The sequence below is a fragment of the Lytechinus pictus genome, chromosome 14 (assembly GCF_037042905.1).
Source record: "Lytechinus pictus isolate F3 Inbred chromosome 14, Lp3.0, whole genome shotgun sequence".
Lineage (NCBI taxonomy): Eukaryota > Metazoa > Echinodermata > Echinoidea > Temnopleuroida > Toxopneustidae > Lytechinus > Lytechinus pictus.
In genome coordinates, this window is record NC_087258.1 from 542,451 (window position 1) to 657,257 (window position 114,807).

The 114,807-nt window shown below is 36.4% G+C and overlaps 5 protein-coding genes across 5 annotated transcripts; all 5 read right to left on the reverse strand.

Annotated features, from left to right (window-relative positions):
- Nucleotides 1-28,827: 28,827 nt before the first annotated feature.
- Nucleotides 28,828-40,311, reverse strand: LOC129276092 (mucin-22-like). Its single transcript, XM_064109686.1, has 11 exons — nt 40,009-40,311; nt 38,713-38,826; nt 37,883-38,059; nt 37,120-37,308; nt 35,437-36,921; nt 35,098-35,211; nt 33,162-33,289; nt 31,966-32,179; nt 31,346-31,492; nt 30,248-30,441; nt 28,828-29,511 (listed from the first exon to the last, which is right to left on the reverse strand). The coding sequence occupies exons 2-11, from the start codon at nt 38,795-38,797 to the stop codon at nt 29,302-29,304; spliced, it is 2,943 nt and encodes a 980-aa protein (XP_063965756.1). The 5' UTR covers nt 38,798-38,826; nt 40,009-40,311; the 3' UTR covers nt 28,828-29,301.
- Nucleotides 40,312-46,244: 5,933 nt separating this feature from the next.
- On the reverse strand, nt 46,245-51,940 carry LOC129276366 (uncharacterized). Its single transcript, XM_054912747.2, has 7 exons — nt 51,133-51,940; nt 50,478-50,663; nt 49,763-49,890; nt 48,526-48,751; nt 47,979-48,047; nt 47,294-47,475; nt 46,245-46,798 (listed from the first exon to the last, which is right to left on the reverse strand). Exons 1-7 carry the CDS (start codon nt 51,713-51,715, stop codon nt 46,478-46,480), a joined length of 1,695 nt encoding a protein of 564 aa, XP_054768722.2. The 5' UTR covers nt 51,716-51,940; the 3' UTR covers nt 46,245-46,477.
- A 7,457-nt stretch (nt 51,941-59,397) lies between these two features.
- On the reverse strand, nt 59,398-65,499 carry LOC129276365 (sushi, von Willebrand factor type A, EGF and pentraxin domain-containing protein 1-like). Its single transcript, XM_054912746.2, has 5 exons — nt 65,252-65,499; nt 63,782-63,961; nt 62,386-62,589; nt 61,723-61,914; nt 59,398-60,861 (listed from the first exon to the last, which is right to left on the reverse strand). The coding sequence occupies exons 1-5, from the start codon at nt 65,313-65,315 to the stop codon at nt 60,659-60,661; spliced, it is 843 nt and encodes a 280-aa protein (XP_054768721.2). The 5' UTR covers nt 65,316-65,499; the 3' UTR covers nt 59,398-60,658.
- Nucleotides 65,500-66,025: 526 nt separating this feature from the next.
- Nucleotides 66,026-87,115, reverse strand: LOC135156708 (mucin-2-like). The gene is made up of 18 exons (XM_064109703.1): nt 86,855-87,115; nt 85,975-86,160; nt 84,636-84,845; nt 83,920-84,072; nt 82,627-82,728; nt 82,063-82,257; nt 81,112-81,306; nt 80,593-80,720; nt 78,371-78,605; nt 77,742-77,936; nt 71,766-75,668; nt 71,319-71,420; nt 70,877-71,004; nt 70,454-70,676; nt 69,598-69,738; nt 69,052-69,114; nt 68,460-68,611; nt 66,026-67,981 (listed from the first exon to the last, which is right to left on the reverse strand). The coding sequence occupies exons 1-18, from the start codon at nt 86,934-86,936 to the stop codon at nt 67,895-67,897; spliced, it is 6,480 nt and encodes a 2,159-aa protein (XP_063965773.1). The 5' UTR covers nt 86,937-87,115; the 3' UTR covers nt 66,026-67,894.
- Nucleotides 87,116-89,425: 2,310 nt separating this feature from the next.
- LOC129276090 (mucin-2-like) lies at nt 89,426-99,796 on the reverse strand. Its single transcript, XM_054912530.2, has 6 exons — nt 99,679-99,796; nt 99,093-99,254; nt 98,411-98,485; nt 91,878-97,742; nt 91,099-91,272; nt 89,426-89,430 (listed from the first exon to the last, which is right to left on the reverse strand). The coding sequence occupies exons 1-6, from the start codon at nt 99,794-99,796 to the stop codon at nt 89,426-89,428; spliced, it is 6,399 nt and encodes a 2,132-aa protein (XP_054768505.2).
- Nucleotides 99,797-114,807: the final 15,011 nt, after the last annotated feature.

The window sequence follows — 114,807 nt, forward strand, 5'->3', positions numbered from 1 at the left end:
TGTTGTTCAACAACTTTCCAACGTTGCCAACGTTGTGTCATCGTCGACTATCCTACTGATCTCCAATCTACCAGTTTCCAACGTTGTGCCAGTGTCAGTTGTTCAACAACTTTCCATCTAACTAGTTTCCAGCTTTATCAACGTTGTGTCATTGTATACTATCTAACTAATCTCCAATCTACCAGTTTCCAACGTTGTGCCATCGTCGACTATCCAACAAATCTCCATCGAACTAGTTTATAGCTTTGACAACGTTGTGCCATAGTTGGTTGTTCAACAACTTTCCATCGAACTAGTTTCCAACGTTGCCAACCTTGTGTCATCGTTGACTATCCAACTAATCTCCAACCTACTAATTTCCATCGTTGTGCCATTGTCGACTGTCCAACAACTCTCCAACTAACAAGTTTCCAACGTTGCCAACGTCGTGTCATTGTTGATTGTTCAACAACTTTCCAGCGAACTAGTTTCCAACGTTGCCAACGTTGTGTCTTTGCTGGCTGTCAACAACTATCCAATCAAACGTGTCTCCAACGTTGTGACATTGTCGACTGTCCAACAACTCTCCAACTTACTAGTCTCCAACGTTGTGCCATTGTCGACCGTCCAACAAATCTCCAACAAACTAGTTTCCAACTTTGTCAACGTTGTGCCATTGTCGGTTGTTCAACAACTTTCCAGCGAACTAGTTTCCAACGTTGCCAACGTTGTGTCTTTGCTGGCTGTCAACAACTATCCAATCAAACGTGTCTCCAACGTTGTGACATTGTCGACTGTCCAACAACTCTCCAACTTACTAGTCTCCAACGTTGTGCCATTGTCGACCGTCCAACAAATCTCCAACAAACTAGTTTCCAACTTTGTCAACGTTGTGCCATTGTCGGTTGTTCAACAACTTTCCAGCGAACTAGTTTCCAACGTTGCCAACGTTGTGCCTTTGCTGGCTGTTCAACAACTATCCAATCAAACGTGTTTCCAACGTTGTGACATTGTCGACTGTCCAACAACTCTCCGACTAACAAGTTTCCAACGTTGCCAACGTCGTGTCATTGTTGATTGTCCATCATCTTTCCATCAAACTAGTTTCCAACGTCGATTCAACGTTAATCCATCAAGTTTTCCCAACGTCCAACGACTTTCAAGTTTCCAACGTGGAGCCAACGTTGGCTTGTTACCTGGGAAGTTAATGTATTTTAATGTTTTGTTCATCTTTTTTTCTCGGCGTGCTCTAAACATTAAAATTAGGAATCCTTGATGATAATTAGTAGTTATGTATCATTTTGAAATCCCTACTCATTTCATTTCACACTCTCAAACCAACTAGATCTGATCTCCTGTTGACAGTAGAAACTCGCATTTCTGCATGATAAATGATAATAAGCATTGAATATGCATTTAAAGCACCATTTCAGCATAGTAAGCGATAAATGAACTAAATGCCGAGTTATATACTTATCAACTGTTGTTAAACAAAACCTATCACATTGTATAAAACTGTTTATAGATTCTCATCACTGATTTCTAGCAGACGACGCTCAGCCATAGCAACGACAGTGTATAAGTGTAGTCGCGTTATACTGAGTGTCAAATAAAGAAAAGTAAAATATTTTTTATTTCAAAAGAAAGAGTGGGTTCTCTTGAATAGATTGGTACCTTGCATTCACTACCTAACCTGACTAAACGTGTTAAAAGAAAAGAAAACGTCTCATTAGACACCCCTCATTTTAACGTAAAAATACAGTGTTCCATTCACATATTTTGTGCGCTCCCTATAGGCTATGGTATTGCAGCTACAAGATCTACTTGTTTGATGTCCATCAATGGGCTAAAATATGTATTGTGTGAAGTTACAACTTCTTGTTAGCATGTTTGATTTTGTTCGAAGTGATTTATTACCTTTGTATTCGCATAAAAATAAACAAAGTAAATAAAAGAAAATTGAAAACAAACAAAGAGTGTAAGCATTCCTTGTGCTCATATCGCCTCTCTTCCTCATTATAACTCACAAGTTGGAGGAGGGGGGGGGGGTGCTATAGATATATACCATCAACCCCGCCCTGCTTACAAGCCAGGAGGATGGGGTATGTACCCCCGACTCAGCTCGCTCCCCCCCCCCCCCCCCGCGTAGCTTTCAACGGAGTGAATAGTATTCAAGTGCGCAATCTATAATGTATAATATCTGACTGAGACAAGTTTATGTATTTTAATGTTTTGTTCATCTTTTTTTCTCGGCGTGCTCTAAACATTAAAATTAGGAATCCTTGATGATAATTAGTAGTTATGTATCATTTTGAAATCCCTACTCATTTCATTTCACACTCTCAAACCAACTAGATCTGATCTCCTGTTGACAGTAGAAACTCGCATTTCTGCATGATAAATGATAATAAGCATTGAATATCCATTTAAAAGCGCCATTTCAGCATTTTAATACCTCGGTCACATTTGCTCTACGGCCGCCGTACGGCGAGTTGAAAACAGTCATTTTATTCAGTTTTATTCAAACCACCTTTATGTAGCTAGTACACAAACTATTTAAACGGCTGTTTTCGACTCGCCGTACGGCCGCCGAAGAACAAATTTGACCGAGGTATAAGCGATAAATGAACTAAATGCCGAGTTATATACTTATCAACTGTTGTTAAACATAACCTATCACATTGTATACAACTGTTTAAAGCATTCTCATCACTGATTTCTAGCAGACGACGCTCAGCCATAGCAACGACAGTGTAGAAGTGTAGTCGCGGTATAGGGCTCACATGAGGATTACAGACCCCCATTGACTCACGTGTTAAATCATAGCTCATCAAAAATCAATCGCACGATATATTTTGCTTTAATTCACTGACATTAGTCACAATTAACAGTACATTAAGATTGATATGTTAATCGGGTACTTGCCCAGTTCAATCAAAAGTTAAATGGCCTGAAATAAGACTAACCATAATTTCTGGCAGTTCATTGCCAGAAAAACCCGAACTACATTGTGGGTGATAATATCTAAATGAAATACAAAAATGCAGTCTAGCCTCCCCAAAGGCCTTAATTGTGAAAGAATATGAACATGACATTGTTTCTATCATTTATATTTTGATATACAAACATTTTGTCTATTTTTAATGAATTATTTTAATCAATAAAGTCATGTGATCAGCTTTGCGCGCGGATGAATTACTCTCATGTGCCCTACACAAACATTCGTACCCAAATAAGCTTACATGTGTGCTTATTATTGGGTCACGAATGTTAATGGGGGTTCAGTGAGCACATATGTGTTGCAAACTGTCAAACCAACTGCTGAGTATATGCCAGACAGTGGCGTACGCAGGTGGGGGGGGGGGGGTGGTTACCGTGACAGCTGTTCAACCTCTTTTTCATTAACCCAAAACACCCCCCCCTAAGAATACACCCCCTTAAATTTGGTTAAACTCCTTCTTTTTTCTCTCATTTTTTTGAGGTACAGAACGACCTAAATTTTGTGGTGAAAACCTTTAGTGTTTTTTTTCTTGTCACAGTTTTTTTGGGTATGAAACGACCTACAATTTGTGGTGAAGACCTATTTCATACAGCATTTCATTAAGCTTGACCCCCCCCCCCCTTTAAAAAAAAAATCCTGCGTACGCCATTGATGCCGGAGTTATGACAATTGTTCCCGGCCGGGCAATATCCTCTCTATCATGAATTCCACACACTAAACGTAATTACCAACTTCAAAGGGCTTCAACCCTTAATTTACACTATACCCTATCCCAAACTTAAAGTGCAAGTTCACGCTGACAAAAAGATGATTGTAAACAAAAACAGAAAATATTGCCCAAGGTTTGAGATAAAAAAAAGGATTAAAAAGTTATTAGAATTTTGATTCATGTGAAATGTGACGTAACATGCGAGCAGCATTTTTACATAGCGAATGGGAAAAAAATCAATGAAATGTCATTTTCACAGAAAATTAAAAATGGTTTTACTGTACCATCATTATTTCAATAGACACATCATTTCACACCCGATCATGGAGAAAAACAAAAATAGTCATCGGGAACCATTAAAACAATGAAATTTATGCATTTCATATTACATGACATATGGAGCAGCTGCTCGTTTATGACGTCACAAATGAAAAAAATAAGATTATAATAACTTTCTTAATTTTTAATGGCTTTTAGTCAAACCTGCTTTTTTTTTTTTTCTGCTATTTCTACAACGAATTTTTCTTCAGGGTGAACTTACCCTTTAGCATAATGCCCTATTACAGGTTTCATGACAATTGCTCCGCCGACATCTGCTCCGCCGACAATTGCTACGCAAAATACGACAACTGCTCCGCCGACAATTGCTCCGGACAGTTGCTCCGCCGACAGTTGCTCCGTCTACACTTGCTCCGCCGATATTTGCTCCGTCGACATCTGCTCCGCCGATATTTGCTCCGCCGACAATTGCTCCGCCGATAATTGCTCCGCCGACATCTGCTCCGATTATACGACAATTGCTCCGCCGATATTTGCTCCCCCAAAATCTGCTCCGCCGATAATTGCTCCACCGAAAATTGCTCCGCCGTCATGTGCTCCGATAATACAATTGCATGAACATCTTATACCAATTGTTTTGTTGTTTTTTTTTTCTTATTATTCGTTAATGTTTTATTTATTTATTTATTTCTCCCCTATCATCACAGCTTTCTGCTTAAAAAAAAATGTTCTCCCTGCCGCCGCCACTTGACAAATTGTAACGCAGAAGGGGAATGACACCCTCCCCATTGAAATTGTGAATCTGGATTTTTGTTCATATATTATTATCATTGGTTTCAATCCGGACTTGAGCGGGGAGAGAATGGGGGGGGGGGGGGGTGCTGGATACAATATCTCTTCCTTAGGCGGATCCAGGGGAGGGGCCGAGGGGCCTGCCCCCAAAAAAACTATTGGCGGAGCAAAAAAAAAAAAAGATGGAAAAGAGAAGAGTAAAAAGAAGAGGAGGAAGACGAGTAAATAAAATAAGATGAGGGAAAGACTTGAAAAATTAAAAGAATCTTTCATGTCACTGTATAAAATTGCCTGTTAGGGGATTTTCATATCTTGTTCAATAATTATGGAGTTCAAATATCAAGTTTGGAAGTCAATATACAAAACATATTTCACCTCGGGAATCGAACTTTCATTGTTTTGTGTGATTTACAAATTGATTTTTAAAAAGTGCTCTGTAAAAATGTCAGTTTTATGGTATGATTTTTAATATTTTCTGCTCGCGCTGCGCACTTGCAAATTTTGATTTATCAGGTACCTATTATTTTCGTGTATTCCGTAAAGTTGTCAAAATATCCCTTTTCAGGTCTGATTGTCAAAACGTATCAGCTAGCGCTGCACTCGCATTTGAATGGAGAGTTATGTATGTCTCAATATTGAATATACAAATAAACTACTTAAAATCCACATTTAATGACAGTTTATCAAAAAATTTGGCTCGCGATTTGCGCTTGCATTAATGGTTAAAATATATTAACTGATGCATCCTATTCATGACTACAAAAGTGCTTGAAATGTCCAGTATTCAGACCATAATATCATCAGATTTCGTGCCGTCATTAGGCATTAGTGAGTAAGATATTAATTTAGAAATTAAATTGTCCCTTTTGTTTTGTCTCGCGCTTAGCAAAAGAAATAGGAAAATAGTCATAATTTTCATATGATGGCATGTCCTAAGGATGTCCCGGTCCTATATGTCAAAACTCAAATTAATAATAGAACATATCAGCTCTTTATTAAATGCAATCCATATCCACCTCACAATTTCTCTACAAAGTGCTTGAAATTGACTTTGTTTTTTAGTCGGAATATCAAAAAGTTTAATCTATTTAAATCATTATCCAGTTTCAGATCACAATATCAAAAATTTCCTGCTCGCGCTTTGTGCTCGCATTATCAAGTTAGGAAGATCCCATATTACTTATTCTTTTCATGATTTACAAAACATGAATAGAGTGTCCCGCTTTAGGTCTAAATCTCGATTTTTCCGCTCGCGCTTCGCGCTCGTATAAATTGGTTAGTTATATAGCCATCCTGTTCACGATTACAAAAATTGATTGAAATTTTCCATTCTTTATGTAGAAATTTCAAAATGTTTCAGCTCGCGCTTCGCGTTCGCATTATTTAATTGTTGAAATATGTAGCGTATTCATGGCTAACTGCAAGCAATATTTAACAGGTACCTTTTCCATCAGTTCATTTCTGCTCGCGCTTCGCGTTCGTAGTAATTATTTAGTTGCATACACATCTTTTTCAGGATAACAAACATTGACCAGAATGTTCAAATTTTAGGAAAAATACATAAAATTTCCAAAAAAATTTAGCTCGCGCTTTGCGCTCGCATTATATGAATAAGGATTATGATATTATATATTTATGTTTATTTATAATAAAGCTAAGAAGTGATTATTAGGACAACCCCTTCAAAGAGACCAAAATCATCATCGAGCGGCCGATCGGGGAAAATATGGTTTAAAAAACCCCGCCCCCCCCCTATTGGCGAAGGCTGGATCCGCCCCTGCTCTTCTGCTTTCCAGCAACTTATACACCATACATTCGTAGTCTACAAATGTAGACCCACATCTGCAGTGTGTGTACCTCAGCTGATTCAACGAGTCTGCATAGCAGAACTAGGTCTACTTGGACATAAGAGTAATCAAGTATCACTGAACATCCTGTACTGAAATGGCTCGCTTCGCTCGCCCTTTCAGGCTGGTTTGCTTCGCAAACCAGCTGCAGATCCCACTTCACGAGCCATTCAGAGTCTGCATAGCAGACTAATACATTCGCGCGCGCCCCTCTCTCCCCCTCCCTCTTTCTCGTTTTGTTCTTTCACACTATTCATTTTCATTGGTTACCGCTTGATTTATTTTACATTTATCAGCATTATAATTATTAATATTTTTATCAATATTTTTTAATACGTCTTGGGCTTTATCTACCCTTGCACCTTTTTTCATTCAAACTAAAGCATGATCATCACTGGCGTACAGATAGGGGAGGGGCGTGCTAAGGGTCACGGATCCCCCCCCCCCCATTCTCCCTACCAATAACAAAAAAAGAATAAAGGAAAGGAAACTAAATGTCATCCTTGTCTGGCCCCCTCCATTTTTTTTTTGGCTCATTACGCTACTGGTGAGTTACTATAAGACGAGACTTCGGTTGTATTTTATTCTATTCTGTGCAATAGCAACAATATAAATATTTTTCAATAAATTAATATATGTATGTATATCTCTCATAACGTATAAACAAATAATGTTGTTTTTAAAAGAAATAATATATATACATACCAGTAATAATATAGTTACATATTCATGAATCCCAATAACGCATCGCACTGAATTCATAATGCGAGCACGAAGCGCGAGCTGTTATCAACCTGGAAATGGGAAATTTATACGCATTTTTTTTTAATTGTAAACATGAAGCATACCTATTGAATTTCACCTTGAGCAAATATCTCCACTTCGGAGCATATTTCGCCAGAGCGATTTTGACGCTAAGAAGTTTTCTTTGTACTGTCATAAAAATTACATGAACACGCGTAATTTTTTTATTTTAATCACCAGGCACGTAATAAAACTTAAACAAATGCCCCCAAGGAATAAGAAATTAAGAATATATATCCCTCCTTTGTGCTTATCCATTTTTTCTACTTCTTTCTATGTTATTTATCAGGGGCCGGGAGCTGGGGGGCTTCAGCCCCAACTTTTTTTCCAAAACCGTGTACAAAAACGTAAAAATTACCATATGATTGTGATTTTTAGCATGGTCAGCCCCCACTTTGAAAACCGTTCCGCGCCCCCTGTGTATGTCATGTAATATATCATGCAAGCATAGTTTAAGTTTACTTGGCATTGACGTCTTCATCCTGTGCTACAATTGTTACGCGCATGAAAGTACGAATAGATGAATAAATAAATGTCGCATTATCGGAGCAATTTACGGCGGAGCAGAAGTCGGCGGAGCAAATATTGACGGAGCAGATTTTGGCGGAGCAAATATCGGCGGAGCAATCGTCGTATAATCGGAGCAGATGTCGGCGGAGCAATTATCGGCGGAGCAAATATCGGCGGAGCAGATGTCGACGGAGCAAATATCGGCGGAGCAAGTGTCGACGGAGCAAATATCGGCGGAGCAAGTGTCGACGGAGCAACTGTCGGCGGAGCAACTGTCCGGAGCAATTGTCGGCGGAGCAGTTGTCGTATTTTGCGTAGCAATTGTCGGCGGAGCAGATGTCGGCGGAGCAATTGTCGGGTCACCCTATTACAACCCTAACCCTAGCCTTTTGACAAGGCCTCGCAACTTGGCTCTTCTTCTTCTTCTTCTTCCGGGTGTAGTACAGACCTCTGGGTAGAGTATTTTCGTACTTTGTGCAGTGCTTAAAAACTAGTGTACCATGCTGCATTGCCAAACCTCAGTAATATGCTTATGAGGTTAAAGGTGTATGTACATATAAGGTAAAAGTGCTCCTTGTGCAAGTAAAAACTAACTCCTTTGCCATCTAAGCCTGGCGCAGCGTTATCCCGTCCAGCTGCCCCTTAAACTGTTCCAGAGAAGAAGCAGATGTTACACTGGCAGGGAGCTGGTTCCAAAGGCGTACAACACTAGGAAAGAAGGAGTTCTGAAACCCAGAGGTCCTACATAATTGTTGTCGATATTGAGTATGTCGTCGTCCAGATGATCGTAGTGCTGGGCAGGGGCGGAAATCTCTCCCAAAAGGTAGGGGGGACACAGGGGCGGATCCAGCCTTCGCCAAAGGGGGGGGGGGGGGGCGGAAATTTGTTTCAGCCATATTTTCCCCGATCGGCAGCTCGAAGATTATTTTTGTTGTTTCTTTGAAGGGGTAGTCCTCATTAGTCACTTCTTAGCTTTATTCTTATAAATTGATATATAATATCATACTCCTTATTTATATGATGCGAGCGCGAAGCGCGAGCTAATTTTTTTGGAAATTTTATGTATTTTTTTCTTAAATTTGAACTGATTCTGGGCAATGTTTGTTATCCTGAAAAAGATGTGTATGCAACTTAATAATTACTACAAACGCAAAGCGCGAGCAGAAATGAAATGATGGAAAATATACCTGTTAAAGTAGCATTTAACAATCAAATAATGCGAGCGCGAGCTGAATTTTTCTTGACATTTCACCTAAAGAATGGAAATTCTAAGCACTTTTTGTAACTCAATCAGAATAGGTATATACATGTAAGTAAACAATTAATGCGAGCGCAAAGCGCGAGCGAAAAATTTCATGATTTTAGTCCTATAATATTTACTGAACGAGACACTCTATACATGTTTTGTAAATCCTGAAAAGGATAAGTATTAATAATGCGAGCGCAAAGCGCGAGCAGAAAATTTTTATATACGTTTTGAACTGGTACCTGTTGAAAAGGTACCTGTTAAGGACTGATTGCATTTAGCAATGAAGGCGTTACATATTTCAACAATTAAAAAATGCGAGCGCGAAGCGCGAGCTGAAAATTTTTGAACTGTCTAAAGAAAGAATTGAAAATTTTAATCAGTTTTTGTAATCGTGAACAGGATAGCTATAGAATTTAACGATTGATGCGTGCGTGAAGCGCGAGCAGAAATGTTTTTCGAGATTTAGACCTAAAAATGGGCCAATCTGTTCATGTTTTGTAAATCATCAAAAGGTAAGTAATATGAGTAATATGGGGTCTTCCTACAATAATAATGCGAGCACAAAGCGCGAGCAGAAAAATTTTGATATTGTGATCTGAAACTGGATAATGATTTAAATTAGAGAACAAGTTGAGTATCTGAATAAACATGTGCGAGCGTGTTTCATATTTAGACCTAGAATCTAGGCATTCTAAATACAAGTTTAATCACGAAAATCATGAAACTTTGATATTCCGATCTGAAAAAAGTGTAAATTTCAGCTTTATATTTCAAGCCCTTTGTAAAAAAATTGTAAGGTGGATATGGATCGCACTTTATAAAAAAGAGCTAATATTATTATTACTTTGAGTTTTGACATAGGACCGGGACATTCTTACGACATGTCATCATATGAAAATGATGACTATCTTCCTAATCCTCTTGCTAAGCGCGAGATGAAACAAAAGGGACAATTTAATTATTGAATTAATTTCATATTTATTAATGCCTTATGAGGGCGCGAAATCTGATGATATCATGGCATAAAAATTGGACATTTCACTTTTGTGATTATGAATAGGATGCATTAGTTAATATATTTTTAACCATTAATGCGAGCGCAAATCGCGAGCTAAAATTTTTGATAAACTGTCATGAAAAGGGGATTTTAAGTAGTTTGTTGTATAATCAATATTGAAACATTTATATAACTCGCCAATCAAAATGCGAGCGTGCAGCGCGCTAGCTGATACGTCTTGGTCTTGACAATCAGACCTGAAAAAGGATATTTTGAAAACTTTATGGAATACACGAAAATAATAGGTACCTGATAAATCAAAATTTGCGAGCGCGCAGCGCAAGCAGCAAATGTTAACATTCAGACCATAAAACTGACATTTTTACAGAGCACTTTTTACAAACCAATTTGTAAATTGCACAAAATAATGAAAGTTCGATTTCCGAGGTGAAATATGTTTTGTATATTGACTTCCAAACTTGATATTCGAACTCCATATTGAACAAGATATGTAAATCACCTAACAGGCAATGCGAGCGCGAAGCGCGAGCGAAAATTTTATATAGTGGCACGAAAGATTATTTTTATTTTCCAAGTCTTCCCCTCCTCTTATTTTATGCACTCGTCGTCCTTCTCCTCTTTTTCTCTTCTCTTTTCCCTCCTTTTTTCCTTCTTTCTTTCTTTCCTTTTTTCTTTTTTTGCTCCGCCAAGAGGGGGGGGGGGGGGGGGGGGGGGCGGGCCCCTCGGCCCCTGGATCCGCCTATTGGGACAAGGGGCGGGACAATTTGACAAGCAAAAAAAGCTATCATCGCCAAAGACAAAGTAAGGTCATATCTCGTCCCAAAATACTTGTTTTATTTCGATTTAGAATGATGTATTTCTTACCATCATAAAAGACCAAAATAGTAGGGGGGACATTTGATATTGTGTCCCCCCTACTATTTTGAGTAGGGGGGACACGTCCCCCCTGTCCCCCCTGGGATTTCCGCCCATGGTGCTGGGTAGAGGTAGGGTGGTTCAGGTGGGATGGCAATCAGTCCATGAAGAATACGGTAGAGCATGATCACTTTCAGATGAGCTCTCCTTTCAGCGAGAGACTGCCATCATTTCGGTGACACTGTGTCTTGGGTGGTAGTCTCCAAGTGTAAACCGAGCAGCACGCCTCTGAACCATTTCAAGTTTCCAGATGTAGTCTTGGTAGTGAGGATCCCAGGCTGTTGCTGCATACTCAAGGATAGGTCGTACATATGTCCTGTATGCCTGGTCCTTGATTTTCTTGGGGCAGCCATACAGGTTTCTTTGGAGGAATCCAAGTGTACTATTTGCTTTTTTACATGTACTGTCAGTATGCGTCTTCCAGCTGAGCTTGGAGTTGATGTGTACTCCGAGGTACTTGGCATTGTCAACAGCTGGAACTTCAACTCCATGAAGAGAATAAGGCGATTTGATTAAATTTTTCACCTTATTGGTCACTCTCAGAACTTCACACTTCGATGGATTGAAAGACATCTGCCACTTGGCTTCCCAATCTTGCAGGTTAGTGAGATCTTCTTGGAGTGCGTCTGCGTCAGATTGCGAACTGATGTGTCGGTAGAGAAGACAATCGTCGGCAAACATCCGCACCTCCGACTGGACACAGTTAGGCAGGTCGTTGATGTAGGCCAGGAAGAGAAGCGGGCTCTTTTTCCTCGTCAAGCGGTGGCTGAGACGAGACTAGCGGCCGGCGAAGAGAATCGGCGATACCCGAGTGAGCTTGAAATCCTTGCACTTACTAGGCTTTTTGGGAATAGTCTTTTTAGTAGGTATCCGAGTAGGTTTGTGAGATAAGTATCGCAGCAGACACAGGAGCTTATTCAAAGGCTACCCTAGCGCCGGAGGCAGTCTGCTGGGCAAACCCTTCACTCGAGTTAAGGGTCTGAATGTGCAGCCTACTCATGCCTTGTGTACTGAATGCTGAACAGCAAGTTTTGTATGTGCTAGTCTTTGCGTGGAGGCACACTTATTGATCAAAGTTCCAATCAGGGTCTGTGCCTGCAGACTACGCCGGAGGCGCGTTTCCGTTTTACACCCTGGCGAAGGCAATCTCCGCAAAACTAGCTACAAAGCGACTAGTGAAGAGTCTACACGCGTCACTGGTTTCTCCCCACACCACAGCTCTGTGGCTACACGGCCACGGCACTGTCATGAATTAAAGGTCAATTCCACCCCAGAAAAACGTTTATTTGAATAAATAGAGAAAAATCAATCCAGCAGAACACTGAAAATTTCATCAAAATCGGATGTAAAATAAGAAAGTTATGGCATTTTAAAGTTTCGCTTATTTTTTCACAAAACAGTGATATGCACAACTCAGTGACATGCATATATTTACAATATTTCTTTTTTTTACAGATTTGACAATGAGGATCAACTTGACTGAACCAAATAGTATTAAACACTCCTAATTCCACATGTTGAGGAGGAATTGATCGTTGTTTCACCTGACAATGAGGAGAAAATTACAATATTTCATATAATAAAATACAAACGAAATAGTGAGTGGATGACGTCATCAGTCTCCTCATTTGCATACTAACCAGGATGTGCATATAACTGTTTTGATGAAATTATCAGTGTTATGTTAGTTGGATTTTTTTCTTTTTATTCAAATCAACTTTTTGTTGGGATGGACTTGTCCTTTAAATCCGGGGGCACTCGATCAAAAAAGTAGTGGGTATGTGCCGCAGGCGAGACAAAAAACGGGGGCCTTGGAGCGGGCTTATTGTAAAAAGGAGGGTCCTCGGAACGGGCTTCGGAACGACAAATGTTTGTGAAAACGGGGGTCCTTGGAACGGGTCGCTTGCGTGTGCATCCCTATGGAACGGGCATACGTGTATATGCAGCTAGCCCAGCGGCACGGGCGCCGGGTGCACTCGCGCAGAGGCGATGGTCGGACAGCGCTCAGCGGTCGCTTTTCACCAAAATTGCAGCTCATTGTGGCGGATCAATGCGACCGGAACGGCGTAACGAAAAATATGCGAAGCTTCGGAGCGGATTTCTTTTTTCTTTTCTCTCGATAAGCGGCTTTCTTATTAGTTCTTTTTCTTAATAAGTGAAAATGCTATGCCCTGGAACGGAAATTTGAGTGTAAAAATGGGGGTCCCCTCCGCGGCACATACCCACTATGCATTATATACTGAGTGCCCCCCGGGATCCGAACATGCTTTTGCAGTGGCGTTTATATACACAAGGAGGTGAAAACCTACAATTCGGGCAATAGCCAAAATTAATTTAGTGTTATTATTCTTGTCTTATCATTATTATTACTGCTTGTCTTATCATATAATGATAAGACAATAATAATAACAATACTAAACGAAGGAGAATCTACAGCATGTAGAAGTTTTTTCAACTTATGTAATAATTGTTTCATAATGATTCTAAACAGTGAATTAAAATATACTAGTTCATTGGCGGCGGAAGCCAAAAATTTTAGGGGGGACGCAGAAAAAAAAATGACAAGCAAAAAAAAAAAAAAAAAAAAGGTAATCAACAAATTAAGGGGGGTTCGTCCCCACACCTAAAATTTGGGGGTCCCCCCCGCTTCCGCCGCCTATGTACTAGTTAGTAGTATAGTAGTTTCGGTGGTAGTAGGAGTAGTAGAACTAGTATATTTTAATTCATCGTTTAGAATCATTATGAAACAATAATAAGTGGAAACAATTAACTGGACTTGACATGCTGTAGATTCTCCTTCGTTTTGTACCATTGTTATTATTCTTGTCTTATCTAATTTTTGAAATTGCCCGAATTCTAGGTTTTATACCTCCTTGTATATTATACAAACGCCACTGCAAAAGCATTTTCGGATTTAATTCATGATTGCCCTCTGTACATGAAGTGGCTGTGCGGTGGGTGACCCGACAATTGCTCCGCCGACATCTGCTCCGCCGACAATTGCTACGCAAAATAAGACAATTGCTCCGCCGACAATTGCTCCGGACAATTGCTCCGCCGACAGTTGCTCCGTCGACACTTGCTCCGCCGATATGTGCTCCGTCGACACTTGCTCCGCCGATATTTGCTCCGCCGATATGTGCTCCGCCGACATCTGCTCCGCCGACATCTGCTCCGCCGAAAATTGCTCCGCCGACAATTGCTCCGCCGATAATTGCTCCGCCGACATCTGCTCCGATTATACGACAATTGCTCCGCGACAATTGCTCCGCCGATATTTGCTCCGCCGACATCTGCTCCGATTATACGACAATTGCTCCGCGACAATTGCTCCGCCGATATTTGCTCCGCCGACATCTGCTCCGATTATACGACAATTGCATGAACATCTTATTTCTCCAAGTTGGTCTATTTTAAATGATAAGAAATTCATCCTGATACAAATTGTTTTGTCGTTGTTTTGTTCTTGTTATTCGTTGATGTTTTATTTATTTTGTTCTCCCCCTATCATCACAGCTTTCTGCTTAAAAAACAAAACAAATTGTTCTCTTTGCCGCTGCCACTTGACAAATTGTAACGGAGAAGGGGAATGACACACTCCCCATTGAAATTGTGAATCTGGATTTTTGTTCATATATTATTATCATTGGTTTCACTCCGGTCTTGAGCGGGGAGAGAATTTGGGGGGGGGGGGTGCTGGACACAATATCTCTTCTGCTTTCCAGCAACTTATACACCATACATTCGCGCGGGCTCTCTCTCTCTCTCTTTCTCGTTTTGTTCTTTCACGTTGTTTATTTTTATTGGTGACCGCTTGATTTATTGTATATTTATCAGTATTATAATTATTAATATTTTTATCAATAATTTTTATTTACGTCTTCGGCCTTATCTACCCTTGCACTTTTTTTCCTTCAATTTGTTTCAAACGAAAGTATGATCATCCCTGGCGTACAGATGGGGGAGGGGCGTGCTAGGGGTCACGGATCCCCCCATTCTCCCTACCAATGAAAAAAAAAAGAATAAAGGAAAGGAAAATAAATGTCATCCTTGTCTCGCCCCCTCCATTTTTTGTTGTTGGCTCATTACGCTACTGGTGAGTTACTATAAAACTAGACTTCGGTTGTATTTTTGTTCTATTCTGTGCAATAGCGACAATATAAATATATTATAATAAATGAATATATGTATGTATCTCTCTCATTACGTCTAAACAAATAATGTTATTTTTAAAAGACAATAATATATATACCAGCAATAATATAGTTACAAATTCATGAAACCCAATACGCATCTCACTGAATTTATAATGCGAGCACAAAGCACGAGCTGTTATTGACATGGAAAGGGGACATTTATACGCCTTTTTTAAATTGTAAACATGAAGCATATCTCGGGGGGGGGGGGGGGGGGAGATATCTCGTAAAAGAAATGAAAGCACGATGCGTTAATTGAATATTTTTGATATATTTACCAGAGTTACAATTCTATATATTTCTTTTTCTTTGAGTTATTTCTTTCGACAAACTGTAATTGAAGTATTGAAGAGTATATAGGCTGTTATGCCTGCTGATCATGATAGAATGTGGATTATTTTGCTGATTCATTAGATCTTAACATGTGTTCTTTAAATTTGGTAATTTGGGTACATGTTAGAAACACAGGCATTGTGCATTCAGATGCACATTGTGGAAATGAGATTCAGTATTCCTTGCAGCTAAGAAAGGTTTTGAAAATGACACTACTCTCAATTACATGTATACTGTGTCCATAGTTGCGAGTGTGTGAAAATGAAGGTGTTTGCAGTCATTAAAGTGTAGTTTTGGTTGGAAAACGTTAATAAAACTGTCGAGAACGTACAGTATTCATGATTTCATTTATCTCATGTTCTGATCAGTAAATCAAATAAAAAATGATAATGACAAGAACTTGTTAAGTTTATCCTTCTATTTCAATCCCATGAATAAACAGAAATCGCGATATTCAGAAATAATAAGTCATACACCTCCTTTTTTCCTCAAGCTCTCACTCACTCCCCCTCTTTCTCTCTCTCTTTCCCTCCATAATCCTTTTCACAATCATGTTTGTTTGATTTCCGCATAAGCAAAACGACGACGACAATGGTAATGATGGTGATGATGAAGATGCTGATAATGATGCTGATGATGATAATGGTGGTACAATGATAATGATAATAAGTGCATGAACACACGTTTTCTTCTCATATAGTTCATTCTTGGAAAATACATAGGCGGCCATATACACATGAAGGTATATCATTTATAGAAGAAAATCTTGTTTGATTGATTTCTTTTTTGTTGTTGAAACTACGTGTAAAATTATATCCCCCATCAACAACAAATTGTTACTTATATTATAACATCATAATGAATATAATTCGACTATTGGCGGACCATATTTAGATTTAGATTTATTCATTTTCCGTTCACAAAGCACAACAAAATCAAAGTAACAATACATAGTCAAATTTAAAGTACAATATCAATCGGAATAATGCACAAGAATTAGAACGTATAAACAATGAGAACTAATGCAAACTAAAGTAACCTTGACTAATAACTATATAAAACAGAACATATGGATTTTATTTTTGGATTATTTCTAAAAATTTAATTATCCTTTTTCTATCAGTGAAGAAAACAATCATGATCAACATAAAACAAAAAAGCAACTCACTATTCTATATTATCATAATCTAAAAACCTACGGTGTATTTGATGTGGATGAGGAGACCAAAGCACCGTGTATAAGAGAGGATATGGAAACAAGAGTGGAGGGGTGTGCCGAGAAGGTGACATAACATGTAGCCTTTCACAAGTTTGTATTTTCGTGAATATTAATTTTTACTTACTGAATGTCTTGGTAATGTTTGTGCGGGACAAAATTTGCCGACAGTAAACATTTTGCGTGACTACAGTACAGCTTTTCGACAAATAAGGTGGGGTACCGTTGAATTTCACCTGGAGCAAACATCTCCACTTCGGAGCATATTTCGCCAGAGCGAATTTGACGCTAAGAATGGGGAATATCGATCTAAGTTTGTTGTACTGTTATAATAATTGCATGAAAACGCGATTTTTTTTCCATTTTAATTACCAGGCACGTAATAAAACTTACACAAATGCAAATTAAGAATATCTATCCTCCTGGGGAGCGTTTCATCAAGATTTTCGTCCGACAAGTTGTCAGATCTGACATCTTTCCTTGATTTTGATTGGCTGTGAGGCACTGTTACTATGGTAACTGTCGGATAAAACAGGACTTGTCGGATAAAACTCCGACAAGTCCTTTCATGAAACGCTCCCCCGATGTCGGCGGAGCAAATATTGACGGAGCAGATGTCGGCGGAGCAATTGTCGCGGAGCAATTATCGGCGGAGCAATTGTCGTATAATCGGAGCAGATGTCGGCGGAGCAATTATCGGCGGAGCAATTGTCGCGAAGCAATTGTCGTATAATCGGAGCAGATGTCGGCGGAGCAATTATCGGCGGAGCAATTGTCGGCGGAACAATTTTCGGCGGAGCAGATGTCGACGGAGCAAATATCGGCGGAGCAAATATCGGCGGAGCAATTGTCGGCGGAGCAAGTGTCGACGGAGCAAATATCGGCGGAGCAAGTGTCGGCGGAGCAACTGTCGGCGGAGCAACTGTCCGGAGCAATTGTCGGCGGAGCAGTTGTCGTATTTTGCGTAGCAATTGTCGGCGGAGCAAATGTCGGCGGAGCAGTTGTCATGGAACCGTGCGGTGGTGTGTATAGACTCTTCACTAGTCGCTTTGTAGCTATTTTTGCGAAGATTGCCTTCGCCAGGGTGTAAAACGGAAACGCGCACCCCGCGCGGGAATTGTCGCCGGGGAAAATGTTGGGTCACCGGGCCGGTTGGGGGGGGGGGGCATGTGTGCCGATGGAGCAACGGGGGCACTGATACACAACACAAATTAACTCTTACTCTGCCAGGCTCAATACCCCTCTACTGCCAGGGATATTCGAGGGAATCCTAAATTGACCGAAACGTGAGCAGCGACTGATTTAAAAACGGTCATAATTCTTTACCCGTACGTTGTATAAGAAAACCTTCTACACATGAAATGATGCATGGTTCATGGGCTTTATGGTCGTGTTATTATCTTTCATATTCGCGTCTGGAAAAATGGAGAAAATATGTAATATTTTACATCGTTTTTTTTTTCAATAAGTAAAACCTAGAAAATTATGATTTCATAAACATTTTAAAGAGTAAATAACCTGAGGAATTGTAGAGATACCAAGAAATTAAGAAGATAAAATGAAAGTTCAATGTTTACCCTTTCAAATGACGTATCTATTGATGAAATTGAACAAACAGAAATAACGAAAAATAATGCTCTTTTGAATAAAATACTATTTTGCTATTCAAGTTATTTCCTCTGAAGTATGAGAGAGTATGTTTATACACACGCAATTGAAAGCGACCTTTTCCAAAAAAGGGCATTGTCGTCGATCAAGTGACCAAACACAGCACAGCTGCGATCCCCACGCAAACACACACAATAATATATTAGAGCCATGTGTCTTCAAAGTGCGGCCAACCGTACACTTTCATTCGTGTAGTCTTCAAAATAAGACTCTGTAATTTTTTTTATTCGTAGTGTAACAAACAAAGTTATTGCCAGTTAGAAGGAGACAAAATATAAAAGAACTAAAGATGATATATTGAAATATAGATAAAGAGGGGTCGGACAGATTCAATACTTACAAGTTTGGGGTATAAAATCCCACAAAATAATACGGGCGTTCTTGGCAAAGTGCACAGAAGTAAGAAAAAAAAAGTGTTCGTGAATCAAAGAAGAGGGAATGCAGATCAATTACAAACAAAAAAAGTCAATACAAATTTTCAAAAAGAAAATAGGCCTATTTGTTCTGTATTACTGGTCTGACCAAAGTAGCCACCTGTTAAAATTCTACGCGACTACATCCTTTTGTTCATGCCCCCAAGTCATGAACAATAGATGCCCAGACTCTCTTTCATGAGGAATCTCTAATCCGCGCTCCCTCCTGACCTATTATCTACATGATCTAGGAGAGTAATTTAGCACAGGATGTTCATAGAAATCGGGGCTTACGCGCGTCTTTTGATTTGACTTTTGAATACTTTCAAGGGTTCCGGTATTGATTTCTTATGGGGGACCCAGGTAAAGAGAAAAAAATTTGCCCCCTACAGAAAAATCCTGCATCCGCCCAGGGCCTCCCCAGCTTGTAGCACTATCCGTGGTAAAAGAAATAATTTGTTCAGATAACATAGTGTACAATAATATGCGTGGTATAAAGAAATGTAATATTCAACCCGTTATCATCGTTATCATTTTCATTTCTACTCTCTAAAGTCGTTTTAAAATCCCCTTGATAGTGACGTCAATGATGCAGCAACTAACAGGTCGGTCTGATCGGTTTTGTTAATGTATCCCTTTCTTTCTTTTCCTCAAAACATCTGATATTACTGTGTATACTCCGTTTACTTTTTCTCTGAACAATGGTTTGATTAAGCAAAGGAAAAACATCCACCTTGAAAAAAATAAATCTTGAGACGAATAAAGCGATATTATCGGCCGTTTTAATCATCACATTTTTTTTTTGCTTCTTCCTATTTTATTAGAGGAGAATATTGAACGATCCATATTTTTGTGATAAGTTTGAATATGATATTGATAATGCATAACAAAGTCAGTTATTCATTGTTTTAAATGGTTTGGGCTATAAAAACACAAACGAATATGAACCGTCATTTACCTGATCTTAAGTTTATGAAGAGAGAGTTTGGCTGCAGAAGGAATGCAATTGATATGATTACAATTATTTTTGAATAATAATCATAATGATGATTATGATGGCAATAACATTAATACTAATAAGAGAAAGGTGAAGGAGAAGAATAATGATAATAATGATAATAATAATAACAATAACAATAATGATAATAATGATTACGATAATATTAATACTACTACTAATAATAATAATAGCAATAATAAATGAATAAATAAATAATGAGTGTGATGATTGCAGTGCGACGAGAGTTGGAAATGACAGCCTTCTTTACTCATATATTTATAACGAGAGCAATTTTGTGAGAATGCTAAAAAAACAAAGTATAAGACCTTTCCCCCCGCCCCCCCCCCCCTCCCCCAAACCTTGCACATTTGCAGGCAGAAAAAAGCCTTGACACAAGAATACTACCATACCGGCCTGCAAAAGACCCGATCGATAGCTCATGAATATTCATAAAAAAAATAGCGAATGGGCGAGTAGCGTTGGGTGAGAGACATCGTACCGCTCTGTCATTGGTCAATTCCGAGCTGAATGCCTTCGCACACTCACCTTTGCTCTGCCCATAGAAGTACGTGTATTGCTACACACAACCTTTATATCACACGTGTCTATAGGGGAAATCTTGATTCAGATCGCGGCAATATCCGAAATCAACTCTTCAAAATAATGATGCAAAAATGCAATTTTACTCAAAAAATGCCTATGTAAACCACTATTATTTATATGACAAAATCAATTGTGAATTCCTTGCCAATTATAACAACATAAAAAACACAGAATATGGTGTTGATTTTCTGGCTGTAAAATTGGTTAAACAAAAAAAAAGTTACTTGGGCAACTATAGCTGCCAATGGCACTAGAGGCCTATGGGCAACTATAGCTGCCAACGGCTCTTAAAGAGTTTTTAAACAGCAAAACTAGGGGTAGGGTGATACTGAAGAACAATTCATTTGAAACTTGAACACTGTAAACTTGGCAGAGTTGCATTTTTTTGTCATGCACCCCGGGTACTTTAATTCTTTGTAACGGACCCAGGTATACAGGGCAGCGTCAGACCGCCAAAGTCACGCCATTTTCCCTCTTAATTCTTTTTGCATTTTATTTTTTCAATACTTGAAAACTTCGAACGAAGAATAGGAAGTTTAGAAAAAAAATATGTATAGGCCTTTCAGAGCTTCAATCAGATCTGCAATGAGGAGAGGTAATTTTGATAGGCATCCAATTAATTTTTAGAATTTATGTTTGCTGCCAGTAGACCGAACATTCAACTTGACATCTGTAATATATAGTCGTGGGCTCTGCATGCAATGATTGTTGTGACAAATCTGACGGGTAGTAATTGAATTTAATAAATTTCCTTTTCTCCACAAAATTAGAGCATTGTAATAATAATCTTTGTGTCCCACAAAGAAAATAGTAATAGCAAGGGAAGCAAATTTCCTCGAAACAGCTCTTGTAAAGATTAATCAAACAAAATGTTATGCTCAATAAAACAAAACAAGAAGGATACAATAAAACAGATAAGGGAACAATAAATAAAGGAGCAGGAATTAGACCATTTAGACTGCGTATATAATGAAGAATTACATAACACAGTCCAAGCTTCAAAGCACAGTATACCGATAACTCGTATGGCTTTCTGCAATTCTTTAAAGCACGGAACAATATGCGATCATAAGTCTCCAAACAATGAAATAAAATTGATGTGTAAATGATAATACTTAGCTTAATTGAATCGATATATCACTCAGGTTTATGCATTGGATTCTGCATTCCACCAGGCATGCACTTCCGCTTTTGTGGAGATGTCGAAATGCCAGAAAAATTGAAGAGGGTAGCGAAACGGGGCATTAGATTCAATTCCAGTGGGAAAAATATATTTCACAAGACATACGATTGCATATTTTATAAAGCATTGCATTATCATACATGAAATTATAGAGTGGTAAAAACTAAATCTGACTATAATCTGTCACAGTTATCAAAGTATTCATATACTATAGGTTGCGTTCTTTGCTCGCTCGAATGTAATTCAAAAGTTAGTTCGGTATTGTTCATTACATAAACATGTATTTTTATGGTCAAAATTAGTCGTTATTAAAATACCATGAAAATATTCTTCTCTCGCTCGCTTCACTCGCGTATCAGGTGGTATCAGAAAGGTGTAAAAAAAAACCACTCAAATCACCAAATAAAAAGCTCGCTATTGTTGGCCCTACTGGATCAGGGATGCCCTAACATACCTTATCGAAATATTCTGCAAACTCATCATATACTCGCTCGACTTCTCCATGGTCCTTCATGGTGTGCAATGCTCTTACTTTCTTAACTTTCCATTGAACATTGCTCTCATCACATCTTCTACCATTCCACAAACTTTCAGTCATGATTCCATCCAACAGTTCCTGATTCGATATGCCAATTGCGCCTATCAAATGTAGGTATATACAACAATATATTGGGACTCTGAATCATTGATGTTTACCAGAGCTAAATTGACCACTGACGATCCGAGATAACGCGATATGAATGTTTATCAGGAACGTCGATCGCTCATACCACCGGACCCTGGGAGTTTTTTTTTTTTTTTTTACTGGGGTACTGATTTAAATTTGACAAGCAAAAAAAAAAGTTTTCACTTCAGACTTAAAGTTATTTCTGTCGCTGGAAATTTGACAAGCAAAAGAAAAAAGGGGTTTCACTTCAGATTTAAAGTTATTTCTGTCGCTGGAAATTTGACAAGCAAAAGAAAGAAGGGGTTTCACTACAAAATATAGCTCATTTGGCTTACATTTCTCATTTTTAACACCAACCGGAATTCTTGGGGGTGCTGCCTAGAACAATACACGCAGCACCCCCACGGAAAATCGAATTTCCTATATGCTTAGAACTCCGAAACCAAGTAGATTATTCTGCCCATATCAAGCCATCAGCATCGGAGACAGTGGCTGATGCATAATTATGTGTACTACACCTTTCCAATATTATGGACACTTACACTATTATAACTGATCATGTATTATTCACACTAACCATAACTGATACCAAAATGAATTGACTTTCCATAAAAATGAAGAATAATTAATGTTGGCATAAACTTAGTTATTTTTTTATTTTGTGTGCATAATACCGTAATTGAATACCTGAACTTAGTTTTCACTTTTCAGAGTGATAATGTTCAAAAGACACAATAATAACAATAATCACGGTCACCTGCTCATGCTCAGCTTTGAATCAACTTATCGCTACATTTTAATAAACGATTTCGTACTATATTAGATTCCATTACATGATAGAAGATGACTAACTGCTTGATGTGTTTCCTGTCATATTAACTAATTTTATCTTTCACTGGTCTCTCTCATTACTATTGCTAAATGGTAATGTTTTATTGAAAAGTCATTCACAGCCAAAGGCTAAATTGCAGAATCTTAATAAAAAAATAAAAATTACAACAATATATAATAATCGAGTGCATAGTGACACAATGCTTAGGTATTTAACATATTATACTAGTTCTAATAACAATCTTGCCTAAATAGATGGATACGGGATTCTTTTATCATATGTTATCAAAATTAATATAGACAGTTGGCTTTTTCATACATAAAATGAGAATATTTATTTAAAATACACACGCCAAATTTATCAAGCAACACTAAAAATCATATAAGTAGGTTGAGCAGAAGTGAAAGGGGAGCAGAGATAGAACAGAAATGCGAGAAAGGAAAAAGAGAGAGATGAGGAGAGAGATGGGCAGATAGAGAGAGAGGGGGAGAGAAAGGGGGAGAGGAGCAGAATGTCGAAAGAAAAAAAGTAACGAACATTATGAATGAAGTAAAAGCATCAAATTGTAAGGCTGCAAAATTTTTACGCTAGAAAAAAAAATTGAAGAATTTGAAAGTAAAATATTATCCAAAATACGTATAAGTATAGTGGTCCAGATTGTTATTAATATACTCATTGTTGATTAATAACAAATGTCATAAGAAAAAAAATAGTAGTATCTACAACAATGAAGAGAGAGAGAGGGAGAGATATAGAGAGACGGATAGAGAAAGGCAAACAGCAGGAAGAAAGGAGTTGCAAAGAAGGGAAAGGAATAAAACACAGAACATAGGCGGCGGAAGCGGGGGAGGGGACCTGTCTCCCCCCTACATTTGAGGTGGGAGGATGTCCCCCCCCCTAAATATTTTGATAACCTTCTTTTTTTTTTTTTTGCTTGTCAATTTTGTTTCCTGCGTCCCCCCCCCTAAATTCAGGTGGACCCCCCCTAAAATGTTTGTGTCCCCCCTAAAATTTAGGTTGATAACCTTTTTTTTTTGCTTGCAAATTTTTTTACCTGTGTCCATCCCCAAATTTCAGGTGGACCCCCTAATTTTTTTGGCTTCCGCCGCCAGTGACACAGAGAGACCATTAGAGTTTTTAAATTTAATTAAAGTACATTGAATTATCTCGAGGATACTTTAAATTCCAACGTCGCTCTTAAAAATATCCATATACGTCATGCAAGTAGAAGAATGATGACTGCAAATGATATCGTAAGATGAGAATAAACAAAGTAATATACAGTGCGTATCAAAAAAACAAAACGGGACAGTTTTGAAAAGTCTATAAAAAATTTGTTTCAAATTATGATGTCTATATTTTGATGTTAATATATGCTATATGGCATAAAATTAGAAAATATTGGTCATCAGACTTCTTGCTAGTCTTTATTCAACTTGCTCTCATTTCTTAATTTCTGCATCAATTATGTTCATGTTTGGTAAATATGAGCCTTGAGTATTATCACATGTGTCTACACGGACTATGAGGATGATCAGGTTTAAGATCAACTATAGGGATCAAAAGGTCAAATGATATTTGGTCATGTCCATCTTTTCTTTTGAAGTTTTTGTTCAACAAGCTCTCCCATTAATCATAATGCGAGTCCCCTTACTGGGTTCATTTTGTTAGCTTTTACTTATGACAAAACAAACTGCTGAAAGATACAAAAAAAAAAAAAAACAACAGAACAATGTAAATAAATGATTAGAATTCGAAAAAAATGGCAGAGATAAGATAATGAAAAGATTTTAAAGAGGTTTGCTGATTAGATTCATATTTATTTCCAACAGAAAATAAAGAACAAGCAATTAGCAAGAAGTCTGATGATTAATGTCTTATGCAAATTGACGCAAGCCTTTTTTTAACCCTTGAAAAAAAACGTTTCGTCTTCGCTCAATCATCCATGAACGAAACTCATTTTTTAAAATGGCATTTAAAAGATAAGACATAAACGCATCTTTTAACATCAAAATATAGACGTCATGATTTAAAACAAAATTTTGATATACTTTTCAAAACTGTCCCGTATTTTTTTTATACGCACTGTATAACGAAATTCTTGGAAAATACAATCTTAATGGAAATAAATGGATATTCATTAATGAAATAAAAACAGTAAAGTCATTTCAGCGACGGTTCTTGCCAAGTCACTCAAAAAGAAACACATATGATAAAGTCAGAAGGGTACACCACTCTCGGTCGTAACCTTTTTTTTTTAAACGGGAAGTTTACCCTGAAGAAAATTTTGTAAAAATAGAAAAAAAAAATATATATAGGTGAAGGTTTGAGGAAAATCCATTAAAGATTAAGAAAGTTATTAAAATCTTAACTTTTGGATTTGTGACGTCATAAAGCAGCTGCCCCATATGTTATGTAGTATAAAATGCATAAATTTCATTATTTTAATGACTCGTGAAATGGTTTGTCTATGTTTTTTTTAATCAAATTTACTTTGTTTCATTTTCACAGAACAAAATAAAATTGTTGTAAACGATTAAAATGTCTAATGATATACTGAAGGGAACAATAAAAGCCATTGTCAATTTTCTGAGAAAATGAGATTTCATTGATCTTTTAAACATATGGAATGTAGTAAAGCTCCTGGCATATGACGTCACAAATCAAATTATTAAAATTCAAATAACTTTTTATCCTTTGATGGAGTTTTCTTAAACCTTTGGCAATATTCTTTTTAATCATTTTTTCTGCTATTTTTGCAACAATTTGTTGTCAGGGTAAAGTTCCCCTTCAAAGCTCATTTGGTAGTCACACTTTTCTATTCGCTTGGCAACATGAAAATACTACTCAGCATAGCATAACATTGCAATATATTTTCAAATATGCATTGTTTGTAAAAAAATACTAACATAATGAATCAATAAAATAGTAAATACTATAATGACAAAGTATATGTTACCATAATTATTTATTGGTGAGACACACGTACATGACTAAAACTTAGCATCTTGCATATTGTATAATCCATTTGGCACACAAGAGTGAATTTAGAAAGCGATCATAAAATTATGGACTACCAAACCTAAAATTAGAAATTCCATCTTTGAGTTCAGCTATGAAAAAAAAGATATTCCATCAACAACAAAATCACGCGGATTAATAATAATAACAAAAATAATAATAATAATAACAATGATAATAATAATAATAACAATGATAATAATAATAATAATAAGAGATGATTATACAGCACATACTATTCAACGGAATCTCTTTGCGCTTTATAGAAAAGTAATTTAGTTTAATAATAGTATACTAGGAATAAGAAACAAAAAATAGATACTTAATTGAAAATTACCAAACTAACATTGTAACCTACCTTTCAGTTTATGTAAACAAGCATGCTGATTTGAATAAACGGAGAAAATCATGAAAATCAAACAAGCATAACAGTGAAAATTTCATCAAAGTCGGATATAAAATAAGAAAGTTATGACATTTTTAAGGACAAGTCCACCCAAACAAAAAGTTGATTTGAATAAAAAGAAAAAAAATCCAACGAGCATATCACTGAAAATTTTATTAAAATCGGATGAAAAATAAGAAAGTTATGACATTTCTAAACTTCGCTTGATTTCAGAAAATAGTTATATGCACATTCCGGTCGGTATGCAAATGAGGAAACTGATGACATCACTCACTCACTATTTTTTTTTGTATTTTATCATATGAAATATGAAATATTCTAGTTTTCTCCTCATTGTCCTGTGAAACAAAGTTTTATTTCTCCCTGAACATGTGGAATTACCATTGTTCAATATTTTATTGTTCAGTCAAGTTGGTCCTTCTGGTCAAATCTGTAAAAATCGAAATATTGTATAATTCAAACAATAAAAAACAAAATAAATAGTGAGTGAGGGACATCATCGATTCTCTTGCTTGTCTGATTTTTCTCTTTTGATTCAAATCAACATTTTTCTGGGGTGGACTTGACCTTTATAGTTTCGCTTAATTTTACAAAACAGTTGTATGCACATCCTGGTCGTTATGCAAATAAACATACTGATGACGTCACACACTCACTATTTCTTTTGTATTTTACTATATGAAACATGAACAATTATAATTTACTCCTCATTGTCATGTGACACAAAATTATAATCCTCCCTGAACATGTAGAATTGCCATTATTTCAACAGTTTATGGTTAAGTCAAGTTGATCCTTATTTTCAAATCTGTAAAAATTGAAATATTGTATAATTCAAACAATAAAAAAAGAAAAAGAAATAGTGAGTGAGGGACATAATCAACTCTCTCATTTACATATCACTGAGTTGTGCATATGAATGTTTTATGCAAAATAGGCGGAACTTAAAAGTATTATAACTTTTTTATTTTACATCTGATTTTGATGAAATTTTGATTTTTCTCTGCCCATTCAAATAAAAAAAATTTCTGAGGTGGGCTTGACCTTTAAAGGACGATTCCATTCCGATAAAAGGTTGCATGATTTAAATAAAAAAGAGAAAAATTCAACAAGCATAACAAAGTACATGTGCTGCTGACTGACTGAAAATTGGAATAATTATGATTTATAGATGGTTTCGAGTATTCCCCTATTTATATTTCTGCTATTTAACACATGTATGTTTCCAGGGGGTGCTGTCGATGGTAAATAACACACGCAACACCCCCAGCATCTCCACTTCCCAGAGCCATAAAGAGCGGGTGGTGTACTTCTCAGTTTCATCATTTTATTAATGGTGTCACGCGCGTAAAACATTCCCCATAGACTTGTGTGTTAAAATGGAACATTAGAAAAATTCATAAAAAAATAAACGTGAAATTAGAGGGTCGAATGTTTACTACCAGTGGATAGGATATCTGACATTCCATACCTGACCAGAGAAGGGTATCGTAGCCAGCTCATTTTAAAAATAAATCGCCATTTATGAAGATAACTTTGATTGGATCAAATTTATCAACTGAAACAGTACAATAGCCCTAATTCTTCCGCCAGTCAAAAAATAGTTCCAAAGTCATTATATATCTTCCCAATTTGAGCAAAGGAAGTTAAGTAAATACCATTTCTAGAATTAGTGTTAGATTTTCAATTATATTCATACACTTTTGTCAATCAGCAATATCAAATTGAAAAAAAAAATCAAATGGGGTTGGGTCGAACGAATATATTTAGCCCTCCTGTTGTAATTAGGCTCATAGAACCTTAATAGTCAAAACGAACCACCAGCACCAGGACTCAGAAGAGGGCGCTGTTTCCAAAAACTGTATTTGCTGTTGGTATGCAGGACTTAAACGCAAGGCATGAATGACAACTGGGCGTTGTGGCGTGCGCCTGTAATCCAAGCTATGCGGGGATGTTACAAATTGATGCAGAGGTTCGAGCCCTGGTCACGTCTTTCGGATGTGTTAAAGGTCGGTCCCAGACGTAAAAATTCATATCTGATTGATACACGTCTGACAAAACTCGAATACACACACACACACTTTTTTGTAGGTGCGGCACAGGATTCTTAATATCTTCTAGAACCATCAGCTCAGGTTGAAATCTCATATTTGTCAGGTTTTTAAAATAAAATGTTCATTTTTTTTGGTCAATCAGATCAGCAATATCAAATTGAAAAAAAATTAAATGGGGTTGGGTCGAACGAATATATGTAGCCCTCCTGTTGTAATTAGGCTCATAGAACCTAATAGTCAAAACGAACCACCAGCTCCAGGACTCAGAAGAGGGCGCTGTTTCCAAAAACTGTTTATGCTGTTGGTACGCAGGACTAAAACGCAAGGCATGACAACTCTTTTGTAAGTGCGGCACAAGATTCTAAATATCTTTTTGAACCATCAGCTCAGGTTGAAATCTCATATTTGTCAGGTTTTTTAAATAAAATGTTCATTGTTAGCAAATCAGAATTGACAATCTAATTGATTTTCACCCGCTTAAACCAAGAGCCACTGTCTAAATGGTCTATGCCTGTCTTGTTATCGAGGGGCGGGCCATTTGAGTTCAAAGGAGACATACAGCGAGGCCTGATATCGGAGGATATCGTCAAATGATTATTGATAACATTACTTAGCTAAAGGAACATATCTGTCATCGTGATCATAAGTAGATGATCTATAGTCATTGAGATCGTACGACTCGATGTCGTTGATGTACGATTCCTTCCCTCTGATATTACGAGCACTGTTCAGCCTTCGAGCCTCCTGACCATCGACCACAGGATGAGCATAAAAGATTTCCTCGTCTTTCTCACGATGATGCCATGGTATAATATCCTGAGTAACCAGAACAAAATAGTAGTAAAAGTCGGGATATATAATGAGGGAGGGGGGGGGGGCAGAGAGAAAGAGAGAGGGGGCGGGTTAAGAAAAGGATATCCGGGAAAGGGGGCGTGGAGAGTGATGGCGGTATCTCTCAACATGGCCTGCTCCCCACTCGTGTCAAACACGAGTAAGAAGCGCATCTTTCATGGCGAAATATGTCAACGTAAATTGTACACGAAAGAAATCCACACTTTCTTATAGCTAAGTTTAGTTATGTCAACTAGAAATCCCTAATCCTAAGTGGAGTATACAGTGAAAATAGACTAATAAGATAACCGACCAATATATATCCTGATCTAAAACAAACCAACAAACCAAACGAGTTTGCACTACACAACCAGATTACCTCAGATTGCTCATTAAAACATTGATTTTGAATGATAATGTGGTTAATGAAGAAGAGTTAGATTGCACATATAAATGGCGTGACGAGTGAGACGCGCTAAAATTAAATAGTTGCTGAGGAACAAAGCAAACCGTTTCCAAAAGACGTCTTGGCTGCCTGAAACGGTACACATTCGACGCTTTTTTTTTGCGGACGCTGATGGGTAGCATACCATGTGGAGAAAGAGATTCATAACGCCGTTCAGAAAAAAAGAAAAGACTCGTCAAGAGATCTCTGGGGCATACTTATTAAAAATAGTGTTAACTTTCAGGCTAGTAGGTACGTAGGTGAATGAATATTCACCTGTCCCTCGACTCCCTCGTCAGTTGTGACGCCTACGTCCTGCTTCGGGCCGGGTCTCCTTCCACTGGTTACGTTTGTTGGCCTTCGACTACATCTATCGACTATGTTGCTTCCGCAAACCAGGATCACGCAAGCCGCTAGGAGTAACGCCCCCGTACATGATCCAACGACAATGGTTATCAACTTCCAATTATCTAGAGAAGGCAGGAGAATGAAGACGAAAAAAAAAATAGATTAGCTTTTCCACTAATAATAACCGAAGTAGTTGCAATGAAAAGGAGGATAATGTGAAATTTGCAAATAATAACATTTCTATCTATATACATGTAAATAATTCCATATGATCAATAAATAATTATCAAAATACTGGCGTTTGCGGGGTGTATGACGATGGGGGTCTGTTTAAATATGCGGGGCAACAAAATTAAACAAGCATATATCTGAGGACAAATGTATGCTCTCGTTACACAAGCAATGTCGAGTGATGAATTGATAATTTAAATGCAGAATTCCGTAGAGAGAGAGAGAGAGAGAGAGAGAGAGGGGGGGGGGGGGATTCGGGGATAGTATAATACATTTTCATATTGTATTTCGGTTCCATGATATTTGCTCCGGCGACAATCTCTCCGATGGAAAATATGCACGTTGAGCCATGCATGAAATCTTAAACCTCCGAGACTAAATAGACTCTTATCTTTACATTTTTCTAAAAATAAAATAAATAAACCCTCTATCACAATCCTAACTATAACCCTATACACCCTCTGAGAAGACCATGGGAGCGTTTCATCAAATGACTTGTCAGACGTTTTATCCGACAAGTCCCATTTTATCCGACAGTTACCATAGTAACAGTGCTTCTCAGCCAATCAAAATCCAGAAAAGTTGTCAGATCTGACAACTTGTCGGACAAAAATGTTGATGAAACGCCCCCCCCCCCTGATCAAATGTCCCAGGAGCAAATGTCGTGTCATATGTATTACAAATGTTGAATATGCACACATTTTTAATGAGATTGTGATCTCTGTGGTATAATCGAATAATTATGTAGTCATACAATACAACATTTAGTATTTCAAGAAGGTGAAAAAAGCTTACATGCTGCACAGTTTCTACCGTCATAACCCTCGGGTGAATTATCAGCGTAACCATCCCAGCATTGACACGTAAATGATTTCTCAGCTAGATCTTTACAATCAGCGTGATGGGAGCAGTCGTCTAAGCCAAGTTTACATTCATCAGTGGCTGCAAATCAATTTGAAAGATTAAAATAGTTTAGTATGTCCAAAGCACGACGGCGGTGATGGAGTTAGGGTACACAAAAAGTCAGATTCAGAATCAACATATTAGTATCAGAATCAGTTTTCTTAATCAAAGTTGCTGATTTAGGGGAAGAATGACATAAGATCGTCTTCATAATCCGAATCCGATTCGGAACCTTATTAATCAAAACCACTATCACCCTAAGCGGTAATAGAATACTATTTCAAAATTAAGTGAGAGTCAGCGTCGCATCCAGAGTTGGAGACGGATCTACAATACTAAATTAAACAAGTTATACCATTTTAAGCAACAAAAAAAAAACATGATAAAAAACATACAGGCCCTGGGTGCCATATCGATTCCGATTCATGGTCAGTGAAAGGAAAATGCAAAGCGAAGAAAGAGAATGCAAAAAACAAATAAATCTACTATATATATACGATTTTTTAACTTACGTGTGACAGACGTTTCGTTTGGATTAATTGTGAAATTAGAATTGGTAACTTGAAAGAGATCAGCCGTCATTACAGCATCGAGAATACTCTGCATCTCTACTCCTGTTGTATTAGTGAATCCCAGTCTGATATCAGCTATGATGCTCCCTGCACTAAAGCTAATAGCCGAACAGGATTTAAACCCACTAACAATATCATCCAGTAATGCCGTTACCTGAAAGGCAAATGAAAAGGAATATTTTGAAAAATAAGTGAATTGAATAAAAAGAAAATGATATGGTTAATCCAAGCCTGGGTTAATCTGACGAAGATGAACGCAAAATATTGATGGTACTTTAGGGGCGTAATCAGTCGACAATTTTGAGAGGGCGAAATATGGCGTATCGGAAAAAAAAATCATACAAGTTGCGAGAGGGCAACGCGATCGAGCAAAATGGTTTAACATTTTTATTACAAAAATCAAATTTTTTGATAGATTTTGATATAATATTCATAAAATTATATCAAATTTCACCCTTCTCCCTTTCCTTTTTTTTTTTTACCTCGCTAGCGAGAAATGGGGTGGGGTGGGGAAAGAGCCCAAAAGACCCCTATCTGTACGCCACCGATCGATACTGGTGATGATGATGATGATGAAGAAGAAGATGAGGATGAAGGATGATGATGATGGATGATGATGATGGAAACGATCATGATTTTCGTTCTTGTTATTGATGACGTGATCATGATTTTCCAATATAGGGGGCATTTTTTGTCCGAAAATTCTGACAAGATTAAAGAAAGGTCTTCACTACTTTTGCGTATGTATGACATTTTCCACTATATATATTTCTATATTTGATTTATTGTGTATATTGCTCTCAAGGATTCGCTACTGGTTGTGGTGGTACTGGTGATGAAGATGGTGTTACTGATGATGACTAGGAGAAAAGCAAAAAACATCAGAGAAGGAGCGAGAGCTGCATGGGACAGCATAAATGATGACAAAACGATTAAACATAAAATTTTTCATGTATTAATATATAGATCAATTTCGAAGGGGGTGTAGGAGCTTTGGACAAATACTGGGAGGGCACTTACATTATACGAGCTGATGGAATTCTAAATGGTAAACAATTGTTCTGCAACTTCTACTTCAATGAAGTACTCGGGAATTCAATATTTGAATAAATCGAATGAAACCTTTTCCAGCTTACCGCCGTGCAAACAGTCAACTGCAATGTATTGAAAGCATCACTCCCAGTCGATTGAAGTTCGCTTGTAAAAATAGCAGTATCACCATCAATCTCTAGTATGGTCATACTTATAGTGTAGTATGTTGTAGCTGAAACATGAATTATTTAAACAAAATATTAAGATAAGAAACTACCATTGCCACTGTGTTATCATAACCAACGAAACTTGAAGAACATTTGATATCCAGGTAAACTGGACGCGGAGTGACATATCGGTTCAATAGAAATACTTGTTTGAAAAAAAAACCCACCCCCGGAAAAAGTGGTGATATTCAGTCCCTACAACTTTTTAATTTACCGACAGTAAATGCATTTATTACAGAAACCCATCTAATGCCTATACTAAGTATACGAACGGTATTATTATTTTAATATTATGAACATACGGAATCGTCAGCACTCCACCAATTCTGCCTCCCCGTGGAAAAAAACGCTGTATCTACATTTTGCACAGGTTAAGAATAAAGCATTTAATTTTTTTTTTTCAAAGCCGCTCAAAAGTATTTAATTTCTCGGTACTATTTTATCATCAAATTGTGCCTATTTCAGGCCACTCCAAAAAAATATTGTTGTTAAAAAAAAAATGAAGAAATGCTTTGGGGAAAGTCGAAGTGGATGCTCGGTTTCCCCATGGAAAAACATGAAAAACGCAGTATCTAAAGATTGAAAATCTGAAAAATTGAAATAAAAGAGAATTCCATTCAGATTATTTTCGTTTAGTCATTCTATATTTCTTCAATACTATGGAATAATATATCAATATGTAATTCAAGGTAAAATAATATCTTAGAAACACAAAGGGCGCCTTCTACAAACAAAGGCGTCCTCTGTGGCAAAGTCCCTCAAAGTGGTAAAAAATTACACAAAACATTCATGTAAAGTTTGTAATTAATAATTTTCCTAATATAAGTTGCTGTGTATATATATTTTAACTCTGCGTTTTTACTTAGATTTCAATGTAATACTACATAGAAAAAAACCGGGGCGACCTCTAAAAAATATGGCCCCCAGCCTCTGTAGTAAAATTCCAACCTTCAAGAGAAAATTTTCATGAAGTCTGGGACTATACCACAGAGGGCGCCCTTGTAGGAAGATGGCGCCCTTCATGTTTCTAAGCTATTATTTCCCCTTAAATCACATATTGATACAACATTTTTTTGGTAGTAAAGCAATATCGACTGAGTAAGTTATGATAAAAGTGAATTCAAATAACATGCTCTTCATTTGTAGATACTGTGTATATCCATGGGGAAACTGAGCATTCCCTTCAAATCTACAATTACGTCAATACCTAAAAATACAACAACAACAACAACATCATTTGTTCGGATTTTGGGGCCCTAAAATAGGCGCATATATAATGCACAATATGATGATAAAGGAACACTTGAAAAATAAAATAGTTTCTAGCGGCTTTGAAATAATAAAATAAAAATGCTCAATATCTCAGTGTAGATACTGCATTTTGCAGTACTGAAAAGTGGCTTTCCCAAAAGAATTTCTGAAAACTGGATGTGTCATCCGCAAAGGAATGGTATACTAACTACTTTTTTTGAAAAAAAAGCGAACATTGAAAATCATGTCCGATACTGCGTTTTTCTGATGGGGAGGGGGGGGGGGGCAGAATACACATACTTTACATACTTTACACCTGTAGCCATATACACGTACTTTTACCTTGTCTATTATGATTTATGTAGGCCTACCCTTTTCTTAGGAAAAAAAATAGAGAATAACATGATAAAGAAAACATTGGAATTGAGAAATCTTCATGATAATGACATGAACTTTTTCCAAGAAAAGCAAAAGAAAAAAAAAAGTTTTTTATTTATTTATTCATATTTTTAATAATTAAATAATTTTTACCCGACAAATGGAAATAATAATACATGCTCACGTTCACAAGTCGATTCTCCATACGGTCTTTCGGAACCTTCTCGGCATATACATGTTGTATCTACACAAATCTCTCTATCTACTTCACACTGACCATTGCAAGGATCTTCCACAGCTAAGGGTGGAAATGTTGAGAAAAATGAGAGAACATCAAAAAGCTGATAATGATAATAGAAATAACAATGTTTATAGATACCTCAATGGCACCATGATCCACTTATAATTTTAATGATAACTCAGACTTCAAGTCTGGGTAAAACTTTGTTACGATTGTGTTTACTTATACGTATGCAACGTTCTTCTAAAGTTTTCATTTGTACCAAGTAAGAATATTACTCACGAGAAGTAGTTTTCATTGGAGTCACTTTTGCCTCAGTAGGCATTTGGCCTGTGGACGTTTTGCTTGGTTCCGTTACGGCATTGGTTGTAATGATTGTGAGGTCTCTTGTAGTAGCATCTTCTGTCACGTCTGTCACAGTTGTCAGTCCCTCGTTTGGTTCCTGGCTAACTTCATCAGAAATACCCATAGACACGGTTTTTATCATTGCTGTGGATATTTCTTCTATCGGTGCTTTTGTACCTTCCGGTTGATCCGTGGTCATGATATCCTCTGTTAACATTGGTGTGAATGTTCCTGCAGATGAGGATGTGCTCAATGGATCCGATGATATTGATGTGCCTAATTCAGAAGTCATTGCTTGCATTGTTGTCACGCTAGTCTCTGAACTCGAAATAGTATTTGTTGATAGTTCTTCTGTAGATATTGTGGAACCATCTGTATGGCCTCCAGAAGTTATTTTGTATGCATTCGTAGCCTGGCTAGTCCAATCTGAAAGTGTGCTGGATGTGACAAGAGTTCCTGTCGACACGGTGATATGTTGTTCGGTTTTTGTTTGCTCGGATCCCAACGTTCCCGTGGTTGGAATATGGGTTTCATCGAGATTTGCTGAGGCGGATGTTGAAATAGTCTCTGTCGGTAAGATATCCACGGTTGGTGCAAATGTTTGTCCACTTTGTTGATCTGTTCCTTGTGTTAGAGTACCATCAGTCTGTGTACCTGAAGTATATCCTGTTGTTTGGATGCCTTCAGTCGAGATTGTCGCTTCACCTGTGATGTCAGTAGTTAAATCAGTAGCACCAATTAGCGTGATGCCTTCGGTTTGGAGAGTAGCTGATGAAACAATGTTATCCTCAGTTGGTTCATTTAGAGCATCAGTTACAGTACTCCTGCCGGTTTGTTCAGTAAGCACGGAAGCAGTTGTAACTTTTATTGGATTTGTAATGATGACTGCACTACTAGCTGTCACACCGACAACTGTACTGCTGCTGTCAGTTCGATCCAGGAAATCATTTGTAGTACTGCGTTCAGAACGATCTGTTGTTGCAGAAAATGCACTGACCGTCGTCATCAGCGATGTAGATTCTGAAACAATTGTGCTGTCAGTTTCATGTGTAAAAACAGTGCTGCCTTCAGTTAATTCCAAGGTAGGTGAGCCAGGGGTATCTTCCGTGGTCTGTCCGGAAATGGCAGTCATCGGTTCAGTTGTCGTTTTAATCTCACTAACATAGGTTGTTAATAACAGTATGGATGTTAACAAATCCGAAATGGGGGCCACATCTGTTGGTGTTAGAGATTCTGCTGTTGTTGGATTTTCGGTAGAGCTTGACCTTCCTGATACTGGTTCCGTTTCTGCAATAGCAGTTGTAGTAACATATGTGGTGCCATCATGGGATGTTGCGACAGCTGATAAAGGATTACTGGTTGCTGATCGCGAAGTTGTAGCTATTGTCTGTCGGCTGGTTGTTGGTGGTACTGTCCGAATTCCTACATGACAATTTATAAGAGAGATTGAAAGAGAGAGATAAATGAGATAGATAGATATATAGATAGATCGATGAACTCTTATGAAACTTGATCTGAATCAGACCCAGACTAGTATAGTTTTTAGATTAATTCATTGAACATGGTCATCCCATAATACTCTTTGTGTATACATAATAATGTTAATGTTAAGTATCTTACCAGAACAAGACGGGTTAGCTGAGGTTGGTGGTGGATTCCAGACGCCATTTTCACAAAATGCCTGATTTGGACCAAGCAAGTCATTAGTTCCATCGACACACTCATACGTCACACCGGAGCCGTGTTCATAACTATCCTGATCTGGGTCGTATGTGACGTCATGATATACTCCTGGTCGCTCGCAGTTACCTTTAAGAAAATGGACAGGGAAAGTGAGAGGGGGATAGAGAGAGTGAGAGTGTGCGAGAGGGGATGGGAGAGAGAGAGAAAGAAAGACGGAAAGAGAGAAGGTTGAGACGCGATTAGAATAGTTAAAACCAGAATAATATATTGTAACCTAATATTAGGCAGACATTATTCGATTGACATTCAACTGGGAATAGAGGTTCCCTATTCATGACAAAAATTCACAAAAAAAATAATGAATCGGAAGAGAGGGCGGATCACCTCAACTAAATCAGTATTGGTAAGTGGAGACCTTCTTCAATTCATCCTCAACTTTTCTTGTTTCATGCTGGCAAATTATCTCTCAAAATACAAATTACCTAAAACCAAAACAAAACAGGGATGTACATGGAAGAGTGAAAATGAGAGATGCCTTAAGATTGAGAAAAAACAAAACAAAACAAAACACAAATAAAAGAAAGTAATAAACAAGGGGAAAAACAAAAAATACAGTAATAAATGAATATGTGTGTACTGCGAATGAAGCATGGGGATATCGCTGTCATGTCCGAATACTTCATGTTATTTATATACTCACTGTAACAGATGAGTGGAGATGGCTCCCAGGCTCCGTTCATACACAAACTAGTAGGTGATCCAGCTCCCGATGAACCGGGTTCACACGTCATTTCTATGGTTGTGAACTCCTCATACTCGGTATAATCGGGAATAAAGTTAGTAGACGCATACTGGTCTTCTGAAGGTTTCTGGCACACTACAAGACAAATTATTATAATATACATTGATAACCCTTGTTCGGGGACTATAGCAGTCCGTTTCAATGTCAGAAAAAATTGTTAACAATATTCACTGTAAAAAAATGAAGCGCTAATTTAGCACTTACACTGCTTGCATAGTGACTGCACTACGAGTGCTGATTTTCTTGTTCAAATTTAAACTAGAAAATCAGCACTCGTAGTGCAGTCACTATACAAGCACTGTAATTGCTAAATTAGCACTACATTTTTTACAGTGTAACTTCTTTAGTATAATGTTTTTGTATGTCCAATCTGTACTACAACAACAGCAACTACTACTACTACTACTATTACTACTACTACTACTAGTAGTAGTAGTACTACTACTACCATGACTACTACTACTACTACTACTACTACTACTACTACTACTACTACTACTACTACTACTACTACTACCATTACAGCTATTACTACTTCTGATACGGTCGTCATTGTTTTTATATCATTATCACCATCACCACAACTACCACAATCATCATCACCATCATCATCACCACCACCATTCTTGTTATTAGAAATATAATGTTATTCTTATCCTTTTCAAAACCTCATTAAGATTTAATAAAAACAACAATTATCATAAAATGCCATTCATTCATTCTGGTACCTGAATAGACTCCAGATGGCCGATGTAAGATAATGATTCCAAGGACCATGATAGCTGCACGTTTTCTCCACCCGAGATGTGTCATATTCAATGAGCTATATTTTGAACCTCACGCTGCGATGAATAAAGAAGTTGCCTTAAGTCGAATTGTCATTTTGCCTATTTAGCAACATTTCGGATTTTTTTTACAGGATTTAGTTGGAATATGCCACTAAAACATGGGGAAAATCGAGCCTACTCGTATATATTGTTCCCTCGAATACCCCCGGCAGTCAAGGGGTATTCGTATTGGCACAGTAAGAGTTAAAGGAATGCGAGAAGAAAATCAGCTATTCTCAGTTTAATGAAGTTAAATATAAAATCCCCTTTCACCGTTGCGTACTTCGCATCTAATCAAACACAAATGTAGATCATCAGTATTTACATATTCATCGAGAAACCTGTGTTCTTTTGTATATTGGTATCATCACCTTTTATCAAAACAATGATTTTACTTGTAATGTTTCACAAACATTGCCCATGTAAGATGTGTTCTTTAAAAGGTTTAGTATTGGTTTGATTCTTTAGAAATTTTTTACATTTTTTATGAAAAGTTGGAACAATCTCACAAAAGTATAAAAAAACAGTGTGAAAAACTAAACATCATTTTTTTTATGGAAGGAATTGAAAATACATGTATCAAGAGTCACCCACATAATGATTAAACATGCCAATCATTAATGCCTCATACATTTATATTTATTCTAGCATTCTTCTTTAGACTTCTGAACCTTTTTTTCTTATTAAGTTCACCTTATACATGTTATACACAAATAACACACACTTTATTGCAGGAATTTAAAAGAAATCAAGGTGGACTTACCTAGGAATTAATCGAATTATGTATGTAGTTTTAATGCTAACGATTTTTTTTTATTCTGAAAGGATTTGAATTCAAATCCCCCAGATTTAAAAATAAACTAAAGATTAAAACTAAATCCAGAATCCGATTGGTTCCTGTACAGTCAAACTGTAATTCAATAAAGCTGAATCTATTTAAACAGTGTTTTGAAGCGAAATATACTGCATTAATATGATTTTAAAACAAGATTACCATCTAAATTATCAAAGCACTTGATGTATTTATAATCACGCAAATTACAAAAGAAAAACACCTTCAACTGCCAGTAGGCACTATGACTATTTATTTCGGTGACAGTATACGGGAAAATATAGGCTACATCAGTATATCTTGGAATGTGATACTCGACTCAAAATCATGCAAATAATTTTGATAAAAACAATTCGTATACTTACCGAGCACAGATATAAACCTGAAACACAGTGAAATGGTAATAAAATAACTAATCATGAAGACTCGCAGTAACAGTTTTACTATTTTTCTCTGCCTTACGTAACAAACAAAAATAATACAGCTCTTCTCGAAAAGCGTAATTGGAAAGGTATGTTATTACACACCCTTTAATTTGCGATCTGGTTTCGGACTATTAAAAACGAGTATTCAATATGACAGAGAAAAAATATGACGGATTACCAGAACGCAAATATTAGAAAGAAAAGCACACCCAGAACGATATCGCTTTGCCTCTCGAAGTGTATGCAGATCATCAACAACGTTCATATCCAAGTACTTCCACCCAAATCGCAAACATAAGGTTATTTTATTAAAGATCAGAGTCGTAATATCCAATAGCAAAGCGGTCAAATAGTCTTCAACGACCCGTACCCGTTCATGTAGACAAGGCGAATAAGTATACATTAATAACATTATTGAATTTAAACCCCGTTGCCAATATACACAAATATGTATAGATACCGACAAATGTCACTACTAAAACATTTGGCATAAAAGAGAAAGAATCGTGTTTTTTTTTCATTTAGCTTTTAATTCAAATTTTGCATTAGATGACATTGCAGCAGAAAATGTAAAAAAAAAAAGTAGCTATGCCAAAATAATACAGAGGACCAAATTAGTTTCTATTAAATCACTTCACATCATATTTGTGAACGAAATTAGGTTCTGTTATCTGTATTCATAGTATTTGTGGACCTGTGATGATATTGGAAGGTACAATTGGGTGGAATTGGTTATGTATGGTTTTTTTAATAAAGTCTTTAGACGAGGTTTTATTTCTGCTCATCTCCTTTTTTGCACAATGTTTAAAGGAACACAATCTACGATACTTCGCAACATTCGTATCATGTTTATTATTTTTGATATATTCACTTGGTGGTATTCTAAAAGTCATTGTTTGGTTAAACCTAGGATAACTTAGACCCATTTTTTTTAGAGTGCCAGTTGTCTACATATTAACCAATTGAATTTTTTATCCTACTCTTGTCAGTAACACCAGTAATTTATACACGATAAAAACATGTTCAGCAGCATCTGTCTTTACATCATTCACTTTACTTCAATTTAATTCATGGTTCTGTTAAGTACATATAAAATACATTTAAAAATAGCAATAATCCATGGACAATTTGGGAACAAATACAAAGTCAAGGTGATCACCACAGAAAACATACAAATAAACTAAATCGTATAAATCATTCAGTGATAAAAAAGTACTAACACGGAAGTAATGAAATAAGGAGAATGCGCTTTTACCTTCATTATGAGAAATATGTACATTTTAGGTAATCTGATATATATGATGTAATATGAAGTTATAGCATGTTACGAGTGATGCAGGCCTGATTAAACAAGGAAATATCGAAACTTCTATGTTTATATAGTTTTCAAGTATTTCACATTTGAGTTGTGAAAAGGGAATAAAAGGAAAATACAAAAATGTTGTGAATCTTAATTAATGGAATCAAAATGATTGTCACGAATATGGAGGAAATAATTAAGTCCAGCCTTCCGTAGATGTGTGGTTTGAAATTCTAGTTTAGACTAGGGTTAAACCTAGGTTAAATTATCAAAATACCACCCTATGCATGTGTATAATGGAAAGAGCGTACAGAATGAGAAGAAATGTCTAGTATGTTGTCACATGACATGCTAATGAGCAATTAGGATGTCTGAACTGTCATCCATTACTACACTAGAATTAAGTTAATTAAAGCCAAGGGTGGCGCAACAGAGGGAAGGAATGACAAGACTGAAAACCCTCTAAGAATCGGTTTTCCTTTTATGAAAAAAATAAATAAATGAAGAAAAAAAATGTTGGGGAAGAAATGGGAAGAAATGGGGGGGGGGGGGTTATAGCTTGAACATGCCCAAATCGTGTAACTATATTTTAATTTCCCCTATATTATTCAAATTGCCAATTATTCAACATTTAGGCCGTCTTTCCCTTGAATTGTATTCCCTTACTATGCAGACAATGCCCATAAGATGTAGACGCGATCATTTTTGCTCGGAAAGCTTTCCAATCTGGGTGCCCTTGGTTCGAGAGGAACACAATACAAGGACACTTAAAACAAGTAGAATCTGTATTGAACCTAGAAGCAAAACTGATCGCTACAGGAACAGCCCAGTCTCCTTCTTTACAAGACTTTTAAATTCCCATGTACTGTGAAGAACTATCTTTTTATATCTTTGTTTATTTTATTTGTCGCTTCTCTTGAACTGTAACTGACTCATATAAGTATTCTTGTAATTGTTAATTTCTGCAGAAATCACTGAACTTTCTTCTTCCAGACGTTTTTGGCTCATATGCTATAACCCACGTTACTCTTACCTTTTCTTTTGTAAAGGTGATATTACTTCAATGACATTTTTTTTGGTATTTGATTCCATTTAAGTAATTCTTTATAATTATTATCCGTGGTTCCGTTTTTGCAACTATTATTACCATTAACACAATGTTTCTTTAGAATAGATATCATGATCAAGCATACCGAGAACGATCCCAAACTAAATCGCTGTTACGATCCCAACCTAAATTATTATTTTGTACGGGATACATGTTTCCCATTTTTATTTTAAATGTTCATTATCTTAAAAATGCTTTATATAACTTTAGTCTACTCCTTATCTTTTCTCATTCTTATTTCTAACATTAAACTTCTTCCTTTGTATACATTCTCTCTGTATCCCCTTCCCTATATTATACATTGATATACGTTGTTGTTTTACTGTTTTGGTTATATGTTTGTATACAGAAATTTTACTCTGTACAAAGTCATGTAATTCAGCCTTTGGCTGCTAATTGAATTTTATCATAATAAATACCATTTATCTATCTATAAAAGGAATGCTTTGCCTTTTAGTTGCAAACAAGTTTAATCAGTTCAATATGCATGCAACTGTCTAACGATATTGTAATTGCATATTAAATAATATCATGTTTTACCATATATAGGGTTCTCTTTTTATCCTCATACGCGTTTATTGTTTGAAAGGTCTAGTGCCCCCAGCCCCCAATAATTTACCCCAGTGATATGTAAGATACAAAGGATATTTCTAGTCCACCATAATTACAACCCATCGGAAGGGGAGTGTCCACACTTATTATGGGGGGGGGGGGGGCTGCCCAAAGACTCGCTGATCGAGTGAATCGGATATTTTGAAGTCCTACTTTCGGTCAGGGAAAGTCGGAGAGTTTGAAAATGGAATAGGAAGTTGTGTTAAACAGGAATAAATCAACGTAATTCCACTAAAATAATTCAGTCTAATTATGTGTGTGAGAAATGTTTTATTTTTTTTGTCAAGCATTATATATCAAGACACAAGTACACAATTCACAGTATACAATCAACTCATGCATAAGACGATTTTTCCATGTTTCACGCGAACTTAATAACGACGCACGAACGTAAGATTTTGTTTTAGGAAAACAAAATGATTTGATTACTTTACAATTTCTTCAGTTCATGAATTTATTTTTTTACCGCGATCAGTGCAAGAAAAAGAAAATGGAACCAAATGCTTAAAAATATACCAAATCCTTAACCATATAAACATGAAAAGCACTCTTGCGGACCCACGTTTAATTAGTCAATCAAGAATCAATAATTTTTCAGATGAAAATTCTGAATAAAGTACACCATAAAGCATTTAGTACATGTAAATCTCACAGCACATGTTGACACATTAGGTGAGTGAACAAGAATTATAATAAAAATATCACAAAATTGGAATGGGAAAATCAGCTGTTTAAACGCTGAGGGAACACATTTACATCCTAACATCTCAGACACATAAATAAAGTTAATTAAAAGATAGGATAAAAATACATACTACGAGCATTCATATCACCATATCCTTATCGCTCTTTCATGAAAAGAAATGAAATTACTATACTGAATGTATTTGATTTATGCAGATAACAATTTAAACATGAGCCAAATTCCATATGAGATGATACAATTTTCATTTCATTTTCTTTATCTCGTTCTTCCCCTTTTTATTATTCTTCTTCTCCTTCTTCCACTTCTTCAGGCTATTTCTTCTTCTTCTTCTTCTTTTTTCCTCTCCTTCTTCATCTTCTTCTTCTAATACAAATAATAATTATTATTAATGTAATTATTATTTGTATCATTACTATCATTATCATAATCATCGTCATCATTGTTTTTATTATTATGATTAATGTTAACGTCATTATTTATAATAATTATCATCAAAATTGTTATCATTCATTCATACATTCAAGTGAATATTGTCTACACACACGTATATCTAATATAGATCTGATAAATAAACAAATGAATGATTTTTTTAAGAAGTACTTCTGTCAAGCTATGAGCTGTACTATCTTTCCCTGAGATTAAAAATCTATTCATAACTTTTGTCACATATCAACTCTCATCTCGTTCATCAAGTTCTATTAACATGTCAACGTAGAGGCGTCGATCCTGGGGGGGGGGGGGGGACAAGGGGGGCGATCGCCCCACCAATGAAAATGAAAAATTATTTGGGTGGCAAGCATATCGTTAAGCCCCCCCCCCCCTCCGATTAAATCCGGAACTGCACAAAGGAAATAAAATTGTAATTTTACACAGAAATCAGCAAATTAACAAAACACAAAATAAAATTTTGTTTTTACATCTATACTACATTACAAAATCATGATTTCTCCGCGCGGGAAACGATTCCATCTATCCTTGCAACTTTTGTTAAGGTAGGCCCTACATTTACGCAGGAATCTTATCAAATAGGCATAGAATTATTTTCTTCCAATAATAAACAAGAAAATGGCAAACCCCGTTTTCCATAGGTGGATCAAGGTTAGTTAAGTATATCTCTAAATTAATTCTAACAAAAAACTTAAAAAAAAAAACAGTTGATCAAAAATTTCGGCTCGAGATTTGCGCTCGCATCGATTGTTCAAAATACAATTAATCCATGCCTCCTATTCATAGTTATAAAGGTGCTTAAAATGTCCAGTTTTCAGGCCTTAATAGCAACAAATTTCACGCTCTCATTAGGCTTATAAGATTAATAAATAAGATAATAATATATCTACGAATTCATAATAATCAAATTGTCTCAGATTGTTCAGATTGGAAAATCGAAAAGTTTCATCTCGAGCTTAGGAAGAGGAATAGGAAGATAGTCATCATTTTCATTTATGATGACATTATGTCTTTGAAATATCCCGGTCCTAAATCAAAATAACACTTATAATATATCAGTTCGCGCCTTGCGCTCGCACCATTTGTTCATTGCAATCCATATCCACTTCACACTTGAAATAGTGCATAAATTGACCCTTCTTCAGATCGGAATACCTTTTTTTTTCAGCTCGCGCTTCGCGCTCGCATTAACTACTTTCATAAAAAAGATGTATTTAGAATGCCCAAAATCCAGGTCGCATTATTAATGTAGGAAGATACCCAATTACCCGTTCTATTCATGATTTCCAAAACATTAATAGAGTGTCCATTTTTTAGGTCTGTTAATTTTTTTCTCGCTCGCGCTTTGTGCTTGCATCGATTGTTTAGTGATATACTTATCTTGTTTATGATTACAAAAAGTGCAAATACAAATACATTGTGAGATTTTACAAACACATGTGTGATTTTAAGGGTGTGTGTGTGTGTGAGTTTGTCTGTTTTGTGCAATCGAGCGCCTTTGCAATGTTGATTTATGACTCATGATTTTGCCCCCCCCCCTCCTATGAAAAATGGTGTGTCCATGGAAACACAGTACATGATTATGGAAGCGTACTATATGTACATGAATGTGGTAGCGGGGAATCCTATGAAGGAGTTGAATCAATAACCATCTAGCCAGTCTCCATTCTTTCAACATTCATTGGTGATCTTCCAGTTAATGCAAGGCAGTTCAGGATCGGAGGTCCCCCACGTTCTCTGATAAGAAAGGCACAAGTTACTCCTACAAACCCACTTACGAACCAGACTGAATAAAAGTACGGAGACCTCTGGCACGACCCGTCGTGCCAGAGGTCTCCGTACGCGTTCCAATATTGAAACAACGCTCTCTGACATGAGCGCAGTCTCCAATTTTTTCTTGCGACTCCCCAAGGTCTGAGGACCGCATCATTCTTTGGAGATGTCTCGGATACATCGATGAAACGTCTCAGAAACTAGCAAATCTAGAGTAGCAAATTGATTACGAACCAATGCAAGACCACGCCCGTCAAATTGTGCCTTTCCCGGCCGCCTGTACACCGATATTAGTCACTGCCCCTGTCAGTTTCTCCCGAGACTACATATGCAATAATAATAAGGACTACTAATTTCAAATCAATAGGCCTACTCTACTTCTCGTGCATACGTTTTTGCATTGCTCAACATATGAAATATTTTGAATACGAAACCCTGTCATAATCGTTTAACCTCAGAAAATTCAGTCTGAAACCATGTCATATGTGGCATTATCAATGCCCAACTCAACATGGGCCGGATATGACTGCATCATGCCTTCGTTCTGTGATGACGTCATCATCGCCGACGGCGGTGGTGGAAATCGTGTATCATCAAATACTGTATCTTCGTCGTCGGAGTAGTCATCGTACTCGTCATCGACGTCGTGTACCTGACCTTCAATGGTCGTTCTGTCCTCCATCTCCATGTCAGGATGGTGGTCGTGTTCGTTGTCGGAGGCAGTCCAGGCACCAGGGAAGAAACCAAAATTATGGGACTTGTACGTTTGCCATGGTGAAAATCCCTGCAGATTTCATATTGAAAAAGATCAGTGAGTGTGAACGTATCTTTGTCATCCATGTATTTTGTATGTAAGCATCACAAAATGAAGCAATTACATCAAATCAGTAATTCAAAGAAAGCTTTCGAAAGAAGGATGGCAGGAAAATTGAATCACTACAAACTATATACTTGGTATTTTCGTCACCTCTCAGAGTGACTACTGTGACGCATTTTTTTGTTTTCAATAATATAATGCACTGTGAAGGAATACCACAATCATTTTCCTGAGCCTGTATACAATTGTATTTCTTTTATTACGAAACGACCTCAAAATTTTCGGTGAAGAGCTTTTTTTTCGGAAATTACTTCTGAGAGGAGAAATTCAAATACAAACATTAATTGTTTGCATTTTTATTTTTGTAAAATGCATGCATTAGATTAAATCTAATTTAATGAAAATGACAAATTCATTTCCAACTGCACATTTGCATTATCAAATCTATCCCAAAATACCTACCTCTTCAGCAACTACTCCATCACTTATCGAAACCGGGTTACCATTGACCGATACGACAAGCTTATCATTGGTTCGACATGATCTCAAGATGCGTTCACCGCAGCATACGAGAAGGATGACGACGAGGAGAAGAAATGCAACCGCTCCAATCATACTGTATGCAACAATCTGCCATTTATTTTCTACGGTAATGAAATTAATTGAGAGTTAGTTTTGCTTTAAATGATGCACAAATGACGATAAGCGTAGAATTCAAATTTGTAGCACAGTCTATATGACGTCAGCTCATATGGATGAAACCCTCCTCATTATCATATTAAAACCTTTTAGTACCTTTAAAACATCAATCATGATATACATTATTTAAGTTTTTGTCAACTGGTTTATGTTCTATCGAAGTAATAGATATTTAATAAAATAATAATGAATTTATTTATTCATTAGGTTAGTCAAGTATTCAAAGGCAGCATACAAACGACTTTATCTAGTTAAAAATAAAATTATTTTCCCTTGTGACTTGATTATGCTTGTACGTTTAGTTATTTTACATGTAACAATGTTTTTTTTATTTCTATTTCTATGATTTTCTGCAAATTATTTTTTATGGTTTTCAATGCGGTATAAGTGAAATGAAATTAAAAAATTACATGAATCGCTTCTAAAAAACTTTAAAAAATCGTTTTACCTGGTTCTTTAGGAGTAACCTCTGTTGGCTGTGTTGAAATTGGTATAATAGTTGTGAGCGCACTGATTTCTAAGAGGAAGAGAAACAATGCAAGATCGAATCAGATTTAATTGAATAATGATAAACGGATTTAATCAGTATAATCATTAAAACAATCTATTTTCATAATTATGTAGTTAATACTAATACCTATTGGAGCGACAAATCACATTTTATCTTGCAAAATTATTATCGCATCCCCCATTGCGAATGCTTTGGCCACATAGTTCTCGTTTCTATTCTAGTTTTCGTTTCCTTTGTCACGTTAAAATAAATGAAATAAAAACAAACCAAAAAATATGTTTCAAATTTAATGTGTGATGTAATACTTTTTAGTATTTAATTTGCTTATAATTTTTACTATCATTTTTTTATATTTTTACAGTGTAAATGTACATTTCTTAAATACAATTCAAATAAGGGATTCAACGGGATGAATTCAGTGTAAAGCATTAACTATTGATGTAGTCCCACAAAATTGTTTTATTGTTTTTATACCAATCCTTACCTGTAATGGAAATAGTGTTTTTATCGATGGTAAATTCGGTACCATTGGCTTCCAGACTCCCATTACCATTCTCAAGTGTGGTCAGTGTAATATTCAAAAGAGTGGCTTCTGTGACGTCAGATGATGGTAAAAACTCAGTGTAGAACCACGCGATAATACTTCCAGATGTGAAGTTGTGCACATTGCATCCTGTGTATCCAGACAGATCTCCATAAACACCAAGAGCCTGAACATTGATTTCGTGGTCATTTAAAAAGAAATAAATTGATCGCAAACGTAACCGTTCATGTTACCATTTGAAGAGGGAAGTCCCCTCTCTGGAAACCCAGATTTTCCTATTTTGGAAAAAGTTTTGATACAGAAAGTTTATTTTATTTAACATTGATACAATTTTGGGTTTATAATCACGAAGGCCACTTGAAAGAAAGTGTATCTGGATACGTGCTCTAGCTGGACAGCCTATATGTAGCAGAAATGCTGAATATATAGAGTAACATAATTTATGATCATTCTAATGGACATATACTTCGAAACAAAAATGTTACGTTCTGAGTGTGAGAAAGGACACGTGGCTTGACTAGTGATGCTGATACTATTCATGGGTGTTGTAGTTGCGTAAAAATTTAAATTTAAAAAACAAATGTTTAGTTTCTGTTCAGGTTTTGTAACAACTTTGCCAAGTCAAATGCGTGTAAATTTTAACACGTATAGGTGACCTCGAAGGACAATCTGGCTCTTATTCTTAAATAAATTGAATACTTAGAGTCATCCACCGTATTCACGGTGCTGACCCGTCACTTGTGGCGAACACTTTTCCTCGCCCAGGGTCATTGTGAAGAGCGCCATCTAACGAAATATGATTGTGCAGGCCTATCCAAAAGGAAATTAATTCATGTCATTCGAGTTTAAATATTACTTGCATTCTAATTCATTCAACTTCTTTCCACTAGAGCATACAATAACACTAACCTAATAATCATAATTCATTTTACAGTTTATACATGTATACATTAATCAAACACAAACTAACACTTCTTCTTTAAAGGTTGTGATATCTACAAGATGACGTCTCGCCAAGAATTATTTTTTGAAAAGTTGATAATATTGTTGTCACTTGTATTCTCCGTCTAATGCCTCACTTTTCTCTACTTTGGGTATTCATGGTCAAGTGAACGTTTACTCGTCAAAATGCAGACCTCAACGATTTAAGCAAATAATAAAACAAATATATACTTACCAAGTTACAAATTTGAGCTTCAAGTTGCTGATACAGGGAGCTTTGAGGATCTGTCAGTTCATCAGTGAAGTTGACCTCGTTGCCATCAATTTCAAGAATCTCATAAACCATGAGGAAAGATAGCGAACCTGAGAAAGGAATAATATTGTTTGCGAAGACATAAAGATAAGAATATCGAGAATTTATTTGATCTTATGAATCAGAGATGTTAATAATAATAACAATAATAATAGGCATTTATATAGCGCCATCTATCTAGAAATATCATATTCCGAGGCGCACAAGAAAAGAAAGAATGAGAAAGTTTGGATGAGTGTCAAAGTGCCAATAACTATTAGTGTTGTAAAATACAAGACTTTAGTTTAGATTTGAAGGTGTCCAGTGATGGTATGATTCTTAACTTTAACGGCAAATTATTCCAGAGAGAAGGTGCTGAGGCAGAGAAAGCTCGAGCACCATATGCTACACGTTCACATGGAACTCGGATGAGACGGACCAAAATAATTCCCTTCTTAATCAAAACAATGCGCCTTCGTTTTTTTTTATTGCAAAGAGTATTAACAATTTCATTTATATAATAGTTTATAATAGGAGTCCTTTATTGCGTGTAACCTACTTAAACTTGTTGTCTTGTATATACATGGATTTTGCAATTATTTTTGTTTGAAGTTAAAAAAAATAATTCTAAAATGAACTGAAAGTAAGCTCAACATACCAGGAATAGAAGTAGCTGCAGAAGCTATTTCGGATTGGGTTGTTCTCTTTGATGGTTCAGTTTTCTTGGACTCGGTAGATTTGATTGTCGTAATTTTCCCAGGAATCGTGGTCTTTCGAGATGTTGTTAAAGTACTTTGCGTGGATGTGACTTGCGCTTTATCTGTTGTAGCAGCTGACCCAGAAACTGTAGGTTGAAGTAATACCATAATTTAACTCTTATTATATATTTCAAGGTCTCGTATGTTATAGCAGAATTTGATACCTAATTGCAATATCTAAATGGGCAAAAACGGTGCAGATAAATCTAATATCTGCCCTCGAAGTTACATCAAGGCAATATGCAGAGTCAATTACGTGATTAACAATTAGCATTACTGTTTTATTATGTTTGTTGATAGATTTTTAAGTTATGAGGACCTGTCCGTATATTCATCGAAAAAAGAAAAGGAAACATGATTGCAGATTACAAAGCACCTTAATGTATGGGATTACTTTTTCACTTATATACATGTATATATGACTGACTATGTAAACAATTTCATGGATTAATGCATGTACAATAAAACAATAGCATAGATATATCCAGAGTGAGTAGTCGAAGCGTGGAATCACTAAATGTTGGAGTAAAAATAAGAAGAAAGACAATAGCCTACCAGTAGCAGTAATAGCAGTGGTCGATGGACCAGAAGAGTATTGTTTAGTAGTCTTTGGCGATTCAGTTTCCTTGGGTTCTGTCGGTTTCGCGGTCGTGACTTTCTCATGAACCGTTGTGTCGTAAGATGTCAAGCCATTCCTTGATGTACTCTCCATGAGACGTGATGTTTCGATTATTTCTGTAAGAGGTGTAGATGTTTCAATGGTTGTACCTGGTAGATATGTAGAAGTTGAAATAATGGAATCTTGCTCAGTTGTCGTGGAAACAGTTGACGTTGATGTCATATCAGTGTCGGTGACCATTTCAGAAACTGGTAAGTCTGTACTATGAGTTTCTTCAGTATATACCCTTGCTGTAGATGTGTCTGGGATATTAGTCCCTTCTCCGTCAGAAGTTCTTAAGTCCCCATTAGTTATTTCAGTAGAGGTCGGGGAATACGTGGTCATGTTTTCCGTAAAGTCTAATATGGTATATGCCGTACTACCTGTTCCTTCTGATGTTCTCAGGTATGTGGTCTGAAACCCGTCATCTGTGGTAGATATAAAAGTAGTCACCATATCCACAGGTGGTGTAGTAAGCATATTCGTAGATGATTCTGAAGCAGCTCCTGGTGATCCTGTCAACTTTGGTGTCGTATAATCAAAAGTTACTAACTCAGTTGTGAAGAAATGCTCAGTGATGGGGATAAGACTGTTGGACGAGGAAACACCTATTTCATCAGTTACTGTTCCTGTGGCGCTGGATTGCGAATCAGTAGTACCACCCGGAGATGATGAAGGTGTTATCGCATTAGTCGTATTTTCGTCTGTGGTAATATACTCATAATCTGTTTCTAGAGTGGTTTGTAGCGAGTTTTGAAGCTCTGTTGTCCCATCACCATGTGTTGTACTCTGGGGGGTTGTTCTTGTTTCAGATTGCATTGCAGCACTTCCTGAAAACATCTCTTGCGTGGTATCATATATTTCAGTAGTATAAAAAGTATTGGAAATGAATTGATTAGTAGGTTGCGTATTGTCCACGACAGTTGTTGGGACAGTCTCAGTCATGACTGTATTTGGTATATATGTTGCCGGGATTAAATCTGTTGAATTATTGCCAGTGGTTACAACGTTATTTGTTGTGGGGTTCTCTGTGTCCGGCCTTTCTGACTTCAGGTCAGTAACAATTTCTGTCATATCTGGATAATCCGTTACAGATGTAAATGACGTTTTCCACTCTGTACTTGGCAGTACTGTGCTTATTGTGACACCGTCAGTTTTAGCTTCAAGGTATTGAGTTGCTTCAGAGATCAGTGTAGTAAATGCGATCTCCAAAGTAGGCAATTCCGTTGTTGAATGCGTTTCATCCGGTGATGTTGTTGGCCCATGTGATGATAGTTCGGCTGTTGTTGATTCGATCTCTGTTTCACCAGACATATTAGTACGCAGAGTAGATTGGACAATAGTGCCATCAAGATATGATGTACTTTCGGGAAGCAATGTGGTGATCTCGGAAGTAGTTGCTTCACTTGACGGCTCATCTACATCAGTTGTGTGATTGTATAATGGTAGATCCGGCGTGGTTAGATGACGCTCGGTCGTGCTGAGAAAATCGGTACTCGCTGTAGGAGATCCTGTGGTGCCATACAAATATTCCGTGGAGTCGGGAACCCAAGTTGTCATGGGGGCTTCGGAAGTAAAAGCCGTTGGGTGATTTATTTCATTAGTTGTAGAACTGCGTAACGGTAGATCGGTAGTATTTTTATATAAGTCTGTCACTTCAGCCAAGTCGGTGCTCATAAATGGGGATCCACTTGTTGAATGCGTAGAGAAGTGTGAAACATGTTCATCTTTTAATGTAGAAAGGATATTTGTCCTTAAAGATGATGAGGCTGTCGTTTGCGTAATTTCTGATGTAGAACCGGATCCATGTGTTGTTGTGAAACTGTTTGTTGGCCTGGTAGGTGTAGGAGACGAAGTAGATGTCTCATTGGTTGGAGTGTCCGTTGTGTAACCTGGAAGGGAACATACAGATCGTATCAGGCTAACTGTACTAGTTACACATTATGTGTCTTGCAACCCGAAAACCAAATCAAGGACGTTTTACCATGTTTACAGTTAAAATGAAATCCATGTCATTTTCACCAAATTTTACATAAAGTTACTTTAGAACCCAAATATTCCCAAAATGCAAAAAAAAAAAAATAATGATAATAAAATATGATACTAACAACATGGGTTCATGTGCTTGATATTTTGCTATCGTGCTCCGAATTTCACCGAATTGACAATTGTCGAGAATTACGCACTCAAAATAACTGGGCAGTTTTAGACCTCACATGCTCACAACGCAGAGTTTAAACCTTAATTACTCTCTGGAAATCAACGTAAATGTCATCAAATTTTACACTTTAGTTCAAGATTGTATACAAAAGACGGCGAATTAATTTATGTTGATATTCATTTGCTCCTTTAAGGTGATTGAATGCAAAAAAATTTAGTAAAAGCTTTAGAGAATAAGGGGGGAAACACACTTTGACATTCGGAGTTCACTCGAGCATGAGATCTGCACACTGTGCAATCTCAGATAAACTTCCAATAGTCCGCAAAAATGGTGTCAAAGTCAAACTCTCGTATGTCTTGCCCTTTTTCAGCTTTTAAACTTAACAATCTTACAGTAGATATAGATAAGAATTAGTCTTTAAGATAAGCTAATTTTTTATTATTATTTTTTACTTTTTTGCCTATTTAAAGTGACTTATTTTTGGTTTTGGGGTGGCTAGTCACAAATATAAACCGTTGTCAAGCAAATGTGTAGAATAGCTCCAATTTCCTACAGGTTTTGGACCCCAAAAAGGGTCATAGTAGGTTCTTAATCTAGTAGAGCGAATATCATTATGACAGGTTATTATACACGATTAGAGTGACTATCATGATATCCATGTGGTGTCATAACAGAGCAAGGGGTCTAATCTGAAGACTACTTTTGCCCAAAAGACAATGTTACGTTCATGACTCACCTGTACAGTAAGGTTCTAGTGAGGGTTCCCAAACTCCATTGATACATGTTGCCTGATCGGGGCCAACAAGAGTCCCGTCTACGTACCCTTCCGCACATTCGTATACGACAATGTCATTGTGATCGTAGGATTCTTGGGTCGAAGAGTATGACTCACCTATCGGATATTGAATCGTGTTCGAGGGGAGACTGAGGGCTGTACATCCATCTGATATGAATTGATTACGAAATATTAAGAAAAAAAAAATGAGTCAGAGGGATCCATCGAAAAAGAAAGAGAGATTGGGGAGCGGGAGGATGAGAGTAAAGATTATCAGGCAAGAATAACAAGTCTGAACTTCATTAGATGAAAAGCATCCTCTAAATAATTCTTATTAAAAGAAAATCATGACTGATTCATGTTAACAGCCATCAAAGTTAAAACCAGTGATAAATCTTTTACTACTTTTCACAAACCCATTTGGGCACGGGGGAGTGGTACATGTATGCAATTGCCTCTCAAATAGTGCCGAAATCTCATGACGCTATCTTCGTACACGGCTTTTTATGTTTCCCTGGATCTAAAAGAACCGGGTTCCAATTGCCTTTATATGAATAGGAATAACGTTACCATTTCTAATATAAATTATTATCAATTTTTTAACCAAAACTCAGTAAAGTTTAAATGTTAACTGTAAGAGTATTAATGGTGTCATATTATCGACGAAACCGACACCGATATGACCAATGAAAATTGGTCCGTTGTGTCGGTATGACAGTAACATAAAATGTTATCTTACCGTAGCAAAAGAAGGAAGATGGATCGGGGTCCCATCCTTTTTGAGGATAGCAATAGCTGTAGTCGGACCCGCTAGGAGAATACATCTCATCACATGTGAGTTGAATATAGGACCAGTCACTGTACGTATTCTGTTCAGGTGACACAATGACACGGGTCTCATCTGACAAAATGGGGGCTTCACATTCTAGAAGAAATGTAAAATTATTAAAGGATAGTGCAAAAAAATATTTTTGTTCTGAAAGTCTAAATCGATAACGCAGAAAACAGCCCCTAGAAAAAAATAAACGTTTAGGCATATAGTCCCCCCCCCCCTCCGGCACAGTAGCATGTAGGCCTATTAGTAAGTTTTTTTTTTATCTCAAGATGAATATCTCCCAAGCTACAACCGAAATTAATGATAGGACTTTTCTTTCATTTTTCTTAAACGTTTCTATATAATAAAAGAATATCTAAAATATCTTTGTTATTGCTCCAATAGTTAGTTATGTTCCTTTTAAATTGACAAAAATGTTATTCCTAAAGTTAAATTCCATACTTTGTTTTCTCTCGATTATCTAGGCATTACAATTATAAATCAAGAACGTATCATGTGCCCTCAATCTAGTAAGATGTCTCTTTACAACATGTTCAATTCCAGGAGATTGTTTGCAGATTATACCAGCGAAATGCCCCAAAATACCGTATTATGAAAAAATAAGTGTTTAAACACGCTGAACTACTCATCAAAATTTTATTAAACACTAATATATTTTAGATGACGAAGTTGAAGCTCGTGAGGAATTGTCAATCCCTTTTCATTTCATCGATCCCAGATATGTGAATAACATTTTAGCATGTGCCTAATATTGTGGATATTACTTTTATTTGACGGCTAATACAATATAAAATAAAATAATGCAATCATATGTTCTACATGATCTATGTATCTGTTTTTTTTTCTAGTGACTATTTCCATTATCCCAATAAACTGTGTTCTCGCCTGTAACCTCAAATGCTTATTTTTTTTTATTGTGAAACATGTTTATTGATAAGCCACTCAATTGATTAGAGTAAACTTTATTACATTGTCTTGTGTCAACTTTTCAACTTTTTTACCAGCAATGTCTGATATCATTACCGAAAGATTGGAGTTAAATGATAAATACGCCATAAACTCTTTCAAAATATAACTGATGATTGTAAAAAAAAAGACGGGGACATTTACGTTAATAACTTACCTCCTTTAGATTGCTGAATAAATATAACTGCAAAAATAAAGTCAATTATAAACGAGCGAAATAATTTATTGCTCTTCATAACTGTTGCAATAAATGGCCGTTCAACTTGAGGAGTCCAAAGCGCCAACCACAAAGCGATCCAAATAAATCGTCAAATCCTGTCTTGAATTCTGGTATCAACTGGACAATTAAACCGATATTAACCAGGACGATTCCTAAACTAGGTTAGAGATATGATGATTCTGAACAAACATGCCAATCGCCAAGTACTATTTTTACTTTTGTTACCAGAATGCCATTACCAAGAGAGTGTGAGCATAGAAGTAAGGGGTCGAATGATGCGTTTATGAAGTCAATGAAATATTTTGAACGGAACGATGATAGGAGAGATAGAAGTACAAAATGACAACATGATAGCCTTGAGCCCATGACACACTGGAAAGATCGATATCAATAGGGAAAAGGGGGTCGTTTAGAAATGACTCGTGTATGGTTATGATAGGATGAAAAGAAGCGAGTACTCTTTGGTTGAGTCCTGTTTAGTGTTGTGCTTTAGACTGGTTCATACCCTTGGTTCCAGAACCATGATCAATTCAATTCCCAGCACATCACATCAGTCTGCACCGCTATCCCAATATCTTAATTTGGACATGTTGGATACAGTATTCGTAATATTGAATACTTATTAAATCAGACACAATAAGCTAGTTATAACTAGCAAGAGTGAAATTACATTTTTTAACATCAACAGATATTACCAGTTTGCATGATTTGTATACACTGAATAGTTTGGTTACTGATCATGATTTCCATTTAACCGGTATACCTTTTTTTTGCATTTTGTTTTAATTACTTTTCAGCTAAAACCATACGGTTTTTTTGCAAGTGCCTTGACCATAGATATGGCGATTGGGTATTGGTGGTATAGTGTGACTGGCGTCTCTGAATCACCTCGCTAATCAGGAGTGCCAATCAGCGACACACCTTGAGAAGTATTCAAGAAATCTGTTATGTCAATATATCATTTGTAATCGATCAAACTCATATTCCTACAGTTCTAAAACACCAATAAGTAAACATTTCCACACCTCTCTGTAACGACTATATTGCATTTGACAAGTATCAATACAAGGCAAATATATAATTCAAAACACCTTCGTGTAGTGCCCACTCATTCTGTTGCTTTTTAGAGAAAAATGAAGTAGCATCACTCTGTTTCCGGTATTTCACGGTGAATTGATCAGTACATGACAGCTTTCTGAAGAGTCGTAGACTGAATCGAATATTCCATTCTATTCAATTCAATTTGCATTTATTTCATTCTCGATAAAAACAATTATAAAGCAAGGTATGAGAAACAATATATTTACAAGCAAGAGTAAAAAATGAAAATGAAATGGGGAACTGCATAAATAAAGCCAAGTGGCCTTATGTAAGCGCAGTTCCCTAAACATTGATAACATGACGTGGTATAGAGGAACAATAAGATAAATAATTAAACATGATATATAAACAACAAACAAAAACACAAACAGAAAAACAACATAAAAAGGCATCAATCTACAAGAAAGAAATAACTTTACATATTTAAGATATAGGAAGGCTCGATAGCTCAGTCGGTAGAGCTAGGGATTCGTATTCCCACTTGGTGCGCTAGTGCCCTTTGGTAAGGCATTAATCCTCAGTACCAGGTCCTTCGGAGAAGATCTTAAGCCGTCGGTCCTCTGGTTGCTTGCTTACAAGCATTCATGCTTCCTTAGCAATCAGGTAAAAAATCATGACCTAACAGACCTGCTTTCAATTACATCTCTAGGGGGAGTTCCAAATTACAGGGAAATTATGTCGTACACATTTCATTACTCTTAATGAGTAATTATTTCATTTCACGTGAAGCTTTTTTTCTCAAGTTTGGTTTTTATCATATTTACATTTATTGTCCCCTCGTTTTTAAAAAATCATTTTAGGGCTACCATTGGCACGTAACTGGGACAGATATCTCGAACCTATTAGACATTAAGATCAAATCTTAGGTTCGACTGTCGTTGCAGCAACTTACACATTCCACTGGTTATAGTTAGTTATTCCGCAAATATACAGTATAAGGTTTGCATTTTTTTTTTCTTATTATGTTTTTTTTCATCATATTTAACCATATTTAATTTTCGGTCTATTAAACCCTATTCAATTGTCTGATATTCTTTGTAGGGTCCATTGTCTGAGTAACAAACATTCGGGATACCTCATCCTATTCTCTGTCCGGAATAATCTACAAATAGCCGTATCAATGAACTTTTTCTTTTCTTGTTTAGACTAACGAACATATATATATATATATTCGTATACTCTGTGCAATTTGCAAGTATCGGAACAACGAACCTTTGGAATAACGAGTGCCATTCATTTCTTTTACCAGACTTGCCGACCCAAACTCTGAACACATCGCAGATTTCAGTAAATCCAATACAAGTTACAATTTCATTGTCAGCTAGCAATACCCCCTCTAATATGCCTCAATTGAGCATTGTGTGTATAGTATCATATGCGTAATGGAAGTTTTAAATAACATTCATCTTCAATAATTATGTAGCCCTTAAAGGACGTACGATTGTAGTAGCATTTCAATTATGATAACTGCCGTGGTAACAGGTCTCAACCACGAACCAAGAACAAAATGTTTCTATGGTAAATTTACCATATTTGTAAATCTTTACGAAATTGGACCAGTTATTGGCGCACAATTATCCACAATCTTCTCAATTTCGTATACATCCAAAATACGAGCGATTTGGACCTGTTTGATATTGATGGGAATTACAACAATGTTTTTTAAACATGTTAAACAAAATCTTAGTACCATCTCATCTATCTTTTATTCGTTCTCCACTTTTTCTCTGTTACTCTCATATTCACTCTATATATATCTCTCTCTTTCACACCTACCTAAACACACACGTACACCCCACACACATATTCTCCATGCTTTGTTTGTACCCTTGTTACCCCACCATACCTCTTTCCTCACCAATATACCCCCTCTCCCCTTCTTTACACGATTTGCTATATCGCTATTTATCGTTCCTTGATCTATTTCACCCATCATTTTTTATTCATCTATATACTCATTTCCGATCCAGTTATGTATAAAATTAATGTATATCACCTCCATAACATACAGGTAAGTATGCATTACGCTGCACGCTTATTACTCAATAAAACGTCCTTGAATCGAAAAAAACAACAAAGAAATCATAACATGTTCTAACTGCAATGCAAGTTATTCAAATTTCATTTTTTTATTACCAAATATTAAACAGTACTATCTCATACAACAAGGAAAATAAGTGATATATCAAACTTCGATGCACTATATCATTATTGTAGTTGAACTTTGGGAATGCTTCCTCGTCGTGAAATTACTAGAGAGTTTTCGCATTTACTACGGAGCCGCTCTCTAAAACGCACCAGTTCCTTTGAAAATGCAAGTCAGATCACATTGGAGAGCTGGGAAACTTTTATTGAAAGTTGGCGGACCGGCGTTATCAGAAGGTTTGCACCGAACAAACAATTTCAAATATATCGTTGTCAGGAGTCAAGACACTACGCTGCTGTTCCCGGTCAACCAACTTTCGATAAAATCCTCTCCATTGTGATTTGACTTATTTCCAAATGAATTGATGCGTTGTAGAGAGCGGCTCCGTAGTAAATGCGAAAACTCTCTACTCTCAGTAATGAACACAATGTGTGATATCATCACAGAATAATATATGATATAAGGGATTGGGAGGGAGTGTAGCGACTGAGCAAGAATCAATCTTTAGCAATCAGCATACGTGGTGTATGAAACATGACTTTTATGTACGACATTTAAGTGATTAGGTAAGAATGCATTGTGTGAAGTTACAATCTGTATACAGCGAGAGAGAGAGAGAGAGGAGGGGGGGGGGGAGATGGAGTAACTAGTGAGTAAGAAAAGGTCGGAGATGGGAATAATGCAATATCGGTTACCTTATAACAATATAATACATTGTGTGACAGCAATTGCCTTGGATTGCTTTTCTTGTCAATGATTGAATATGCAATAGTCTACTGATACATGTGTCAAAAGTATATGTAAATGCATGAATTATTGACAATAAAAATGAGTTACAACAATATCAAGTCAATAATTGAAGCATACTCTAAATGCAAAAGAGCTGATCTAGTCCCGAATCACACTCCTCTCATAGCATGCATAGTGAGACTGGGTTTGGACTGGGATTGGCATCTTTTGAGAGTGCATGATAGCCCCTTTGGGAGTGAAAATTACTAAACATACACTGTTCACTCTAACTAGGAGCAGCTATAATGCACTATCAAAAGATGAGTGGCCCTTCGTCTCACCAGATTAGCCCTTCTGCGTTTAGATAAGTTTCAAGTAGCAAGGCTGTGTTTCCAATATATAATATCGTCCAGAATTTTTACTTTTGACAAAGTAGAAAGCTATTGTGAACCTTTCCCAAATATTGTTAGAATACATCAACGTGACGCAACTAGGTGCACACAACCTTCCGATCGGGTAGCCATTTTCCTTTAACACATCTCTGCGTGGTTGGTCCAACCAATACCTTTCCAGTAGGACAAGAGTTACTAATGACGGCATTGAATCGGGAAATCTTCGCATCTCCTTCAACGCTCGTCTTCCGTAGAGGGCGTGACTCGACCAATGCGTCGTGGGCTGGGAGATGGCAGTTCTCTGTAATATGAAATATATAGATGTGGAATACATTGGACATTTCATTTCCTGCATCCAAAAAGTACACCCAGTTGTGTTCCTGGAAAGGTGCCCCCTTCCCGACACCATCTTGATTTCTTATTTTTTGGTTTGCTTAACAAAAAAAAAACTGTTATGCCATCGACCCTTTCCCCTGACGACATTTCCGTAAGTACGTCAGAAAGGGGACCTCTATGCCTCATTTTCATTATTTAGTGTTGTATTTCGCCTTACATAATAACTTTTTTTGAAAATCTGATATCTAAGAATAAGCTACTAGAATAAAGGAATTTGCAAAGTTTTAATTAATCTAGCAAGGATAAATTATGAAAAGTTTTCATTTACTGTTTATAGATGAATGGTAAATTATCTCATAGAACAAAATGTCCTGTGAAAGATCTTATGCAGTAAGATATTTGTATTGTTAAAAGTATAAAATTCTGTTCCATGCATTTCTTGCTTCCCTTTCTCCTATTAAATGGTGAAATCCAAGTTCTTATGCATAAATCGGGACGAAGGAAAATGTTTTGATTTTTGTACAAATCTTCGTAATCATGTTCATGTACAAGTACTAGTTTTAAAAGGAGGGGTGTTCGAAGGGCTATCATTATAAGAGGTTACATCACCGCACGTGTACGTTGCAATACAAGTGATTGAAGTCTAATTTAATATTCACAAAGGAGCAATCACATATTGATATAATAGTCACAACTTACAAAATTAAAAACAAATTAACTAATGATGTACATTTCATACTATTTAATTTTCAACAAAAAAAACATAGAAATGTTTCACGTATTCCTGTTCCTCCCTATTCACCCAATCATATATTCCAAATCTTACCACGGCACATCATCTTTGTAGGGTCTGGTATCCACTCGCCGTTCTCTTTACAATAGGTAACGTTTGTTCCTACAGCAGTATACCTGACGTCATCAGAACATGATAAAATCACTTCGTCGTTGGTGGCGTAGGTCTGCCGATTTGGAGAAAGTTTGATGACCTTTGGATCCGATACAAGAGGAGGTGTACAGTCTGGTTGGGTCATGTGATTAGGAAATAATGTGAGAAAATATATTACTTTTAATTTGAATATTTTTGTAGAAAGTGCGGTAAACAGAGCTCACTAATATTGACCTGACTCAAATCTTTTTAATCATGATGCAATGATGATGATGATAATATTATTATTATTAAAAATAATAACATTTATAATAATGATTACTAGCATGATAATAATTATGATACTTAGGAAATCATAATATCAATAAAATACTACTACTACTACACATATACTGTACTACTAGTATTAGGCCTAATATTAATAATAATAAAATATCATGTTTTGCAAGTAAAAAAAAATCGCGATTTACAATGTTTTATACTTGAAATCATCGTAGTAAAATAATCAGTAATTTAAAGTTGGTCTTAGCACGATGTATAGTAATTGTGACAGAAAAATTGAAAGCGATATACACCGTTAAAATGGAAATACAAACCACCTACGATTGCATGAAGGCATTGCTGCAGGTACCCATAATCCATTTTCACACGTTGCTTCATTTGGTCCCACGAGGTTAGCACTGATTCCCTCCGCGCATGCGTACTGAATTACATCCTCATGATTATACACAGATTGTGTTGATTCCGAGTCATGACCAAACGGAAAATGCACGACATTTGGTCCTACGTCAGGTTCAGCACAATTGGCTTTATTTTGGAAGAAAAATAAATACAAATAAAACTGAATAATTAGAGGGTAGGGGTTTATTGAAGGCACTTCCTTTTGCGCGTTCATAGGGTATATTTGGTGACCTAAGAAAGCACTGCTGGGAGTACATCTAATGCTGAATACAAGGGTTATGAAATGGTGACATTCTTTGACACGATGGCAGATGGATATGTAACAAGGCTTCCATTGCCTCCCCCCCCCCAAAAAAAAAAAAAAAAATCTTCTCTGGATAATGCACAATACGTTTTACATATCCTAATCGTAGGCCCATGAATTTGAAACATCACTTCTTTATGACCTCTGTATTGTAGCACACCTCTATTAATAATTATTATTATATTAGGCCTATGAATTACTATATGTACACTCGCTAGGGGGAGGTACACATGAAATCATTTAAAAAAATCCAACAAACAAGAAATAATCTCAGAAAATAAAGAGGCAGAACATTATAAAACATATTTGAAACATATGAAGAACTGTCTCCAAGACTGACAAAATATGGGCTAAGGGTTGATGGAAAAACCAGTCGAATTGTTCTACCCATTAAAAATATGTTCTGGGCTGAGAATATTTATACATGTACCTAAATAAAATTAGTAAAATTCACAGGGCAAAATGCTGAAAATCTAAGAAAAATCGGATAACAAATAACGTCATTGAATTCTAAAGATTTGCATTATTCCGGTGAAACAGTTCTAGACATGTCTTCATAAATATTCATTACGTGGGCTGATGATGTCACATTCCCACTTTCCTTTTGTCTATGTTATAACATGAAATAATAATTGTTTCATTTTCATAAAATAATGTGTAAATGATGTGTCTCCATTATTATGATATAAGTTGCAGCAAGAAATAATTAACATGACTAATGCACTTAATCAGTTATCAATCCAATTATTGAAGTTCTATGTAGAAAATTTTTAATAAACCTATCGAATTTCATATGTAGAAATACAAAACAACAAGTTCGTTATCCGATTTTCATCAAATTTTTAGCATTTTTTCCTTGTGAATTTTACTCTATTTTTTTTAAATATAAATGTATTCAGCCCGGAGCATCCTTTTATGGCACTCCTAGTGTTTGATTTAGATTTTGCAGGGTTTAACAAAACTTCATTCATTGGCGTGATCATATCATCTATAATCGACATGTACTTTCCTTACCCATACATATGGCATTATCTGGACTTGGGTCCCATACACCACCTTCCATACAGTACGAGTATTGACTTCCAACGTGACTGTATCCACCATCACATGAGAATGTGATTTTTGACCAAAGCGGGTAAGATGTTTCGCTGGGAGAAGTGATGACGTTGGATAACGTTACTGGTAGTCCACATTCTGAAAAAGGCAATTTCAAAATTAGGAAGTAAAAAGTTACATTTTATCCTTTCCACATTTTGCAGGAAATTGTAAAGAAAACAGGTAACCACTTCAAACAAGGTTCTACTACATACGTGCTGCGCTAATGTATTTTTTTAAGAAGAGGCGGGAGGGGGGGGGGGGTAGAGGCTGCACGCCAACCTAAACTTTATGTTTAAATATTTATATCTCTCTCAAAATGTATCTAACATAAAAATCCAGAGGTCTCTGCTGCTGCTACTACTGATATGACTAACGTTCTAATTCTATCATCAAACAAATTTGTTCATTTCATTGTAACCTGTCATTTAAATACCAATAAGTTGTCAGGGAATGGTTTCTGTCAAGTTTGCCGTCAAAACAATGGAATACCTTTGATTCAACTTTAGCGAGTAAAATGTTATCAGGGACCTTCCAGGTAAGGTTTAACTTAAATTATCAAGAATCATAGTGTTTCATAAACTTTCAAAAAAAGTTTATTTCAGTAAAGCTTTTGTTCATGGACCCGGGTTCGGTGTTAATTGTGTTAAAAGGATCTGAATTTTAATGAGCAGAGAAAACAATTCTTTCATGGGCAAATAATATACAAACGAAATGAGTTAAGAAGAATTATGAAAATCCTTAATAAACAAATAAAAATTATCCTGATGTAACAAAAATATTATATCATTGCAATTATTGAGACGAACTGCTTTCTTCCTGCATGTCCTATAACATGTGGAAAGACATTTTTGTTTAGTTTGTACTGATTATGTGTAAGATAAGATGGTACTTCTGTACTACGCCAAAGAATTTCACCTTATTCCACCCAATTATGTCCCTCTCCCCTTAACAAATTCTATATATATATAAAAAACCACATACATTCGGGAAAAATAATGAATAAAATAGGCATCGTTACATTGTTACTCATATAATATCGCCATGACAAATCTGTAGAAAATGAACATTGATTTGATTGGAAGCATTAATTTAAATGTTATTCATGCGGATGTTTTAGGACAATAGTGAACAGTAACCCTTTGCTCAGTATACATTGTCATTTTCAATTATCGAATATATTGATAATACCAGGGTATGGAAAGCCTGTGAATGAAACTTGGTCAATTTAGATTTTAAAAAATGAAGAAGCCCATGTGTAAAGGCATTTGCAATACTACCCCAAGCAAGCAAAATTATCGTGTTTGAATCAAGTACAGACTACATTCTACGGGATATTTTTATTTTTTTAAATAAATACAACCAATTATAGATTCGCAAAGTTCTTACCTGGTACAGGCGATCCCAAAGCGATTGAAAGAGTGAAGAATGTGATAAATAGATTGAGCTCCATGGTAGATGACAAAACCTGTATTATTGCATTGATATTCGCAAAATGAAATTATTGTCTGATTGATGTTTTTCCTGACTCAGAGTCAGGTCAAAGGGCGAATATAGCCGGATGCATTTTTATGTTCGTATTGGTATTTGTATCGGCATAGATAATAATAACAGAAAAAGACGCAGTATTATACTATGGAACGGGCGAGGTATTTAATGGCAAGATTAATGGTTAACGCGACTACAAACAAAACAAGAGAGAAGTTATGCATGCCCTGATCAAAGATCAACATGGTCACCCCAAAGTGTGGATTAATTGAAGATACTTGTTTGCTCTATGACGAGAAAATACGCAAATCTACTTAACCATTTACCCAACCCTAATTTGTTAGAAACAATGGAGAGACTTTGATTTTTATTTAATACGTGTCGTAAACGTAGTAAAAATCAATATTAACACTGAAATCACTGAATGATTTGGGAGCCATATCATATTTTTAGTGGAAAATGTTGTACATACACAAGTGTACACCTATTTTCTATTTCTGATATTAATAGATAACCATCATTCGGGAAGGAAGACCTTTTAGTTTCATTTGCATTTTTTAAAAGAAACTCCCCCACCCCCTCGGAAAATCATGGATCAGCCTCTGAAATACAATGACGTACAGAGCCTATCGAAAGCAAGCGGTAGAAAGTATACGAATAGGACCACAAACTTTTAAAACAAATGATATATGATTTTAATAATCTGACAAACGGAATACATTTGACAAGAATGACGCACTGCAAAAACTCCGGTGTTGATTTAACGCCAGCCCGGAATCTACATATGTCCACACCAGAGAAGTATTGAAACAACACCAGTTTGGAATCAAACCGATGCTGTCTTAATACTAACTGCTGTTGTATAAACACCTATCTGGTGTTAGACCAAAACGAAACTGGTTTTGTTTAACACTTCTCTGGTGTGGACATATATAGATTCAGGGCTGGTGTTAAATCAACACCGGAGTTTTTGCAGTGCGGCAATGCAGTTAAATAAATATATATGTACATCATTAAGTTGAAACTTTATTCTAAATTATATTTCATCAATTTTATATCTGCCACCTTTTCTGTCAACTCAAGAAATATGGACACATGAGTGTCAACATGGTCAATAATTTATCGTTTGCACTTTACTCTTTACAATATAATGTGGGTACGCCGAATTATCTCCTCTAAACATTAAATCATTAAAAGCAACATGCAAACTGTACTTCATTATATCTTTTGTATGATCATTATTCTTTTCAAAATACACAGAAATGATAAGCGATGTTTTTAATTTGTTTATTCATTTATCAAATCAATTTTAAAAACTTAAAAAGCAAAATGTTGCTCTCAAAATTTTCAGAGGACTTCTGCTTATTAAAAAGATATATCGTATTTCTTTGTCTGTACACAGATGAGTAGCTTACATAATCAAGGATTATACACAAAGGAACAACTTTGAAAAAAAATATAGCGTTTAAGTAGTTATCATTATTTTTTTTTCAAATCTAAGGAAATGTATAGTAGTCAAAACATACATTCGCAGCGGACAAGGAATATTGCACTCTATTGAAACACTTTTGGCTTGAAGAACATTAAAACTTAATTCAAAAGTCATAATGAGTAACCAATTACATATAAGATAATAGCAAATGATGGTCATATAGTATAAAAATATAACGTATATGATCCCAATAAGAAATATTGGGAAAAATGCCTCTACATTTAAACGTTTTTATTTTTTTCTGTCATTGTATTCTTCAAATCATATTGGCTGTTTAAAAAATTGATAAAGCCGCCTTGGCTTGCCTTGACTAATTCATTGACCTACTGCAACTTAGTAGGTCCATGGCCCGCAAATCATGTTGTTGTCATGTCCTTTGGCAGAAGAACACCACTGTCATAAAATTTTAGTTTACATTTATGAGAGTTCTGGAGGGGGAAATACATTTAAAAATAGTAGCTGCTGTACACGTTTCGTTTTATATAAACTAAATTTTGCATTGTTTTTAAATATAAACAACAGTATCGAGTCATTGCGGTTGAAAATATGAGAAGACATTATATTTTCATATCACACAATGTTACGATACAATCTATTCCATTAACAATAAAACAATATATTTCACTTCATCATTTCCATACCGTCAGGATAGTAATTAAATCAGATACGAGCCAGTCGCCATCTCAAGTCTGGCAAGTTTTCCAACCCATAATGCAACACTCTGAGCAGTGTAATCTTGTAATTGAGGCCCATTAGAACGATATCACATTGTTTCACTACTCAAAAATTACCTGTTAACAAACAGGTAAACAAGTGCTTAGCTCTTCTGTACTTGTAAAGTTGTCAGAGAACTTACATTTTTTGTTTATATTTGTTAATAAATTTAACATTTTCAGCCTGCAAGCTGCCTGTTCGATGCTGTTTTTAATAAACCAGTTAAATTTAAATAAAAAGACTAGGTATTAATGGCACTGTGAATTAAAGACTACATGCAGTTCGCTCCATCTCTTAGTCTGCTCGACTGTGAACTGATGATTCAGATGCCATTGTGATCATAATGCTGTATCCTCGACAGAGTCTGCTGTTGACTCGTCAATTGATTCGTTAAAAGACGTGTAGTAGCCGCGATATGCCTCCAACTAAATGAAGAAAGAATGCAGAGGAAAGTAGAGAGTGGGCAGGGAAGGGGAATAAAACGGTAGCAATTACATCATTAATCATGTTTTTGAAAAATTATAACATCAACAATTTCACTAATGATATTAATAAAAAAAATATAAAATTAACAAAAAAGCACTATTCATACTACTACTACTACATCAACAACAAAAACTACTACTACTACTACTTCTTCTACTACTACTACTACTACTACTACTACTACTACTACTACTACTACTACTACAACTTTTTCTATTACTACTACCACCACCACTACTGCTACAGCAACTACTACTACTAATACTACTACAAATTATAACAACAATAATAATAATAATATGAATGTCTTTTATTACTTTCCCCAATATTAATGATCAAAGGATTTCGTATGCTTAATTACTTGACATTAAATATTTTACAACGTTTGGTTTAGTGAGCCCAAACTGCAGTTTTTACCTTTTCCTTGTTATCTTTTGGTACAACTATCGTATCTTCTGGGTGTGTTATCTTTCTTCTGCTTGTTTTCCTGATTACACAGAAAAGTGACACTAGCAGAATAATAATGATAGCGCCACCAACCGCCGAAACAGCTATTAAAATCCATGTTGCTGAAAGAAATGACAATGGGCAACCAGAAATTCAAATAAGTAAAACAAAAGAGACTATACGAAGTGATATTAGACAATAAAATGTCGAATGATAGAAATAATCCGTGGACAAGGTTTTTTTTCCTTTTTTTTTTGTTATCTTGTTTTACAGGTGTTAAACTGCCTAGTTCTTATCATTTCAATACCCCATGCTCTTTTACTAAATCTTGTAACGATGATTTTGTAGATACACGTATTTACGTTTTGACTGAAAGTCATGCATATCTTGTGACTTTAGGCTTTAAGCTTTTTATGATTTTTTAAGGTAAAGAGATCTTTTAAACCTTACATGCTTTTAGCTAAAGGATTAATCAGCGTAAGAGTTGTTTTAGGATGAATGGATAGAATAAATTCTTTGCTGATTTCGGTATTTCTCTTTTTTTAATATAAGCGAGTATTACCTATAGTTGGAGTGTTTCTATTCGCCTCTTCGCTAGTCGTTGGAGTTGTAGCCGTTATAATTTCTAAACAAATCAAAATATAATAAAAGGAAATATAAAAAATACATCGAAATCTGAAATTACTTTAAATAGGACATAATCTCATATTTCACCTTTGATAACACGTAATCTTTGGAATGAGTCCCTCAGGGAGGATTGAGTTTAAAGAACGGTTTGAATAAAATGTGATATTCTTGAAGTATAATGATTGATATGCATTATACTCCAGAAGGCCTGCTGAAATCGGTTTTTTTTCTTTCAGAGTTGAATTGGTCATATTAAAAAGCAAACTTATCGATTGAATAAAAAACAGTGGAAATATCAGAATAGTTTTTCAATTATTTCAAGAGGAACAAAAAGTACAGTAATGGTGTATTCGTTAAAAAGACTCAAATGTAACCATTTTCATGTGACAGACATACATTCAATACGAGTCATCTTAGTATGTATAAGTAATAACAGTAATAAGATGAAGTGAAATGCATATTTTATTGTTTTAGGACATACCTATCGTACACAGCAAACCAGGTGTGATAGACGTTGAACTATACCCTTCGATACATGTGCAGTTAAAGCCACCCTCGTCCAGATCAGAACATGTCGCAAACGGAGAACAATCATCTATTCCTAATGAGCATTCGTTCGTTGCTGAATGATAGAAAATCAATGGCAAAACATGATAATAGAAGTTAACAATTAATAATCAATTACGAATAAAGAAATTTCCATGGAAAATATTGGGGGCGTCTTGGTCTAGTGGTCAAGACTCTCGTCCTTTAATCTGATGGACTTGGGTTCGATTCCAAACCATGACGTGTTTTCCTTCAGCAAGAAATTTGCCCACATTGTGCTGCACTCAAGCCAGGTGAGATAAATGGGTACCGGCAGGAAGTAATTCCTAAAATAATCTGTGCGCACCGGAATTGATAGACTACATGTAGCTTAGCTGGGGTAATATAGGAACGCCTTGAGCACATATCAAGGTGGATACGTGCGCAATACAAGTCATATATAATTTATTATCATTGAAACTCGTTGTGAATAAATAATATATGATTCAAATGAGTTATACTTACGATGACATTAAAATCGGCATGGGAATGACAGTTTAAGACATGCCGATTTTAATGTCATCGTAAGTATAACTCATTTTATTATCAAGGTTTATAGAAACAATATCAATAATATCATAAGGGGATTTCTGGCTTAGAAATGTTTATTTATTTTGGATTGGATGTGCCAAGAAATTCGGTGAATTATTTGTTTGAGGGTGCTATATCCTTGGCCAGGCTATTTCCGAGCAATAACTCATTAATTATCAAAATCGTTTTAATTATCATATCCATCGTGTTCATATACTTACGTTCAACAACGATGGAACTTGCGTCTAGCGTATATGAGGAGTTATTGTTGATTATGAATCTATTGGATTCCGTGACATTATTAATATGATTTGACAGACTATCATTGGTGACGGGCGAGCTTTGTTCAAAGTAAACCACAGATATAGTGATAATGCTTCCAGACTGGAAAGAGAATACTTCTGATCCAAGAAAGCTCGTCATCCCCTCAAACACAGAATTTATCTGAATACAGACAAGATGATGAAGCATTTTACAAAAGCAATTCAAATGTTGAATACTAATGATAATGATGTTCAGATGTTTACGAGGGATCGATTGAATTCACAATTATTTTCGGCGAACATTCTCCTATAATGCTCACATTTCTTTTAAAAGGATCGTAAAATTCTATTGATTGCAAAATTACTGATATCCCACCTTACCGACTTGACAAGATCTGTTTGAAGAAGTTGATAGGCTGAACTCTCTTTATCGCGAAGGTCGTTGGTGTAAAGGGCTTGATCATTATCGATTAAAAATATTCTGAACGTAAAGGTGAATGATCTTGTACCTGCAGAAATGATAATGAATACAACTTGAACAAATGCTTTCAATCCGAATATTAATTATGAAGAAAGAAAAGTTAGATAAGAGAGCTTGATTGATAAGCTTTTAAACACTACCAATAATGATCTTTCACACCCAGTAAGAAAACGAACAAGGGAAAGATGAGTGCTGACTAAAGACAAATGGCTTCCTTATCAATAACATTAATAACTTGAAATAATATTTTGTTTCATATTCTATACACCATGAGATATCATTGCATTTGCTTCTTCTAAACTGCATATATCTTCCACTCCCGATATGTTAAATTTCAATCACCTGAACATTGATTGTTGACGTGCGTTCGGTAGGTACTAGGTCGGCATTCACATCGTCCTTCTACGCAGGTCTCCGTTTCTTGATTACAGCTCTCACAAGGCTCTGAAATGTGACGTTTAATTATTATGTCAATAAGTTATTTTAATAGGCCAGCAAAACCATGTGGAGAATACTATAATCTTCATAATGGTAAACGTCAAAGGGAAATCCATGCACGAACACAATGCAGGAATTGTGAAGGGTATTATGGGAACCTTTGCATTATTGTTTTGATGTCAGACGTATTGGAAGGACGTTATTGACTTGCAGTAAGGACACAATTTCATTCATAATTTGATAAAAAACTTTATATCATATGCCTACTCTACAACAAGAATATACATTTAAACAATGTAATAAGAATATGTAAGATTCAAATTGGATTTGAATATGTTTGCATTCACATACCCTTGGTACGAGTGTGAGTGGTAGGATTCTGTTCCGTTGCTTCAGTTGTGGTTGTTGACGCATGAGCATCTTCGGTTTGGGTTGTGTGAACTGATATACTCGTAATCTCAAGCGACGCTCCTTCCGAGTAGGTGGTAGACTCGTCAGTCACCATTCCTTGATTTTTAGTTTCTGTAAAAGCATTTTCTGTCACATGTATATCAGAAGGTGTTTCCAATGATTCGGTATAAGCACTGGAAAGATCATCTGTTAAGAAACCACGAGTTTCCTGAAACGTCGTAGATTTCACGGCGCCACTGGTGATAGGCGTTGTGTATATCGCCTCTGCGTAGGTTAGTGTTGAAACAGGTGGGAAGTCAGTATTTGATGTCATAGGGGAAGACTCTGACGTGGTATGCCCTGTTGTAGTTTCCATTGTTGAAGCATATGTAGGGGAAGTTATAAGGGCTGAGTATCCTGTTGTAGTGTATTCACCTACCGTCTGCTCTGCCTCGGTGGTGCCAAAATATGAAAACGACTGGTCGGTGCTTGATGGTTTCGATGTTGTTGAGAAAGTCATATCTGACGTCACGTATTCTTCTGGAATTACCTTTCTAGTCGTTGGATGCATATCGTCTGCAGTTGGTGTTATCATGAGTGTCGTAAGATAATTTCTTGGTTTAGATGTTGATGAATCTGTCGTACTTTCATCTTTTATGGTCAAGGCCTGTGAGGAAAAATCATCTTCTGTTTGCAATACCCCTTCAGTGCTCTTCCAGGTAGTTACGTCTTGTAGTTTAGTCGTTGATTTATCTGTGAGAGGATTAAGCGTGGAAACTGCCCCAGAGGATATTGCACCAGAACTGTATTCTGTTGAAGTTATTGTCTTTAAGGTTGTCGTTTCATCTGTTATAATGTTTATTGGAGTTGCGGTACTCGAAAATGGAAAATCACTACCTGTTTTTTTATCACTGATTTGACTGGTCCCAAGTTTTTCAGGAGACCTGCTCGCAAATGTTTCAGTTTCAAAAACAGCCCCCTCTGTTGATGCTGTCCTTGACAAAATGGCTAATTCTGATGTTGAATATTCGTCTGAAGTAAAACTATCTTGAACAGTTGTGGCAGTATTATCACTCATTTTTATAGTGGACGTCATATCTTCGGTTTCAACAGTTGCCTGGTTCTGTGTTACCGTCCTGGCTGAATCGGTTTGAAAGACTTCATCCGTATGATAACCGATAGTAAACGGTAGGGATGAGTATTCTGTACTAAGCAGATTCGTCGCTGTCGTTTCGTCTGCACCAAAATCTCTCCTAGTTGTGATTATCGATTCTTTATTTTCGGTAGTTTCATCGAAATCAGTAACCATGTAGGTAGAGGTTGAGATAACACCTATATCGTAATTTGTAAGTGTTGGAGAGGTTTTCCAAACTGGTGTCTGTTGGGTAGTAAGTTGATCGTCAATGATCGAATCAGAGGTAGTTTGTGGATCAGTTTCCCAAACGGTCCCCGCGACTGTGGATTGACTTGGTGTTGACTCGGATCCAGGCAATGTAGTTAAATCTCGTACAGTTTGTTCAATGCCATATGTCGTGATCCCTTCATCCGTGCTGGTTATAGTTACATCAACAAGTGTGTATATCCCCTGTGTAGCTCCAGTGCCTTCTGATGTAGAGAAAGATGGCACATGCTGTGCAATAGTACTCATTAGGTATTGCCCATCAGAGGTTGTATCTGAAGTGATGAGGGTGGCAGTCACAGACTGTTCAGGCTCGCTGACATCGGAAGGTCTTGATGGCACGTCTATATATTCTGATGTGATGGAAATTGTACTGCCTGATCTTGAATTTCCATTTGTAGGATTTACATCGGTTGGTTTCAGATCCATTGTTTTGCTGTTTACTGAATACGTGGGTGTTGGAAATGTTCCAACACTGGTCAATACACTACCACTTGAAATCAATGCAGACGATGTCATTTCCGTTGCCTTTGTTGCATGAAATGTTGATGAAAAATCCTCGGTCTTGTCATATCCTTCCGTATTATATGACACAGCATCTTCTGAAGAAGTAGATGAGACAGCAGAAGTAGTGGCATCTGATGGATGGGAAGTTGTAATTATAGCTGTGTCATGTGGTTGCGTAGGCAAATGAGAAGCTTCTTGTGAAGTCGGCCTCTGTTGCGGGGAAACGTCGAAATAAGTCGTAGAACTGAAGCCTGTGGGTGACAAAGATGGATCGATCGGCATTTCACTCCAATATGTTGTCTGTGTTATTTGTGTAGTATCGCCTATCATGTCTGTTGAGATCATGTGTGTTACATCTGTAGTATCCGATTCTGTATCTGATGAGATATTCTCTGTTATTTCTATGGTATCGGTTGTTTGGTATATTGATGTTATCTGTGTAATGCCTGTGCTCTCTGCTATCCTGTCCATTAATGTCGTCTTTAGCACTTCTGTGGTATCAACCATTTGACTTCCTGATGTTACATGTTCCATGTTTGTGTGATCATTTATCTTGTTTGTTGTCATATTGTCTGTCACCCCTGGATTATAATTTGCTTCTTCAGGTGCTGTCATCGGTGTTATTTTTGTGGTATCAGATACCTTGTCTACCAATGTTGTCTGCGTCATTTCTGTGGGATCAGCTTTTTCTTCTGTTGGTCTGCTCTGTGCTGTTTGTGTAGTAACACCTTCCGTAATGGTTAACATCGCCTTTGTTATGTCTGTGGCAAGAGCTCTGTCATCTGTTGATGTCATCTGTATCACTCTTGTTGTATCATATATCGTGTCTTTTGATGTTGTCTGTGTCATTTCTGTGCAAGCAGCTATTTCATCGGTTGTGGTTGTCTGTTTCATTTCTGTAGTTTCACCTTCCGTAACGGATACTGTCGCCTCGGTCATTTCTGCGGTATAAGCTCTGTCATCTGTTGATGTCGTTTGTATTATTGTTTTCGTGGTATCAGAAATCCTGACTGTCAATGTTGTCTGTGTCATTTCTGTAGTATCAGGTATTTCGTCTGTTGATGTCGTTTGTGATTCAACCGTGGTATCATCTTTCGTAAAGGTTAGTATCGTATGTGCCATTTTCGTAGTATCAGTTTCGACATCCGTTGATGCCATCGGTGTCATTTCTGTTTTATCAGATATCGTGTTAATTATTGTTGACCGTGTCATTTCTGTGCTACCAGCTATTTCGTCGGCCGGTGTGGACTGTGCTATCTCTGTAGTATGTCCGTCCTGAACAGTTGATCTCGTCTGTTCGATTTCTGTGGTATGAGCTCTTTCTTCTGTTGATGGTGTCTCTATTTTCTTTGTAGTATCAGTTAATGTGTCTAATGATACCGTCTGTGACATATCTTTAGAATAGGCCATTTCATTTATTGTTGTCATTTGTATATTTTTTGTAGTATCAGATACCATATTTGTTGGCATCGTCTGTGTGGTTTCCATGGTATCATAAGTTGGTAAATCTGTTGTTCTCCGTGTCATTTCTGTGGTCACATCTTCTATGTCTGTTGATTTCGTCTGTGTTCTTTCTGTACCATCAGCCAAATCATCTGTTTCCATCTGTGTTAACTGTGTTGCTCGAGTCGCTTTATCTGTTGATGATGTAAGTGTACCTTCTGTATCAATTGTAATATGTGATGTAACAAATGTATTTGTTGTAATATCCCTTGTATTATCTGTTAATGTTGTCAGTACCATTTCGGTCGTATCAGTTATTGAATCTGTAGTCATCTGCTTAATCTGTGTGGTCTCAGCAGTTTTATCTGGTGATGTTGTTTGTTCCGTTGATGTGCGATCAGTCATCTCATCTATTAATGTTGTCCCAATCATATATGTCGTGTCAGCAGCAGTATTTGTCGATATCGTCGTAAGCAAATTTTCAGTAGTCCCAGCTGTGGGTGTAGTTTGCTTTTCTGATAATACAACCAAATACAATCAAATAACGTTTTGATTTGTCTACCTTTTGAACTTAAGGACGTTCCACAGTTATGTTTGTGCGCATTATGATCTGCGCATAGTTTACACTCTGCGCGCTGACGTCACAATGGATGAACAGGTGATTAATTAGCTGCGGGTATGAGCTGATTTTTCTCATCTTCTGCACTTTAACTGCAGATCCGATGTGTTATTTCATGAAGCTAAAAAGTGGAATTATTCCATGGACGATTAAAAAAAATTCTCTACAATTTCAAAATACTTTACTCTCCAGTGCTGCCAAGAATCACGAATATTACCCCGAGTTTGAATAAATGGTAGAGTGGTTTTGATTTTTTCTTCACATAGATACAAAGTATTCGGTGCATTTTTGGTGTTTTAAAAAGCACATTTGCTCTAATAAAAATGCTGATAGTTTAAAAACAAGCACATGAACCTCTATTTTTTAATGTTTGTACCTCTTAGGTATACCTTCCTTTACAATTCTGCAAATTTTGGTGAAAATGACATGGATTTTGAATAAAGTGCAGCATTTTTTGTACGTTTGTAGTTTGTTACTGAAATTTCACATTTTTTAGATTGGGATTTTGTTATCTTTTACGCCATTTTTAAGAACTGGCAGTGCTGTTAAACTTAAAATTGCAAACAAATAGCACTATAAATAGATTCTAAATTCTAACGATACAATTATTAACTCTCTTGCGAAATTTGGTGACTTTTTCATGTATTTTGACTGAGTAATAAAGGTTTAAACTCATTGTAGTAATCTTAGGCGGTCTAAAAATGCCAAATTCTTTTCAATGCGCAATTTTTAAGAACATCAATTTAGGTGAACTTTGAAGCTCTATAGCAAAAAATCAAGCACATGGACCTATGTTAATTTTTGCATATTTCGAATATTAAGGTTCCAAAGTATCTATGTGCAAAGTTTGGTGAAAATGACATGGATTTCACTTTAACTGTGGAACGTCCTTAAATTAGTAAAGATATCATCTAATTATCAAAATGTACAGAAGTGAAAAGTCAAATAATACTTGGAACAAGATGACTGATCAATTGGATGAGTTTATGTTCACGTGTTACCAGAAAGATGCAATTTACAGGGCATTTGAGACTAAGATTCACATAAGAAAGGTAATTTTTAATCTTCATTGATCATATTTTAACATTAGCCGATGGAAATACCGTCATGATTGGGAATTAACCCAGGTAGCCCAGGGGCTTACCGTGTATTTGACCATAGTCACCGGACTAGGGTGATTTATGGTCTAAATATTTCTCCGACTGAATTGTGAAAACAGAAATTATGCACTTACCACAAATCTATGGATGAAGGTCTAACGAGTGGCAGTATCCTGACATCGAGGCACGGACTGGAACTTCAAAAAACCGAAAAGTTCTGTCGCGATACCTCTCTTAATTCTTTCAAAATTCATTGCAAAATGGCCGATCGAGACTGGTGGAAGGAGAGCTACCGCGACAGAACTTTTCGTGTTTTTTTTGGAGGTTCCAGTCTGTGCCTCGATGTCAGGATACTGCCACTCGTTAGACCTTCATCCATAGAATCGTGGTAAGTGCATAATTTCTGTTTTCACAATTCAGTCGGAGAAATATTTAGACCATAAATCACCCTAGTCCGGTGACTATACACGGTAAGCCCCTGGGCTCCCTGGGTTAGATTGGGAATTTGACTTAATAATTATCAATAATAATAAATGTGATTTCTAAGGTGCCAAATCCATTTATATCTAAATTCTCAATGCGCCAAGGTGAAACGAGAGAGAGAGAAAAAAAAAATCGTATATTTTATAATTATGCAGAGTTAATCAAATGAGTTATTGGTTTTACAGTATACAGGATATTGGTCACCAGTTGCGCTTTACTATCTTTGGAAGAAATAATATCGCTATGAACTATCACCCTGATACAAATAAAAGTATATTTGTACATAATTAGTACAAGGAATTTCTCTTTGTCTTTATTGCCAATCTGGTTAAGTTCATATCAAGTTTATATCGATGTTCCCGAAGAACGCGATGGCATATGCTTACCTAAACAGATAGGCTCCCCCTCCGGTAGCAAATCACCTTGATTGCATATGAGCTCAGTGGGTCCATCAATCACATAGCCTTCCTCTCTGCATGATAGAGTGAAGACGGTACTGTCCGGGTACCAGGCATTTTCAAGAGGCTCGTTTGAAGAATCAAAGTCGATAGCCTCATGAAGATCAGGAACATCACATGGCTCTATTAAAACAAGAAGAAGTAACGTACAATTGTTTACAGATGCGTATACGCCCAGAGTATACTACGAATGTTTTACCGAAAACAAAATATCACCATCGTCTTAGCGTGTAAAAAAGTCCATATTTAAGATTAATGACTATATGGACATGATCTGTATCCATTTATCGCGCTACTTTCCGCGACATTGTCATTAACTCGAAGGGATGCTATTTACAAAGAGTGTAATTGGTCTGTAGGCTTCTCATATATTTTTTTCAATATTGGTTGCCAAGGGTAATAACTTCAATGATGTATGACTATACGAGCGGAACCTATTCTAACTCACGAGACTTTATTTTGATCACGTATTGAAAACAAAAACAAATTGTCGGGAGGTAACCGGCGTAAGAAGACACAAGACCCGATCCCAGTTCTATGAATGTTTATTCACTCACCTGAAACCAGAAGTGATTCAGCATCAAGGGTGAACCGGAGAGATAGCCCATTGATATTCGGATTCTGACCTAAGATGCGGTCACTCTCGGCCCTGACACTGTCGAGAGTAGTAGAGGCTGACGTTTTTAGTACGAACACGACCGCGGAGACGTCTATTCCATGTGTATCCGGTTGTGAGAGTGACACTATCTTTGAAAGCAGGTAACCGTCCAACATTTCGAAAATACTCCCTATCTAAACATAAGATGAAAAGGAGAGTGGAAAAGTAAAAATTGTATAAGAGGCGAGTCTTTGATTAGACACTCTCGCACAATCTTTATTACATTGTGAAATGGAAGTTACTTTTCTTGAAAATTGCAACTTTTAAATGCATAGTCAACGATGGCTAAAGTGTACGTTTTACATGTGGGAAAATATTACAAGGTACATGATGATATACTCACGAGATAAGGTTTTTACTCTGTAACGATAAATGGGGTGTATAACAGTATACCATGTTACAAAGATCCATGCGATTATTGGATATTTTGTATTCCAAGCAGTTTGATTGTACCTAGCAACCGCGTAGCCAGGATTTCATTTTGGAGGGGGCGGTAAATGCACGCGAAGCGTGCCATCACTTACAGAGCGCGCAAAGCGCGCTCCCTAGGGGGTTGGTGCAGGGAGGGGGATTTCAAGCTTTCGGTGTTTCATAAATTAAAATTAAAAGGAGCCGTCTCTCTTGTCTATAGTACCTATATCAGCTCCAATTCAGTTGACTATATTGTGATTTTGAACCTTGTTTTCAAAAGTGATTGTGAACGCACAAAAAAGGAATACAATGGCGGAAATTAAAATAATAATAACCCCGCGCGAAGCGCGGAAGCTAAAGCGTTTTATCAATTTTTTTGCAAAGAAAAGGGTCCCGAGAAAAGGGTATTCTCTAAGATATATTGAATACTTCCCTTGGAAAGATCAGATTTGATTACAAACAATTTAGCGACAGTGCATATCTTTAACTCCCAAAACAGAGGAGAAGAAGTGTATATGCCGAGAGGAAGATATTTTTTCTCCGCGCAGAGCAATGTAACTCTGAAATTTCAAAGGGCGGACGTTTCATCAAATGCAGATATCTCTAATACCCCATCGGCTCTAATTCAATTGATTTTCTAAGATTATTGAACTTCATTACAAGGAAAATAGTGCGCAAAAAAATGAAACTTCTATGATTTATTGAAATTATATAAAAAAGGATGATGTATATTTTCTTTGACTTATCCTGAAGCGCTTCATTTTGAATGATAAAGAAACTTAAGTGTCATTCAAAATTCTAAACTGAGAGCGCAAAAAAGGACAAGAGATGAATGTGCAGGGAAATGACATGAAGTTTAATAGAATTTGATAAAAAATATTGTACTTTTTTATTTAATACGACACGAATTTTATACCTTCATCTTTTTAAATTAGGAACCTGTTTGCCCCAAAATTATGGTTGTTTAGTAATGAGCCGAAAAGCAGGAGAAGTTGCCTATATGGAGGTGACGGCAGAAATTGATATAAAGATTTTACCCGCCCGGAGCCGACCCGACCAGAAGTTGTGCGATCAATAATAAAAAAAACTTCATATACTTCGGCCTAACCTTACTCTAATTCCATGTCCTGATGTATACATTTGAACTTTAACTGGCAAAAAACACATTATAGCTGAGGTGGAAAAACAGGGTTAAAGAAAGGGTGGGGGAAACAATGGAGAACTGCAATATTGTCATTTAACTGCGCGCAGCGCGGAAGCAAAATTCATATATAAATTTAAAGCAAGAGTGAAGGAGTTTCTCTTTTGGGAAAAAAAAAAAGAATAAAAAGAAAAAAACCACAAAGCATACCCTTCTTCCCTTTCCTCCCTTCGCTTTTCCTTTTTTCCTCTCTTTTTTCTCTTCTTTTTTTTTCTTTTTGGGGACGTTTTTTTTTTTTTTTTTTTTTTTTTTTTTTTTTTTTTTTTTTTTTGGGGGGGGGGGGCGACCGCCCCCACCGCCCCCCCCCCCTGGCTACGCGCCTGGTACTACCTAGTGGGGTAAAATCATGACCCATATCCTTATTAGTCAGATCATGTTCAAGAGCTCGTGCACACATTCAAATAGGGGACTACGCGTTAAACATGTTAAATGTAATGTGTGAAAATCGTGTAATGGAATGATTTAATGAACGTTGCTCTTCTTAAAGATACGGCTAAAAAAATTCTTACCGCGTAAACCAACTCTGTTTCCATCTCAACAAAGGTCTGTGACTCCCTATCGGCGTAGTCAGGACTGTAGATTACCGTAGACTCGTCAATATGGGTGATTCGAAATCTTAGTTCAAATGGATTCACGTCTTTGAAAAGGAACAATTTTCAAACATGGCATAATTAGGACAAGAACAAATAATAAATGTTGGCAGTTGAATTTCCCAGCTGCTTTTAATGTATCGAGGGATAGCAGACCATTTAAATTGATTCGCACTAATTCTATCATATTAATACTATGTTGTAAATTGTTGTATTGCGATGGAGCTTGAACCCAGGGCCAAATACTTTTCCCCAATTAAGTCGACAAATCATTCATCCAGTGTTGAAAAGGAAAACTTAACGGACCCGATGATTCTCATCAAAATGAAACTCCACACCTTTCCAAAAATAATAAATAAATTAATTAATTAATGAATGAATAAATAATCGAATGAAATAGACACGATAGAAGCTACATTGAACAACTTTTTTTTTTACCTTCACATGTTGGTACCCGTTGAGGATTCCACTCGCCGTCATAACATGATGCCAATGAGGGGCCATAGAGGAGCTGCATCTCTAAATCACAGCTAAATTCAATGACGGAATTATGGCTATAAAGATCGTCTAAAGTCTGGCCTTCCGTGACAATGTAGTCCACGTTGACACTGCTAATTGGAGCATTACATGGTCCTGATGGTATAATAAATTTATAAAATTGAGCTGAAGCTGAACTTGAAAATAAAATTTCGACATTTTACAGACAGAATGTTGAATGAAACATTTTATATACCATACTTTTTTAAATGAGGGTATTAAAAAACAAAAATATATTCGCCGTAAAACAGCGCCCTCTAATAATTATCCTTCATTAAGACTTAGTTCCCCATTTTCTGAACTAAGATTTGAATTATACTGTTCATCCAAAGTTGTGGCTTAACTGTGAATAGCCATTGTGACTTTAACTTCTAACTTAGATGTTCAATTCGTCAATACGTTTGGTGCAAAATTCATTGATGATTACTGGAAATGTCTTTCACCATCAATACACGGGAAGAATTACAACATATAAAAAGGAAAAACATTTCAAGGTACTATGCCAACCAAATTCTTTCTCTTTTTTTTTTACATTTTCGGATTAAAATAACGTCAGAAGCTGTCAGTTTATGGACATGAATATTTCAAAACGCCAAATAATTACCCCTTTCATTGGAAACAGAGGACAACTCTGAGTTGGACCATTGACCTGGTCACGGAGGATTATCTATCATGTCTATTGTAACTGGGGTGCTGTGACAATGCTCAGCACCCACAGAAACAATAAAAATCCTCTGTGGACAGGTACATGATTTGGACACAACGCCCCAGTCTATTATATATGTTGATTTTACTGCCCAAAACATTTGTGATAAAATTGTCACTCAAATTTCATTGGAATAATAAACTTACTATAGCATTTGAAATCTTTCAGCGATGGCAACCACACTCCACGATGATAGCAAGCAAACCTATTAGGTCCATCACTGGTAGTCAGAGCGGTACCTCCACATTCTAGCTCAATAATACTAAACAGATAGTAACCACCTTGCATGGGAGTGACTATAGCATCAGGATCCAGCTTAGAAGTATCCGGGAAATCACAGACTGCACAGCATGAACAAAACGAGAATATTGAGGTTAATGGATGCATTGGCGGTGTAAACAATTATCATTGTTGTATACAATAATTAACATGTACATATTGCTTTAGCGTGTTAGTTCTATTGCTGTATCAAAATGCAAATATTTGAATATATTTTTTTTTCTCCACAAATTCAGCAACGTGGAAGTTTGTAATATATATATCCGTTGTACTAAAAGCTAGCTCTGCTTTGAATAATCAAATAAATGAAAAAAAATCACCGATGCTGGATAAAATTGGTTATGCAGGCAGCCGATAACACATTGAACAGAGTCTCATAAATCATAAAAATTGCAATGAATACAATAAAGGGGAAAATGTATGCATTATACTTATAGGTTGGGCTGTTGTTGTAGCAGGGTGTATCGTAGTCTCAAGGGGTGGATTTGGTGGTTCAGTCATTGGCGTTTCGGTTGGCTCATCTGACGGAATCGCTGTATGAGTAGACAAAACAAAAAATATGAATATTTCTTTTTAGAGGTTTGTGGTTACTTTTTAGTAAATAATTTTATATGATAAATACTGATAACAAACAATTTAAGTATTTGCATTGATATTCGTTGTTCGAAAGTCCTTTTTAAAGTCATTCAATTTTTTTTTATAGCACCCTGTGCATGAAAAAAAATGAATTAGAATACAGTCGTATTGTTGTCATTTTTTACATAATGATTAATCACTAAAATGAAATATACTAACAATTTATAAAATACAAATATACCTCTCTTTAAACATATTTATGGGATTCCTCTATAAACTATAAAACATTCCGACACTTATGATAGATGTGGGCACTGTGTTTATGTTCATGCAAAGCATAATGTTCATTCAAATACACTTTGTAAATCTACTGTAGGTTATACGGCTATTGTATACGGTGGCGCCAGCACACTCGAGATTCGATAACGTGTCTTAAATTGAACATGTTAGCCCTTTTGTATTCATTGATTTGATTTGGCGATACATCATTCTAGTTTAATAATCGGGGTTTTGTAAACATAATTTCTTCTAAATCTAGTTTGTATAAAATGGAAGGTAGGTCAATTGTTCGACGTTCTTCATGGACATGGTGGAATTTGAGATGCCTAATACGATTGTAGTTTGTTTGTATTAATGAAGACATTATTGTAGCGTATTAGTTAAAAGATAGTAGCTGTAGCAAGCAATTACTTCAGGAGAAAGGCTTTAAAATCAAGGTAAATTACCACCATATTATCATATACATGTATCTAGATCTGGTACATCAATGTTAACTTATCTTTGTAAAATAATGAAATCTTAGCAGAAAACCGATAATTCTGATCACTAACAAAGGAAAGCATATGTGGGACAGTGCATCAATATTGCTAGGAAAAATACCCAACATTTTACACATGTTTTATAAAATTCCGTGCTTATTTTGCTATTAAACTTCTCAGCAACTACGCATTTTATTCCAGAGCCACTTTGCACATATTTTGATTTATACATACAAACACTTTGGTGGTAATTTCATTGGATTTTGTTCGAACTCATTTTGAGATCGTTACCAAAACCGGTATTTATATTTACCATAATTGGTATTTACAATATGGGACTATTACTAGACAGGATAAAAATGAACCAACCGGATAAAGATGTACCAATACCTTCGCAAGATAGTTCACTACTCCACTGACCCTGGACGCATTCTAAGGCAGTAGTTCCAATCGTCTTAAAGCCTGACTCACACACAAACGGCATCTTAGACAAATGCCGAAATTTCCCAGATGGTAACGCATTTGGTGGAGCAGCGCAACTCTCTGTTTATTATAAGACACATACAACTGTTAGATCAACATGGAGAGTCTGATTATTACATATTCGCTGTTATTTTTATAACGCAATTGCTCAAGAAAGATATTTTTCGATTACTTAAGAAAACTACGCATTATTATTATTATTATTATTTGTATTGAGCAGTCGTATATTGATAAAGCGCTGTATAAAAACCAATCGGTATTATTATTATTATTATTATCATTATTATTGTTTTCATTATGATTATTATGATTATTATCATTACTATTATTATTATTATTATTATCATTGTTAATAATAATAATAATCCGCTTTTTTATATAGCGCTTAATCCATCAGAATGACGTGTCTAAGCGCTTTACAGATATATTATTTTGCGCCTCACAGGCGACTGACTGGAATACTCCCCCAGGGAGTGGAGGATGTGCACACATTGTGTGCGGGAATGACTGATTGAATCCGATGACTGGGGTAATAATATATTATTATTGTTATCATTATTCTTATCATTATTATTATTATTATCATTATTATTGTTATTATCATAATTATCATTATTATGTACCTGCACATATTGGCGGTTGTTCAAAGTCCCAGCTGCCATCCATGCAGATACTTTTCTCAAGTCCTTCTGGATGATAAAGACTAGTTCCTTCTGCGTCTTGGCAATCAAACTGGATAGCTGTATCATGAGGATATACTTCCTTTGTCTTGCCTGCTGTATCATCATCATAATGGATTACGCCAGAAGGCACTTCCGGCGCATCGCACGGAGCTAAAGTCAAGTAACGTCAATAGTAGATAATTTAAATGTTATTATTTCACCTTTAATAACAATTGATTCCATTCTTTTACTGTTTACGTTTTTTTTGTTTCTGACAAATACTGGAAACTTCCACACAGCAGAAGCAGCATTAATGCATACCTTAATTAGCTATTGGAAATTTCACTACTGGTTCGTTATTGCCTTATGTGAAAACATATATTTCAATTTAAAGTATATATATATATATATATATATATATATATATATATATATATATATATATATATATATATATATTTCCACTAATGAAATGTCAATGTTTCCTTGAAATTCTTTCTCGGTTAGATTACTGTAATAGTTTATATACTGTTTTGTCAGCTAGAGATAGAAGAAAACTTGAGGTTATTCAGAACCGTGCCGCTTGATTAATTTTTGGCGTTGGATCCCGAACTCATACTACACCCCTACTTAAGGAACTCCACTGGCTACCTCTATTCGAACGTATTCAGTTTTAAAGTCTGTTTATATGTATACAAAACTCTAAATCAATTAGCACCTGAATATCTTGATAATACCATCAAATTATACACGCCCTCTCGTAATGCAGACTTTGCATTCCCTTGTCAAAACTCTCCTCTGCCGAAAAACGGTTTGCTGTAGCAGCTGCCAAGACTTGGAATGCTATCCCTCTTTCAATAAGAAATGCTTCCAGTGTTCTTGGCTTCAAATCTTCCCTTAAGACATACCCTTTTCCTCAATAATTAATTTCCCTTTTTATCTTGAATATTATAGTAATTATTGCAAATGTTAAATTGTTATTCCTACATTGTACGCGCTATGGTACTTTTTGTTTTTAGCGCCTCTAAATATCTAATATTATTATTATAATGATGATGATGATGACGTTTGGGGTCTTTTATGGGTTTTAATGTTTTATATGTATATATGCTTTGCGTGTCAGATTATTTTGTTTAAAGAGCATGTTCACCGTTTCGAAGTGAATAAAATAATTTACATACATCAGCTACACACCCTCCATAGAATATTTCACGAACTTGTCACTTAAATAGAATAGATGAGTGTGTGTGTGTGGGGGGGGGGGGGTTCACATGCTTTAACAAATTGAGAGTCACATCACCTTTACATTCTCTTTGGGAAGGATCTGGTTTCCAAGAACCACCATCACAGTATACAACGACAGGTCCATATCCAACGTAATCCTTACTGGTGTCACAGAATAGTATGACCACTGCAGCATCTTCATACATGGGTAGGTCGACAATGAGATCAATGTCTGGGTCATTCACCTCTGGTCTGATGCAATCTAACATGAAATGAATGTATAAATGAAATAAAACAAATCATGTTGTTTGTCGTCTAAGGTATCAGGAATTGTATGCTTACTCGCTTCGGGCATGGCAGAGAGAAGCCGCCCAGTGTGCTTTTTCATAGAACTACCCCTAATGTTCTAGTTGAAAGTAATGTACGTGTCAAATGATATACATGTATAAAATGTGTAGTATGAAAAAAATATATGTGAAATCGATGTCTATATAATTATCTTTACCACGTGTTTTTCATCACTATGGCATTTAGAATAAAAACGACTTATTAAACGTCTAAAAAAACATTTTTTTTTTCTGGCTAGTAGGCCGACTCATGGTAATGATCGCCAATTAGGTTGACTATCTGATACTAATCTCTCATAACGCATGAATGTACGACTTTTTATTATCTGAAGGGAATTTTCCATTAGGTTTCCTCGATGACAAATCATATTATCGTTTTAACCCATTATTCGAAAACCACATGACAACTTAATATTATACTACTTAATTTTATACTATGAATACTCATTGTCGGTTAACAATGTATGATTATAAAGCTACTTATACAGTTAGATAGACATACTGTATACAGTAGTATCGATTGAAAATTACCACAATAGATGGGATGGGCTAACCGTGCTAATGGTACAGTTTGAATTTAAAGAAAGTGATGTTATAACAAGTACTTACTTGCTGACGATGTAGGTACATTTCGGAACACAGCGATTGCTATGAGAATCACTAACCAAAACTCATTCCACATCAATGTCATTATCCCCAACTGATATTAATTTTACTCCAACGCGCCTTTCTTCTGCTCCACTCCTAGAAGTGAAAGTATCTTCTTTTCGAAAACTAGCCGGTAGTTTATTTTTGTTTTACTATTGGAGGCTCGTCAGACATAATAAAGCAACAAAGAAAGTGTGAATTTCATTACAATGTTTTAACCATGTAGTGATATCATCCAATATGTATGATTCAGTATTGCACAGGTTAGTGGCAGTATTTGCAAAGCACTCAAGAAGCGTGAATCCACTTGCATTGTTTTATGATTCAACGAGGTGGCAAGGATAAATATTAGCTGTCTGGTGTTAGGTACCTAGAATAAGCCAAAGCTTAAATTGTGTTTATGCGGTGTCGAGGTAAGGCCACTTGGTTCTTTATCCTTAAGTACGCGTTTCAAACCTGAATCCGGTTTCACTTAATGTTTTAGACGTCCACACAAGAGCAATTAAAAGAACAGAATTTCAAATAATTAAAAGCATCGGCCTGCTCAAATAAAGTGAATAAAGACCGATCTAGTGTTCGATAAAACACAAATGTGAACGTTTTGGGGTAAAATGTTAATGTTTATGTAATGAATCACAAAAATAAGGTATAACAATAATTTTGTTAGAAATGGAAATGAAAACAAAAATTACTTCAAGTCGGCCTAATTGTTTCATCTCCAAAAAAAAAGAGTACAATTTTAAAAGAATTGTCTGACGTGAATATTCAGTATTCGAACCAATATTTGATAACCATTTCACAAGTACATCTATCTCTAATTATCGAGCATGATTAAAATAGCGTTTAGAGTATTGGGACCATGGACGCTGGCATGCAAAGAAAAGAAAGGAAACATATTGGAAAACCCCGAATCCAGTCCTGATCTGTATTCTTTGAAGATTGAAACAAAATGGTGAATTGTTTATTTTTTAGAATATATCGTCACTCAAACAAAAAGAACGTACACATCAATGTGATCCGTGTGCCCTAAATATGGAATAAAAAGATAGGACAAGTGAGAAAAATGTGATTTGGAGTGATTGGGCAGAATCCCCCCCCCCCCTTTCTATTATTTAATCATGAAGGTACTAAAATAGATCTCTCTGCTTTATTAGCTTTTTTCAAAGTTACCCGGAATGACATATACTTTACATTACAGGTGACCAACATATTTAGAGAGAGAAAACAATTCTTGTGAGAGATACATTAGGGATAAGTTAGAGTTGTCTATTTAGATCATTAAAGTATTGATTCCACATTCTCCAATTTTGTTTTGTTTTATCTAACGTAGTTTAATGAAGTATGATTGATCAACCGAATGCCCACACCTTATAAAACGTTTACTCTAAAGGTATCACGGAAGTTGAATACTCCTACCCTGTTCGTCAATATTTACCAATGATTAGCAAATATTAATCGATCAAAACTTCTTCCAATAGAGTTGTATGATAGTGCCACACTTTTGTTTTCCTTTGGTGAAGAGTGGGGGGGGGGGGGAGGGAGTATTCACCTTGACCTAAGAAAATGTCGAATAATTGCACTTATTTTTAATCAAGACAACTCTTGAAGGTATTAAGATATCATGAAGAGTTGACTTAATTGAAGACATATAATTTGCTGACATTTTTTTTTCCAGATTATTAGAACAATAGTTGTAAACTTAATCACACTGCAAAAAATCCGGTGTTGATTTAACACCAGCCCTGACTCTATATATGTCCACACCAGAGAAGTATTGAAACAACACCAGTTTGGAATCAAACCGATGCTGTTTTGATACTAATTGGTGTTGTATAAACACCTATCTGGTGTTAGACCAAAACGAAACTGGTTTTGTTTAACACTTCTCTGGTGTGGACATATATAGATTCCGGGCTGTGTGTTAAATCAACAGCAGAGTTTTAGCAGTGCACCACACACGTTCTCTCGTTTGCTGTCAAACTTTCTATTCTTAAGATCTTATCCATTTCCTCTTTGCTTTAACAATGACCCTTATATTCTTCGAATCCTCTTCTGTATCCTTCGCATTGTTACCTTGTTTTTTAACATAATTATTAACTTTCATCCCAATACCCTTTTCCTCTGTCTCAAACGTTTCCTATTGTTAGGTCCCTTTCGCACACGCCCTAAGAACCATCAACCCACATCTGTCACCGTACATATACATACATCAGCGTTCTATCCAACACACAAACCCACAATGTTCGACACACATAGATTACTTTCATATTATTAAATATTTTTAGAAGCTGAGAACGTCTAAGCTCCATTCAAATAGAGAGCACGAAATGTAATGAAAAAGATAGAAACGTAGTCAGATTATGAATTCAGGACACATTTGCGTTGCTTTTATACACTTTTATTACGCAAAAAAAACGTTTTTTGTAATAAATATAAATTTACAAAACAAATACGCGATAAAATATATTTTTTAAACAATAGATGGAATCCATGCAGGGTTTAAATGGGAAAGGCTTCAGTACGTCTCTACCATTAATCTGTGAAATAAGAAACAGAAATCATGATAAATGTAGTGAAATGAAGACTGGGATTCACTTATCATGACTACTCTTCTACATGTAGGATGAAATTACAGGGTCAAAATAATATAATAAAACGACAAAAATTGAATAAAATATTTTTGAATTACTTTTACTTGACATTCTAATTGAAACTTCCATTTTCTAGTGTTTACTTTATTTACTGTTGTCGTTGAATTTGGAACATGAACAAACAAACTAAAAATTAAATTACAGCAAAACAATTCGTATAGTAATCTGATACAGAATTCTAACCATTTGTCACACTTTCAAAACAACAAATTATAGAAATGAAATACTTTGTTTTGACAACTCACGAGTATGTCCCATATTAATTACTTTGCTGAATCGTGTATGTTCACAGTTAAAAATAATAAATAAATGACATTTTTTTGTTATTACATAATTTCTACAGTTTAACTATTTTTTTTTTTTTTTTTTTTTTTTTTTTGGGGGGGGGGGGCGAATATGCTAAGCAATCATAATTTTTATGTGACACTTCCCGAATACGTCACTCAAACAAATGTAATGAACATGAAGGTTATTCGAAAAAATTGATAAATAAGTTAAAAAATAAAGAAACGAAAGTGCCTCAGTTGATATACGGGATGCATTTAAATTATTTTTTTATTTACACTTGCCAAGTTCGTGACATTGGTTATAAAACAGTTAGTTTTTAAAGAAGAATAAAATGGCGTGGGCCTGTCGATGCGTTAGTTTGGGTATTTTTTATAATATCGGGCCTTCGTTGTTAATGTACAGCCATCATTTGCTAAAGGTTATCTCGGAACTATTATTTTTCTGTGTGCTATATTGTCGCATGAATTCTGATTGAAATGAGGGATGAATTGCCGTGACTATATTGCACTAATTGACATGCGGTATAAGTTTATTTATAATTATTTGAGTTTGTTCACATCTAGAAATATTGCTTTCTGGTAATGTCGTAATGGTTGTCTGCTCTGATGGATCCGTTGAAATGAAATAAGGATTGTAGGTGGTTGATTGGCTTCTTGAAGAGTGATCCTGTATAGTAAAACACAAATGTTCTTACCGTTTATATATATCAAATGTGTATACATCTACTCAATACATGTCACAAGAGTGTTTTTAACACAGTAAGCATAACTAAAACGTTTTCGTACGTGTGCTGTTTGCTGCCATCAACAGACGACCAACAGATCATGCAAATTGTATATAGGGCCTTTTCACACGTGAATCTTGAATTCTCATTGTACTAATGATTGCTATTGTTGTCGTGACTTTGATTCTAAGATTCTAGTTCTGTTTTACACGTGCTAAATATTCGTCAATAGCCGTATTTTTCACTGGAATCATCATTCAAATTACGATTTCTTTTACCGTGTGAAAGGGCGGTTAGTCAAACTGTGAAGACATTTTTATTTCTTTCTTCTGCTACCATGATATGCATGACATTACTATGAGTTATTATGGTACCTTCACAAACAGTGTGCACACGCGCCCTCACCCTCACACACACACACACACACCCTAGTTCGTTCCTTGGGCGTGAAGGGAATAAAGACATTCTTCCAGTCCAAACTGCATGGAATCTCTAACTTAACGACCCTAATATAGATGACATCTGCCCTTACATATACTTACATTTGTCATTACTTGTACTTACATGTACTATATTATCACCAATTGCCGAATGTGCTCTCCTGCGACCACGTCTAGAGCGAAGTATGGCCATCCAAAGGCAGCACAGGCAACATGTCACCGAACTAAGGAGAATGACAACACCACCGACTGTTCCTAAGATGATGAGAAGTGTATCTACAAGAAAAAAAATATACAAGTTTGAAGTAAATAAAAAATACAATATATAAAACAACGTAAGATACCATATAAATTCAAACGTAAGATACCATATAAATATTCCATGTTTGCGGAAGACAGGGGGTGATAAATTTTACTTTTTGGTTTTTAGGTTATAATACAGATTGGAATATGCCAAATTATTTAAGTTATTTGATATTATTAGGAAGCTTGTTCCTCAAAGTTTGTTCCATTCTCTCGAACAAATTATATCACCAAGGGTTTGAATTCTACACGTATGTCACATAAAATAGCAAAGACTCGTTTTAATAGAGTAAAGGAAAAGCCTGCTAAAGCTTTTTTTAAAGACATTTTCAAAGCGTGAAAGTATTTTGCAAGTTGTGTTTTAAACTTATCAAAATCACATGATTTCCAAGACACTGAATTTCAAATTTACTTCTTCTTTGCTTTGCATACCTACCGACACTTTTTAATTTCTTTATCTTCGGTCTCTAATCTCCCCTTAAACATGTTAAAGTGACATTACAATTATAAAAGTGTATTTTAAACAAATGAAATCTTACACACACGAACTTCAGTTTGAAAAAATGAATCAAAATTACCACTTATCCTCCCAGGAGGCTCTTCAGTTGTCTGCGAATGATTCGCTTGGTGAGATGCAGATGATCTGGTGGTGGCAGGATGGGTGATTATATTGCTGGTCTTATCATGTGTTGTAGAGAAAGATATTGTCTCATCTTGTGAAAGGTTACTCCTATAAGGGTTGGAAGTTGTTTGTTCTCGAGTTGATAACCTGTGTTGTGGCGTGACAGAATAAGTTTTTGCTTGCTGTATCGTAGTAAAGCCTGTAACGTGCATTTCTTCTGAAGTAAGGAAATCTGTATGTGGTGTTGAATTGATATCGGCATGAATGATTTCTGTTGTTGAGGTCTTTTCTGTAATGCTATCACTTCTTGGTGTGCGTACTGATGTCATGGTGGTATGTATGACTGGTGTTGAGTCTTGTCTTGTAGTTGCATCTATATTGGTGATGACCATTTGTCCTGTGGTAAGGATTTTTGTTGCTAATGTTTCTGGTGAAGTGATCCCGGACGAGTACATATGCTCTGTGGTAAGGGTGTCGGTTGTAGGGATTTGTGTTGTAGCACCATAGGTAGTAGGCATGTGCTCTGTGGTAAGGGTGTCGGTTGTAGGGATTTGTGTTGTAGCACCATACGTAGTAGGCATGTGCTCTGTGGTGAGGGTGTCTGTTGTAGGGATTTGTGTTGTAGCACCATACGTAGTAGGCATGTGCTCTGTGGTAAGGGTGTCGGTTGTAGGGATTTGTGTTGTAGCACCATGGGTGGTAGGCATGTGCTCTGTGGTAAGGGTGTCGGTTGTAGGGATTTGTGTTGTAGCACCATAGGTAGTAGGCATGTGCTCTGTGGTGAAGGTGTCGGTTGTAGGGATTTGTGTTGCAGCACCATACGTAGTAGGCATGTGCTCTGTGGTAAGGGTGTCGGTTGTAGGGATTTGTGTTGTAGCACCATAGGTAGTAGGAATGTGCTCTGTGGGGAGGGTGTCTGTTGTTGGGATTTGTGTTGCAGCACCATAGGTAGTAGACATGTGCTCTATGGTGAAGGTGTCTGCTGTGGGGATTTGTGTTGTAGTACTATACGTAGTAGACATGTGCTCTGTGGTAAGGGTGTCTGTCGTTGGTCTCTGTTTTGAAATAAAATGTTTATCGGTACTTAACATCTGTTCTTTAGTAATGACTTTTGTTGGTGATGTTTCTGGTGTGGTAAATTTTGCACTGAACTTCTGCTGTGGAGTGGGGATGTTTGTTGTAGGTGTATGTTTCGTAGTGATATACGTTGTAGTTGGTTTGTCTTTTGTTGGTGTCTCCATTGAAGTGATATCGGTATTAGGTATTTTCTCTGTAGTAGGAATATACGATGTTAATTCCTGTGTTGCAGGCATATCAGTTGTAATGATTTGCTCTGTAGTGGGCATATCTGTTCGAGCTTTCTGTGTTGTAGGAATAACATTTGTAGTAATTTGCTCTGTGATGGGAATGTATGTCGGTACTTTCGCGGTTATAGTTACTTTGGTTGTAGGCATTAGATTTGTAGTTAGAATATATGTTGTTGATGTTTGTGTTGTAAGAATATCAGTTCTTAGAATTTGCTCTGTACTTGGAATATCTGTCTTCTCTTTCTGTGTTGTAATGAAATCAGTAGTTGGCATTACTTTTGTAGTTGAAATATCTGTAGTTGATTTCTGTAATATAGGGAGATCAGTTAAAGACATTTCTTCTGTAGTGAGAATATTCGTTGTTGACTCCTGTATTGTTGGAAAATCAGTTGTGTGCATTTGCTCTGTAATGGGAATATATGTTGCTGATTCTACTGTTGAAAGGATATCGATTGTAGGGAATTGTTCTGTGGTGGATATATAAGGTGTTGGTTCCTGTGTCGTAGGTAGATCGGTTGTGGGAACTCGTTCTGTTGGGGGAATATCTGTTGTTTTTTGTGTTGTCGGAATATCAGGTGCGTGCATTACCTCTGTAGTTGGAATATTTGTTGTTGATTCCTCTGTTAAAACTATATAGGTGGTAGGAATTTGTTTTGTTGCGGATCTATAAGGTGTTGGTTCCCGTGTTGTTGGGATATTGGTTGTGAAAACTTGCTCTGTAGTGGAAATATATGTTGATCGCTGTGTTGTTGAGATATTAGTTGTGGAAACTTGCTCTGTAGTAGGAGTATCAGTTGCGGACACTAGCTCTGTCGTGGGAATATTTGCTGTTGATTCCTCTGTTGTAAGAAAATCAGTGGTAGGAATTTGTTCAGTAGTTGATATATATGATGTTGGTTTCTGTGTTGTTGGGATATCGGTCGTGGAAACCTGCTCTGTAGCAGGAGTATAGGTTGTTACTCTCTGTGTTGGAGGAATATTAGTTGTTGACATTAGCTCAGTTGTAGGAAAATTTGTTGTTGCTCTTTGTTTTGTAGGAGTATCAGTTGTGGACACTAGCTCTGTCGTGGGAATATTTGCTGTTGATTCCTCTGTTGTAAGGCAATCAGTGGTAGGAATTTGCTCTGTAGTGGATATATATGTTGTTGCTTCCTGTGTCATACGAATATCAGTTGTGGGCATTAGCTCTGTAGTGGGAATGTTTATTGTTGAATCCTCTGCAGAAAGGAAATTGGTGGTAGGAATTTTTTTCTCCGTAGTGGACATGTATGATGCGGTATGTGTTGCTTGGATATCGGTTGTGGGTACTTTCTCTGTAGTAAGAATATATGTTGTTGCTTCCTGTGTTGTATGAATATCAGTTGTGGGCAATAGCTCAATTATGGGAATACCTGTTGTTGATTCATCTGTTGAAAGTATATCAGTGGTAGGAATTTGCTCTGTGGTGAATATGTAAGGTGTTGGCTCCTGTGTTGTGCGGATATCGGGTGTGGGAGCTTGCTCTGTAGTGGGAATATCTGTTGACTCCTGCGCTGCAGGGATATCAGGTGTGTGCACAAGCTCTGAAGTGGAAATGTCTGTTGCTGCTCTCAGTGTTGTATGAATATCATTTGTGGTCATTAGCTCAGTTATGGAAATACCTGTTGTTGATTCATCTGTTGAACGGACATCAGTGGTAGGAATTTTCTCTGCGGTGGATATATAATGAGTTGATTTATCTGTTGTAAGGATATGAGTGGTGGTGGGCATTTGCTCTGTAGAGGATATATATGATGTCGGTTCCTGTGTCGTTAAAGGGATGTTGGTTGTGGAAACCTGCTCTGTAGTAGGAATATCTGTTGTGGGCAATAGCTCTGAGGTTGGAACATTTGCTGTCGATTTCTCTGTTGTAAGGATATCAGTGGTTGTGGGAACTTGCTCTGTAGTGGCAATATTTGTAGTGGGCATTAGCTCAGAAGTTGGAATATATGTTGTTAATTTCTCTGTTGTAAGGACATAAGGGGTTGTGGCAACTTGCTCTGTATTGGGAATGTCTGTTGATTCCTGCTTTGTAGCGATGTCAGTTGTGGGCATTGGCTCTGTTGTGGGAATATCTGTTGTTGATTCCTCAGGTGAAAGGATATCAGTAGTTGTGGGAATTCGCTCTGTAGTGGATATATTTGATGTTGGCTTATGTGTTGTTCGGATATCGGATGTGGGAAAATATGTTGTGGGCATTGGTTTTGAAGTGGAATATGTTGTTGATTCCTCTGTTGTAAGGATATCAGTGGTTGTGGGAATTAGCTCCGAAGTGGATATATATGATGTTGGTTCCTGTGTCGTTGAAGGGTTATTGCTTGTGGGAACTTTCTCTGTAGTACGAATGTCTGTTGTGGACATTAGCTCTGCAGTGGGAATATATGTTGTTAATGTCTCTGTTGTAAGGAAATCAGTGGTTGTTGGAACTTTCTCTGTCGTGGATATATATGATTTTGGATCATGTGTTGTTCGGATATCGGTTGTGAAAACTTGTTCTGCTGTGTGAATATCTGTTGATCCCTGCGTTGTAGGGATATTAGTTGTGGGTATTGGCTCTGAACTCGAAATGCCTTTTGTTGCTCTATGCGTTGTAGGAATATCATTTGTGGGCATTAGCCCTTTCGTGGGAATATCTGTTGTTGATTCTTCTGCTGTAAGGATATCAGTGGTAGGAATTTGTTCTGTAGTTGATTTATATGATGTTGGTTTCTGTGTTGTTGGGATATCGGTCGTGGAAACATGCTCTGTAGCAGGAGTATATGTTGTAACTCTCTGTGTTGTAGGAATATTAGTTGTAGACATTAGCTCAGTTGTAGGAAAATCTGTTGTTGCTCTTTGTTTTGTAGGAATATCAGTTGTGGGCATTAGCTCTGTAGTGTAAAAATTTGTTGTTGATTTTTCTTCTGTAAGGATATCAGTGGTAGGAATTTGCTTTGTAGTTGATATATACGATGCTGGTTCATGTGCTGCTGTGGGCATTAGCTCTGCAGTTGGAATATTTGTTGTTAATTTCTCTGTTGTAAGGATATAAGTGGTTTTGACAACTTGCTCTGTAGTGGGAATGTCTGTTGATTCCTGCTTTGTAGCGATGTCAGTTGTGGGCATTGGATCTGTTGTGGGAATATCTGTTGTTGTTTTTTGTGTTGTAGGAATATTAGTTGTGGGTATTAGCTCAGTTGTTGGAATATCTGTTGTTGATTCCTCAGGTGTAAGGATATCAGTAGTTGTGGGAATTTGCTCTGTAGTGGATATATATGAAGTTGGTTTCTGTGTTGTTGGGATATCGGTCGTGGAAACATGCTCTGTAGCAGGAGTATAGGTTGTTACTCTCTGTGTTGTAGGAATATTAGTTGTAGACATTAGCTCAGTCGTAGGAAAATCTGTTGTTGCTCTTTGTTTTGTAGGAATATCAGTTGTGGGCATTAGCTCTGAAGTGTAAAAATTTGTTGTTGATTTTTCTTCTGTAAGGATATCAGTGGTAGGAATTTGCTTTGTAGTTGATATATACGATGCTGGTTCATGTGCTGTTGAGGGCATTAGCTCTGCAGTTGGAATATTTGTTGTTAATTTCTCTGTTGTAAGGATATAAGTGGTTTTGACAACTTGCTCTGTAGTGGGAATGTCTGTTGATTCCTGCTTTGTAGCGATGTCAGTTGTGGGCATTGGATCTGTTGTGGGAATATCTGTTGTTGATTCCTCAGGTGTAAGGATATCAGTAGTTGTGGGAATTTGCTCTGTAGTGGATATATATGATGTTGGTTTCTGTGTTGTTCGGATATCGGATGTGGGAATATCTGTTGTTGATTCCTCTGTTGTATGAATATCAGTTGTGGGCATTGGCTCTGAAGTTTCACGCGTATTTTTTGTAGTTACAGCGGATGTGGCTATTTGTTCTGTAAAAGGAAGGTCTGTTGGTAATATCAGTGTTGTGCTGATACCTGCTGAGGGACTTTGCTCGGTTGTAAGAATGTATGCTGTTGATAAATGTATTGTAGAAATATCAATCGCGGGCAATTTATTCGTAGTGGGAATGTCTTTTGTTGGTTCCTGTGTTGTAGCTATGTCGGTTATGGCCATTTGATCCGTAGTGAGGATGTATGGAGTTGGTTTGTATGTGGTATGAATGTAAGTTGTGGGCATTCCCTCTGTTATGGCGCTTGTTGTTGATTTCTGCTTTGTAGAAATATCGGTAATGGGCATTTGCTGTGTAGTTGGTAGGTCTGTTGAAGATTCATGCGTTCTAGTAATATAGGTTTGATACATTTGTTCCTTAGTACGAATGTCTGTTGTTGATTGTTGTGTTGTTGCCTTCTGTGCTGCAGTGATATAAGTTGTAGAAAGTAGCCCTGTAGCAGTGATGTCTGTTGTTGGTTTCTGTGTCGTAATGGTATTAGTTGTGATCTTTTGTTGTGTACTAATGACGTCTGATGATGGATTCTGAGCTTCTGTTGTTTTGAACGACGTAATTCCATTGGTGTTTGAGGTAGTTCTAGCATCTGGGAACAATAACATTGATGGAAATGATAATACAATCTATATTAATGTTAGTACGATATTTTTTAGACTGTTCAGCAAAAAAAAAATATGGACCAAAGTTAAGGGTCATCCAGGGATAATGTTGATCACTCAATCAAATAACTACACACTGGAGCTTCAACAGAGAACTTTGTATAAATAAAAAAAATAATTGAAAGGAATAAAGTACAAAATAACTAGAAAATATAACTATCTAAAAGTTCATATTTGCCTAAGGAAAGAAAGTTAGATGAAGTTGGTTTTAATAAGTATGAATACCTGAGCAAGATATATGTACAAAACACGTCGATAAAGTTGATACAAGGTGCCTGGTACACATCACATGTAATCTATATACGACTACCAAGTGTATAGACACTAGTGTTAAAGTATGTTTTTTTCTCAAAATGTTGAAAGTAATTTTATTTGTGCGGTGACTATATCATCTGACACATTATTCTTCTACAGGTAAAACAAATAGTTGTATTCATCATGATTTATTCAGTAATGAAATTCATACTTTCATTCTATAATGGATTGTCTTTTAATTCTAACGATTTTCTTTTAATTAGCATAAACCTATTTTAGGGCCAATTTCCCCATTATTCACATTAAAAGAAAATAACAATTTTACTTATTATTAACTTACCAAGTACACCAGTGGTCGGGTTAATGGTTGTTAATTGTTTCTCCGTCGTTGCCTTTATAGTCGTCGTTGGAGGAACTATTAAAGGGTGCATATCGGTTAAAAAAGACGTTTAAGACATTTTTATTTTCAAAAGGGATTTGAAAAAAAAAGGAGTTCTACTCATCAAGTTGCCTGCATCATTTATACTGCAATTATGTTGATCCATTACCATCCGGGGTCCACCAATAAAGAAGAATGATCTTTCTTTAAAATATCTCCCCGCAGAAAATCCGTTAGCAAATATCTCGAACTTAATAATAATTAAAAAAAATAATAATGATAATAATCAAATCATGTGGAACCTTCGTGGAATGCAATACGAACTGTTTGGTAGAAAACTTTTACTTCACAAACCAATTTCGATTTACAAAATATATACAACTAATTCCAAACAATTTTGAAGTAAAGTTATAAATTAAAAAAAATCCGAGTTATAATATTATGCTAGAATTTGATACGGAGACCAATTGATGCTTGAATGGCCTCACAACCACTGGGGTGTCCATTATATATCATTTTTTTAATATGGATTATTTTGTTGTTGTTATTATTATTATCATCAAGATCATCATAATTGAAACATAACTATAACAGTAAGGTGCTGGATATGGAAAATTGTGCAAACATAAACCGATTAATTTACCTGAACAAATAACGTCATCAGACCATTCACCATCTTGGCATAATGCTGACGTCACGCCGTTGGAAACGGTACCATCGACACAACCCGCGAAGGCAACAGTCGAGCCATGTCTGTATGCCAGTGGCTTCAGAGGCAATACATTGGGCGGGACGAAACATTTATCTGAAAGGAAAATAATAAACATCATCACTAGCATGTTTTTGAGTTTGTTTGTTTGTTTTTGTTCATTGTTTATTGTTTTATTTTGATCCTTTGGGAGGGCAAAAGTAATGTAAACTTTGAAAACATCATTCATTTTATCATTGCTACTTGCGCTTTTGCAAACTAACCTTCATCAATATCATCGGAGAATAGGGCAAGTTCAATGTCAAGATCTTGGTTAGATCAATTTCTCTTCGCAGGCATTCGCACATTACACTCAATAATAGGTAAATGTAATCATGTGACCTGTCTTTGTTTTATTTACTAAGGACAATATTATTATATATATGAATGTATACATGTATAATTCAAGAAAATAAATGTAATGCATTCTTGAGGAATGTATACCTAAACCTTAATCTATAGTTGAAGATTTGTTACCTACCTCTGCAAATTGGCAAATCAGGAGGATCCCATAAGCCGTAGCTACATATTGCTGTCTTTGTCCCCTCAAAAACACCTTTATTCTGAGCACACTTGTATTTTATCTCTGTTCTATGCATATAGTAAACGCTTTCAGTCTCTTTAGTCGATTTGTCAAAATGTAGAACATCGGAATCAACTGCAGGAACTGGACAAGGTGCTCAAAAATAAATTAGAAAATACACAGAAGTCTCTATAAATTATACTGAGTTAGAAATGCACAGCATTGCTTATAAAACTATTTTGAATTAACTGACAGAGAAATTAGATTTTCATTTGAAAATAATTACGACAAATGAATTAGAATAATTTTGCTGACTGTGTTGATTTATTGATTTACACAATCGCTGAATGGATCTCATTATACCATGCAAATCACAGCAGGATAGCCTAGAACAAAATGTTGGATCATAAAACCATCGAAAATAAGACTAAAATATGTATTTTGGGTAAGTTATGTTGAAATGATTTTAAACGAGTAGATATTTACACAATCTTGAGTAAAACCTTTAATTGCTGCTATATCAACCCCCCCCCCACACACACATGACAAATGTCTCACTCTGTAATATTAATTTTCTGTCTAATCTCATTTTAATCGCAACTTGTTTTTATTTTTTTTTCATCATGTTTGTTCATTGCGTGAAGTTTGATGTCAAACTTATTTGTCTTTTTTTTTCATATATCAAGTTTTATGATTTATGAATCGTGTAATCGTTCCGATGTATTAAGCTCTATGTAGAAGCGTTATATTATCATTGTTATTATCATTATTATTATACTGTATTTATAGTTGTAATCTTTTAATCAACTTCTTTTTCAGTCATTTTCATCATCTTTGTTGATTGCCTGGAAGTTTTGATGTCACGCTTATTTGTTTTTGTCTTTTTATATATTAATTTTTACAATTCATCTTTTTAATTCAGTGGTCTAGACTTAATTGATGTAGTTTGTAGAAGTTTATAGGTGTTTTTCCTAAATGTAATTTGTCATCAGTTACTTATGTTAGGACCCCATTGGAAATAGGCCATCTCGGCTTTCATGGGGTATCATGTCAAGGTATTTTTTTATACTTGATATTATTCATGTACTTGTTATATTTTACCTGACAAATACAATCCATCAATCAATCAATCAATATACAAAATATAGTAAGCCATTTTACATGTACAGTACATTGGTCTATACATATGTGTTCAATTTAATAATGGTATTTATTTCATTAATACGTTGCAAGCATATGACAACCAGAAGGCTGCATTTGGCATGCTTACACGAATTCTAAACGATATTACTTCATAAGGGATAAGGGAAAGACATGTACAATAGAAAAATAACATTATTAATTTACAAAATTTTGAAAACGAAAAATTACAATTAATTTTAAAACCTAATGAATTATTAATCCTAATCGTGTTTTTTATCGTAAAAACATTTGTGTTAGCTCCATATCTTAATAACATACCATGGCATTTAGAAAGTGACGGATCTGGTAACCATACACCACCCCAACACAAACTAGTATGACGTCCTTCGTGTAAATATGATGATTCGCAGTCAATTAAAAGTATGAAAACTTCTTCATATTCAGCCTGGATAGGTGACACATACATACCAGGTACTGTTATCAATGGTGGTGTACAAACTGCAATAACGAAAATGAATGTTATCAAGATTAATACAGTATTACACAAGTAAAATGTGATGCTTGGATATGATGAAAATTAGCATGTGGCAATGCGATCTAAGATGATGTTGAAGTAATGAAAGTGATGAACCACAATATAGATGATAATACTGGTATAGGTTATTTGTAATATCGCACTTAGCAATCTTGTCTGGTTCTCAAGGAGCTCCTATATTACACCCATCAGAGGCGAATCCAGGATTTTTCAAAGTGGAGAGGGCACATTTTTTTGGGGGAAAAAATTGACTAGAAAAAAAGGGGGGCTTCACTTTCAAAAGAGGGGGTACACCTATGTTTTAATGGCATTTTTCCATTACAAATTTTAATTTTGCTTCTTAAAGGGGGACACAGACCAGTTGCCCCCCCCCCCCCCCCCCCCCGATCCGCCAGTGACACCCGGTATTTTTGCTACATTGTAGTCCATGGATTCAGGTGAATTGACATTTGCTCCGGCGGCAATTGCTGCGATGGAAAATCAGCACATCTAACCTCAAAAACTAAATAAACCCTTATCCTTATCTTCACATTACTCTGAACCAAGAACTAACCAATATTCCTAACTTTATCCCCATGCCTTGTAAGGTATTAAGATAGGAGCAAATGTTGCATTTTGTCTTATATTCGCACGGCAAGCAAATATGACTCTGATTTGAACATATCCAAGAAACGTTCTAACGCAGAATAATGACAAAAATGTTAAAACTAAATTATCCGCGAAAATGTCCTTTGGAAACTTAATGTATTTTAAAGACGACTCGGCGATTTAAAATGATTTATAGGTCGGCGAACAAAGCCAGGTCATGAAGGTGTTTGTAATTTGGAATGGCGCGGTTGACGAGGTGATACGTCACAATGGTGCGCCAGACGGTATTGTTTATGCGCACAATGACAATAATTTATACTGGGCGCAAGGAGCGCTCATATTTTGGCGCGCGCGCCTAGGCGAAGGCGCGAAAAATCCTTCATTTTAGTCTTGGCTTTCAACGGAGATGAACGTCCAAAATATTCGCTTGTAATTTTTCTACAAAGTACAACGAGATCTACAAGAATTTTTGTTGAAACCATCATCGATCGGGAATCATCTTAATTTTGCTTAATGCAGCTGTAAATGCTGTCCGAATTACTTGAGGATTCTCTATTTCTTGCCTGGCCTAACGATTAACCGTCTGCTTTGAACCGAGTTTTATACGACGGTACCGTACGAGGAGCTACGCTACGTGTTGTCGCTATAGCTTAAGTATAACACTAGCGCTTAGCAGTAGCACTAGCAGTAGCAGATCGGCTGGGTCCTAGAACTTTTTGGTTTCAGCAACGATGAGAAATTGACTCGAGATGGAATTCCGTTCAACGACGTACGGTCGACTGGGATTCATCATGATTACGACAATACACCAGACGGTGGACTGTACTGTTTCCAGAAGAAGAAGAAGATTATGAGTATTGAATGTTACGGTAGTCAGAGCCCGAGTCAGAGGTCCTACTACTACTAGCTCCCGAGACCGAGTATGATGCGAAGCCTGTGGCTTAGCCGAGGCAACGGTCTGGATTAGCAGACGGAAAGGGGTCGGTACCAGACAATTTACAAGTTCCAGTCTCTGCAAGACCTAGCCTATCCGGTGAGTACGGAAGCAGGAATAGATCTAGGCTAGACTCAGTCTCAGTCTGGATTAGTGTTAGTAAAAATAGTACTACTAAAGTACTAGGCTAGTAGTAGTAGGCCTAGGCCTAACTTAATTAAGCCTATTGTTAATGTTAGTTAGGCTTGTTGAATGATCGAGGCCTGCTACAGAGTACAGTGCTAGTACAAGTAGTACTAGTGTCGGGGTGATTTGTAACTTGTGGAGTTTTCTTAGTTTAGACTAGCGCAAGTAGGCCTGCCTAGGCCTTAGTCTGAGATAAAAAAAAAAAAAAAAAAAAAAAAAAAAAAAAAAAAAAAAAAAAAAAAAAAAAATCAGGTTCTTATTGGTCAGAAGTCGATTAGTTACGCTCTGAGTCTGACACAAAGCTCTTCCATAGTTTCAATTTCATGGCCCTTCAATACCCCCCCCCCCCGGTTTTTACGTTAGCACGCGAAGATCCCATTCCCATGTGCTAGGCAAATCAAATGCCTAACTTTAGGCCCTAGTAAATTTAGTCAGGCAAACAGGGGGGGGGGGGGGTCTATTTGCCATGATTTGGCTTGCTAACGCAATTGGGGATTTACATGTAGGCCTAGCCTAGGACCAAATGTCAAGCCATAGATCCTAGACATAACTTGGACTTGGCCTGGAATTAATTTTAACCTTGGTCCAAGACCAAGTGTTTTAATTACGATCATGATGGAAAAGGGAGGGGTTAGCTTCAAAATTTAAGCACAAGCCTAGCCTGGCCTAGACCTGGTCCTACTTGACTAGGCCTACTTTGTTTTGGTGTCTGAACCAGGTGTGTAATGATGGAGATTGGAGGTTTTGAGAATGAGTTCAACAATTATAACGTTGGTTACCGTATAGCGTATATATAGGCGTAGGCCCTAGTGCATCTGCATGACTAGATCTAGGCCTATGGACGGGTATGATATAGCCTAGGCCCTACGGTTGTAATATATAATTTCGAAGCCGGTGGTTTGGATTTGGCCCAGTGAATGCCAACATTGCGGTTCTAAAAATTCGGCTAGTATCGATAATATGTATATACGATGGAAAATCAAAAGGAAATTGTAGTCTATATTGGCGCTAACACTAACAGCTTATTTTAAGGCCTAGTTATGGTCTAGGCTAAGATCTATTTAGGACCATGATTAATTTTAAGCCACCGTATTTGAAAAATGGTGAGAATAATAGAGGGTCTACTAGTGATTGGCGAAAAGTTTAAACTTTTCGGTATTATTGATAAATAATTGAGTGGGAAATGTCACTTTGTTATAAATTTACAAGTAGTCTACTGCACTGCAGCAGTGCATGGTGACACCACAGAGTGAAAGTTGAAACTAGGCTCGGCCTAACGTTAGATCTACTTACAGTAGACGCGGTTTTACATGTATGTTTGAGGATAGACCCTATTATCAGATGGTTCAGTTAGGCCTATATTAAAGTAGTATTTGACCTCTATGACGTTTTCTGGATTATGGGCCAGCGAGAGCTGTGTTCTTGGTCGCAAAATTATGTGGATAGACCGGTAGTGGTAATAATTATAGATTCTACTCAGCTTTCAAATGTTATTGTTGAATCAGTCATTATTTCGGAAAGTAGCAGATGATGCTTATCATTATGATTATGCGATTAGCATTTTGTAATAATACACTTTGATAATCATTATAAATATAAATACCTCCACTTGCACCAAGCAGTTCTGTTTAAACATGTACGCCTTGAAAGGAGGTTGGTTTTGGGAATTCACTTTGCATGAATTAAATGCCGATGCTTGGTAGAACTGTAAGTAAACTTACCATGCACATGATAAAATGTGGATGTAATTTCGAATTAGCTTGGAATCCTCAATTTAGTTTAGATTGAAGTCAAGGGGTTCAACGAGCAGTTGTTATAATAGTATGGGCCTCCTAACAAGGAACCTTGATTTTTTTTTTAAATAATGATTTTGTATGGTTTATATATTGTGGAAATGAAAGAATATAAATGCTTAGGCCCTATTGGAATTGAATTACTTGTTTTTATATAGCGCTTTATCAACCTCTAACCGCTCAAAGCGCTTCAGAATTGAACCTTACACCTCATGGTTCAAGATATATATCAAATAGGCCTATTTGGCTGATCAATGATTTGAACTGAGATAATATCGATAGTATCATTTAAAATAATGATAATATATTATAGATTTGGTATACATGATCAAGGCGGCAAATAAAATAATAAATAATGATGATGAGCTTATAATTATGAGCTAATTTCTTGAAGGCATTCAGTAGAAATTGATGTAGTCGATTGACATGGGCCTGTGTTGCATGGGCCTGTGTTGGAAAGTGTCTGAAATCTTGTACCATACTGTAATTTCCCCTTTGTTGCTTCGGGGGACACAATATACGGATGCCTTAATAATGCAATAAGCCATATAGGTATACTGGCCAATCAAACGAAATTTACCGATTGCTCAATCAGAAACCAGGTTCCAAAAAGTATATCTTCTTCTTGGAATTGGACAGCGTGTGAAATATTCGTGCTGGTGGCCCGTTGATTATGAAAATGTATCTAATGGGCTGGATGCAGTAATTTGGCTTGATTATTTCTGCAGTGGTGTAGAGGTAAAACCGAATACTGAAATAAGAATAATAAATAATAAAAATGATAAGAGAAGTTATAGTCTAAAATGGAACAGATTATTTGAAGCTCATTGAATCTGGTTTGAAATATTGTCGAAGTTGCAACACGCACATATATGCAGATGATATTGCATCGCTGGTTGGGGTTATACTGTAAGGAATTTGAAAATAGCAGTTATAAATGAAACATAAGGAGCAGGACTAATGATTACTCTGTGAAGGCGGTTTCAGATGTTTCGGGAAGCTGCTCGTTTCGTATAAAGCTAAAAATTTAAGTACGCGTATATTGGAAGCTATGATAAAGAGGGCGAAGGATATACATGTATATATTTTATTTGTTATTTCTGAATAAATGGTACAACTCCATAGGCATTTAGGGGGTTCAATTGAGCCCCCCCCCCCCCCCCCCCAATACTGGTGAGGATTGTAATCTTCCAAATTGTTTAATATGCTTTTCACTAGTGCTTGTGTGTTTGCAGTAGATGAAGAAATGTTCATAACCTCTGTTATATACGTCCTTCGGTTTTCGGGCCTACAAGAGTGATAAATCGAAAAGGATAGCAGAGGGACAGACCCGTTTTGGTACTAGATATAGAATTTGGTGTTCTGCCCAGGCTTTTTTCTTCTTTTCTTTTGCAGTGCCGGATCTTTGGATGAAAGGGATTCAAGTGGGCTACTGCGAGGCAAGGTAGGCTGGCAGGAAAGTCTGATGACAATTAGACGGTAGACCTACTATAGTATGATCTAGAACGCTCCAAGTCTGGCTGCCAAAGAGTTCCCCTTTGGTTGGATCTATTTCCTGACCAGTTAGCTTAGAGTCCATAGTAAAGGATGTCATTTTGGGGCGTTAATACGCTCTTATAATAAATAGAACTGAACTGGGTATTGTTGCCAGCAATGACTCTAATTGGAGCAGTGGTCAACGTCTTCATCTTCATAGAACTAATTTACCGACAAGGTGGTTTTGATACGTATTCCAAGGAATAGAGGTTTTTCTTCAGTCAAAAAACTGGTGAACAAACATTTTAGCCTTCAAGCAACAGGGAAAGATCATATTTGAAACATCATGATACAGTGGGCTGTCTTGAAGGATATAATATGAGAATGAATTCGTCATGATTTCAGTTTCAGACTTTTTATGAGGTCCCCCATATTGTTCAACTTGAACATGTTGAACATATGAAGAAAGCCCTTTGTACGTATGCTTTTGCCAACAAGAATGGAACATATTGTTCAGGATAAGCATATATGAATGTATCAATTTATAAGCCACTTCAAATTTTATTCATTATCGTTTGAAGGACTACTTGTTCGGATGTTATTTAATTTTTTAAATAAATAATTATTTCATGGATGTGGTGAGGATGATAAAACAATAAAAAGGCAGTCATGCTTTACGTTGATATGTGAAAACATTATCGAAATGATTCATCCCGGGTAAAGTTCCAGTTTATGTTAACTGGTTCTTAGTTTAACAGCATATTTAATTGAGGAGTGTTGCTCTAACCGAGTAGTCCTGATCGGGAAGGTTTCATATTCAAATTAGTTTTAGTGCCTTCAATTATCATGATTATACTCCATGTTTTATATGGGGTTATTCTGTGGATGTTACGCAAGCTTTCAGTTTTTATTTTATCTCATTTCAACAGAACAATTTACAAAATCCATTATAACTCAGGAATGGTATAATTATGTATTTGTTGGAATTAAGTGTGAGGTGACTAACTAAATGCTGTGGTTGGATTTTAATTGATCGATTGTCTACAATTGAATTATATTTGTGCATAGGGTTAAATCATGCACTGTTATAAATGGCAAATGGGGCAACAAGAAAATGGCAGTACCTCAGTGCGGCATGCATTGCCGGTTTAGCAATGTTGGGATGCTTCTATGTGTTAACTATATGGTCAAACTGATGGCGGTCGGCCATCAAATTAGTTTTAGTGCCTTCAGTTATCATGGTTATACCCCATTATTCAATGGGGTTATTTTGTGGATGTTACTCAAGTTTTCAGTTTTAGATTTTATTTTATCTCATTTCCAACAGAACAGTATACAAAATCCATAAAAATACAATTATAACTCAGGAATGGTATGATATGTATTTGTTGGAATTAAGTGTGAGGTGACTACGATAGCTAAATGCTACCTAAATGCTAAATGCTAAATGTTGGATTTTATTGATCGATTGTCCACAATTGAATTATTTGTGTGCATAGGGTTAAATCATGCACTGTTATAAATGTATGGCAAATTGGGCAACAAGAAAGAGGCAGTACCTCAGTGCGGCATGCATTGCTAGTTTAGCAATGTTGGGATGCTAGTATTTGTTAATTATATTAAGGTCAAACCGATGGCGTTCAGCCACCATTGATAACTTATCAAAATTAGTGATGCAATGAATTTCAATTTTGAAGCTTGCAATATGTTTGTATCAAAACCATGATACTTAAAATTGCATATTATCTTGTCTTCCTTCATATGTTTTGTTTAGTTTTGTGCATGGTAATCAGATCTTAATTGTGAAGGAAGTTCTGACACGGTTTATGTTTAATGTATTTCTATTGGGAGATTGTTTCCAACAATTGAATACATAGAAGTGTTTTCCATGCTCTCATTAAACTTGAGATGGATATTTGTTCATATACTTGTATTGAATATTTCTATCTGGTTTTTAAATGTCTGTTAAGTGTTTTGGCGGCCGATCATATATATAAAATATATTCTCGTTTGGCGGTAATTTGTCAAATTATGCCGCCTAAACACTGTTGTCATAAGATATATTGGCATGGAATATGTTCTTTAATCCACAATGGTCACTTTTGCAAGGTGTGTAAAGCAGTGAATGATATTTTAGCCTCTAGTTATTAGATTTTCCACTTTGATGCCATGTACGTTGATTAATATTTCATATTGAATCGGGTCCTCATTCGGTACCTAGACGAAGGGGATTTATTTATAACTTTACATAGTACTTTAGGAACGCAATTGTAATTTGAATGTAAGGGTGTCACGCTCGAACTTTCAGTTTAGGCCTCACCTGATCTCATAGGCGGGGAGGCTGGTATTCTGTATACATTTATATTTTTCGTGAAATTTTGGCCTCACCCAAGTTCTCATGCGGGAAGGCTGGTATATATATGTATATTATATGATATAAGTATGCCATCTGTAATCCACCGATTTGCCGATAGCTCATACATGTAGTTAATAGCTGTGCTGGTATTCCTGTCCGGCTAGCAGAGAACCAGTGGGAAAGCAGCCGTGAAATTTAACGTTGAATTTTCTGGGAGGGGGGCCTTCTAGCCGGGGGTTTAACTCCCCTTCGGGGAGCTAAACAAAGGCTATCGGTTGGTTCCAGACATACATGAATGTAAGTCTATAATCAGAGGTATTCATATCCATGTTTTATACTTATGTGATTGTGACACCAGATTCGGAAAAGTGTTCATCTCTATTGAATAAAGCCACGACATAATCGCATATTATTTTGTTTTGTCATTTTGTTTGCCGAGTATAATGTATTTTAAAGACGACTCGGCGATTCAAAATGATTTATAGGTCGGCGAACAAAGCCAGGTCATGAAGGTGTTTGTAATTTGGAATGGCGCGGTTGACGAGGTGATACGTCACAATGGTGCGCCAGACGGTATTGTTTATGCGCACAATGACAATAATTTATACTGGGCGCAAGGAGCGCTCATATTTTGGCGCGCGCGCCTAGGCGAAGGCGCGAAAAATCCTTCATTTTAGTCTTGGCTTTCAACGGAGATGAACGTCCAAAATATTCGCTTGTAATTTTCCCACCTCCTCCCCAACAACCATCCATGTAAATGTTACGTTTGGGTCAAACAATGTTGGAATGTTTAAACACATGCAATGGGGAAGGTCGAGAATAAAGATACTCTAGGTATCATTCAGAGTTGATTTGTGTTTTATTGGAGTGTATAGCTCGTTATGAATGGAATAACGGATGTAGAATTGTTATATAATAATTTGGACATTTGAATTATTTTACTTACATGAATTTAATGTTGATTTATATAACGAAACACGAAGTCAAATCCGGGGGCAGTTTGCCTGGTCGCACATCAAAACAATATAAAGATCGTCGTGTATTTAGAAATGTGGGCCGTAAGGGAATTTTATCCTTCTGATCTATTTTGGTCTGTGGTCAGGTGGGTTTTCGCCCTTACCCGTTTTTGGGACTGGGTGTTCGTTATATGTTGGTAATTCACTTAAATAGAGTTCTCATATTATTGGCATGGCATATGTTCTTTAATCCACAATGGTCACTTTTGCAAGGTGTGTAAAGCAGTGAATGATATTTTAGCCTCTAGTTATTAGATTTTCCACTTTGATGCCATGTACGTTGATTAATATTTCATATTGAATCGGGTCCTCATTCGGTACCTAGACGAAGGGGATTTATTTATAACTTTACATAGTACTTTAGGAACGCAATTGTAATTTGAATGTAAGGGTGTCACGCTCGAACTTTCAGTTTAGGCCTCACCTGATCTCATAGGCGGGGAGGCTGGTATTCTGTATACATTTATATTTTTCGTGAAATTTTGGCCTCACCCAAGTTCTCATGCGGGAAGGCTGGTATATATATGTATATTATATGATATAAGTATGCCATCTGTAATCCACCGATTTGCCGATAGCTCATACATGTAGTTAATAGCTGTGCTGGTATTCCTGTCCGGCTAGCAGAGAACCAGTGGGAAAGCAGCCGTGAAATTTAACGTTGAATTTTCTGGGAGGGGGGCCTTCTAGCCGGGGGTTTAACCCCCCTTCGGGGAGCTAAACAAAGGCTATCGGTTGGTTCCAGACATACATGAATGTAAGTCTATAATCAGAGGTATTCATATCCATGTTTTATACTTATGTGATTGTGACACCAGATTCGGAAAAGTGTTCATCTCTATTGAATAAAGCCACGACATAATCGCATATTATTTTGTTTTGTCATTTTGTTTGCCGAGTATAATATAATGCATGTCTCAGAATCACGTGAAACATGAATTTTCCAAGTTGAACATAGTGTAGCTGTATTCTTGTTCAATGTCATGGTAAAATGCAGAGGAACAATACTTATGACAAAAGAAAGCAGATAAATAAAAACATTGGAAAGACTTACCCGCGTTTACTCGAAGAATATCAGAAAGCAATGTGGTGATGAACCAAAGAATGGCAAGATTGATGAAAGCACGCAAGAGTGACAATGTTTTTAATTCCATTTTGAAACGGATGGGTAGAAGTAAAATCATTTTAATAGCAATACGAATTGGGAGATACTTTAAAATAATCTAATTCCTTGTTCGGAACGGTGAAATATTATTGAAACGTCATTCACCTATTTGATTAGTAAAATATTTAGATGTGTGTCCCTTAACTACTGACCATGTACACTTAACAATATTGAAGAGCCCTTGTTTGGACACTTTAATACAATATAACGACCACACCACACAAAGAAAATATAACTTCAAGTGCAGAATAAACTATAGACTTATGCCATCAATTATATTTGACTTCTGGTTATACACGTATTGCACACCATCTGTAAGCAGAACCCTGTCCAAACTAAATGCACATTGTTAAAAGTTAGTTTATGTATCACCATAAATTACTGGTAGCCGTGTTGCTAGTAATTTCATGTTATATGAAAAGGGGCATAAACATTCAAAGAACATTTGTATTCTAGTTATAATACCTAACTAGAAAATGTAAACGTGTTAGAAATTATTACTATTATTATTATCATTTTATTATTGTTATTATTATTATTTTTATCATCGTCCTTATTATTATCTTATCCCATTTCTACCACAACATTATATACATATATGTTATTCCATTTACACAATTTATAACATAATTATGTAGAATTATTGAGTTTGTGTTGACTTTATGGCAAAAGCTTTGAGATATTCTAGTCAGGTTCATTTTATTAACATGTCAAAAACAATTTTGATTTTTATACCACCTATTCCTGTAAATTGGAAAATATATGACAACTGGGGGCATATCAATAATCTGTAAATGCAAGTTTGTCATTTATCAACATTTGATTATGGTTATACAAAATTCGTTTCCACTTTAATAAAACACTTGATACAATACGGGATATCTTATTTAAAACAGCTTGTGAACCACCCGTCAATCATCCCGCCTCCCCCCCCCCCCCGTTCCCTCCAAAAAAATAATAATTTTTCAATTCCAGTAAATAAACTTCCTTGATTGATTATCTCCAGTGATTGACAGGCGGCCTTTTTGATCACATAATACAGGTAGGAGACTTTGACAAGTGACAGATTCAAAACCGTTCGTCAAATTTAAACCGGAGCTAATGTTCTGTTTGAACTAATCATTCAACATCTAATTTTAGCTGTAGACAAATATACATTGGCCGTTGCAAAAGTTCATTCGAAATGAAGTTCTGTTCATGATGCTAGAAATCAAATGGTACAGTTGTAAATCGTAAGTTAACCGTCGAAATGCAAAAATTGTACGTGCTTGTTAATTGCATTAATGATACGTATAATCAAACTTATAAACATGTAGCAACACTCTTTTTTTTCAAGTGACTTGTGTTAACCATCTGTGAGAGGTTTTTAGCACATGCTATGCTGTTCTGGTTTTTACTTCATTCTGGCGCCTAACTTTCTGAATTAGTTACCGTTCATTCTAGATTTATGTTAAAGCATTTTTTTCCCCAAATCTAATTATACCGGTGAGAAGTAAACAATGAAAAGAAATTAAACAGATCACAGGTATGTCAGACCTATCATGTTTCAATGAAAAACAGCTATTAAAATATTTAATACAAAAGCAAACTGATTTCATGAGAAAGTCTGTAAAACCAAGTTTAAAGCTAAATTACAGTAGTTGCAGTAAAACACTAATTTCGTGAGAAAGTCTGTAAAACCAAGGTTAAGTATGACTATATCATCGTGGATCTAGATCTGGTACAGTTACATAAACTGAACTTTGTGAAATCATAAAATCTAAGCTGAAATACGATCACACTGAAGATCGCCAACACAGATAGGCACACGTGGGACAGTGTATTATTATTGCTGGAATAAAGACCCGACGGAAGTGACCGAATCCGCGATTATTTTGCTTATTTCTCAGCAATTACACAATTTCTTCCAGAATCTTTTGGCACATATTTTTTATTCATACAAACAGACACTTGGGTGGTCATTATATTAGATTCTGTAAAAAATCATTTTGAGATCGTTACCAGAACTGGAATTTACCTTTAATTGTCATCACATCATTTTGGCTCTATATCTGGTACAGTCACGCAGAAATTTTGATGAAATACCATGTTTATTATATTAGTGTCTCTGCAATTGCAATCGCACTTAAACGTCTTGTTGCAAATGGCAGACAATGCGTGACCACATTGGTCAGGTCAAGAGGACGCGCACTACTCGTCTTGGATGTGTTTTCACGCTGCATCGGCTCGCGGTTCCGATGCAGAATCGGCTTTTTGGTTGCGTGAAAACGCGATTAACTTGCATCGGCTCTCGGTACAGAATCGATAATTTTGCACCACCAAAGTATTATGTTCAGAACCGCGAGCCGATGCAGAATCGGCTTTTTTTATATATTTTTTTTTAATATTGCGTTTACACGTTGTTACAGCTCGCGGTTCAGAACCGCGAGCCGATGCAAAAACCTGAAATGATACGCATACCAACAATATACGTCATAATAAAGACAACGCTGGATCAGTGCGCTTACAATTACGTCACAATGGTAAAGTAATTGAAATGCGCACAAATTGCCGGTGCAGAATCGGCTTTCTGTTTACACGTAGTAAAAAAGCCGATTCTGCATCGGCTCGCGGTTCAGAACCTACTACTTTGGTGGTGCAAATTGCAGGTTCTGAACCGCGAGCCGATTCAAGTTGCTCGCGTTTACACGCTATGAAAAAGCCGATGCTGAATCGGCTCGCGGTTCAGAACCGCGAGCCGATTCAAATGCCGATTAAGTGTAAACACGGTATTAGTGTAAACACGGTAGTAATGGCTAGATACGCGATGGGTATGTCTACGCAGCCACTACTCTGTTGCGTATCATCATAGATACGCAAGATAAAATTTATACGCAAGATAACATTCTAAATTTTATCTGAGATATAAAATGTCATCTCAGAATACCAATTTAATTTTCTGAGATAATAAACAAATATATCAGGCTTTGAGAAAGTATAGTTGAATTATTTATCCGATGTTGGTCTGGCAATTACTATTTTTCCCCGAGGGGCGAAGCCCCAAGGGAAATATAGTAGTTTTGCCAGTCCAACCGAGGATTAATAATTTCCACTATGCTTTCGAATGAAATGCCTGGTATATTTGTTTTATATCCTACTTTTGGTAATTTACAACCAAAATCTATGTGCTGAGCTTGCAAAGTCCGGTTACTTGAGTTGAATTACCTACTTTTCTCCGAGCCACCGCGCTCAGCGGAACGCAGATTAGTGCCTGCGCCGACGCATCGCTGGACTTGCCCGGGAGAGAGAGCGCGCTGGCCGTTGCGCCCGAGAGTTTAGCTAGATATCCAGTTTTGCGAAATAATGACGTCAGACCTCGATATATTAAACAAATATATCAGGCTTTGAGAAAGTATAGTGGAATTATTTATCCGAGGTTGGTCTGGCAAATAATATTTTTCCCCGAGGGGCGAAGCCCCGAGGGAAATATAGTAGTTTTGCCAGTCCAACCGAGGATTAATAATTCCCACTATGCTTTTGAATGAAACGCCTGATATATTTGTTTTATATCCTACTTTTAATAATTTATAACCACAATCTATGCGCTGAGCATGCAAAGTCCTGTTACTTGCGTTGAATTACTTACTTTTCTCCGAGCCACCGCGCCCAGCGGAACGCAGATTAGTGTCTGCGCTGACGCATCGCGCTGGACTTGCGCGCCCGGGAGAGAGAGCGCGCAAGCCGGTGCGCCGAGATATCCAGTTTTGTAAATAATGACGTCAGAATATTGGTATATCCAAAAATATATCGAGGTCTGACGTCACGCAACATCATAGTTGAAATATATTCGGTCACATGATGCTACTTGAACCAATTACTATACAGGATTCAATCTATGTAGGATATAATGAAAAAT

Coding starts and splice junctions, on each gene's coding strand:
- LOC129276366 (XM_054912747.2), bottom strand. CDS start 51,715: ATGCTTACTACACCACCTGTGGATATGGTGACTACTTTTATATCTACC. Junction 49,891..50,477: donor TGCAGCTACTTCTATTCCTG/GTATGTTGAGCT, acceptor TTCCTTTCTCAG/GTTCGCTATCTTTCCTCATG. Junction 48,752..49,762: donor AAGCTCAAATTTGTAACTTG/GTAAGTATATAT, acceptor ATCAATGTTCAG/GCTCTTGGTGTTTATGGAGA.
- LOC135156708 (XM_064109703.1), bottom strand. CDS start 86,936: ATGACATTGATGTGGAATGAGTTTTGGTTAGTGATTCTCATAGCAATC. Junction 84,846..85,974: donor TTCCCAAAGAGAATGTAAAG/GTGATGTGACTC, acceptor ACTTGACTTTAG/CTCCGTGCGATGCGCCGGAA. Junction 75,669..77,741: donor GGGGGAGCCTATCTGTTTAG/GTAAGCATATGC, acceptor TTGTATTATCAG/AAAAGCAAACTACACCCACA.
- LOC129276365 (XM_054912746.2), bottom strand. CDS start 65,315: ATGGAGCTCAATCTATTTATCACATTCTTCACTCTTTCAATCGCTTTG. Junction 63,962..65,251: donor TTTGGGATCGCCTGTACCAG/GTAAGAACTTTG, acceptor TGCCTTTTTCAG/AATGTGGACTACCAGTAACG. Junction 61,915..62,385: donor AGCAATGCCTTCATGCAATC/GTAGGTGGTTTG, acceptor TGACCCAACCAG/ACTGTACACCTCCTCTTGTA.
- LOC129276092 (XM_064109686.1), bottom strand. CDS start 38,797: ATGACACATCTCGGGTGGAGAAAACGTGCAGCTATCATGGTCCTTGGA. Junction 36,922..37,119: donor AGCTAACCCGTCTTGTTCTG/GTAAGATACTTA, acceptor ATTGTCATGTAG/GAATTCGGACAGTACCACCA. Junction 35,212..35,436: donor TCCAATGAAAACTACTTCTC/GTGAGTAATATT, acceptor TTCCACCCTTAG/CTGTGGAAGATCCTTGCAAT.
- LOC129276090 (XM_054912530.2), bottom strand. CDS start 99,796: ATGCATAGAACAGAGATAAAATACAAGTGTGCTCAGAATAAAGGTGTT. Junction 99,255..99,678: donor TGATTTGCCAATTTGCAGAG/GTAGGTAACAAA, acceptor TTTTCCTTTCAG/ATAAATGTTTCGTCCCGCCC. Junction 97,743..98,410: donor CCCGACCACTGGTGTACTTG/GTAAGTTAATAA, acceptor TATTGTTCCCAG/ATGCTAGAACTACCTCAAAC.